The sequence below is a fragment of the Haematobia irritans genome, chromosome 4, assembly GCF_050003625.1.
Source record: "Haematobia irritans isolate KBUSLIRL chromosome 4, ASM5000362v1, whole genome shotgun sequence".
Taxonomy (NCBI): domain Eukaryota; kingdom Metazoa; phylum Arthropoda; class Insecta; order Diptera; family Muscidae; genus Haematobia; species Haematobia irritans.
Genome location: NC_134400.1, coordinates 159,622,448 through 159,729,327, shown reverse-complemented (window position 1 = coordinate 159,729,327; position 106,880 = coordinate 159,622,448). Strand labels below are relative to the sequence as shown.

The following is a 106,880-nucleotide window of genomic DNA, read 5'->3' as shown; positions in this document are numbered from 1 at the left end:
GTGTTTGTAATCACTGCATACTATGTTATTCTGATTTACATTTACAGTAACTCGAATGGATGAAAGCAGTGGGCGTTGGTCTAGTATCAGCAATATTCGAACTAGTGGTTGGTTGGATCTATTTAAAGCTTCCTTATTGGTGTTGGCAAAGCTTTGCATCTCCCCTCTTTTGTCAGTGACAGCCAGTCCTGGAATCGAACCCAACACGAAACTAACGCACACTTCCAACAAGAGTCGCTATTGAACGTCCTTTCTGTAAGGTAGTAAAAATTGTTTCACGCACATCCCAATACATACATAACTTTGCAAACCGACTGTTTCGGGGTTTCAAGGTCTGTTTCGTATAGAGAAAGATTTCGATCGCAGAAAATTTTTAGATCACCGTATTCGATCGTAATTTATTTTGTCTACTACTTATTTTTACATTGCTGTGCTGTACATAAGTAATTGGAAGCGAAAGAGAAATTCAAAATAAGTTTTTGTGATCAAAATATTTTATTTCTGAAAATTTTTTGTTATTTTTGTGTGTTAAAATGTAAACATATATTATGAAACCAAGCGTTTTTTGTTTAAAAGTGGCGTTAATAAGGAAAAAATATTCGTGACAAAAGCAGTCCTTTAGCATTACCTGAAGTAGTGTAAGTGATTCTATTTTGAAGTGAGTGCTTTTAACTAATTGTCTTTATAACATCCATAGATTTAAAATACGTTTTCGTCTGTCAAGAGGAGCTTTTAAATATGTTCTTGAAAAAAGTTTTTTTTTTGAAGCGGCTACTGAGCATTCCTTTCGTTGATCCGTTTCCCTAAATGCAACTAATATTATATTTTCTTAAAGTATTTTGCTGACATTTTTCCGCTCAAAAATCACTACATACTTCGTTTTCGATAGCATGCTACCTATCGTGTTCAACTTCGATTAGAAACAATTCCGTAACAACTGCAGTGATCCGCGTATACTACATTACGATGACGAAGTACTCGATTTCGACTCCGGTGATTTGGCCCCTGGTCTCTCGGGATTATTCATATACATTCCTACACCCATAGAAAAATGATTACCATACGGGCTCAAATCGATACCGTATGTAATTGATAGTTAGCCAACCCCGTATGGTACAATATTAGGGGTTTTCCCGGGAACGGGATTCCGGAATGAAGTGCGGGAATTCCCGGGAAATTTTCTTTACAATATTTTATGTATAATAAAGGGTTTAAATGGCAAATGACAGTTGAAATTTAGTTAAGGTGGATTTCGGAAGTGTAATGTGAATAACTATGGTACCAAGTCGTAGTAGTTGCCTTGTGGCACGTAGTCGAGGGTTCTAATCCAGAATCCAACGGGCTCCCAATTGTTAAAAAGAAGTTTGCACTTCCTAATTTATGCACAGGTAGAAAAAAGGCGGTACGTGGCCATTACCGTTTGGTATTAGTTGATTGGTTCACGTTACCTTCTAATTTTGATACCACTTTCTATCAAATCATTTACATCCGGTATTATTATGGTATTAACTATCACATACCCGTAGCATATGTCGCCGTTGCTAAAAACTAAGTTGTCGCCTTAGTAGTTTAGTTTGTTCACATAAAGTAAATAGACGCGTTAATTGCAATATTTCTTGGAAAACATGATGACTGAAAAAACTAAATTTGTGGATATAGCGAAGTATTCGTAAGTATAAAATGTTATAGTATTATTAATGTTTACAAATTCGGAACCATTCTCTCATTAGATACGTAAGAGACATACAAAAGCTTTCCAAATCTCACAACAGACAGCTTGAGGCATGCAGAGCCTGTGATGGGACATAAAATTCAAAGAATAATTTTGCATGAAAAAAGTGAAGTGTATGTACTATGTATTTTATAAATGTATTTAAGGAAAAGTACTTGTTACGTGTGTTTTATTGAACTAATATGTATTATCACAATAAATACGGGATTTTATTAAACCCTGTTTATACATCAATAACTTAATGGTATAAATATTAATACCGCTTAGGTATTATTTTTAATACCATTTTGGTATTTTCGTAATACCGTATGGTACTTTCATGCTTTGTGTACCGCCTGTACCGTTCGGTATTGATATTGTACCATACGGGGTTGGCTAACTATCAATAACGTACGGTATCGATTTGAGCCCGTATGGTAATAATTTTTCTATGGGTGTGATTGTCATATTTCTGTAAACCGACATTGCGATAGGCTGGTAGACTGAGTAAACCTTTACAAAACAACGGGACATTTTACCTTATGTAAGTAACCCACGTTGGCAATTGCATAATTTCAAAATTTCATAATTATTGCAAGGATGTTTTTTATGAAATAAGAAAATTCCGACCTTTTTTAAGATAGTTACTTTAACTTCAAATGTATACCTTATACGCATTAGGCTTAAAATCTTTTAAAATTGGAGTTTAAAGCCCTTATTTATAGGGCATACCACAACTGAAATGTAGATAAAGTGGATTTTGGAAGTGTAATGTGAATGTCGTATTACATGATAGTGTTTCCCTTTTGGGAATATTGGCTGAACATGTGCATTTATTGACCCCGTTTAACGATGGTGAAATCGAAATAAGTTTCTTTCATTTCCAAACAGTATTTTAGTGTTACAAAAAATCCCACTATATTAATAGTGTTCTTCCGAAAACTATACCGAAGACTGCCTTAACCATTGTCAAAATGTTTGTATGGCTGATGTAAGATGTCTAAAAGTACTCCACATCAAAGTAGGTTTCCCTTTGACCGGGATCCCGGGAAATTCGAAAAAAAATCCCGCTTTCACGGGAATGCAAAAAGTCCGGAAAAACCCTATACGATATCAATACCGAACGGTACAGGCTGTACGCAAAGCATGAAAGTATCATAAGGTATTATGAAAGTACCAATATGGTTTTGAAAATAATACCTAAGCGGTATTTTTATTTATACCATAAAGGTATTGATGTATAAACAGTCGGGTATTACCAAATAATACGTAAACGGTATTGGGTTTAATACCAAGTGTACGAAAACATATAATAGAGAAGCTGATAAAATACCGGGAAAAGTTTTGTGCTTCACTCCTGTACTAGAGGCGTACAGTAGTAAAACGGTCTCAAAACGGCGTATTTTTTTGATAACAGTCCCTATATAAAGGAAACATTTAGAATTATTAAAAAAAATGTTTGTATTTTGTCTTCAATTTCCCGAGGCAGCGTCCGGTTACTCGTCATGACAACTATGTTATCAAGACTCCAAATAGTGTTGCCATTTTGGTTCGATAGGGTCAGTGCTTTTTTCAGTGTGGGATTAGAAACCATTTCAAATAAATTTATTTTCGCGATTACTTTTAGTGAAATAATCAAAATTATAAAAGAAAACAAACATATTCCCATAATGTCTTGCCGAATTTTTTTTGTTGCATTTTAAGGCCGGTATGCACCTCTAGCGAAAAATTTCATTCCCATAAGAAATGCATTGCTATTTATGCTAACGAAATTTTCGGTAGCGTTCAATTTCGTAAGCCGGTACGCACCTCTAATGAAAATAACAGGGTTGTCAAAAGCATATTTTGGCAGCAAACATTTAATTTATTACAATCATTGTGTGCGTAAAAGTTTTAAAAGGTCTGTAAATAATAAACAATTTATTTGAGGAATATTTGGAACATATATTAACAATTTTTAAAAGCGATTAGCTGGTTTAAAATTTGTGTACACAGCCCTGTTTTTTGTTGTAGACTTAAATAAATTTTTGATACCGAAAATTTCGCTAGAGGTACATACCGGCCTTTATGAGAAAAAATTTATAGAAACCATTATTTCCCACATAGAATGAGGTGTTTATTTAGGTAACAGGGAGCGATATGGATTTAAGTTGGTGGAAAAATAAAAATAACATTTTATTTTTCCTTGGGCAATTCATCTGCTACTCCTTCAATCCTTTGTATATTTTCGGAACAAAAAATATGATCCGTGTTTGCCTTGTAAACCCCCACAAATAGTTTTAATAAATAAATTATTTCTTAATTCACATTGCAAATGGCGCCATTCTATAAACGGCAGTTTTTCAACTAAAAAAAAAAAAAACAAAATACCACAATTGGAAAAAATTTCGCTAGTTTTTCGCATTTTTTGGTTTTGTATCGAGTTTCAAAGCGAAAACCGAACAGAGGACCAGCCTTTAATTTAGAATTTTCGTAGAAAACCAGATAAAACCGTTTACGTCACCTTACTTCAACACACTAATTAGGTCTTCACCACACAGCACGTTACGCTAACAATACTAATTGTACATATATTTCTTGTATATGCATACTGAACATACTCTTTATTTAAACGCCTCTCTTCTTTTTCAAATTCATTAGAAAAACTAGTTTCAGCATTCTCATTTGAACACTTCAAGTGATCACGTCGCTGTACAGTGAAAATCGGATATCGGTTAAAATAACCTAATTGTGGAGACTGTGATTAAAACAAAGAAAGATTTATTATAAATCAGAAGCATTTTACAGTATTAAAAATATAAATAGTTAATATTTGTTAACAAATAAAATCATGTCTGTCAATAATCGTGCTCCAAAGTCTGGTTTTGCAGCTGAGGCCCAACGCAAGGTAAGTGTGTATGTGTGTCATCGGGAGCAGGCTCATTGATAATTAACTGTCGGGTATGGTGCTTTTAATTTTTTCGAGTAAGGGGGACTACTAGACACCGTGAAAACTAAAAAAAACTTATCCGTTGTTAGTTCCACAATTTGACAAAATTTTCACTTGTTGCAGTTCCACAATTTCACGAAATTTGAAAATTAGCGCTTCCAGTAATTTAAAGTCCTCAAATTTCCAATGGGATCAAAATATAAACAATCGATAATAACGTCTAAGGGGATCACTGTTGCTCTTGCGAAAATTCCTGTTGCATGCTAATAATCCAGATTTACCATATACATATGTATTTCTTATGGTTAGCTCTACCTCTAGACCTGCATACCGGGCTTCAAATAAAGTTTAATCGCAAAAATGGCATATAGTGCCGGTATATGGGTAATAAAATCAAATAATTATTTACAATTTAGAGAATCTGTTGACCACATACACTATATCAATGCAAATTGCAAATGAAATGGAGAATTGGCACAATTTTAGAAGTAGAAAAACCGGAAATTGTACAAATCACAATGTACCCAAAAAGCAACAAGTCGATGGCAAATTAAAGATCTTTACCAACAGTTTGCACTTTATCGTTCTCATTTAACTTGAGCAAGTGGTCGCATAGGAGATTTCTTGTGACGTCAAAGCTTTAAATAGTAAATTGAAGTACATGGGATGTTTAGAGGAATATGTTAAATCCAGCAGAAAGAGCTTCTCTTATTCCGTACCAGACAAATATGTTATAATGTACTTGATGAGTTTGAGTTTACGTGCCTATTTTCAGGATTTGTCAAACGGCTGTTTCAAAGCCATTTGTACATGTAATTTAATACGATGTTGGCTGAAATTAAACAATTTAACACCACCTTGAATTGCTGCGATATAACACTTACGTAGCCATGGTGGCATGTAAATCTGTAATGAAAAGCCCATTTCATTGCATTTACACTCCTATCCGCACAGCTGTATGTCTTCTTTTAATGAGTTTCGCAAATTATTCTGTTTGTGTGCAATGGGCGCCCTTTTCTTTCTTAGGGTGGTTGAGCTACGACAACAAAATAATGAGCAAAACAAAATGTACTTGAAATTCGTAAGCAAAGGCAATTCTTAACAAGGCAAGATAGTATGGATTCCAATGATGTCATCGTAATTTTTCCACATGTTTATTTGTTTGTTTCCCTTTTTATTTGCTCTAAAAATATAGACGACAAAGGCACACACATAGCAAATAGTCATATGTAATATATCATTTTATATATATATTTTTTAAGTACGACGAAAAGCTTGAATTATTTTAATCAGTCTGAGCATGTGTATGGACTTGGCACTTTTGTTGTCATTACTATTGTCGATATAAACAAACTGCTGTATGTAGGCAAATTTAGTGGAGTGAAGTAAAAACTATGTACATATAAAAAAATATGAAACAATTTTGTCTTTGTTAAATTATGATATAGTTTCAGCCTGGTACATCAAGCTCACTCAAGTAATAAGTCTGTTTTTACAGAACTTTAGGTGTTTACATATTGCGATTCGAACTTTTACCGATAATGTAGTAACAAGATGGTATGTCTGAAACAGATGACTACAATTTGTTTCTCCAATCGTCATTTTAATATTTTGAAAATGCTACAAATTTTACCGAAAATATTGTATTACCAGTGCAATTAGCAATATTCTGCACATTGATGTCGCAAACAACAACTAAGCATTGTACTTTACACAACTCAAACTCAACTTGTTGGACAGCAAGTGTCGAATTACTCAAATAATTCACTCTGTTCTCGAACACATTTGTCTCGTGGTGTTTGGTCCCGGAAATTTAGGCTGTTTAGCCATTAAATGAAACATGGACAATCATCGATTCTATATAGGATAAGCAAGTATATTAACCTTAATTGGTTTGTATCGAGTTTTTCCGAACAAAAACTGGTCATTGCATTATTCTACCACAAGATGGTCAGCGTACCAAACTAAAATCCAGTGTCTCTAAAAGTAGATTACCTCATTGGCAACAAAATTATATCACCTATGCGTCGTCTTCAAAATATCTTCGTTTAGCCTAAATTCCGAGCAAGAACTTCAGAACGTTAGAGTACAATTTCCTATTATTCACATATGGACATGGAAAATGCTCTACTTCATCTCAATGAGACATAGAAAAATAATTCATTACGGACGTAAAACCCATGCAACAGAAATGGGACTCGATTATATTATACACTATCTCTTTTTTGGATTATATCTCCCCTTATCAATGATTTCTGTCCGATTTTTTGTTTTATCTCAATGATATCTTCTTTTTATAGCCGAGTCAGAGCGTTATGTCATATTCTATAAGAAACCACATAATAAAAATCTCAGAATGGAAACTCTGAGAAATATGTCCAGCATTACTGAGAACATTTTTGGTCTAACACCCACGAACCAATGACTTTTTATAATGTGACCCATATTAACCTGCATTATCTTCTAGTCGATTCAAAATGGTGTGAAAACACACATTGGAGTTTTGCAATTGTCAGATATGTGTCTAGCAATACTGAGAGGAAAAACTTTTTGGTCCAAAAACCTTGATTTAATAGGTTATGCCGACCCTTAATGGAGTTATTTCCCATCCCAAAATTTGGAAGTTGTTCCAAAGGCACAACTGCAAAAGCACTTCAAATATGTCCTCTCAAAGATGTTCTTTATTTTAACTACACAGGAAGTTCTTTGAATTCAATTTTTAATAGCTCGCTTTTATCATCTTTTTAATGGATGTTTTTAGCTTATTTCATTTCAAATGGGTTAAAACCAGAGTAAGAATTAATAACATGGTCGAAAAAATGCTAAATCCGTTCTAGAAAAATTGCGAATTTTTGCAAATATTTAAGGTCAATCTTTTCAGACAAACGTTAGAATGCATTAAAAATCATAAAGAATTATAAAAATTAATTATTTGGCAAAATATTACAAAAATTTTTAATTCACATACAAAACACAGAATTCGAATCACAACTTCGGAAGTGATGCAAATTCAGTGCAAGATCTGTTGAAATGGTGGACATCCATCCTATGACAAGCCCATGTTAAAATCATCGCTTCTGCTCCTATTTTGCACCACTTCCGGATCCAAAAAGAATATTTTCACTACTTTTTTGGCGACGCTTTTTTTTTTGCTGGGATGCTATATAGACCCATTTCTTATAGAAACTCCGTAATTTCTTCCATTATATTTTAATATCCAAAAATGTACCATACGGTTTTGTGCGAGATTACCGGAAAATTCGATTTCCTGCGAACTGAACATGCCAGAAAGCACCTCGTATAGTAATGAGTGCAATATTGGTTCATGAAATAGAACAATTTTATATTTTCAAACATTCGAATATCTTATCCATGAATACTAAGTAAGCTAAAAAATACTATTTTTTGTATATTATTTTGTTTCCTCTCTTGCTTTTCTAGGTCGAAAAATTGATCAATATATGAAATATAAAAGCTTGATATTAATTCGTTTTTATGCTATATCTATACGTACGTTTTCTTCTAACAATTATTACCAGTTTCGTTTGCTGTCATACCCAATAAAAAAATTACTCATACTACTACCACAGATTTCCAGTTAAATTTATTGTTTACCATTACTGGATGATCACTTGAAAAAAAAAAACTAAAACGTTGAAATTCGACATTTTTGTTTGTCGTTGCTGAATTTGTGTTCCCTCATATTTGTTTTTTTTTATTTCTACATTGCCATATAAGGTATACTATTTTCAAGTATCAAGTATATATTCTCAAAATATTAAAGCTCTCTTGGGTGCTTAGAAATTTTTCATTTTTAGAATGAGAATGGAATATTGCATTGTACACACATGTTGTTGCCAGATTTTAATACGTAATATAATAATACTATAAAAATGTATTTTCGCGCATTGTTTTATTTTAATTTTTAAACAGATATCAATTTCTTGGCATTGATTCAAGAATGCGAGAGATGTTGTCAATACTACAAAACGACATTTTTTCTCTAATACCTCAAACACATTAGGCTCGAAATATACTAAAAGTGGATTTGAAATCCCATATTTATAAGGCAAATGAGAGTGGAAATCTAGTTGAATTGGATTTTGGAAGTGTAATGGGAATGAGGTATTAAAGATAACAATTTTTCCTTCTTACACAGAAGTTTTAATATTATCGTATATAACGTGAATAATTTTATTTCCCATTAGTTATTATACACTGTTAACATATTTTTGGACAACTTTGTGGTAATTCTAAAATAATAAAAATTTCATAAAAATATACTCAGCTGTTCAAAAACTGTGTGGAATAACCCTACGCTATGACTTTCGTTCACAATTCCAAACATTTTTAAATAAATCATGGTTCCCTTAACTACGCCATTCGCTATAAATATAAAAAGCAGTGAGAGAACTTGGAAATGTATTTGTGTAAGGTGTTTTTTACTTCTTTGTTTTTAACTCCTTGTACTAAACTCGCATTTCTACGCTGAATATTTTTATAGCCCCCACAATAGGATGGGGGGTATATTAACTTTGTCATTCCGTTTGTAACACATCGAAATATTGCTCTAAGACCCCATAAAGTATATATATTCAGAATCGCGGTGAAATTCTGAGTCGATCTAAGCATGTCCGCTAAATTCCGAACGAAACAAGCTATCGACTTGAAACTTGGCACAAGTAGTTGTTATTTATGAAGGTCGGATGGTATAGCAAATGGGCCATATCGGACCACTTTTACGTATAGCTCCCATATAAACCGACGCTCAGATTTGGCTTGCGGAGCCTCTAAGAGAAGCAAATTTCATCCGATCCGGCCGAAATTGGTACATGGTGTTAGTATATGGTATCTAACAATCATGCAGGAATTGGTCCATATCGGTCCATAATTATATGCAGCCCCCATATAAACCGATCCCCAGATTTGTCCTTCGGAGCCCCTTGGAGGAGCAAAAATCCTACGGTTCGGTTGAAATTTGGTATGTGATGAAATTTGGTACATTGTGCCAGTATATGGCCGCTAATAACCATGCCAAAATTGGTCCATATCGGTCTATAGTTAAATATAGCCGATCCCCAAAAAAATCTACCAACATTTTATTTCTATAGGAAATTTTGTCAAAATTTTATTACTATACAAAATTTTGTCAAGATTTTATTTCTATAGAAAATTTTGTAAAAATTTTATTACTATACAAAATTTTGTCAAGATTTTATTTCTATAGAACATTTTGTCAAAATTTTATTTCTATAGAAAATTTTGTCAAAATGTTATTTCTATAGAAAATTTTGTCAAAATTTTATTTCTATAGAAAATTTTGTCAAAATTTTATTTCTATAAAAAAATTTGTCAAAATTTTATTTCTGTAGAAAGTTTTGTCACACTGAATTATATACGTATTTAATCGGCTTTTTTTTTGTTTAATATATACCCCGTATGGACTAACTTACAATTGAGGAGACGGTGTTAAGAAGTTTTAAGATACGCCATCGGCAAGTGTTACCGCAACACAAGTAATTCGATTGTGGATGACAGTCTTTAGTACAAATACGAGTAAATACATAGTACTCCGGAAGGTACCAAAGTGCATCGTATCTATCTTCTGATCTGCATTTAGTAGGTGAACATTACTACTAGAAACCACATATTATGATCAAACAATTACAGAATGAAAAGCAACATCTCGCCTGCTTAATTTTGTTCTTCACAGGTTTCGGTAAAATTTCATCGGGTAACATTTTAATAAAAAAATACAAGGAAATGAAAAAAAAAAACTGTGAACATTTTTATCCGCGGTGGATAACAATTTCTAGTTTATTTAGTAACATAGCAAAAAAGAATATTTTTAATACATACTTTGTATTTTTCTGCTCTCCTATGTATTACACTGAATAGTGGGGAAAACAATCCCATTTCCCATTTAATTATTTCATTTCATTTATTTATTCAACAACAAAATATAAAAGCCGAACAGTTGCCAAAAAGCTCGTATTTGAAATAAGAGTTTCGTGACCTAACCAATATATACCCTGCTTGGAAGCAAGTTTCACTGATCTGACCGCATTGTGAACTCGACGCGTATCCCTTATTTAGATAAAATTTCTCTAATCTGACTGCCTTTTTGTATAGTACGCATAGAAAAATCAGCTATTGCGTTTGTTCGCATACGACTCGAAAAACAATTTATCAATGTATGTATGTGTACATTTACCTTATTCAACTTTTCAAACACTAATATAACTGAGCGCGTCACCATTTGAGTAATGTGTCTGTCTTGTGTGTCATAAGCTAATGTGAAGTATTGTGAACGGTGGACTATACACAATCTTGTTTACTTCGTTTTGTATGATGGTACTTTTAATGACAATGACTGTGAACAAGAGGAAGTTCTAATTTATTATGTTCTATTGCCATTTCTAGGAAGATTCCTAAAATATATTTGTATATTCCTACAAATACATATTTTACATAGGATTTTATTTACAATTCCACCATGTCATTGGTGGAAAGTATTTCGGTGCAGGCATACCTGAAGATGAAGAATAACTTCTTAAAATTAATAGCTTTACCATAAACATGCACAAAAATGGTTTATACACTCATTATTTTTATACCCTGCGCCACACTGTGGAACAGGGTATTATAAGTTAGTGGATATGTTTGTAACACCCAGAAGGAGACGAGATCGACACATGGTGTCTTTGGCAGGGTGGGTCCCTGAGTCGATATAACCATGTCCGTCTGTCCGTCCGTCCGTCTGTCTGTGAACACATTTTTGTGATCAAAGTCTAGGTTGCAATTTAAGTCCAATCATTTTCAAATTTGGCACATGTTCCTAATTTGGGTCAGAATAGAACCCTATTGATTTTGGAAGAAATCGGTTCAGATTTAGATATAGCTCCCATATATATCTTTCGCCCGATATGCACTAATATGGTCCCAGCAGCCAGAGTTTTATACCGATTTGCTTGAAATTTTGTACAAACATAACACTTAGTCGTATAGTCAAGTGTGCAAAATTTGATTGAAATCGGTTCAGATTTAGATATAGCTCCCATATATATCTTTCGCCCGATATTGACTTATATGGCCCCAGAAGCCAGATTTTTGGACGAATTTGGTTGAAATTTTGCACTAGGAGTACAATTAGTAGTATAGTCAAGTGTGCAAAATTTGATTGAAATCGGTTCAGATTTAGATATAGCCCCCATATATATTTCGCCCGATATGGACATATATGGTCCTAAAAGCCAGAGTTTTGGCCCAATTTGGTTGAAATTTTGCACAGGGAGTAGATTTAGCATTGTAGCTATGCGTGCCAAATTTGGTTGAAATCGATTCAGATTTTTATATAGCTCCCATATATAGCTTTCGCCCGATTTACACTCATATTACCACAGAGGCCAAGTTTTTGCTCCGATTTAGTTGAAATTTTGCACAGGGAGTAGAATTAGCATTGTAGCTATGCGTGCTAAATTTGGTTGAAATCGGTTCAGATTTAGATATAGGTCCCATATATATGTTTTTCTGATTTCGACAAAAATGGTCAAAATACCAACATTTTCCTTGTAAAATCGCCACTGCGTAGTCGAAAAGTTGTAAAAATGACTCTAATTTTCTTAAACTTCTAATACATATATGTCGAGCGATAAATGATAAATAAACTTTTGCGAAGTTTCCGTAAAATGGCTTCAGATTTAAATGTTTCCCATATTTTTTACTAACATTTTGTTCCACCCTAGTGCATTAGCCGACTTAAATTTTCTGTCTAGAGATTTTGTAGAAGTCTCTCAAATTCTGTCCAGATCGAGTGATATTTAAATGTATGTATTTGGAACAAACCTTTATATATATAGCCCCCAACATATTTGACGGATGTGATATGGTATCGAAAATTTAGATCTACAAAGTGGTGCAGGGTATAATATAGTCGGCCCCGCCCGACTTTAGACTTTCCTTGCTTGTTTATTTATAGATTTTATTCGCTCGTTTTCTCTCTCTCCCTCTCTATACATTTATTGTACAATTTGTACTTTGAAAATCCCTGTGAAGGCAGGAATCGAATCGAAGAAACCGAACTCCTCAGACCTGTTGTTCTCTAATCCCTCCCACAATATTCTACTTCACAGCATAGATTTATTCAACATTAGGGCTGTTTTCTTTTAGCACTGGATACCCTAAGCCGTGAATGACTAAAAGAAAACATAGTACTCGTTTATCCCGGTCATCTCCAAAAATATGCAACACTGTCATCAGCTGTTTAAAAACAATTACATAAAAGAAGTGAAATCCTGCATTTTTAATGTATGGAATGCTCCAATTAGTAATAAATATTTACTGCTGCGATTATTCATGACGCTGTACCACTTTGAATTTCTTGTTTTTCGATAAATTAGTCACAATAAAGTGCTATTGTGAATCGAAGAAGCCTCACTTTATCAAAATACAATCTAGCAACATCGGCGCGACTTGCACTGATGAGATGTTCTGGATAGAACACAAGTGCAACGATGTTCTGGATAGTCCATACAAATGTTGCATCCAGTGTTAAAAGAAAACAGCCCTATTGTATTTAGCAGTGCAAGTGCATCGGGAAAGGAAGGGTCACCATCTCTATTAATGTGTTATAAATTTTTCTGAAATGCATTAAATTGTTATATAGGGTTATACATTTTTATGTTATATTATATGGGGTATGATAATTTTTTTTTAATTTATTTACTCATCAATATCTATATTGTCCCCTTTCAGATATAATACTCATTTTTCAATCCTGGAAAGACTGAAACGCGCTTTTTGGTATAGGCTACAGCTCCTGTTTCGATTTTTCCTCAATCGTACCAGGACACTTTCCATTCGTAGTTGGGATAAGAATTTGTTAAATTTAACATCAGTTTGACTGGGGAGTTTTTGGGTAGAATCGGGATTCATTAATAAGAAAAAAACTTCGCCACCATGGTACCGTGCATTTACTAGTCTAGCTGAGCCTAAAGTAACGGGCTGCCATTATACCTTATATACCTGCTTGGTTGGAATCACAAATACAAATACTTTTCCATGAAATTGTATGTTGCCTAGTTTTATTAATTATATCTTGTCATCCTTATTCGAGATGTTTGCAAAGATATGTTTATCAATTCGAGTACATTTTCGGATTGACAACTGATTGATTTAAACAATTCAACCGTCTGAGATGAACACTTCAAAATATTTGAGCATAACCATCGAATATATTTACATATGCTTAATAATGAAATATGCTAATCTTCCCTTGGGCGTGAAAGAGCTGATAATTAATTGTGTGGAGTCATAAATGCTTTGAAATATTATAATCATTTCTGTGAGTTCTATACATTTTAAACATGAAATTGGGAGATGATTTCCATGGTTTTAGCCATTAGCATAACAAAATTCATGTGTTTATTAATCTGTGGAAATAAAATTCGATTGTTGACACTAATTTAGATAATATATTATAATGAAAACAAATATTGTAATATATACATATTATTATCGTTTGTCTCTCTATTGTCACTTCTGTATTGCTCCCCTCCCGCCACAAAAAAAAAAACACTAAATGGCCGGTGTGAAAAGTCAAGGGTACGACAGTTATTGAGTTATTAAAATGGACCTGTAATGTGTTCAACCTCAAAAAAAAACCCCCAGAATTTTGTTTGAATAAAAAGACCATGATCGTCATCTAAAATGTTATGATCATAAGATTCTAATCCAAATAAAAAGAATTACACATAAAAAAGTGCTTTCCACCGGAACGAAATATTAGACAACCGAAATTTTTTGCCCTTTCAGCACAAATTGGAGTTGGACACCCAAAGACCTTATATATGAAATGATTAACATTTTATTTTACCACTTCGAAACTGTTAAAGAAATCTCCAATAAAAAAATGTTGAGCTAAAAATAGCATTTGAGTTTGTTAATCTCTTTTGTCAATGAAGAGTTTCAAATCAAATAAAAAATATACTAATACTCATCTGACATCATTAATGTTGAAAGTTTTTGGAAATCCATATGAATTGTCTTTTACAAATTACTAAATGTTTACGATAAATTTATGCATATATATTCATAATAAATTACTGTTTATGTCACAAAATCGATAAAAATTGGTGCGTAAGATGTGTTAAAATGGATAATATAATTAATAATTGTTTCCACTAAATCCCTAATCGTTGGTGAGGGACACCAAATTTTTGATTATAGTAGGGACTGACAAATTATTTGAGAATTATTGTTGTTTTTGATTTGAGCTTAAAACCATGCATTGACTAAACTACAAGTGTAGCTTATTTATATTTGTGACCCATGTTATTAATATGTGGTACAAGGTCGTCCTCGAAGAAAACTCTTAAATCTGAGAAATAATAACAAACTTGGGTCAGATTTTTGTATACGTTAAGTTAGATATACACGCAAAAAAAAAAAATAACTTGAATCCAAAGATTTTGACCTTCTCTTAAGGATTTTGGTATTGATTCCGAGTCAACGATGCGGTTTCTTTAAAATAAAGATATTTGTGACTAAAAACCTATCTGGCTCTAAATCTATAAATCAATAAAATTAAAATTAGGATACAGATCTAATTTATCGAATTTTCATTTTCTTTTCGCGTTATATTAATAAAGCTATTCACGTACAAACAAACTCTAGTTTAAAAATCCAAATTATAACGGATACTTCAAAGCACAAAATGTTTTCTTAATTCCAAAAAACACTTTAAACCAAAGATACAAAATCCTCGAAATAAATCTTAGCCTATATTTCAAGCGTTTTTATCTTAAATCTAAAAATTCAATATATCACTTAATTTAAGGGCGATTTCTTTAAATCAAATATGTGTTTCTTTACTTTGCCTTAGTTCAAAGACATACAACTTTAACAGAGGGATGCACATTTCCAAAATTTGTGTCCTAAATTTAATTAATTTTTGTTTTACTATTCAGCTGATACTATAGATGGTGAACTTCTTTCTTATGAATGTATTGCTACCCGATTTTTGCAATTAAAGTTGTATTTGATGTAGGGATTTAATATTTTGTACAAAATTTTGAATTTTTCGATTAAAGATAAAAACTTCGAGGAAGTTTGATCATTAAATATTTTTGAAGTCCAGAAAACGACTTTTACTTTAAAGCATCTCTTATAATTAGAGTTTTTAACTGGCATAAACAGCAAAAAATCGATAATTGTATTTATACCCTAATTTAATTGTTTACATGTTTTAGCATAATTTACCAAAACAGACAAGAAATCTAATAAATTCCGTTTTGTGTCCTGGTTAAATTTCGTTAAATATAAACTCATTGTATCATATTTAATTTTAATTCCAATATCCTTTTAATTAAAAGTAGGCCGATAGCCTCTAGTTGCTAGTGTCCGTATAAATAAGTTTATTGTAATTTGTAATTATAATAAATTAAGTAATAAATAAATAAATAAAATAAAATTCGTTATTAATTACGAGTTACTTTTTTGTGTACACCTACACGTAAAAAAGAACGAAATTTGCCATTGTTTTACAACCAGAAGAGAAAAAATGAAAAAGAACGAAATGTTACGTCCTTTTAACGAAATTTTTTATTCATAACACTAGTTTACACTGAAAATGTACATTTGATGAGGTGATTTGTTTAGGTATTTTGATCTGAGATGACGAATAATCGCGTATAATTGGATCTGTGATAAGTTAAGTGGTTCAAAAATATCGATGCAAAAAGGGCACATTTTCAAAAACAAAATCATGTTTTACAGTGACCCTTTTCTGCCGGAAAAGTACAAGCCATTGAAAAACAATTTTTTTTCTCTTTATGGTCGTATATATGATATTCCAACGTAAGTAGAGTATCATAGAGTAGAGTATGGCCAAAGTTCAATTGCCAATTTCTTTGAATTCATGTTAACTTCTTTTGGGTATAGTAGAACTTTGGTACATTTTTCTGTCTTATTGTTTCTAACATCTTCAAATTTCTTACTTCTGCCCGTTCTACTTTTCATACTGCAATACCCGTCGACTGAACACACACAAATATTTATTAATAAGACGATGATAGACATAATGAAAAACAAAATAATCAATTACTTGAAGCTGAGTACTACGGACATATGTGGAGCGGGAAGTATTATTAACATTTTGTTGTCTGTTTTACGGTTTATTTTCGTACAAATATGGAGGTTACGTTCATTTACTTATCGCTGTCAGTCACCAAGTTACTTTTTGTGGTAAAAAAGACATTGGCTGACTTGGCTTGGTGTCCACTCTTTTAAGTTTGGGGTCATTGGTTTCTTTTTTTGTTTATTTTTTTGGATGGTGGTGGTATGTACATATTTATTTTTTACAGCCATTTTTAAACGAGCAGTTTTATGTAGTCAATTTATGGAATTGACTTTTTAGTGACGTTTTTCAAAAATCAACAACAAGTTTACCTTGTAACCCAAATTTCTATTTGTATAATTGCATAACGGTACAATTAAAATTTTTACCTAAAAACTAATAGTAACTTAGCAGTTATTGGTGCGGGTATTTCTTCCATTGGTTACAGGCAAAAGTGTTGATCTAGTCATTCGTGCAATCACCGCGTCATTTACTTCCTCTAATAAGCGAATGTTAACTACTTAAAAATGAGAAAGTTGTTGTATTTGAACAATGTTGAATGATGAATGAAGTACATCTATCTTCATTTATAAACCGGGTATCACAAACGTTGTTCTTTTTTTATATTTTTTTTAATACTTTGAAAAGGACAAACTTTTATCTCAAAAAAAAATTGTTTGTTACAATATGCAAGAAAAGCAAATTTCTTTCAATCGTCTTATGTGTGCACGGTTGCCATTGTTGGTACAATTCTACCAAAAATAGTAGATTTTTTACTGTTTGGTGGATTGGTAGAATACATGATGTTTTGGTAGATTTTACAAAATATTCCACTCCAATTAACAGGTACTTTTTTTATAGAAATAAAAACCATATTTGCAATAGAAAAAATTTTGGCAACAACTGTTAAAAAAAAATTAAATTTCGACATTTTTTATAGAAATAAAATTTTGACAAATTTTTCTATAGAATTAACATTTTGACAAATTTTTCTATAGAATTAAAATTTTGTCAACATTTTCTATAAAATTAAAATTTTGACTATATTTTCTATAGGATTAAAATTGTGTAAACTTTTTTATTAAAATTTTGTCAAAGTTTTCTATAGAATTAAAATTTTGAGAAAATTTTTGGTAGATTTTTGGTAATATTTTCTTAAAATTTTGGTAGTTTATTTGCGTGTGCTCTATAATCAGGCCTATAAACAGAATTGTTTACTTGTATCTTGATGTATATAGCGACATTTCCGTGTTGATGGATAAAATAGCTGTAACTGCATGGCTTTATGTATAGTAGAGCTTGACCGGAACATTGGCTTCGACATTTGGCCAAAAATCGATAATCGACGACGAATCGGTCTTCGGCGTCAAGAGGCAGATTAACGGAAGCCGAAGCTTTTTGAATAATTTATTTGATATTGAATTGTCCAAGTGTTGAATTTGTCTCAGTTAAAACACCCAGTACAAAAAATACGTAAAAAATTATAAAAAATCTTGTTTTGTCAATGAATTACCTTTTATTGTTGTATTTATGCATTTGTTTAAAAAAAATATTCTAATATTGAACTAAAAAACAACAAATTTCTTTAATTACAAACTTGAGGAAAATAATCGGCTTCGGCCGATTATTGTTCTTTTGCCGAACATTGGCATCGGCCAAAAAACCCCGCTTCGGTCGAGCTCTGATGGATGGTATATTTGCTATGGTCCGAGATTCGATTTTCCGTCCGAACAAAAAAAAAACTTTTGCCACATTCATATGGTAGCAGATTCGAATTCTTCAGCGAGGTTAATTTTTTGTTTTAATTTGTCCGTAATAGAGTATAAATTAAGTATCCTAAAATTTAGGTTGCATCAATTAACCAATTAAGGAAATTGTTTAGAGAGAAAGTTAGAAAACTTTAATACCATGTTCCTGTACCAGTCGATAGAAAATCAGTCTATCGAATTTGAATCATTTTGGGTTTCTGTATTTTTGAAAGTTTGTTTCGTGTGTATGAGAATACAGTGTTTATCAAAAATGAATATTTTCAAAAAGAAATTTTTTGCCGAAAGTCCATTCAAATGTTAATGTTTTTACTTTTTTTGACTCGTATATGTTCGTTTCGTACTCGTCAACAATATAAGAAGTGACTTCCCATCGACATAGAGGAACCAAAATTAATGTTTTTATGTTTGAAATACGAAAGAAAACTATCGTTCGATATACAGAAATAGGACATAAATCATCTTTGGAATTTTTATTCTATTCTTGAGATATATTAACCCTCTAAAGCCCATTTTTTTAATAAGGAAGCTTTTAGTACAACACACCTTAAGACAACAAAAATAGGCAAAATAAAAAGAAAACTTATTTGAAACTATTCAAGAGGCTTTGCAGCATATGCTGAATTTTACCTTTTGTGTCGTTAACATTGAAAATTTAATCAGCTGGCAAAAAAATTGGGCATTAAGCTATTCACACACAAATAAAAATTAAAATTATATTTAAAAATTCAAATTATAATAGATACTTCAAAGTACAATTTTTTTCTTAATTAAAAATAAAAAAAATTAGTTTTACTCCCACTTTCATGTACTCCTCCATTCGTGCTACCATGTCAATTTTTCAGTTAACCCTCTCATGCCCGAATTAAAATGCATGGGTTTAAACATTTTTTATGCGCTATATATGTTAGTCTTGACTCACACCTTGCTATACTGGTTCGTCACATAATGCAAAAAATCGCATGTCGAACAAATCAAAATTGCGGGACTTCGAAGCATATAAGCACAATATTCCTATAGGCAACATTGAGCACGAGAGGGTTAAAGTATGTCTTTAATTCAAGCAAATTGTTAATATTGTTGGTTAAGGAAGTAATTTTTTAAATTAACGGCCATTTTCATGTAGCTCCGTTAGACTTTTTTTTTTTTTAAAGTTCGTTAGCTAACGTAGCACTAATGGAGCTTCATGAAAATGTGGGTAAGTGGGATTTTGAATATTTGGTTTACAAATAAATAAGGTTAAAAAAATAGGCAAAGGAATTAGTATATAAAATTTTGATTTGAATTTCTCCTTTGGTGGAATATCAACTATTTCGTTTTCTGAAAGTATTTGCTCTTCGGTTGGGCTTTAATGTACATCGGTTTCTTCATCAAAAGATAAAAGCATTTGTTAGAGTCAATAACATATATTGCGATAACGGAATGCCATCAATAAAATATCAGCAATAGTTATTACCTAAATAAATGTGAAATAAATTCACGTAATATGCTATCTCATAATATGACAATTTTGATGCTACACTGAAAAAACAGTGAATCCACCAGGAAAGATAACTTTCGATTAATTTTAAAAAATTTTGATTTTTTTTAGAAAATTTTAACTAAACAGTATTACAAGCGCTGGCATCACTCCGATATGGTAAAAATAAGTAAATATTTTTCGACAAATTCAAGAAAATTAGACATAACTAAGTTTTTGCACTTGTTAAAGAAAATTTTGTAGTTTTAAGAGAAATCTTGGAGTTCAAAATTGCAAGAATGTCTTTAGTGCCATACGAAGTTCATGATGGACACATTTTTGGTAAAATTTACAAATTTAAAGAAATAATGAACTATTTTGTGAGAAATACGAAATTAGGAAACCTTTATGCTTTATTTTTGTATAATTTTTTCCTGTTTTTTAGTTCATTTAACTAACGTACGCAAAAAATTATTTGAGTAAAGTAAACTTTTTCCAAACATAATGATTCTATGAACTAATATAAAGTTAAATTGGCTTTAGTGAAATAGAGAGTTCACTTTTTTTGAGTGTATGATTCACCATTTTTTTTGTATTTTTATGCGCTTCTTAAAAATAATTCATTATAAAAGAATTCTGTACTCTTATCCAAATATTGATGATTTATATCTTCGATCAAACCACAGATCAAAACCTATTTTAGTTAATAGTCATATTCACTTAGAGTTATGTGTATATCAGTATTGTATAAGTCAATACTCGTTTTATTTGACGACTCTGAAAAGCTTTATGAATCATTCATCAACGGCCAAAAAATGAATAGAAGAAGACATACAAAAATAGATATTTTTTTTTTCGCCATAAACTCTTCCCTTACTCTGCGGCGTTTGCATTTCAAGAGATATTCAGAGAAACAGAAATACACGAAATATGATGTCATTCAAGTTTATTGAAGTCTTTATATTTTTATCAGTTGTTTTGTTTTTAAATTTTGTTATAGTGTGTTTATATGCTTCTACTATAAAAAATGTAACGGACATTTCGTTTAATCTTTGTCGTTTGTGTATAGTTTTCTATATATGGTTCATCCTGATTTTTTTAACCATTTTCGGCATATGACGATGACCGGCAATCAGTCTGACGTTAGAATTAATAGCTTATTTATAATTTGTATAACATTCAAAATAATCGAATATTATGGAAATATATCTTAAAGTAGAACATAATTTATATTTAATCATAATTACTGATATTCGCGAGTATCGTTTGCTTTTGGCCATGCTATATTAACTTTGATATGTTTGGAAATACTAAAAAAATTCCAATAGACCCCATATTATCGTTACTACTCTACTTGTATCCTGAGCCAATATAACCCGCTTTTTCAGTCCGTCTGTATAAGGAAGTATTTAGTACAAGGTCGAATGATATCGGCTGCGGTTGAATCATCATTTATATGCGGACATGGTAACCATTGGTTCTTTCCTTTTCCAAATAGTTAATGAAAATTATTCCACGCGCTTTCAAAAATATAGACGCTACACTCAAAAAAAGTGAACCCACCAGGAATGAGAATGTAGGGTTATTTTACAAATTTTTAACTAAACTATATTACAAAAGCCGATAAGACAAAAAAGGTAAATATTTTTTTCGGCAAATTCGAGAATATGTTTTAAACATAATTATATTTTTTTCACTTGCTAAAAACCCATTCACATTAGATTCGAAATCTACTAAAAATGGATTTGAAATCGAAACATACTGTAGTATGTTTGGTAGAATGGATGATACCCAAATCTGGTCAACGTTAAGATCTTCTGGATGTTTGGGTGATAATTGACATTGATGTTAATTATGTTAATGATTTTTTTGTCTCGAACACATTATCTGGAAGAAACAGTCAAACTTTGTCTCGTTCGAGTGAAGAAATGGTAGACGAATAATTAGGTACTTTTTCGTTCAACTGTATTTTTGAGTCTGATATTGAGAATGCTATGAATATTCTCAAGCCCTCATCTGTAGGAGTGGATGCCATCCCTGTTAAGTTTCTGGAGATTATATTTCCGTGTATTTCTTGTCTCTTGCTTCACCTTTTTAATAGCATATTTCTGACATGTAAATATCCGGATGCATGGAAAGTCGCCAAGGCGCACTGAAAAAAAAGTGAACCCACCAGGAAAGATAACTTTCGATTAATTTTAGAAAAATTGGAACTGTTTTAGAAAATTTTAACTAAACGGTATTACAAGCGCTGGCATCACTCCGATATGGCAAAAATAAGTAAATATTTTTCGACAAATTCAAGAAAATTTATTAGACATAACTAAATTTTTTCAGTAGTTGAAAAAAATTTTGTAGTTTTAAGAGAAATCTTGGAGTTCAAAATTGCAAGAATGTCTTTAGTGACATACGAAGTTCATGATGGACACATTTTTGGTAAAATTTACAAATTTAAAGAAATAATGAACTATTTTGTAAGAAATACGAAATTAGGAAATCTTTATGCTTTATTTGTGTATAACTTTTTCCCGTTTTTTAGTTCATTTAACTAACATACGCAAAAAATTATTTGACTAAAATAAACTTTTTCCAAACATAATGATTCTATGAACTAATATAAAGTTAATATGGCTTTAGTGAAATAGAGAGTTCACTTTTTTTTGAGTGTGGTACCTTTTCCTAAAAGTAAAGGCTGGTTTAATGTGGAGAATTTGAGGCCTATTAGTATCTTGCCTTCATTATCGAAGCTCTTTGGTTATGTAGTGAGAGATACTGTTCAGGAGTACATTGATGACCGAAAATTGCATAACGACTTCCAATATGGATTTCGACATGGAATTAGTACAGCCTCACATCTGCTTCACTTGACAGATGCAGTCAGAGAAACCATTGGTTGTGGTGAGTATGGAGTCTTAATTGGTCTGGATTTATCAAGGACATTTGACAGGGTGAACCATTCGAAACTAATTCAAAAACTTCGAGCTCAGTTTCATTTCTCTCATACTGCCTGCAGACTCATCTCATCTCATATTTATCTGGACGATCACAATTTGTCTCTGTACGTGGTGTTAATTCGGAGATTAGACCTATTTCTAGTGGTGTCCCACAAGGTTCCGTTCTTGCTCCATTGCTATTTATATTATATGTGAATGATATTTTTGTTTCGTCTCCAATTGGTGAATGTTTTCCGTTTCTTTATGCGGATGATATCCATCATTTGTTCAGTAGTATGTCTACTTTACAACTTGAGATGAATATTAATCATGTTTTGGAACATGTTAGTTGGTGGGTTTGTGATAATGATTTTGTTATAAATAACGCTAAATCAACAGCTATGTTCTTTTATCATACAAATGATGAAGTAGAGTTGAATATAAAAGTCAATGGTTATAGAATCCCTTTCGCTACTGAAACGAGATGTCTTGGTATAGTGTTGGATAGGAGACTCGGTTTTGAACATCATGTTGACTCTATTTTGTCGAAAGTTCTGTCCACTCTACGGAAGATTTATTCGCTAAATTTGTTTCTGCCAGTTCATATCAGAAAGTGATTGGGTTTTTCATTACTAATGCCTTCTGTTAATTATTGTATTGAAGTAGTATCAGGTGCAAATTTGACTTGCTGTAGTAGGCTACAACGAATTGTGAATATGATTGTCCGGTTTGTCTTATCTTTACGGCGCAATGATCACACTTCGGGAAGTGTATTAGAGTTTCTAGGAGTGCCTTTTCCTATGTATATTGAGCATAAGGTTTTGATGTTGTTTTCTGGACTAGTAAATACGGGTTCTCCGCAGATAATTTTTCCTCGTTTTAATAGGGCTGTTTGTGAGTGATCTTTTACAGTGCGTGTCGCTAGAATTTGGAATCATGTTCCGCTTCATTTAAGAAAGTTTTCTTATTCTACTAAAGAATTTTCTCGAAGACATTTCCTTCATTTAAAAGAGAGAATTCTTTGATAAAAATCATTTCTTTTGCTAGTCATAAATAATGGACCATACTTACACACATTTTTATTTCTTTATTGTTATAGGCTGGGGAGCCAAAGTTGTTGTTTTTTTTTTTTTTTTAATTTTAAATTTTTTAAATTTATATATATTTTTTGTATGTTAATTGTAATATTTTTATTTTATATTTATTATTATTAAATTCTTATAGATTTTATAATATTTTTTTCTTAATAATCCTGTGATTGTAGTTAGTCTATCACTGTATAAATCTGTAATATATTATTAATTGGGCCACGTTTGGCTTTGTATATATTACTTTGGAGAATACTCGTAATAAATGAAAAATGAAAATGAAATCCCACAAATGACAGTTGAAATCTAGTTAAATTTTTTTTTTTATCTTCATAATTTATTATGATTTTAAATAAACTAATAATAATAATCTAGTTAACGTGGAATGAGGTATAAGAAACGTAAAGTATTGAAGTGATTAAATCTTTCTGTTATTTGAAAACTAAAACTTAATAATTTCCATGAACTAATATAAAATTATGTTGGCTTTGGTGTCCCTTTTTTGTCATATTGTGTAGTCCCCTCGGATGACTGTCGAGTGAAATGATTAATCCGTGTTCCATTGAAAAAGTCCGTTTTATTACGTGTCGTGTCCAAATACTGGTCCGAATCATTAGCAGTCTAAAGCGTACGCGACACCGTCTTAGCACAGACACACCCAGAAAAAAGTGACCCCTTCTTTACGTTAAAATGAACTCATTGTGAAGAAAGTTGAACTTCGTATAGCGCCAAAGACATTTTTATTTGTTTGAAAAATGTGATTTTCGTAGAAATTAGGTATAAGGCATTCCATATATTAGTTAACATTTTCCTATATTTATGTACCACTATACTACAGAATGAAAAACATTTATATGATTTGAATTCATATATGGAATGATTTTATTGAAATTTTTTCATTCATTTGGACAAATCTTAGATATTTGTGGTAAAACTTTTACTTCATAATTAGAACTGCTTACCTTCGTTTTTAAATACAATTTTATTTATTTATATAAGCAATTTTATCTTCAATAAAAGACATGTTTTATTAATATATTGAATATATTTATTAGTAATCAACAGCATCGAGTGTCCTTGAAATATTAGTTTATTATTGCACTATTTCCAATTTCCATGTGATATTATCAACTGTAAAACGCACTTTTTCTTCTTCTTCTTGTACTTTTCACTTTTAATAAGTTAACGATTTTGTCCTCCTTTTGCAATTTCAATACCTACAAATATAAAAAATCATAAACCATTTTTGTTACAAAAGGTTAGCGTCAGTGAATATTACCTGATAATTGAAGATTCCAAAATGAAGACAAATGAAAGGGTTGTTATTCTGCTGGTGTTTTCTTTCTTTATACACCACCACGAACATTGATAGATTTATTTTCAAAAAACGAAAATTTTTCTCACTAATTTAAAATAACAAATATTTTATATATTTTATTTGTTATTTATTATATTATTTAACCATATTATTTTTTAACAATCTCTCCGTATACCACAACAACGCGATTCCAACTAAAAAAACAACCCACGCGCAAACATATCGATTACACACACGCGCAAACGCATCGATTACGATGACAGGTATCGATTACAGGTAGACAATAGAAATATAGGAAAATTTCCTATATTCTAACAAGTGTGTTTCTTAAGTTTTGAAAGGATTGCATACTTCTTAGTACGAATGAACTAAAATATTTTTCTATGCCAAGTGTTGTTCGTATGTATGAAAAACTTTCTATTACAAAGGAAGTCGCAATTATCATTTTATAAGAAATTTTACTAATTTTGAGGAAACTTGGTTTTAGTTCGGATTTTGTTTATTTTTACGAATGCTTTGTTATCGGTGAATAAAATTTTCTTGTTCAGTAGTAAATTCTTATACCCAGCGAAGAAAACTGTATGAGTAAAATTCCATGCCTTATTCTAGTTAACGAACTATTCCTATCTGCTTACAGTTTAGGATTTTTTTACTGAAACAAGTAAATTTTATTATTTCTCACAAAAATTTACCTTAATGGTAATAAAATGGATAAACCATATTGATGAACATTTTTTCCTTTAGTTTCGAAGGCAGTTTTTTCTGGGTGCACTTTCTCATACCTGAAGCATTCGAGAACGACATGATATCAGTTTGACCAGATCTCAAAAAATTTTGCTGCTAAATCAGCACTGAAATAATGCTAAAAAATGCTTAAAGCAATATTAAATTGCCAAAAAATAATGCTAAATTTAAAAAGTTTTTTTTATTAACGAAATTATCACTATAGTGAAAAAACAGTGAACCCACCAGGGAGAAAACTTTCGGTTAATTTTAGAAAATTTTTAATATTTATAGAAAATTTTAACTAAACAGTATTACAATCGTTGGCATCATGCCGATGTCATAAAAATAAGTAAATATTTTTCGACAAATTCAAGAAAATTTATTAGACATAACTAAGTTTTTTCACTTTTGTAGTTTCAAGGAAAAACTTGGAGTTCAAAATTGCAAGAATGTCTTTAGTGACATACGAAGTTCATGATGGACGCATTTTTAGTAAAATTTACCAATTTAAAGAAATTCTGAACTATTTTGTGGAAGACACGAATTTAGTTAATCTTTATGCTTCATTTGAGTATATTTTTTCCTCGATTTTAGTTAATTTAACTAACGTACACAAAAAATTATTAGAGTAAAGGAAACTTTCTCCAAACATAATAATTCCAAGAACTAAAATAAAGTTAAATTGGCTTTAGTGAAATGGAGAGTTCACTTTTTTTTTTGAGTGTAAGAAGTAAGTATTTTTAAAATTTTTATGTTCAATGTTGCATTGGAAATATATTTCATTAGGATTAAAGGATGTCATGCCATGTATTTTTGAGCCATTTCAAACGCTAACTATATTCCCAAAGATTTTTTAAAAACCTGAACCTATTGGTTGAACGAAGGCTCATTAAAATCTTGTAATAAATGAGAATATCACCATTTAATGAAGAATCGTTGCAGTGAACCACTTAGAGAAGCTTTGAAATACTCAGAAATGTCAGCAGTATTACTGAGTTGGGATAATCCACCGCTGAAAAACCTTTTGGTGTTCGGTCGAACCCACAACCTTGTGTATGCAAGGCGGGCATGCTAACCATTGCACCACGATGTTTGAAATGTAACTAAATAATTGTATTTGTCGCAAATATTCGGAAAACGAAATAAATAAAAAAGAAGAATGCTAAAATGGCCACACTGTATGATATAGATCTCCAGTTGATATCTTTAGCCACGTCTAAAATTATCATGATAGTTTGTTTTCCTGTTCCAATGCAAGTGAACTCGTCATCAAGGCAATTGATTACTTCATAGATTGTATAACTTAAATTTATACAATATTAAAATAATGGTTATAATTTTTGTTTTTCACATTTGCTTTTAATTTAGGATAATTTCATTTGATACGAGGATAAGTGTAATACCCATAAATAGTCGCGGGTTACCCAAAGTATGTTTGCTAATTTTTAAACTCGATTATCCTAAAACACATTTTAGTTTGCCTGATACAAACAATTTTTTTTTTTAATTTAGGATAAATTCACTTGATATAAGGAAAAGTGTAATTCCAATATGTCTGAGGTCATCCAAAGTATGTTTGCTAAAAAAGCAAATATTGTCTGTTATTTTTTAAACTCGATCACCCTAAAACATATTTTAGTTTGCCTGAAAAAAAAACAAAGATGATAATCTAGGGTCTACGGTAACACAAAAAAATAATATATTAATAACAATAGTGTTTGTATTTGCTCAAAACTCACATATTTTACTCAAAGCAAGGATAACATTTTGTGATTTGCTTTTCCGTATTTAAGAACATGGTGGTATACATTTATAGATTAAATTTTATCAATTAAAAATATACAAAATATGTAAACCAAATGAAATAATCGATATATAAAGACAAAATTAAATGAAAAAAGTATATACGGCCGTAAGTTCGGCCAGGCCGAATCTTATGTACCCTCCACCATGGATTGCGTAGCAAATTCTACTAAAGACAATCATCCACAATTAAATTGGGTTGCGGCCGATGGCAAGGCATCTTAATACTTCTTAACATCATCTTCTAAATTGTAAGTTGGACCATGCGGGATATATAGTGGACAAAAGAAAGGTCGATTAAATACGTATATATTCAATTCTTGACCGGTATATATATATGGGGAAGAAATAATTACGAACCGGTATGAACGTTTTGCGGTAATTATAGAGCGAGAATTGAAAATTTTTACAGAAATAAAATTCTGACAAAATTTTCTATAATAATATAAAATTAAAATTTTGTCATTTTCTATGGCAATAAAATTTTGGTAGATTATTTTTGGTTCGAGTGGCAATCGTGATTTTTCTGTGATTGGGGATCGGTTTATTTGGGGGCTATATATAATATAGATCGATACGGACCAATTTTGGCATGGTTGTTATCGGCCATACACTAGCGAAATGTACCAAACTTCAACCGGATCGGATGAATTTTGCTCCTTCAAGAGGCTCCGGAGGTCAAATATGGGGATCGGTTTATATGGAGGCTATATATAATTATGAACCAATATGGACCAATTTTTGCATGGTTGTTAGAGACCATATACCAACCATGTACCAAATTTCAGCCGGATCAGATGAAATTTGCTTCTCTTTGAGGCTCCGCAAGCCAAATTTGGGAATCGGTTTATATGGGGGACCGATGTGGACCAATTTTTGCATGGTTGTTAGAGACCATATACCAACACCATGTACCAAATTTCAGCCGGATCGGATGAAATTTGTTTCTCTTTGAGGCTCCGCAAGCCAAATCTGGGGATCGTTTAAATGGGGGCTATATATAATTTTGGACCGATGTGGACCAATTTTTGCATGGTTGTTAGAGACCATATACCAACACCATGTACCAAATTTCAGCCAGATCGGATGAAATATGCTTCTCTTAGAGACTCCGCAAGCCAAATCTGGGGGCCCGTTTATATGGGGGCTATATATAATTATGGACCGATGTGGTCCAATTTTTGCATGGTTGTTAGAGACCATATACCAACACCATGAACCAAATTTCAGCCGGATTTGATGAAATTTGCTTCTCTTTGTGGCTCCGCAAGCCAAATCTGGGGATCGGTTTATATTGAGGCTATATATAATTATGGACCGATATGTACCAATTTTTGCATGGTTGTTAGAGACCATATACCAACACCATGTACAAGTTTCAGCCAGATCGCATGAAATATGCTTCTCTTAGAGGCTCCTCAAGCCAAATATGGGGGCCGTTTATATGGGGGCTATACGTAAAAGTGAACCGATATGGCCCATTTGCAACATCATCCGATCTACATACATCAATAACAACTACTTGTGTCAAGTTTCAAGTCGATAGCTTGTTTCGTTCGGAAGTTAGCGTGATTTCAACAGACGGGCGGACGGACATGCTTAGATCGACTCAGAATTTCACCACGATCCTGAATTGTGCTTCTCTTTGAGGCTCCCCAAGCCAAATCTGAGGATCGGTTTATATGGGGGCTATTTATATATTTATGAACCGATATGGACCAATTTTTGCATGGTTGTTAGAGACCATATCCCAACACCATGTACCAAATTTAAGCCAGATCGGATGAAATTTGCTTCTCTTTGAGGCTCCCCAAGCCAAATCTGGGGGCCCGTTTATATGGGGACTATACGTAAAAGTGATATGGCCCATTTGCAATACCATCCGACCTACATCAATAACAACTACTTCTGTCAAGTTTCAAGTCGATAGCTTGTTTCGTTCGGAAGTTAGCGTGATTTCAACAGACGGACGGACATGCTTAGATCGACTCAGAATTTCACCACGATCCAGAATATATATACTTTATGGGGTCTTAGAACAAGATTTCGTTGTGTTACAAACGGAATGACCTCCACCATCCTATGGTGGAGGGTATAAAAATTAAATATTTATGACTTAAACATAACTAAATTTAATTAATTAAAAGTTATATTAATTAAATTATAGTAAGAAAATAAAAAATACAAATTTAGTTTCGTATATTTTTTAAAAATGTGTGTTTGCATGACTACTAACAAATTTCTTAGATTGTATTTTAATGTTGTTTTCGTGTCAGATGATACTGTACCCCGCCCAAACCTTACACTCGTATCATTTGGTTTCCTATAAACTCTGCTCTAATTAGATTAAAATCACTTTGAATTCCAAGTAAGTAGCTTCGTCGTAGCCTCTTTCAAAACCATAGTAAAATTGTCTGTCTCTATTATGCTTCAGGTAAACTACCTCACACAGGTAGAGACGATAAAATGTGTTTCATTCTAAATAAAATGATTATGAGTGCTATTTTTTGTTTCTTCTATATCCAAGGACATAACCTTATGGCCTTTTATAGTTAGCAGTTTTTCAAAAGTCAATTTTAAAACTGAACATTGCCAAAAATGGCAAATGACTTCCTAAATTCGTATGATATTCGTATAAACATCAGCCACCACATATAGTAAATAATATTTTAGAAACATATTTCATTTGATATGGAAAAACAAACATGTGAATCAGTCAATGCAATTCGACTACATACTAGCATAACCACTACACATTTGTCGTCGTTTTCACATACACAGCATTCGACACAATAACATAAATTGTTGTATTCATATATCCGCTTTTGGGTATTTTACAATTAATAAGAAGATCAATAATTGATTTGTACAAAATAAAAACGTCGCTTGAATATGTGCCTAAATTGGACAATGCCAATTTTTAAGAGATAAATATCTTACAGTATATAATTGTTTTCCTTTCTTTAGTAGATTTTCTTTCCTGCCCTTAATGTATGATAAAAACAAAAACCTTACAACGTCTGTCACAATGAGATTGCGGAACTCTAAATACTAGCTTTAAAGTCCAAATTCGTTTTAAATTTCTATTTTCCATATTTTATATTAATAAACAAGTCTTACTTGCAAAGAAATAATAAAGAATTATTTTTAATAAAATATGCAAAACATAATTATAAAATTGGAAGAACACAAATTATAGTGTTCATACTGTAGGCACTACTATTTTGCGCAAAGTTGTAAGTGCAGAATTCAGCGCTACTTCTTCTAAAGGTGTAATTTCTTCGGTTATAGCGGGCGACGCACTTAATTTTTTTTTATTGAACCCCCGACAAAAATTTGTTAAAATATGGAAGTGCTGAAATTATCGCAATTTAGTTGCACTAGGGAAAGCGGGTGATTCCTCTTTCGGTTACCAAGTTGCACTTCTGTAAGCAAGAACTTTTTGCATTTTTTTATCACGATTTTTACGAACGAACGATTTTGTGTGAAGACATATTAGTAAAAATAAATTAGTTGATGTATTGCGTTTGAAGGATGAAGACGTGTTTTGCGAACGATTCAATTTATTTTGTTGAATTTAATTCTGGGTAACAATATCTCTTGCGGTCAGCAACGCGGACCGGGCCCAGCTAGTATAATTATAAAAAAGGAAGACTGTTACAAATATGTGTTCATTTAATAAGTTTTAAGGAAAGTATATTAACACTATCTGGTAGTACTTTAGCGCTATAATGGTTCCATTATTCGAAATTATTATGTGCTTTCTTAAGCGCACTAAAGTTGCAATGATTTCCTCATGTAAATGTACTGCTTCTGAAAGCGCTGAATTTCATACAAAGAAGAAGAGCATTTAAGTGGGACATTTCCTTATCAATTCATCAGCGAATTCTTCGCAAAGGTAAGCGCTGATTGACTTTGACTTCCCTTACAAAGCTGCTGAAAATTCAGCAAGTTTTGCTGGGAAAGCTTTTTTGTCCAAAATTCCATTCCTCAGAAAATAAAACTCTTTAGAGTAATTTGTTGCATGTCTAGATTTTACCATAATAGTTTATCAAATCTTCAAAGTCTTTTCATATATCTTAAAAACATATTAAAGAAAAAATTACGGGTTTTACTCTGAAACATGAGCATACATGCAAAGAACGTTTTATGCCAACCATAAACATTTCTTACCCTTTGACAATAATCCACAATGCATAAACAAAAAATTAAAAATACTTGATTTACAGGAAGAAGGATTGCGTCAATAGGATTTTAAGGATTTATTAAGGGCAAACATCTTTAAAATTAACGACATTTTTATTGTAAATTGAAATATGAAAAAAAACAAATTTAGAAATTTGTTACCTCCATCATTTCAGACTGCCCTAAATAAAATAATTTTACAACAATTTTGGACCAAGAGAATTTATTTTAATGTAATCCCTTTTTATTTATTTATCCGAATGATAAAGCTTCTCTTTAAAGTCGAATTCGATCCAAATGCCATGTAGTGTATGGCACCCAATTCTAAAGATGTTTTACAAAGTTATACACAACTGCTGTTTTTTCTGCTTAAGAATATTTCCTGAAGACTTGAGTTGAAACTTTTTAAAATAGTTAAGTGCTACGAAAAGTCCAAGATCCTTATAAGCATGTATTTCTATTTTTTTTTTAATATTTCTAATTATTTTTGTGGCAAACGATTTAACGAATTAACTTTTTTATAGTAACCATTTTTTAGTTTATCTTTATAAATTGTTAAGATATTATTCCAAGCCCAATGAAGGTTTCTTTATGGGTATAAAAATCGATGAGCGAACAAAAAAATTCGCATTGAAATTAAATCAGAAGAAAATGTTCGTATAGTTCTCACAAATAGTAGAAATGAACTAGGGCGTGGGTTATATGGTAATGATTTGGAGACAATATTTTTTTCTTTACTTTTAGTTAACAGTTTTCCTTGAGGGAAAGACAGGAAATTGGTATGTGTGATCCATAGCGGTGGGCATTTAAGATTTAGACCGATCGAACTTACGGCCGTTAATACACGCAAAAAAAAAAAATTTTTTCCTCCCAAACGAAGATTTAGACAAACAAATATCGTTTTCCATTTGCTTTTCGCTATAAGAATGTTTATTTGAAAGATGAACGATGTTTCTTTTACAGTATATTAAAACAATTTCATAAAGATTAACTCAAAAAAATTATTTTATGACTAATTGCATCTCTTCGCTCACATCTTTCCCACTTCCACAAGGATTTTTAGTTCTTAGCACCTTTTTCTGTAATACAAGCAATGTTGAAGAAATTATTCGATTTTTTTTTAAATTTTACCTTCCGCGTGGACGTAGAATCGAACCGCGGCACATGCAGTTTGTAAGCCAACACACTATCCACTGGCAGACGATATAAATATCCTACAAAACATGATACCAAAACTTGAAATTTATTGTAAAATGTGGAGTTTGGAAGTAAATTTATCAAAATCTGAAATTATGGTCTTCAGAAATGGAGGAAAATTAAGTAGATATGAGAGATGGACATACAACGGATTGGAAATAAAAATAGCAAACGAATTTAAATACTTGGGGGTCACATTTACACCAAAAATGAAATTCAATAAGCATGTGAAAAATAGAAACAATGAAGCAAAAAATGCAATAAATGCAACATGGAAACAATTTATAGGAAGAGAGGATATAAGCATGAATGCTAAGTGGAGATTGTTTCTTGCTGTCTGCCGATCAATCCAGGCATATGGGGCACAAGTTTGGGGGTTTTCTCACTTCGAAGAAATTAATATGGTACAGCGATATTTTCTAAAACGGATTCTAAGAGTACCAAGTCATACCCCAAATTATATATTAATGCTTGAAACGGAAGTGGAGGACACCCAAATTTATACACTGGGACTTCATTTGAAATATATAGAAGATACCCTGTTCCATTACTCACAAAAAAGACTCCCAAATAGACTTTCTGAGATAGTATTCCATCAAGCTTGTTTCTGGGCAAAAGAATTAAAAACACTGTCACAAACCTTTAATCTGCCATGGCCAAATGTATCCTCTTTATCGGACTGGAAATTATTCGCACAAAATTTAATAAGTAGCATAAAACAGCAGAAGAATGAAGAAAGACTGAACCGAAAACAGGATAGTCAAAGTTTAAGGTTATATAAATATTTGAGCTCAAGCAAGGCTCACATTTATTTAAATGAAAAGTATTCATATGAAAAGGTTGTGTGGATTTTTAAGGCTCGAAGTGGAATGATTCTTCTTGGATATAACCAATTTGATACTAGCGAACAGAACAGAATATGTAAGCTATGCAATATGCGTGAGATTGAGACTCTTCAACATTTCTTGGGAATATGTCCTGTCCTCAGAGAATATAGATCTGTCATATTTGGGAAACCCACGGTGTACATGGAGGAAATTATAAAAATACTTGATGGAGATGGCGAAGGAGACTGGGATAAACTAGTAAACTACCTACAAATCTGCTGTAAATAGCGGCAATTTTTGATTAATGAATATCATTAAAAAAAAATGAATTACAATATTAATACGCTATGCGACTGACGTAGTTGTTTTGTTTACATAGTCGCAAATATATAACAAATCTTCTTAAATTGAATATTATGTATAAATGTTCCTTTAAACAATTGTATAACTGAAGATAACTATTGTATTCAATAAAGAAGTACTTAACTTAACTAACTATCCACTGGGCTACGTAGTTGTTGTTGTCATCAACAGACAATTATCACTATAGCCATCAACACACAAGGGTCAAGCAGTTATAAAGCATTGTTTTCGGCGCCCACGAGCCGATGTAAAGAAACTTTATTTGACAGCAACATACATTTAGTTGGTCACCGTGGAGCAATGGTTAGCATGCCCGCCTTGCATACAAAGGGTCGTGGGTTCAATCCCTGCTTCGACCGAACACCAAAAAAAATTGTTTTTACATATATTCCCAAAAAGTTCGAAATAAACTGTATATTTGGATCATAAATTATTTTTTTTTTTATTGCAGAAATCAAAATTTTGTAATAAATTTTTGATGATAAAAGTTTTAAATTTTCGAAGAAATTCAGAAAACCCTAACAAAAGAAAAACTTTTTCGGTACACGTTTTCCAAACGTTTTTTTTTCTTTGTGTGTACTTCTTGTTAATTTATATTTTTTTCTGTTTCCACGTTTGTTCCCTATCAGCTTTCTTTCGCATCAAAGAAACAACTTTAACCAAGAGAACTTCGTTCGTCTATAATTGTGTATTCGTTATTATATTTTAAAAAACATCTGGCCCAAAACAAACTTTGTTATCATGTATCACAGTGGGATGATGGGTATAAAAATTAGAATTTAAAATATTTTTCCAGGTTAAAAGTTTTATTGGATGATTTGGTTATGAAGAATCATTGCTTTTGTTTAACAATCACCTTTTTTAAACAAGTGCATATACATATAGGGTGAGTGCAGCAAATGTGGTACATGCTGGTAATGTGGTATAGTAGCTTTTTTCTCTATCTAACAGCATACGAATAACTAAACCAAGCTGAATAGATTGTTGCAGTCAGAGAATGAAGCAAACAAAGATCAGTTTGAGTTTTGCAACTCTTTCTTTGTGTCAGTTGCAAGAATTCACATATACCCTTCCTCGAGTGTTTTCTTTTTTTGGTGGTTCTTAATCATTTCGTTTTGTGAGAAGGTATAAAGGGTGATTTGTTAAGAGCTTGATAACTTTTTTTTAAAAAAAAACGCATAAAATTTGCAAAATCTCATCGGTTCTTTATTTGAAACGTTAGATTGGTCCATGACATTTACTTTTTGAAGATAATTTCATTTAAATGTTGACCGCGGCTGCGTCTTAGGTGGTCCATTCGGAAAGTCCAATTTTGGGCAACTTTTTCGAGCATTTCGGCCGGAATAGCCCGAATTTCTTCGGAAATGTTGTCTTCCAAAGCTGGAATAGTTGCTGGCTTATTTCTGTAGACTTTAGACTTGACGTAGCCCCACAAAAAATAGTCTAAAGGCGTCAAATCGCATGATCTTGGTGGCCAACTTACCGGTCCATTTCTTGAGATGAATTGTTCTCCGAAGTTTTCGCGAGCTGTGTGGCATGTAGCGCCATCTTGTTGAAACCACATGTCAACCAAGTTCAGTTCTTCCATTTTTGGCAACAAAAAGTTTGTTAGCATCGAACGATAGCGATCGCCATTCACCGTAACGTTGCGTCCAACAGCATCTTTGAAAAAATACGGTCCAATGATTCCACCAGCGTACAAACCACACCAAACAGTGCATTTTTCGGGATGCATGGGCAGTTCTTGAACGGCTTCTGGTTGCTCTTCACTCCAAATGCGGCAATTTTGCTTATTTACGTAGCCATTCAACCAGAAATGAGCCTCATCGCTGAACATAATTTGTCGATAAACACATTTCGAACCGAACACTGATTTTGGTAATAAAATTCAATGATTTGCAAGCGTTGCTCGTTAGTAAGTCTATTCATGATGAAATGTCAAAGCATACTGAGCATCTTTCTCTTTGACACCATGTCTGAAATCCCACGTGATCTGTCAAATACTAATGCATGAAAATCCTAACCTCAAAAGAATCACCCTTTATTTTCAATTTATTAATTTTCGGATGTAAATAACTGACGAGTACTAAATAAGCATAAAATGTATGCAATTGTGATACATTAATCTACATGATGGTGTACCTGTACATTTTATGAATTCGTGCTTAATGTGTTTTTTAATAAATTCGAAAATATATCCGAAATTAATGTGTTTTTTAATGATTTCGGTATTGATTCCAAGCAAAAGAAGTGAAGAATTAAAGTAAGGATACATTTGAGATACGATTCTCTTCTAAATTTGAGTTTTTCTTTAAAATAAAGTATTGAAAAATATTTAACACTTGTTTTTCTAAATAGTTACGATATAAACCGTGTACCTTGTGTTTGCTATATGATATCACATACAGCAAAAAAGTTTATATAAATGTTCAACTCTTATTTTTTGGCTGATTCAACTTGCAGTGCATTATATGAAAATTGACACTTGCGTAATCCAAATATTTCAGAAATAGTTTACGATGAGTGTAAATGCTTTAAAAATATGTGTATGATCTCATTTAGCCTATCACATCAGCTCAAAGAACTAGGAACCCTACAGCGTTGCTTATCTGGTAAAAAAAAAAAAAAACAATAGCAAATATAAAAACAATATTCGAATTTTGTCTGCTCGGAATGTAAATAGCTTTTGTATTTACTCTATCACTTGATATGATTAATCGGACATTTCGAAACATTCATACACAAATGTGCAACTAAAAGCAGTGGTGGGCAAAATAATAGGAGTGCCTGATACGCATGTGTACATAAATTATATGAAGAGATTTTTTGAAACTTGTTTATTTATGCATTACAAGGAAAAATGTGTTAATTGATACATTCATACTAAAGAGTTCAGCCTTGAAATGGGGGCAAGTTTAAAAGTCTGTAAGAAATGTATTTGCATATACAGAAAAAAATCTAAAAAACAGAAATGATATTATCAACCACCGAAGTCATCAAAAACAGTAATTGATCCAACTAAAAAAATTGATACAATTAAAAAATTAATACAATTAATTTTTATTTTAATATAATTAATTGGATTTAATTTAAAAAAATGAAACAATTAAATTATTTAATTCAATCAAAAATTGAATTTGGAAAATTTTGGGTTATATTTTTAACCTCCACCGTGGCGCAATTGTTACCATGCCTGCCTTCCATACAAGGGGTAATGAGAATTGGGCAGCACTCATTGATAAGGAAGAAGTTCAGAAATGGTGGTATCACAAAGGTCTGAATTGTCTAAGTGTAAGAAAAACCCGTCTGACACTATACCAAACCTAGCCTGTGTAATAATCCTTTTTTAGTGAATTAACAATGTTCTGATTTCGGTTTAAAATTAAACTAATTTTTTAATTAAAAATTTCATTTTGTTTTGGTGATTCATACCATTTTGTGATTGAAGAAGTTTCAATTAAAACATTAATTGGATCAGTTAATTTAGTGATTGAAACAGAAAAATGTAGTTTCTGTGTTACACAGTATGCGAAACTCGTACACGTTTTACTTTTTTGAATTCCTTCGAAAATTTTAAACTTTCATCACCAACATTTTTTTTTTGTTACAAAATTTTGATTTCTGCAATAAAAAAATAATTTTTGATCTAAAAACACAGTTTATTCCGTTCTTCTCTGACTTTAAGTTTTTTTCGAGAACTTCCGAACATTTTTGGAATGTATGTAAAAATTTTTTTGTGTTGTGTTCGGTTGAAGCAGGGATTTAACCCACGGCCCTTTGTATGCAAGGCGGGCACGCTAACCATTGATCCACGGTGACCAACTAAATGTATGTTTCTGTCAAATAAAGTTTCTTTAGATCGGCTCGTGTGCGCCGAAAACTAGGCTTTATTAATATAACTGCTTGACTGTTTGCGTTAGTTGTGTGTTGATGGTAATAGTGATAATTGTCTGTTGGTGACAACAACAGCTAGGTAGCCCAGTGGATAGTGTGTTGGCTTAAAAACTGCATGGTCCGCAGTTCGATTATCCGTCCAGGAAGGTAAAATTTATAAAATCGACATTGTTGTATTACAGAAAAAAGTTGCTAAGAACTAAAAAAACCTAGTGGAAGTGAGAAAGATGTGAGGAAAATTGCAAATAGTCAGAAAAGATTCTTTTTTGAGTTAGTCTTTATGAAATTGTTTTTACATCCTGGAAAAGAATAAACGTTTATCACAAATATGTATATACACTGAAAAAAACAGTGAACCCACCAGGAAGAAAACTTTCGATTAATTTTAGAAAATTTTGAATATATGTAGAAAATTTTAACTAAACAGTATTACAAACGTTGGCATCACGCCGATGTCATAAAAATAAGTAACTATTTTTCGACAAATACAAGAAAATTTATTAGACATAACTAAGTTTTTTCAATTGTTAAAGAAAATTTTGTAGTTTGAAGAAAAAACTTGGAGTTCAAAATTGCAAGAATGTCTTTAGTGACATACGAAGTTCACGATGGACGCATTTTTGGTAAAATCTACAAATTTAAAGAAATTCTGAACTATTTTGTGGAAGACACGAATTTAGTTAATCTTTATGCTTCATTTGAGTATATTTTTTCCTCGGGTTTAGTTAATTTAACTAATGTACACAAAAAAGTATTAGAGTAAAGAAAACTTTCTCCAAACATAATATTTCTATGAACTAAAATAAAGTTAAATTGGCTTTAGTGAAATAGAGAGTTCACTTTTTTTGGTGTACTTTTCTTCCAAAGAAACTTCCTTACAGCGAAAAGCAAATGAGAAACGATCTTTGTTTGTTTATTATTTTTTTTTTTTCGTGTATATCTATGATAAGGGGGATTTTTTTAAGTTTTATATTTGCAATATAAATGTAAAACTTTACAAAATGGTACAGGATCCGAATTTTTAAAATCAATACACCAATTCGGAAGAAGCCTATATTACTATTTTAATCAAATATATTTTATATATCTAATTGGTATGATTAATTTCATGATTGAAGCAATTTCAATTAAGAAATTAATTGAATCATTTAATTAGAAAATTTTAAAATTTAATCAGAAAAATTTTGTTTCTGAGAGGGTTTGGATAGTAAAAAAGAGCCAATTAAGGAGATAAGAGGTAAATCAAAGGCACTAGGAGTTATACTGGAAAAAGACTTGGCATGTTTTGAGCGGGATAATTTTTCTTAGAAAAATAAAAATTTTTCATTTTACAAACACATTTTACTTACTTTTTGATTAGCGACACCATATCGCTGAATTACTTCAAGAGCGATGTATTTCACAATTAAAAATATAAATATGTACATAATAATTACCTTTGTTCAATGTGATTGGATATAAAATATATTTTGAAATTATTATGCCAAACAATAATTCAGATAAATATTCTGAATTATTATTTTATTTTTCTACGATAATGTAATTTCATATTTTTCTTATCTACAATGAATGGCAATGGCATGAACCACAAAACCAAATTTTGAGTATTATTTTCGAGGTCATCATTGTTAAACAAATGTATATTTTGGATGCACGTAGGAATGTGCTTCTTATCACTTATAAACAATTCTCAAAAAGAAACGATAAAATATTAACAACAATTTTGCGTTAAAATACAAGTGAAATATGACAACAAAGATCTGATAAAAACTACACTTACCAAGATTGTGTGACCTCACAGAAAAAAATATTCACCATTGATTGTACAGATTCTCAAATTATGTAATTTTATTACACTCAAAAAATGTTGATTCGGATCCAAAGACTTGGTCTCTTTGATTTGAGTTCTGCTTTCGAGCCAAAGGAAGTCAAACTGATAAAATTTGTTAAAATTCAAATCAAATATTTATTCAGTTATGTATTCGATTTAACATAAAGGATTATTTTGTAAAATTAAATGTAGAAATATTGAAAAATGAAATATACAAATTTGTAAATATTTATTGACTAACCACATAATGTTGAATAAAATGATTTGATTGTAGAACACAACATTTATATGTATGTAATGCTTTTAGTCTTCATAGCGTTGACAGCCGTTTAAGTCTAAGGTCCTTAAAATAAATAAAAGTGTTTATCTTTTGAAGTAATAAAATTGATATAAAGAATAGAGTTTGACCAAAGCGGGGTTTTTTTGGACGAAGACGAAGCCGATGTTTTGCAAAAAAAGCAAAATTCGGCCGAATCCGAAATCGATATTTTTCTGAAATATTTAAATAAAAGAATTATTCGAAAAGGGCATAAAAAACAACAATAAAATGTAATTCAGTCAATGTCTTATAATATTCCTTTAGAACTGACAGACGTTATGTGTTTAAAATTCAGTAGGATTTTTATACATTTCTTACGTTTCATTTGTAGTAGGCCACTTTTCTTAAGAAAAAGAAAAACATTTTTGCTTTAGAGAAATAACTTTTAAACTAACTCAAACATTGAATTTTTAAATTTAAAAAAAAAAAACTTTAAATATAGGCTAAGACTTTTTTTGAGGATCTTTCATTTTTCGTTTAAAGTTTTATTTGGAATTAAGGTAACATTTTTATACTTTGAAGTATCTGTTATAATTTGGATTCTTTTGGCCAGTTTCTCATCTTCATTTTTTTATGGGATCAGCGGTTTATGGTTCGGCGGGGTCATTTGACCTTAGAAAATCAAATTGGACTAACAGCCAGGCTGGATTGCGCTATCGAGAGTTGATAAATGTTTTTTTTTTTTTTTTAACACTGGAGTTGGATGGTATTGATCTGAACAAACACAACGAAAACATTGCTCTTTTACGGGAAAGTATCCGGGCCGTGTTATCTGTCAAAACTGAAAAAAATATTGTCGTGAGGCCAACGATTTCATGTCCTTAAAATACGAATGCATACGAGGCATTTCTCTATTATAACTTTTTTTTCATGTTCAAAAGACGATAACCTTTCCTATAAAGTCGTGTTGTCCTTATAATTAAATGATTCTACTTCAAAATGGTTATCGAATAGAAAATAATTAATCAAGCTTGATATCGTTTTTTGTATGTATTGGTTTCTTTATTTTTCAATATTTCGCAATTACATTGAATTGCTTCATCAGGAGTCGATCTACAATAAAAGTGGTTTGATAATTTTTAATCATGACATGTAAAATTCTTTCTCAAAAATTGTTTTTCAAATTGCTAATAATTTTAGTGGTTTGTGCTAATAACAATTATTGGTTTTAGTTTACAAAATTTATAAATAATTAAAGATTTTAACAATTGTATATTAACAAGTATCAACATTTCTAATTAAAAGTGGTTATCTTAAAATAAAAGAAAATTTTGTTTGACTAAGGTCAAGTTGTCTTTAATAATTGTGAAAAATTCTTCAAAACTAATGAAATTGTCTTTAAATTTGTTGTCTTTTTGCAAGGATCCTTTATTAAAAAGATTTTTGAGTTTGAAGCCTAGGATTGTCTGTTTTTCAGCTACTTTGTTAATAAATGGTAAAAAGGTAATTTACCTACGAACATTCGGGATTATTATTATAAAAATATATCATATGTAAGTATTCACACGCAATGTAGTGCCTTTTGTTTTCCACCAGTACTAGTATCCCATTTTGTGATAGCATGTGTGCGGGTAAATTATATAACACATAATAGCAAATGGAGATAGCGAATGTTGATTATTTATTTTCGGAATTCCAAGAATCGCAGTGATGACATACTTTATATAAATTTGATAATACATATTGTAATGTCCTTTTTGTGTCTGTTTATTAAATGATGTACTTAAGTATATTTTTTGCTTATATTAATTATCGATTACACAGAAAAAAATAACACCAAAATATATCCAAATAAAAAAAATTGAAGCTGAAAACTTGTTCAATTTAAAATTGATTGATACAATTAACTTTGTAATCAAATTCGAAACATTAGGTCAATGATTGAAATTTTTAATTAAAAATTAATTGATACAATTAACTTTTTTAAACAAACTCGTCAGTTAAAAAGTGATTGAATTTTTTTGTACTATTTAATAAAACAATTAATTGATACAATAAATTTTTAATCAAAATGAAAACACAAAAAGTGATTGAAAATAGTTACACATTTAATTAAAAAATTAATTGTTACAATCAATCTTTTAATCAAACTAAGAACACAAAGTTTGTCAAGAAAATGAGTGAAAAATTTCGCGGTTTTTATTGAACATTTAATTGTTTCAATTAACAATTTAATTAAAAAAATTAATCGATGTTGTTTAACTGATTTAATTAGGGAGCCGACGTGGTGCAATGGTTAGCATGCCCGCCTTGCATACACAAGGTCGTGGGCTCGATTCCTGCTTCGACCGAACACCAAAAAGTTTTTCAGCGGTGGATTATCCCACCTCAGTAATGCTGGTGACATTTCTGAGGGTTTCAAAACTTCTCTAAGTGGTTTCACTGCAATGTGGAACGCCGTTCGGACGAGGCTATAAAAAGGAGGTCCCTTGTCATTGAGCTTAACATGGAATCGGGCAGCACAAAGGACTGAATAGTCTAAGTGAGCCTGATACATCGGGCTGCCACCTAACTGATTTAATTAAAAAGTTAATTGGAAATTGGATTGAAGTTTAACCAAATAATTAAATGGATCAATTAAGAAACTGTTTGAGTTTTCCAATCGACGTCAATTAAATTTTTGACTAAATCAATTAAAAATTAATTAATTTTTGCAATCAACATCAATTAAATTTTTAATTGAATAAATTAAAAAATTAATTGAAATTGTCAAATCAATTAATTAATAACTGTGATTGATACTATCATTTTCGTGATTGAAGACATTCCAATTAAAACAATAATTGGTTTCAATTAATTTCGTAATTGAATCATATATTTTTTTTGTGTATGAAAACATTTGTTTAAGTCAATTTCGAAAATCATGAAAAAATTTATTCCAATAGTATTTAAAGATAAAAAAATTGATTTTGACAAAAAGCAAATTAGTCGAAAAACCTTTCTATCCCTAACATATTTCATTCTTGCAAGCGATAAAAGTGTGAAATAATCGAAAAATTACGTGCTGATTATACAAATAAATGTCTTACCAAACTCAATGTATAATATGAATAAAACTGTACAGAAAGTTCAGTTTATTTTTTTTATTACCACACCTTTTGCATATTTTTGTAGATAAAAAAGGTATTTTAAATAAATAAGTAAAAGAGTAAAACAAGTAAAAGTATTAAATCACATTTACAAACAATTTACTGAAGAAAGTCCCAACAAGTTGATGTTGAAAACTGCCGATTTTTATTATCTATCTATCAATTAAAATTTGATATCACCACCGTTATGACTGCCAAACCGAAAAATACATTCAAACTAATTTAAATGTTCATAACCCCCTCAAAGTACATTTGTGTGTGCAGTATAAATACTAATCTTATACAAATTAAACTAATCTCCTATCGCTTCGCTTTATAAATCGTAAACTTTATGATAGCATGCATGCAGCGCTGAGAGAAATGAAAGTGTACGATGAGGAACCACAGCATTTGTCGAAAATAGAACATGATATCTTATCATGTTAGTTCAAAAAGTGAAAAGATTCGATAAGGATATTTTGCACAAAAATATTGAACATTTTGATTTCTTCTTAGTTCAAAGCTGCAGTAGTAAGGTCTTGGGTTCACTATTCTTCCTCGTCACCAATTATGTCTTATCAATCCAAAGTACTCATATGCTTAAGTAATGGAAGGACATTATTCTAATTTTTCTTGTTTTTACATATATATATTTTTAGATCAATTCCAAATATAGCGAAGAATTGGCACAAGAATGTCTAGAATGGATCAAAATTGTCACAAGTGAGCCCATAAATACTTCTGGGGAAATGGATAATTTCTTCGAAGTATTGAAGGATGGCGTTCTCTTGTGTAAATTGGTTAACTGTCTGCAGCCTGGTTCGGTGAAGAAGATCAATGAAAGTAAAATGGCATTCAAATGCATGGAAAATATCTCAGGTAAATTAAGCTTATAATAATAGTAAATTCTATATATGTAATAAATTATCTTTCCTACAATGTACAGCATTTTTGGAGTGTGCTAAAAACTTTGGAGTTCCTACCCAGGAAACATTCCAAAGTGTTGATCTTTGGGAAAGACAAAATCTGAACTCAGTAGTCATATGTATTCAGTCATTGGGACGTAAGGTATGTATAAACATTTCAATTCATCCATTGTGATTCAACATGAACATTTTGGTCAAATCTTCAAAGATGATCAACTTTTTTTCCAAGATTGAAAAATATCGACTTTTATTGAAATCGAAGTCGCCTTAGGGTTACCCTTTTTTGTAAATATCCTATTATACTAAACAAGCATTGTAATGGGTCATAAATGGCATAAGTAAGGAGATGATTGTATAAAATGTCCTGTTTTTCACAATAATTACTGATGGATCAACATTACACAATATTGCCTATTGGCTTAAACGTAATTGAATTTATGCACTTCGTATTTTCGAGCCATTCTTTGTGTTTCTATCCTTTGATTACCTATGAGGCAATTGTAATGCTGCTCTCAGTTTATTAGGAATACTTTCGCAAAGAGAAAAATCATAGTCACTTAACAGTTATATGATCATCATATCATATAAACATTTTATTGGGTGCAATTTTTGAGATCAAATGTTGCCGGCTATTAGAAATAATAACCATGTTATGAGAACATTCGCATTAGTAGGAAAGCTTCAACTTTACCTCTTATCCGATTCAACTTATATAGGTCTATATTCCAAATTAGGATAAATTTCCCTTTCAGGTATTAAAAGGATTACCGATTCCTCTTCATTAAAGTTTAGCAAGCAATTGTGATTCAGGAGACCCTTGTTGTATAGGTCTTGGTTTATTCGTTCATCTCGAAACGAACGAACGAACAATTAATGAATAGGCAGTAAATCTAAAATAATAACATATTTGAATAATTAAATGTTTTTGGTCGCCTATTTTTATTTATTTAAATAATTTTACAAACAAATCCAAAAAATATAACAAATTTCCCTTACAATAAAAAAAAATAATATATAGAATTAGCACTACCTACATAAAGACTGCTAACATTAACATATAAAAAACTCATTATTAGGTAAACAGTTTGGGTTATTCGATAGAATACTAAACTACTCACACATTAATAGCCGGTTTCAAGCCTGTGTAGCAAGCTTCAAACCATTGCCTCCACCCCGTTATGGTCCAAGCCACCGTATCACAATAAAACAAATATTTTGACAAAGTGTCTTCAATTTGCTTAAAAAAATATATATTTTTTTCTCAAATTAAGGCGTAACTGCAAACAAAAAATTTGCTGATTGGGGATTTCAAGAACACTTTACGAATTTTTGTTCTATACACCATGAATTAAAAAAAATATAATAGCAGGCACCGAATGCTGTTTTTTTAGCAGATATTCATTGGTCGTACAAGGCCTTTTTTTAATTTTTTTTTTGCTTTTTACAATGAGTAAATGTATTAATGGTCTCCCAATGTTGTATTGTTAGTTTTCCAATGTTTTCTAAAACCACACCCAAGTAATAGGTGAATGATACTTTGGTATCCCGCACACAATATAATCTAAGATTATCATTTCCATGACATCTCACTCAAAGGATTAAATTAACATGTTTTGATAAAAAGATTACACTAGTTTACAAAATATTTTTTTTTCATGTTCATTTGTCTTTTCTTTTGTATTTTGATCTGCTGAATTCGAAAAACCTTTTAATTTTTTTATGGGAAAATTTTTGAGATATCCCGTTATTTTTAGGTTTTCGCTCTTTTTTCACTAAACAAATTATATATTGAGTTAGAAATGTCCGATTTATACTTAACTTATCACAGATCCAATTATACACGATTATTCGTCATCTCAATACCTTTCATTTAGCGATTTTCAGGATATAATGGGACATTTCTAACTCGAGATATAATTTAATATATATAAGAAAAGTCACCTCTCATCGGCGTTGCCAGAATTGTTTCACAAAAACCTCTAGATTTGCCCGAAAAAAATATCTAAAAAAATAGCTAGAAAAAAGCAAATTTTTTGTATCAAAAGTCAAATTTTTCATTGAAATTTAACAAACTTAAAAGCTTTATTTCACTTAAAATGCATATTAATTTAATTGTATTCATTATAATTCTACTTCTGTGAGACTGCAACAATATCTAGTCATATCATTAGAAAATATCAATATGTTTCGTTTTAATTGGCTTAAATCCTCTGAATTAATGATAAATTCGCGAACGTGGACATTTTTGCTAATTTTACCCAAGTGAGTAAAATCCATTCTTACTGTCTTACAAGTTTATACTGAATAACTTTTATTGGAAAATTACCCAAACAAACCTATTGTTGTCCAATTTTCGTAAATGGAATTCCATCCCATTAATAAATAGCAATTTTTATTCTATGTTATGTATCAAGTAAAATACGTCTTTAAAATAAAGTGTTGAAAAACATCTTCTATTTTTGAACGCTTTTTTGGTTTGTGGTCACTATACAAAAATTCCACAAATTTAAAGACTATTTCATTAATTTTAAGAATTTTTCAGAATTGACCCTAGCCTAACAAAATTTTCTTTCATGTAAAGATACCCATTTTTAAGTTAAATCACTTAACTATAAGGACACTGACTTTGTCGACTTTTGGACAAGGAAAACAGTTTATATAAAAGAAATTCACAAATGCTATTATAAGCAAAATTCGCGTTTTGTATTTTAAGGACATGAAATCTTTGGCTTCATGACAATTTTGTTATTTCAGTGTACAAAGCAATTCGCATCTACAATTTTAACTTAGTATTAACATAATAACTTGAGAATATTATAATAACATAATAAGGACACCATAAACGAGTCAAATGCTAATAATCCTAATAATTTACTGACAGTTTATCTAAGGAATTTGCATGGTAATAGTAGATTTAAAGTTTACGTTAACTGTTATGAATATGAGGAAAAAAACTTTACAACAAGGGGTATTTGCTGCAAAAATTCCCCGCATAATGGCGGAAATCATTATTACAATTGAGCATCATGGCTTTGATAAAAACGCCGTTTTATCCATATTTCAATAGAAACATGTCGAAAATAAAAAAGCTAAAAATAGCTAAAACGGTCATGAAAACAATCCAGAAAAAAACTAAAAGTTAAATGCATTTTTTCCCCGCTAAAGACTTAAAAAAAGCCAAATCTAGCGGGAAAATAGCTAAATGCTTGATTACTTAATTGATTTGAAATTGTTGATCTTGTGTGATTAAAAATATATACTTTTCTTTTAACAGGCCCACAATTTCGGAAAACCCTCGATTGGACCCAAAGAAGCCGACAAAAACGTTCGCAATTTCTCGGAAGAACAATTGCGTGCCGGACAAAATGTTATTTCCCTCCAATACGGTTCCAACAAAGGTGCGAACCAGTCGGGCATTAATTTTGGCAACACCAGACATATGTAATTCACTTCCTTCTATATTAAAAAAAAAAATCCCAAAACAGCTCGTCTTGTTATAACATGTTAAGACATTCCATAGGATCATTCCTTTTGTATTAATCTATTATTACTATTATTATTTTTGCATTCCACAACAAAAAATGTTTATTTTCTAATTTATATAATTGAACCCAAAAATTATAAAAAAATATTTTTGAGGCCCCATACAAAACCTTTTGTATGCTAAGAGTATATAGAGAATAATACAGAAAGTTGAAACTTTTTACACATACATAAATTCATTTTTGAGTTTTTATTTCATGCACCACATGGACTTTAATTGGCACTAGAGATTACTATTAGATTCACATGGACAGCCTTAAAAACCAACTTATCTTTGACAATCAATCAACTACCTATTTATTACTGTTATACCTATAAGCGTATAATAAAATTTGCACGTACAATCTCCTCACATGACAAGAAAGTATATGTGTACATATTTTTGTGTGTGCGTGTATTCGGAAATATTAAAATGTGCCATTTTAGTTTAAAACCATATAGTGACACTTATTAAATGCAAAAAATAATGATATGTGTTTGGTATAGAATCATTTCAAAAGCATTATCTTAAAAAGAAAAAGTCACTCACCTTCTCTTCCCCCATTAATATAAAATATTTGGCCAAGCGTTTATATTCCATTAACTTATTTTGTATTTGTCATTTAATACCTGCATATTTTCGAAATAAAAATTTGGAGACGATTTTTAAATATATATACACACTCAAGTAATTTGTTATTTACTAAACAAAAAAGTGGGCCATTTTAGTTTGGTGAAAAAGGAAGGTAAAAATCTATGAAAGACTGAAGCACAGAATTTGGAGCATTTTTTAAACTATATATTTGTATATATGGTGTATTTTTTATCAATGCCGAACCGAAAAAAACATCAAAAGGTGGGGACCTATCAATATTAAATTATTGTCATTACGATATTTTAGAGATATTGATAAAATTCATCGGCTATTTATTATTGCAAAGAATCAACAAAAAAGTTTAACAGTTGAGAAAATTTACGGGTTTAAAAAAGCTGGCAGATATATTGAACATTGAGTAAACTTGGATCCATACGCAGCAAAATAATTTGATGTTGTTCCACAAACATCTCTTTTTAAGAGCACCCTGGAATCCTCCATCAATTTTTTTCCTCTTGCGACGGACCTAGTCTTAGAAAATACGCTAATTGGCTGTTTAAAGTCAAAATTAAAATTTTGGACATGAAATGTCGCAAAAAATAATAGAATAGAAAAACAACAGAAATGTAAAAAAACAATAGAGATAAAATTGAAACTATCACTTTATTCCATTTGGAAAGTCGAAAATTGTTTACCATATACCTTTCACAATTTTAAGCGTAATTACTATGTTTTTAGCACTTAATTTTTGCGCTTAATTTCGTATATTGGTGAACAATTTTCGACTTTCCAAAAGGAATAAAGTGATAGTTTTTCAGATATTTTTTCCAGACGCGCTGTCTCCATCAAGAATAAATACTGATAGATGCTGGAGCATCAGCCGAATATAGCAGAATTTTAACTTAAAAATCAACATAATTCCTTTTTTAATGCAATGTGTTTTTATTCGTGTAAATGTTATATCTGGAATAATTTATAAATTTTTATTCACATTAATAAACATCTAAACAATAGTATTTTACTTGACCACAATGATTCTTTTACAACCATCTTAAAATTCACTTTTTCTAATAGTTTGAAGGGGCTCCTTTTGTAGTAACTTGGCGTGGTACAACTTCTCAAAGTGACGCCACTTTTGCGACGAGTTTTTGATATCGTATACGACTGTTTTCGACGTGGTGGGGATTCTCAGAAGTGCCGTCAAAATCAAAAAATGATGGCAGGGTTATTGCTTAGTACTAGTTCGGGCATATGCCTAGTACTAAGACCTCGTACGAAATACTGTTATACTCCATATAAAAAACATTTGTCGGAATATCTGCGAAATCTTTCCTTCGGGCTTTTTCGAACAAAATAAGTTAACAACCCTGTGCTTGGCACACTATTCACGGTGATAAATGATATTCGTTTTTCGCAGAACTTTGTACTAAGAAATATCGTGAGAGCGATTTTTTTATTAATTTGTTATTTTATTTATTCATTCAATATAATACAAATGCCTAGTGGCCCACATAGCGTATTAAGGTGAGTACTATGTTCGTATTTTTCACCAAAACACTAAATTAAAAGTGTACAAATCTATATGAAGACGATTACTTTTTTAAAAAGGCTTGTGAAATAATGAATTGAAAAGATCTAAGGAATTGATTGTGAACCATTTTGTATTTATAATTTAATTAATTTAAAAAAGTTACCGTGAAAATAAGCGGGTTTTCAACTTGAAAACTGAACATAGTACTCAGTTTTACACAGTGATAAATCCTAACCATAGGCTTCAGAATAAAAAAAAAAACTTTGAAATTGAAATCCTTAGAACTAAATAAATACACATCACAACCGATTTCCCAAATCTAATACACTGAAATAATTCAAGTAGTAGAGCAAAAAATGTATAAATAACTAGTAAATAACCCCGTGTTAGGTTAGGTGGCAGCCCGATTATGATTCAGGCTCACTTAGACTATTCAGTCCATTGTGATTCTAGTTTTAACCGCTGAACCTTCTCGATTATTTTCTTCTGTTGAACCCACCAGATTGTTCCAGAACCATTAACAGACTGCTTAAGTTAACGTTTTCCAGGTCCGCCAGTAATCTAAAGCTATATGCCCCTAAAATTCGCTTACGCCTTACACAAAATGCAGGACACTCACACAAGAGGCTCATACAATAGCCATTATACTTCGCGCCAATAGTTTTTGCAAAATCGCCTATCAGGCAGCGACCCGTTATAGCAGATATCAGGTGTGATATCCGACGTCTCCAGAACACTAGCATTTCTAGTGTGCGGTTTAAGTTTATGTTAGGGGCTACCCTACAAGTTATATAACCGATATGGCATTTACATACGTTTTTGCTCATATGGCAACTCGGAACATTCAGTCTAGTTCTACGCGCTTTTCTAGAAGCAAAAAGCTTCATTCTCTTTTTATCTTGTATTAACTTTACACGGTTAGCGTTAGTGACCACTCGCATCTCATAATTTAATTTGTTAAATAAAACTCTATCAATTTACAAAAATCAATCAAGTGGCTTTTTATTTTCAAATATAAGATCACAACAAAAGTGGCGACGAGGAAAGTCGAGTGAATTCACAAGTTTTTGGTGTTGCAATAATCATGATGGAAGACGCATCAGTGTCCGACGATACAATTGTGAAATTGTTGGCCGATCAACAGGCAACAATGAACCAACAGACGCAACTCCTCAAGCAGCTAACGCTACTCATACAAGCACAAAATACAAATTCGACAAATGACGCTCCAGAAACATCAAAGGCAGCATTGATGGAGTCGCTGGCTCATTCGATGACGGATTTTGTGTACGAACCAGAAAGCGGTTTAATTTTTCAATCATGGTATAACAGATACGTCCACGTTTTCGAGAAGGAGGCAGTCACTCTCGAAGATCACGATAAGGTAGCACTCCTGTGGAGGAAAATGTCCAACCACGTTCATGAAAGGTTTGGAAACTACATTTTGCCACAGAAGCCATCAGGGATGACCTTAAAGGACACCATAGAAAAATTAAATAAACTATTTGGGAAGGTGGAGACAGAAGTGTCGCAACGTTACAAGTGTTTACAAATGTCGAAATCCGAGGGTGAAGATTTCAAAGAATATGCTGGACGAGTCAACCTCCAGTGTGAACTTTTTCGTCTCAGGGACATGCAAGTTGACCAGTTCAAGTGTCTCATCTTCGTCCTGGGACTGAAATCCAGCAAAGACAACGACATCCGTCTAAGATTATTAAAAATTCTGGATGAAGCTAAAGACACCACGAATCTCGACAATCTTGTAGATGAAACACAACGACTTCTGGATCTCAAAACAGACAACACTCTCATTTCACAACAAGAGAAAGCTGTGTGCGCAGTAAACAAATCAGCAATGAAGAACAACTCTTCAAAACTTCCGAAAACACCCTGTTGGTTATGTGGTGAGCTACATTTTTCAAAATTCTGTCCCTTCATCAAGCATAAATGTGCCAAGTGTCAACAAATTGGTCACAAAGACTACTACTGCGACAGTGCAAAACGGGGCAAGCAAGCGAACAACAGCGGTAAGCAGCGAGCAAGCACAAAAGGGAGTTACCATACCAAGGCAGTTTTTTCTACAAAACGGTTACAATTCAAACAGTCTCGAAAATTTATCGATATCAGCGTCAATGGACATTCGGTACGATTACAGATCGATACCGCATCTGACATATCGATAATATCTCAAAATACGTGGGAAAATATTGGCAAGCCTGCCGCCTACAAAACAGATGATATCGCTACAGATGTTAACACGAACAAAATCAACATCATTGCAAAATTCGAGTGCAATGTAAAAATCAAGAAGAAAACTTTGGATTTGTCTTGTTATATTTCAGACATTGAAAATCTCAATATTATGGGCATAGACTGGATCGAAGCTTTTAATCTGTGGGATACACCAATCTCAGCATGGTGTCATCGTATAATTTCAAACGAGGATATTTCATCACTCAAGAGCAAGTATCAAAAAGTTTTCGACAACAACAATATGGGACTTTGCACAAAGACCCAAGTGCACATCAAACTTTTGCCAGGTTCCAAGGAAGTTTATATCCCTAAGCGACCAGTACCTTACGCAGTAAGGGGGGATATTGAATGCGAATTGGACAGACTACAAAATGCGGGAATAATAACACCCGTAGATTCATCTCGATATGCAGCGCCAATCGTGGTAAGCAGAAGAAACGGAAAGATACGCATTTGCGCCGATTATTCAACTGGGTTGAACAGTATAGTCGAACCAAATCAATACCCTCTTCCAACACCCGAGGAAATCTTCGCCGAATGTCACGATTGTACCATCTTCAGTCATTTGGATCTCTCAGACGCATACCTCCAGGTCGAAGTAGACGATGAAAGTAAGGACCTCCTCACGATCAATACACATAAAGGTCTTTATCGCTTCAACCGCCTCACTCCAGGTGTCAAATCCGCGCCCGGAGCTTTTCAACGCATAATGGATCAATTATGTACAGGCATTAATGGTTCCAGAGCTTATATCGACGATATTATACTCGCAAGTAAATCCATATCAGAACACGAATTCAATTTAGATCTTTTATTACAGAGACTACAGGAATATGGTTTTCGACTTAAGTTCGAAAAATGCCAATTTTTCAAGACCAGCATCAAGTACTTGGGCCAAGTAATTGACAAGTCAGGCATACGCCCAGATCCTGAAAAGATTCGTGCCATACAAGATCTCAAAGTGCCACAAAACATATCAGAAGTGAGATCACTACTAGGCTCGATTAATCATTATGGGAAATACGTCAACAACATGCGGAAGCTTCGAAAGCCTCTTGACGACCTTTTAAAGAAGGACAAAACATTTCAGTGGTCAGCACAATGTCAAAACAGTTTGGATGAATTCAAACGCATCTTGAGTTCGGATCTGTTACTGACCCACTATAATCCAAATCTTCCCATACATGTAGCAGCTGATGCTTCATCGCACGGCATAGGCGCTGTGATATATCATACTTTTTCAGACAATAACATCAAAGCAGTATACCACGTATCACGAGCTCTCACAGAACCTGAGAAAAATTACAGCCAAATCGAAAAGGAAGGGTTAGCATTGATATTCGCCGTCCAGCGCTTCCATAAGATGTTATTTGGAAGAAAATTCACCCTTCACACAGACCACAAACCATTGTTGGCTATCTTCGGCTCCAAAAAAGGTATACCAGTGTACACCGCAAATCGCTTGCAAAGGTGGGCTCTCATCCTTCTCACCTATGATTTCGAAATAAAGTACACCAACACAAACGATTTTGGGCACGCCGACGTTTTATCTCGTTTAATAAGCAATCACGAGAAGCCGACAGACGACTACATAGTGGCATCAATATCGCTTGAAGACGACATTCAATGCGATATCAATGAAGCAATGTCAACATTACCAATCGATTTCAAATCAATCGTCCAAGCTACTAAGAACGACGAAATTCTTCAAAGAGTCAAGACATATGTTGAAAGTAGCTGGCCTGAAAATCAAAGACAAATCGATTCAGACATTCTACCATATTATAATCGAAAGGATTCTATATCAAAAACAGAAGATTGTCTCTTATTCAATTCTAGAATTATAATACCACAAGTATTCAGACAACGCGTTCTAAAGCAGTTGCATAGAGGGCACATAGCAGCAGAGAGAAGTAAGGCTATAGCTAGAAGCTACGTCTATTGGCCAAGAATAGACAAGGACATCGAGGGCTACAGTCGAAACTGCAATAGCTGTCAAGTCAACGCAAAGAGTCCTGTCAAGACAAATCTGTGTCCGTGGCCAAATACAGCACGTCCATTAGAACGTATCCACATAGACTATGCAGGCCCAGTCAATGGAGTTTATTATCTAATCATCGTGGATTCATTTTCAAAATACCCGACAATCTGCGAGACAACTTCGATTACTTCAACAGCAACAATAAAAATGCTCAATACATTTTGCGCTCAATTCGGAAATCCCGAACAACTGGTGTCGGACAACGGCACACAATTCTGTTCTGCACAATTCGAGGATTGGTGTACCCATCGAGGTATAAAACACACTAGAACTGTGAGATTTCATCCAAGTTCTAACGGTCAGGCGGAAAGATTCGTAGACACTCTCAAAAGAGCTTTAAAAAAATCAGAAGGGGAGGAGACGGCCTCTGAAGCACTACAAACATTTTTACATGTCTACCGCTCAACACCAAACCCGAATTCACCAAACGGACTAAGCCCGGCAGAATCGTTCATAGGCAGAAAAATGCGCACAGTCTTTGATCTAATGTCAAAACCACCTACTGTAACTTCAGAAATAAATGTAAAAATGCAAGAACAGTACAATCAAAGACACGGGACTAAGAATAGATCATTTCAACGCGGAGATCTCGTATTCGCCAAGAACTTCCGAGGTAATAAATGGAATTGGGTTCCTGGCGAAATAATCGAAAAAGTTGGAAACGTTGTTTACAACACGCTTATTCAAGTTGGAGATCGCAACATCTTGGTAAGAGCTCATACTGACCAATTACGACCGAGAAGTTCAAAGCATCAGAATGAGTCAGATGATAATTCGAACTTGCCATTGGATCTATTACTTGAGGCATTCAACATTTCACCACCACCGTCTAATGAAGAATTTACAACGCCTCCAACGTCACCAATTTTCCACCCTAAGCGGATCACTGCTCGAAGACATCCAGTGGAAACTGCCTCTAGATCGCCGTAGGCATCTTAAGGGGGGAGATGTTAGGGGCTACCCTACAAGTTATATAACCGATATGGCATTTACATACGTTTTTGCTCATATGGCAACTCGGAACATTCAGTCTAGTTCTACGCGCTTTTCTAGAAGCAAAAAGCTTCATTCTCTTTTTATCTTGTATTAACTTTACACGGTTAGCGTTAGTGACCACTCGCATCTCATAATTTAATTTGTTAAATAAAACTCTATCAATTTACAAAAATCAATCAAGTGGCTTTTTATTTTCAAATATAAGATCACAACAGTTTAAATGGGGTCATATTTGCTTCGTGTCGTTACAACCCTTGCAATTCTCCCATCGAACATTTGCCATCATAACAGCCTTCTCACGCAGTATGAGCTTGCAGGTAGCCAGGGGCATACCAACAGATTCTAGTTCCCCTGGAATATGTAAGGTAGTCCCTAGCCTTGCCAACTCATCCGCTTCGCAGTTCCCCGGTATGTTCCTATGGCTAGGCACCCATAATAGGTGAATATTGTGCTGCTCAGCCATCTCATTGAGAGATTTGCGGCTGTCGATGGCCGTTTTCGAGTTAAGGGACACAGAGTCCAAGGATTTTATTGCAGGTTGACTGTCTGAGTATATATTAATGCCAACATATTTTGGAACATTACTTCTCAGCCAATTCGCCACCTCTCTTATTGCTAATATTTCAGCCTGAAAAACTCTACAGTGATTAGGTAATCTTTTCGCTATTCGAAGTTCCAGATCTTTAGAATATACTCCGAACCCCACTTGTCCATCCAATTTGGAGCCATCAGTCTCAAAATCTATATATCGTTTATTACCCGGGGCCTGTGTGCACCACTTTTTGTCGAAGTCTCGCCAAAGTATAATCCACTACGTTAGGCACATCTGGCATTATTTTGAGGACCGAACTGTGACCGTAACTTTTTTCCGACCACAGCGATAGCTCGCACAGCCGTTGTTGCAGCTGACTGTTTGGCCAAAATGTCTAAAGGCAATAGATGCAGCATGACATTTTTTGCGATCTTTGCAGTACATGACTAGTTCTGTATTTGCAGGATTTACTCCAAGACCATTCTCTTTCGCCCATTTCTGAGTCATCCGGAGGGTTCTCTGTAAAAAATATATTATTGTGGATGGGAATATTCCCCTGACTGATAGAGGCACATCGTCTGCGTATGCCACCACTTTTATTCTTTATTTTTCTAGGAAAACCAGAAGGTTGTTTATAGCAACATTCCAAAGAAGAGGTGATAGAACTCCTACTTGGGGAGTGCCTCTGTTCACATACCTTTGCATGTTTGCTTGATCTAGTGTGGCTGAAATACGTCTCCTCATTAGCAGTTCGTCTAGCAGCCTAAGTATACCTGGATCAACGTTACGACGTTATTGAATGCCCCCTCGATGTCTAGAAACGCCACGATTGTGTATTCATTGACAGATAGTGAGCTTTCGATAAAGCTGACTAGTTCATGCAAAGCGGTCTCAATAGACCTGCCCTTCGAGTATGCATGCTGTCGTTTCGAGAGCAAACTTGAATCGACGCTAGTTCTAAGATAAATGTCTACCATCCTCTCTAGAGTCCTAAGTAGGAATGAGGATAAGTTGGTTGGTCGGAAATCCTTCGCCCTCGAGTGAGAGGCTTTTCCCGCTTTAGGTATGAAAACGACTTTTGTTTCCCTCCACTTTCCTGGGATATATGATAAGTTGATTGCGTAAGTTGATACATCCTATATATATCGCCGACAACCAGGGGATGATTCTGTCAGTCACTGCTTGTAACTCCGCCGGAGTAATTCCATCAGGTCCGGGGGATTTGAGTGGTCCAAAGCTATTTAACGCCCATTTTATTCTAGATTCCGATACAATTTCGTCGATAGGAAACGACCGCTGAGCCCCAGTGGCACCGCCAGAACATGGTTCAACCGTCTGATTTCCAGGAAAATGTGTGTCCAACCCCGCGTTAAGGTAAGTACTAAGTTCGGGTTTTCCCCAAAACACTAAATTAAAAGTACAAATATATTTATGAAGACGATTATATTTTGACAACAAAAGACCTCATGTAAACAGAATTCCTCAAAAGAGGAATAAAAAATTGAGGATTTCTTGTAGATCTACTGAATGAAAAGCTTTCATACAAAAATTTCAGATTTAATTCTAAGCTAATTCTATCAAAAAATTATTTGAAACTGATTTGAATATAAGCATTTCTCAAGGGCTTGGATTATTGGGCATGGTAACACTGGATCAGACGACTTGTTTCAACGACGAAATTTCCCAATAGCATCGAATTTGTACTTTATACATTTAGTTAGTTTTGTCATATACTAGTGTTGGGAATTTTGATTATTTTTGACTACTCTATACTTTTGAATTGAGTACTCGTTACTTTAATAAAAAAAATTTAAAACACGACATTTTATGTATTTTTTAATAATATTTTCTTCTTTCCAAAGAGTTAAGAAGAAGGATCCATCTTATAATAAAAATTTGGTGCTTTTTGCATTTCAGGAGTTGACATCACTGATAAACGGCGTAACAACTTTGAAAGTCAATTTTTTGACCGGCTTTTCCTAAATTACGTTCAATATTTCAAATTCAAAGTAAGTGTAATTTTTTAGTGTAATTGTGAAGAGAATAAATTACCTTGTAATTGTATAATAACACATCAATATATATATATAAATATATATATATATATATATATATATATATATATATATATATATATATATATATATATATATATATATATATATATATATATATATATATATATATATATATATATATATATATATATATATATATATATATATATATATATATATATATATATATATATATATATATATATATATATATATATATATATATATATATATATATATATATATATATATATATATATATATATATATATATATATATATATATATATATATATATATATATATATATAAAGCTATAAAACGGAGGTCCCTTGTCATTGAGCTTAACAGCAAGTTCACCAATGTGGTATCACAATGGACTGAATTGTCTAAGTGAGCCTGATACATCGCGCTGCCACCACCATAGCCTAACCATTAGTCTACTTAAAGTCTGCAGATTTTGAAGTCTGTAGTTTTTGTACGAGCCTAATAAATTGAGTCCACATCGAATCAGATTTATTTATATATGTACTTGGGACAAAAATCTTTGTATATAGCACCTAACACATTTTACGGATTTGATATGGTATCAAAATATGGATCTACAAAGTGGTGCAGGATATAATATAGTCGGCCCCGCCAGACTTTCCTTACTTGTTTTTTGTCGACAATGTATACCACGTATGGAATAACTTGCAATTTAGAAGATGATGTTAGGAAGTTGATACATCATGACAGTCTTTTGTAGAAGTTGCTACGCAATCCGTGATGGAGGGTACATAAGATTCGCCCTGGCCGAACTTACGACCGTATATACTTGTTTACTGATTATACCCAATAAACACAGGATGAGCGTTTTTCAAATGCAACAATTTTTCAGTTTGAGGGTAAATATAATTTTCAACATAAATTCAACTTGACTTGAAATAGCTCATCTTCAATACATCTTCAAATTGTTTGCGAATTACTTCCCATTTGCCAAAATGTTGACGAAATCTTTGAAAAGGTGTTGAAGATAATATGAGAAAACTTTGACAAAACACTACCCTAAAATGCAACGAAAAAACCATGTGGTTTTCCATACTTATTTGTGCAACGAAGTTCGTGGTCAATTGCAAGAAATAAAAAATGGAAAATTTTAGACAAATAACCAAATAGTTTATAAAAATAGGTAAGTGAAAATAAAAAATGAAATAAAACTTTATGGAAGTCACTAAATGTATATCTCTTTGCAGAAAACTAAAATTATGGATTCTACGTTCTTGAAAACATTAAAAAGCTGACCGATGAAAAAATGGTGGACAATTAACTAGAACTGCTTCAAATAGTTTATAATAATTGGTACGTCAATATGAAAAATTAAATCAACACTTTAGAGAAGTCACTAAATTTAAATCTCTTTGCAGAAAACTAAAATCTTTGGATGCTACATTCTTGCAAACATTAAGAAGCTGACCAATGAAAAATGAGTGACTTATCGACAATAAAAAGTTTCCAGAAACATTACAAGTTAAATTGTTAAAAACAACAAATTGTTGAAATCAAAAAACTTCTGGATGAAAATGTGCAGCATATCGTCAGTTTAATTCATATGCTATTATCAGTTTAAAATGGATATTTTGTGAATTCCTTCTGCTGGAAATCAATTCTAACACGCGGTCAGTACGTTCCTAATTTCAAATTACCCGCATGTTAATAAATTTTAATGCTGTTTTATGACACCAAAAGGAAGGAAAACGAATTATCAATGCAAAAGTGTTTAAGATATTTAAAGTTTTGTTGTTTGTTTTTATTTTGTTCTTATTTGTTGATATGTTTAATAAGATTATTATTTATCAATTGGTATTGTAGTGTATTATGTAGTGTAGTGCATTATTATATATTTTATTTTGACGAAAATGAATAAATTATACAAAATTCATAGAATTTTGGCTTTGACTTTCAATTTGAAGTGTGGATATCATTCATACAAATTTAAGTTGAAAAGTATTTGCAACGATGTTAATTTTGAATTTGACTCGCATCGAAAATTGTTTGACAAATTATTGAGTAGCGATGCATTTCAATTTGAGGATAACACTTGAGATATTATTGCTAATGTGTTGAATTTCACTGTTGAGGGTAATGTCTGTTTTTTGTTGAGAACGCGATTTTCTCAACAATTTCTCAACTTGAATATTACCCTAATACTTTGAAAAAATGTTTGAAAAATTGTTGAAATTTAGCATTTTTCAAACGTTTGTGTTTATTGGGTATTGTCAGTTTCAATCAATTTTTTCATTGGATTGTATTGAAGATATTGAGTACTCATTTAATTGTAACGAGTACTCAAAAAAATAGTCAGTAACGAGTACTTGTAATCAATTACTCGTTACTTTCCCAACACTAACATTTAGTTTTGTCATATTTACTAAAAAGTTGGAAAGGTCTGAATTTCGCAATTAAATTAGGATTTAATATAAAATATATGATTCTAGACAAAGAATTGCCATTTGAAGTTAATCATGTTATGTTGTGATTAAATGATGGGATCTTTTCTTCTTGGTGTTATATTGTGAACAATAAATACATACAGACGAGGAAACGTCGTCATAAATTACAAGGAATCTAAGGTGAATAGAAATATACTTTGATAAATATATTTATGTGAATATTGTCGTAATCATTTAGAAATAACTCTATATATAAAAATTTTTACAACAGATTAATGGAAATATGTTTATTACATAGGTTTTTTTATATATCTTACATGAACTTGCATTGGTGTGAGTGAAAGTTTTGGACACCCCACTTGTACGTGTGGTTTTGGGTTTGATATCATTGCACTAATTATTTTGTTTTTGTTTCGCCAACCCACTTGAGATGTTACGATTAATTTATTTATTTTCATATAGTGAACATAATTATATGGTTTGTCTTTGCCCGGATATAGTTACATTTTCGAAAAAATTCACGTCACAACAAATATTGTACTCCTCAGTCGGGTTGCCAAATGTTGTGAAACATGATTCCAAACCGGGGAAATATTACGTATCGGGAACTATATTGATATGTTGGTTTTCGGTTTGGTAGGTTTCGCAGCGAAATTTAGTTTACTTTTTCCGTTACCCTTTTTAAATGATTAATATCAAAACATGTAAATTTACTCTATTTATTCCAGTTTATGGGTTTTGCTATGGCATCGTAGTCAGAATCAAAATTCCATAACTTTATTACACTATAAAACTGTAAAAAATGAACACACTATCCATCTTTACCAAGAAAATGCTACGTATTTATCACAGATTAGGGAAAACGATGAAAAAAACCATGAATTGGACAACAATTTCAAAAGCTTATGCACAAATTTTCGCTTGGTCCAATTTTTGGCCATGGCATAAATGTTGTCTATATCCATAAAAAATCAGCCGGTTCTTTGGCGTTCGTGTGTGCTCAATTTGGACGCTGTCCCTTGGAGAAAGCCTCAAAACCTTGTCGAAGGCCGTCCACTTTGGATTCGAGTGAACCCAATTTGGACTCAGTCATTGGGTAAAGTTTCAAACATTGGCCGAAGGACGACTACGTTCATCACTTTGGATAAGAATGTGTAGTTTCGATGTGTACCATTTTGGGTTCTTGTTGCCACTTTTATTACATGCAAAATAAATTGTTGAATGTCTCAATCGATGGCGTAATAATTCCGGCAACAAATTTCTCCAAGATTCTGGGACAAATAAACCTTGTTGACTACTTATGAGGCATTTGAACAATCAGTTTTAAACAGTTACACGCAGGGTAATAATATACAGAGCTGTCAGAATACTGCCCAATGAAAACCCAACATCACCCAGAGTTATTAGGGTTGAGCCCCTATATCATGCGGCATGAAAAACAAGTCTGAACAAAGCACTATAAGAAAAATACCTCCCACGGTAGACGAGGGTAGTTTGATCAAACTAACTTCGGGCAAGAGCAGCCGCTCAATTCCTATTTATCGAGACACGTGTCATCCTTTTGCTTGGCCTGCTAAACCTATCCCAATTACGCCTTAGTGGTAGATTTTCTCGATCTGGACACAAACTAACGTACCAATACCGCAACACAAAATGGAAGATAACACAACACACTCTTCCAACAACAATAAAAATCTAAAACAATAAAAAGGTAGAATAAATGTACAGTTTGCAATAACATTTCTCAGAGCGGAATTAAAAAAATAATAAGAACCAGATTTTTAAGTCTGTCATGTTTATTCCAAATGAGATTAAGAATTAAGCAATAGACCAATATTGAAAATCCACAATATCCTTCTGACTAGAGTCTTACATATCATCCCAATAGCATTATAATTGAATCACCCTAACTGTTTTTGACAATATCGATTACCAAAGTGATCTAGCGACAAAGCATAATCGAAGTTCGAATCATATATCACAACTTAGATGTATAAAAAGTTTCCCAGACAATTAACATACACAATTGTTTGTCTATTTCTCATAAACTGAACTAAACATTTCTAAATAAAATGCTTTCGCGAGGTTATAAAACATTGTGACATATATTGGTGTTTTTCTGTTCACATATTCTATCATAAGGGACAACAAAGACATGTGCGTGAATCTCCACTTTATCCTAATTTTTGTCCTCGGCAGTCAGAATAAGTTCCTACACCTTTTATTATTTAGTTATCACAATGAACTGAATAGTCTAAGTGAGCCTGAATCTTAATCGGGCTGCCACTTTAACCTACCTTTAACCTATTATTTAGTTAATTGAATTTTACATGTCTGGCGAGGTAAACATACATATATTTTACTCAGTTAGTTGTACCAATTATGTGTTCATGCTAGCACAGTCCGACAATAGCTTGTGAAGCAACTCTAGACATTCCGACGTATTACTACACCCATCATATATAGACTGAAATGTTACGCTATGAACTCCCCCCACAAGTTATTTGTGACCTCTTACATACATGGTACAAAGTATATTGCCATGGAAACTAAGAATGAAATCAATAAGAATAAAAAAGTTAAAAAATACCACACTGGCGCAGTGAAATAGTTCTTCATATCCCTTATAACCAAGTCAAAGGACAAAGAGTAATGGCAGGAAAACCACACATTTTGTTTAGTTTAAAATTTCTATAATTAACCTAAATAACAGAAATTATAAAGCAGAAAATGCATTCATAAATGATTAGAGATAAGTTTTGCTGAGAGATATATGTATGCCCTTAGGTATTCCATAAAGGTATACTTCAAATTAGACATCGTGAACACCAATTATGACGACAAAAAGGCGTTATTCGCTAAGCGAAACGCGTATAGAGGAGCATCTGAAGCTATTGGAAGAATTGGATAACCTACCTTTGGTAGATAGTTGCTGTGATATATGTCATTGTGACTGTTACAGTAGTCATAGAAGTAACGTAGAGGAAGAGGATCTGCAAAATGCCAACAGAGGACAAAAGACAAACAAAAATGTTAGCTGCTTGAACGGTGACTTTGAAATACAAAATAGTGCTAAGAAAAAGATAAGGGCTTCCTCAAAACCCCTCAACAATGATCAATGTTCTAAATTGCCACTGCCAAATGATAAAACGACGCAAATTCAAAACAGAGTAAAGGAGGTACGTAGGAAACGTAAACCAAAAAAACGGTCCAAAAGTGTTTGTTCACGTAGTAATGGCCGATGTTCTGAACGTTATTACACAAGGGATTGTGAGATATTACAGGATCTTTTAACATCATTGGATGATACGCGATTGGAGGTCCAGGGTATAGCAAAGGATTCGAACAAAAACATGAAAACTTCCAAAACTCCGCCACTCGCAACTTCCTCTCCAAAAGCGTCAGATCCCTCGCATCACTTTGATGATAACGCAACAACCATTGCTCCCGTTAAGCTTTCCGAATCTATGGCCAACTTATGTATTGTGCCCACAATAAGAGAAGCTTACCAAAAAGTACCTGCCCATGACAAACGTATATTAAATCGAATGGCTACCAAACGCAATGAACAGGCAATATCCAAAGAAAATGCTTGGTTAGCTCGAAAATATTGGGAAAATGAACGTTATGAACGTGAACTTCTAAAATGTGAACAAATGGAAGAATATAAAAAAGCTGTTCGAGACAAACAATTTCAAGATTATCTTCAGACAAAAGCGCGTTTGAATGAAATTGCTCAGAGAGACTTATGCGAATTGCAACGTTTGCGAGAATCTCTACAACAAAAAGACGCACGCACAAGAAAACGCCTTCAAACGCTTCGTATTGAGCGCGATATGTCTGTCAATCAGAAACGATGCGAAGAGCTACGCAAAGCTGAACATGTTACCATTAATCAAGAAGAACTGAATCTCGACGAGATGCTTAAGAAAAACGAAATATGTCATCGCCTAACCGAGCGTTTAAAACGTGCTGATCATATACGCAATGAGATGTTGGATAATTATCTGAAACGTTTGCGATATGACAATTACATAGAACAACTACAACACGAAGAACATTGGAAAGAAGTTCAGCTAAATGAAAAACTTAAACGAGAACAATTGAAAGAAGAAATAAGTAGAAAACGTTGTCGATCGCAACATTTCGTTGAATCAAAACTAAAACAGAATGAAGCATTGCGAAAAACTGCCAAACTGTCAAAGAGCCTTAGAGATCTTGTGCGTTCATCGGTGACACCGGAAATAGGTGTAGCTTTGTATGGGAATGCCGGAGGAAATGCCGGTTGTGGTGCTGCTGTTGGCCACACAACAAAATTATTGTTTGATCGTCATCCATTTTAAAAATGGTACGATTTTTTTTGCTTATCAGTAAAGTCTTAAATAGATAAAATGAAAAATAAACAAAGCCGTATGGTACAAAACGAAACAATCATTATTTTAACATGCTGTTATTCATTTCATTTATTACCATTTTGCAGTCACACAGTGGTCTAGTTAGATAATTTAAAATTGACTATTCCACAAGCAAATATGCAAATTATTGGTATTGGAACATATTTCTTAGAAGTTGTAGTTAATGGTAGAGAGTAGCTCCAAAGGTATGCCGAGGTTATCAAATTTCTGTAATGCCGGAGGAATCTATGGAGCTAAGGTACTCATAGATTTAAAATTTCATCCAAATCACGTCGTCAAGAAATCATATCGGGAGATTTGACTGTATTGGTTATATATCAAAACATGAATCCATCCATATCAAATTTGGCATATATCTTTTTGGGGATCTAAAATACCTTTAGATTTCACATTGCATGCAAATCGGGTTGAAATTGTAGTTTCCATGCCCTCAAGAAATTAAATCGGGAGATCTGTCTACATGGGGTCCATATTAAAACATGGACCAATATATATGAAATTTGGCATGTCCCTGTATGGACCAGCAACACTTGTAGATTTAAAATTACAGCAATTCGAGTAAAATTAGCGGCTTCCATGACATCAAGAAGTCAAGAAATAGGTTTACATAGAGGATATATCGAAACATGGGCCGACAGTGTCCATCTTCGAACTCGACCTGCCTGCAAAAGAGTTTGTGCAAAATTTCAGCACTATAACATCATTATTAAAGACTGTAGCGTGATTTCAACAGACAGACAGAAAGACATTGTTAGATCGTCTTAGGATTTCTCAAGAATATATACTTACATAATATGAAATCGATATTTCGAACCATTACCAACGGAATGACAAACTTATTATATATCCATCACCATCCTATGGTGGTGGGTATAACAGAATTGAGTAATTACAATACCAACCGAGTCCATGTAGACTATTTGTTGATAGTTATATAGTGCAATCAATTGCGAGATTTTGCTTTAAATGTAAAATTTAATACTAACACAGTCATTAAAGATATTTAATACATATATGATATAATTGTTTATAAAATCCTGTTGTAGAAGGTGTTTTTTGTGAATGCTGCTGTGATAGGTGTTTAAGAGGCTTTTGGTTAGTAAATGCAATCAACGGCTTCTACCACTTTGCTATTAATTAGCATCGATTAAACAAAAAATTGGTTTTATTTGTTAGTGGCGTATATAGAATTCGTATGTGTGTGGCTATAAATCATTTATAGGTTTCTGTCATATATTTGCCAATATTGACCGTACAACTGCATTACAAAATCCGCAAATGGTAAATTTCTCTTTTAACAATGAGTGTCCGATTCAATGTAAAGCCCAGTGACAAGCGATCTCATTTTTATAGCCATGCCCGATCGGTGTAAAATTTGGATTTTAGTATAGCGTAGTCGGAATAAGCCGAGATAATGTAGCATTTGCCATTAATTCCTTTTGTTGTATGTTATTTATCCACCGATTTTCGAATCTGACTATATGATCATGGGGCGCGAGATTTTGGGGGAATATACAAATTTTCACTGAGAAAGTCATAAAGATAAAAAATATGTAACTTTATCTTTGTATTTTCACGTAATCAATAGTTCCGGTTATTTTACAATAAAGACAAAAGTATTTTTATCTTAATATTTGGACGGTTGTTATAAAAATTTTCGATTTAATTTATATGTTTTCAAGTTTTTATTTAAAAAAACATGTCACGTTTTCAAATAGTTCCCAATTACACATTAAAAAAATGCAGTTTAAGTTAAACGCCAACTTAAACATTAGTATACATTTCCTTTGTATAATTTGAAAGTGTCTTTCCTAATGTTAGTGTAACGGCGATTCCCAACAACTATTGAGCTTATATGTTAACACGTATGAATATAACATGAATTATCGCGATGAAAAAAAGAAACTATTTTTCTCTATTGATTGTCTAAAATTATTGTGCTTATATTCGTATACGAAGGAAGAAGACAAAGGAAGAAACTTCACTATTTATGGAAAGGTAAATACAAATTTGATATTTGTTTGTCCAAAGTTTTTTGTTCTAATTAATAATGTTTGCGTACGTTACTTTCTTTAATAGGTCGCTTACGAATGGCAAACAAATTCTATTGCAAGGCAAATGCAACTAACCAAACATTGCTGCATATCAAGAGATATTTTTCGGGTTTATTTGAAAAACATTCAATTTTGTTACATAACATTAACAATTTTGCTTTATAATGCATTATTAAAATCTCTTTCGTTTTTACCATATTTTTGTTACGTTATTTTATATTTATTTATTTAAATAAAATTTCGATTTCTTTAAAAATTAATTTGTATTTTCATTTGATTAATTTTAAAATTTTTATATTAATTTTCAGCATACCTGATTTGTTATTAATCAAAAATAGAAAAAAAATAAAAACAAAAGCGAGCCCTACGAAACGAATAACGACAAAAACATTTGGAAAAAAATGTTGGATTATTTTTAATACTGGACGAAAGAAAATATTTTTCTAAAATGGAATTAAAATTTATTTGTTCTTTATGTCTAATGATATGGTCGGTAATGGCCTCGTTGAGTTTGGCATGTACAAGTCGCAGTACACCAAATCCTAGACCAACAACTCCAGCACCTACCGAAATAACAACAACGTTACGTCCCAATGTTACATTCCCCATATTGAACTGTCCACCGCCCTATGCGGCCTGGTATTGCCTCAACGAAGCTACATGTTTCAAAGTGGAAATTCATAACGAAGTTCTATACAATTGCGAATGCGCTAACGGGTTCATGGGACCACGATGCGAATATAAAGAAATTGACGGTAGCTTTTTACCGACTCGACAACGTGCCATGCTTGAAACGGCCAGTATAGCAAGCGGTGCCACACTAGCATTGATATTTATGCTTGTTTTATGTTTTTCCCTCTATATACGCCACGAAAAACAAGAAAAGTTGAAATTAAATGAAAGCATGAATATGGCCCATGACAATGCTGGCATGGATGAAGTTGATGGTATAACGAAAATTCCTGAAATGCGACCATTTGGTCCACATCACTATCAAGTTCTTCCGATGTCATCAGCATTTAAACGATAAGCATGTCTATATAAAACATACATCTAATTGAGAAATATTAAAAATATTTCTTTTGCAGAAATAGAAAGCAGCTAATATAAAACACTTCTTGGCAATTAAATGAAATGTCTGACGTTTATAAGTTAAAGATTTTAACTTTAAAACCAAACTACTGTTTTTTTCTTCTATTTTTTAAGATTAAATGCATTTTTTGTTTTGTGATTTTATGTATTTACATGTAGTTTTGATTTGTTCACATCTTTGAGTTGCTGTTGTCGCTGTATATTAGGATAGTTTGTAGTGATTAATTAACATGAATTTTGTTAAAGCTCCATGAATTTTAATATACAACGACGATAATATACTATAGTTTCTTTTTCACTCAAAGTCTGTTTATTCCCTCCACACTTTCCATTATTAGTATTGTTTTGTTTTTTGCAATATTAGAATTACCTAATTAACACTTTTAGTATGCGTTATGCTTACAAACCCAAAACAAATTATAGTATTCAATATATATATATACATAATATATTTTAATTGCATTTAAGCCTTGCCCAATCGTATTCCCTTTTCTTTTTAGCAACAACGAAATATTTATTTTTATTTATTTATTTTATAAGCTAATATTGGTATGTATATGTGTTGTTTTATATTCCAAATACCAATGAACAACAGCATGAAATCGAGTGAGATAAAGAAATGTATGTTCGATATATACTACAACTACAAGATTTATATATCTATATCTCTGTGTAAAACTAAATATTAAACTATATAAATTTATTGATATCAAATAAACGATAGAATTAAAAATAAAACATAAATCATATAATTTTCAATACTACTTGAAAGTTTTAATTCAAACAAGTTATCCATGTTAAAATAGAAATATTTAGAAGTGTATTCCTAAATTTTAGGATTGCGCGATATAAAATAATGTCTAATCTCGTGGAGACAAAAATGCAATATAAACGTGCTAGGCAACTTCCAAATTCCAACTTCCAAATTCTTCTTATTTAGTTTGTACCTAAACTTACATTGTAACTGTTTTTCTTTAATAGATGAGAGTGTGAGTATACATATGTATTAGTGTTCTTAAATACACTATATTAACACCTCGCAAGATTAGAATAAATACACTACAATACCTCCCTACTTAAATTACGATAACAGCCATTTAAGCTTTAAGTTTTACTACATGTAATTTAAAAGCAGTTTATTGAATTTACATCGAATTTAACAAATTGTTTATAGATTAAGTCGGATAACAGGTTTTTTAGATCTTGCTGATCGTCTTGGTGTTTGCATAGCTGCATTGTCAGTTTCACCACTGGAATTATTCTCCAAGATTTCATTTTCGGGATGGATTTCTTTAGATTAATTTTGTGCTAACGGATTTCGATCAATTTCCATTTCGGAATTACTTGAAGTGTTTATTTTGGATGTTGCTTGCACGCTTCTCTTAATTTGCAAATCATCTGCTGCACACGTTTCATATTCCTCAAGATTCTGAGTAAACTTCCTAAGTTGGTTCAAATGGCGTTTGATTTCTCTACCCGTGGGTAACTTACAAATGTAATTCCTTGGCCCTACAGCCCGAATAATCTGACCCTTTATCCATCCATTACAGAATAATCCCTAATCCACACTATCTCCCCGTCCAGAAAGCTAACATTTCGCGTTCCCTTAAAATGTTCCTCTTGACTTCTCTTCATTTCCTCCGACTTCTCGGAAACACTCCGTGGTTTGAGACAGCTCAGGCGGTTTCGCAACTCCCTTCCTAACATTAATTTCGAAGGAGATTCGTTGGTCGAGCAATGTTTCACCGTACGATAATCAAAAAGAAACCTTGACGACAAACAGTCAATTGAAGTACCACACTTGGATTCCTCCAAAGATTTCTTCAAAAACGATTTAAAAGTGCGAACAAAATTTTCGGCAGCTCCATTTGTCGCTGGATGCCCCGGTGCGGTCAATTTGTGTGATATGTTATTCATACTTAAAAATTTCAAAAACTCATGGCTTGTATATTGAGGGCCATTGTCGCTCACAAGCGTTTTCGGTAACCCGAAACGAGCAAAAACATCTCTCAAAGGAGAAATTGTGAAATCAGTAGTCATGGTTTTTGTTGGGAAAATCTCCGGCCACTTCGAGAATGCATCTACCACTATCAAAAAATAATACCCACCCATGGGACCACAATAATCAGTGTGAATTCTCTCCCATGGACCACTTGGAGCTGGCCATGTAATCAATTTTGCCCGAATAGGATCTGGTTGAACCAGATTACAGGCATGACACCCTTTTATCATGCGTTCCAAATCGGCATCAATATTCGGCCACCAAACACATGATCTTGCAAAAGATTTGGATTTAACTATACCCAGATGAGTAGAATGAATTTCCCTCAATATTTTTGAGCGGAATTTACGGGGAATAACAACCCTATGGCCCCACATTAATACGCCATCTTCCACGTGCAACTCACAATATCTGGATTTAAACGACATAAGATTGTCATCTAAACCTTCCCCAAAATTAATTGCCCTGACGACCCTTGAGATTTCTGCGTCACAAGACGACTCTTTCCTGATTGCACTTATATCTACTTTAACGTCACCATTATCAACAAAATTCAAAAATAACGCCTCACACTTTTCATCTCCCGCACATGGCCCAGCACATGACGGAAAACGAGAAAGTGCATCGGCGGAATTGGTCTTACCCTTCAAATACTCAATTTTGTAATTAAACCCAGATAAGAAAACAGCCCATCTTTGAATTCGGCTTGCCGCCATTCTTGGAATTCCTTTATTCTCACCGAATAAAGATATGAGCGGCTTGTGATCTGTACGTAAAGTGAAAGTATTTGCTTTCAAATATTGATAAAATCTATCACACGCAAAAACCATAGCTAGAGCCTCTTTCTGAATTACACTATAATTCTGCTCGGACTTACTCAGGATGCGTGAAGCAAAAGCTACAGGGCGCTCTGCACCGTCTTCAAATCGGTGCGACAAAATTGCTCCGATTCCTTTTTGTGAAGCATCACAAGTTAAAACAATAGGAATGTTCGGATCAAAATGCGAACGAGTAACTTCCTCGGCAATCTTTGATTTTAATAACTGAAGAGAAGCCTCGCACTCTTTATCCCATTCAAACATTTTACCATTCTTTAATAAATCGTAAAATGGTAGCATTATTTTCGAAAAATTATAAATGAATTTGCTGTAATAATTTACCAGCCCTATAAAAGAACGAACCTCAGCTACATTCCTAGGCCTTGGTGCATCTAAAATATCCTTAACACGCTCTTCAGTCTTCGCTAAGCCATGCTTACTTATTTTAAAACCCAAATAAGATACCTCGTCCATAAAAAAACTGCATTTCGACTTCTCCAACCTGAGATCTGCATCCTGTAATCTGTTCAAAACCTCGCACAAATTTTCCATATGTTCCTCATCATTTTTTCCCCGTCACTAGGATATCGTCCAAAAAATTAACCACATTCGGAATACCTTGCAAGAGCTTCTCGATTTCCCTCTGAAAAATTCCCGAAGCTGGTTTAATACCAAATGGCATACGATTCATTTTGAAAACACTCTTGTGCGTGCTCCATGCACATAGCAACTTCGAAGACTCATCTAACTCGAACTGATTATAGGCCTTTGCCAAATCCAATTTGGTAAATAATTTACCATTTTGCAATTTTGAAAACAAATCCTCAATTCGAGGCAAGGGGTATCTTACATCACATAGATATTTATTTAGTGTAACCTTATAGTCCGCGCATATACGAATAGAACCATTTGGTTTAATGGAGTCCCCCATTCGGACGTCTCAACTTGAGAAATAACACCCATGTTCAAAAGAGCATCCAGCTCCTCCTCTACAGCGACTTTAAAAGCAATAGGAACCGGCCTTGGTCTGTGAAAAATTGGTGTTGGATTACCTTCTAATCTCAACTGCACTTTGAAATGTCTGTAAAGGCCTAATCCCTCTTCAAACACTGAACCAAATTTCTCCACTAATTTCTCTAGTTTATCAGAATTTTGAGGTTTAATATTGTTCAATTCTTTCCAAACAATGTTAAAAGTTGACAGAAAATGTCTGCCCAAAATCGATGGACCACAAGCATCAACCACAATAAATTCAATTTCTTTGACCTTTCCATTAAATTCAACAGAAGCACTAAATGAACCTTTAACGTTTAAATTGGTTCCACCATAACCCGACAAAATAGTACTTGATTTCTCTAATTTAATCTGGGCAAATTTAGATTTAAAAATTACCAGAGGGAAAACTGACACTGCTGCTCCTGAATCAAGTTCTAAATTAAAATTAATACCATTAATCTTAGCACTAATAGTATAAGGGTCAATATAGCTACTGGATTTTATATTATATAATTGTAAGGAAGAATCAACTGCTGTTTGGTCTCGATTGGATGACACAATTTTTATGGCATGTGTATTTTTACTCACTGCATTGCATACTACTGCTAAATGGCCACGCTTTCCACATTTGTTGCACGCATACGTCTTGAATTTGCACATTTTAAAATCGTGGTTTCTCTTCCCACAGTGATAACAAACGTCTTCGGCCCTCCTGCCGCCGGCCTTTCTGAATTGGTCACTCGTCTTCTTACTGCTTTTCCGGATGATATTTACCGGTTTATCTGGTTTCTCATACCTCTGCGCAATGTCTAACGCTTTTGTCAATGTAAGCGTTTTTGTCTCTTCACATAGACGGTCGAATATTTTACCATCCATCTCGGTGACAAACTTGTCAATTAAAACGTGCTCCAGCTGGTCACCAAATTCACAGTTTGCCGCTAACCTACGGATTCTGGCGTGCCACTCCACCACCGTTTGTCCTTGGCTCATATGAGCAGCATAAAAAACTCGCCTTTCTTTAAAAACAACAATTGAAGGTGTAAAATGGGCAGTTAACAGCTCAACTAACTCCCGGTAGCTCACGTCCTTTGGAAGTTTCGGCTGACAAAAATCTCTTAAAAGTCTATACGTTACTGGCCCAATGAATTTTATAAACAAAGACTTCATCTGCTCTTCACTTGTGACATTGGTTGCTATGAAAAGCTGCTCCATACGCTCCATGTACGTTTGCCACTGCTCCACATTAGGTTCAAAAGATTCCATATTAATTGTGGAAACTTGAACAAATTTTTTTCTTCTTCGTTGACCATTTTGATCGTATGTTAAAAAAAAATACAATTTTAGGTTATCTAACCAAAAAATAAAACTTTGCCTCGTCGCCAATTGTAACGTTCTCGTGGAGACAAAAATGCAATATAAACGTGCTAGGCAACTTCCAAATTCCAAGTGACGTTTTATTCTTTTCTTCTTATTTAGTTTGGACCTAAACTTACATTGTAACTGTTTTTCTTTAATAGATGAGAGTGTGAGTATACATATGTATTAGTGTTCTTAAATACACTATATTAACACCTCGCAAGATTAGAATAAATACACTACATAATCTATTTTAAATATCTCTCAATTGATTTGATGGGAGCCATAATGGTGCATTTGATTGGATGGCCGCCTTGTAAATTGAGAACATTTGTCAGTGGCAATTACATCCAAAGTTATGTGGAAAATATTCGAAGTTATGTCGAAAATATGTACCATATTGTTAGTAAGTGGTGTATGTAACGCATAGTTTGGAAGAAGTTAAAGAAGGTGGTGGACACAATCTGCCGCAGCAATGAAAGTCGAACAGACCACATTACTTTAAAGGATGTCAATGTATATAAAAAATGTTGAATGGATTTTTTTCGCACACCATAATCTACTATTTGATTAGTAATATATTATCCGTTACGTTAATTCTTCTAGTATATGACAGAATTTTGCCATTATCTTAATTTTGCTATTTTTGGTATGTTTTTGAATTAATCGATATTTTTGCAAGAATATTGCCCTCAACCGCATTGATGGATTAAAAATAAATGATATGTGTAAAAACAAATACATGTTCATAGATAAGATACTTCATGAATCATTTACCTATAAGCATTCTTTTGATGGTTATCACTCAGAAATCACGTATTTATATACTTCATTATAGTATTCGGATCTATTTCATTATGAGTCGGACATGTGCAAAATTGAAAATATCACCGATGTTTGGATATACACTATAATTCTATTTCCAATATTCACGACAAATCTATGAAAGTAACGGCCAGGTAGGTTGCAAAACAATCACCAAAAAATTCACGAGGATGGAAATCAAAAGCAGGATTTTAATTATTTTGTTTATCTTATTTTACATATTATTCCAATTTTAATACGAGCTTATTAGACATGAAGATTATGAGTGTACTACCCCAGCAAAAAATGGAACACTTTTTCAGCAGGATTGTAAGGGAGAGAGGCAGTACTAACTGATTTTTGTGGGCGATGTTCCGATTTAGAGCAGCTTCTACATAGCGTTGATATAATTGGTCATTTTAATAGAAATATTGCTCAGAAGTGATATCTAATCTTGAGTATAGCATTGTTGGCGTGAAGGAAAACAGCACTACCTTTCATGCATCTATACTCCATGAATTGGTTGCAATAACATAAACGAATGATCATAAACTAGTTTGATTACTCGTTTACGTTATTGCCACCGATTCATGCAGTGTGGATGCACTGCCTACTTAATTGTATACCAAACAGCGCAACTAAACTCTTACTGCTGAAGTATTTTCTGCTGGGATCAAACCAAAATCGAAAAATAAGATTAAGGAATTGTAGTTTTGTGTGAAGATGATGCTTCAATTTGGCAGGAATAATTCTCGTATGTAATTTCCATTAGAAAATTAAGATATAAGACCCAAATTGAATCATATCACACCGCCAGATCTACACTAAAGACTATGGAAATTTGCTTTTCTTATTCAATAACTCAATAATACCAATTACTTAGTCTTCACGTCCAACAAACTCGTGTTATAATTGTAATAATATGTAAAGTAATTGATTTGGACGAATAACCAGCCTGCATTGGTATCAGGCTAACATAAAAATAGTTTTATTTTTTTATGTTTTAACTTATTCTAGTGAATTAATTTCACGAAAATTTCAGTGATTATGAAGAGTAAATCAAGATCGTGGAATTTATTTACATTCATCTTATAGTGCGAACATGGAATGTGTGTTTCCTTCTACAAGCCGCTTTTTTGATCCGATATTAAATTTGATGTTCTTTTGGATCAAAAAGTTGATATTTTGTTGGCAGCAATTGATTGAATTAATTTTTTAAACATATTAGTACAATTATATACGAGCTTTTTCTTTCACAAAAAAAAATTTATATTATTGAAAAGAAAATGTCAGATGCCAATCTACACACAAGCCTAGCTATACAAGTTTCATTGTCGAATAGAACGTTTCTTTGTATTTCCCAAATTGAACCAAATTCTGCATCTTTTGCTCAATTAACTAAAATCCCTCAACTTTACTTTTTAATACTAAATATTTAAGGAGAAGGAAACCTAAACACATTTTGGTAATCGGCCTCGAATGTGGCAGGGCTTATTGTCTTATCGGGCATATATACAACATTTAAAAACAAATCTAATTACAAGCGTTCACATGTTCATGTTTTTCATATGTCTTTTTTTCTACATACACGTTTACTTTTTAGTTAATCGCATAGCAGCAAAAGAACTCAACATCCAAAATGCCTAATAATAATCAGAGACCTCTGGACTCGGATTTGGGTCCACCAAAGGCAGATTTTAGTGCTCCACCACCATATGAGTTAACAAATAGCCATGGTAGTATGCAACAGCAGCAAAGTGTACTAAATCAGGAAAATCTACAACAACCAACATTAGAGGAAATGCCCATACATCATGGGAAACTACCAACTTATGAGGAAGTTCAAATGGAAAAATCATTAAATGGAGAGTTGCCACCGGGATTTTTGACAACACACACATTGCAACCGCCATCATTAGCTCCACCACCTAATCCTCTATTGGCTAATATAAGGGATGCCAATGGGACAACTGGAGCGCCAGGATCAGGTCTAACATTTATTGCCATAGATGCGGAAGCGGAAAACTTAACCAATTCCACAGATAACAATTTATTGGGTACTGACATAATGTTCATTACCTCCTTCATTGTGGCATTTGTTTTCAATTGGGTTGGCTTTCTTATGTTGACATGTTTCTGCCATACCATTGCAGCTCGATATGGTGCTCTATCAGGTGGGTTCTTGGTTTATAAGAGTTTTATTTGCGATTCCCAAATATGTTCGTTTTTTTATATTATTATTCTAGGATTTGGTCTATCGTTGGCAAAATGGACTTTAATTGTTAAGCATTCAACAGATTTGGCATCACATGAAAACTCTTGGCTTTGGTGGTTAATAATGGCTTTTGGTTTTCTGATTTGCGTGCGTGCTATGATACAATACGTTAGTATTAAACGTACTTGGCGTCTGCTATCACCAAGTTCCCAAGAGAGATTATTATTCTTTTATTGAAATGCAAAAAAGGAAAAGAAGAGAGTCGTAGTAGTAATGCATATAGAAAATAATACCTAGTAAGTAAGAGTACTGTTTTATAAATAAAATAAAGGTGAAGAAGGAAGAGAAGATCAGTGTGCTAAATATAAATAAATAACAAAAGTAAATATGTTTCCTAATTTATCAAGAAATTGTTCCATAACTAATTATGATATCAAGATATGCCATTGAAAAATTTGCATGATCAAATAGTAGTCGTAAATACGAAACCAGATTCAATTGCAAATTTACATTCCCTCACTCTTTTCTTAATTTAATCAAGTGATTTTACGTAGTTTAATTTTTATAATGCGATATTTGTAACAATGGCAATACTTTGGGTATTATACAGTAGTTGTCTATTGATAGACACACAAACAGGGATATTAGTTGATGTGTCTCATTAAAGTCAAATTAACTAGACAATTTAAGCACTAATGTCGTGTGACATCTACACTTCATATAAAATATGCTATTACAAAATGGCTAAGCTTTTAAATAATATTGCGAAGTATTAACAATTGCTTTACGCTTCCCCAATGTATATTCGTTCTATGGATGCAGTATATTCGAAACGCAGTATTAATTTTCACATACTGTTGAGCCAAAAATAATCTACCAAAATTTTAAAAAAATGTTACCAAAAAACTAACAAATAAAAAATCTTGCTTTGACGAGTTTGATCAAATTTTGGTGGTTATTATGGGAAAAAATGTGTTCTCCAAAATAAGTTTATTATTATTGTGTGTTAAAAAGTTTTTCATTGTTATTTTTTGGTCACTCCTAATAGCGACTTAGAGACTTTGATAGCAAAATTAAAAATTTTAAAGTTGTTTATAGAAAATGTGTATATTTATAAAAAATTTTGTCAAAATTGTTTTATTTCTATAGAAAATCTTGTCAAAATTTTATTTCAAAATTGTATTTATATAGAAACTTCAAAACTTTATTTCTTGAGGAAGCTTCACAAATTTCCTTCTTAGTATGGGAGGAACATTTTGAAAAATCTATCAAAACATCAAGATTCTGCCAAACAGTAAAAATCTACCATTATTCTACCAGCTGTGGTAACCATCATACAATATACATTCTTTACAACTCTCCGAGTTTTTTTATATTTTGATTCACTGATTGAGCATTTTTTTTCGAACTTCTGATAGCAAAAATGTGAACAGCTGATTTTTTCCTACGATGCATTTTATTTGCAGACATAAACTAGATCTATTTTGCCGGTATAATTACAGTAGACGGTGTGAAACTTAAAAACAACCCCTAAACATACACACCAGTCAGAAGAAATTTTTATTCAAATGTTGATGATTTTTTAATCTTACTCAGTACCACTTGCAAGTGATTTTGCTCAATAAAATGATTTGTGTTAAAAATCTTCTAACATTGTATTACACTTGGTCCACACAGAAAAAATGTTGTAGACCAAATAATAATTGTACAAGACTTGTTATATATACCCCCACATTGTTATTATATTTGATAGTGAGCTATATTTTATATAAAATTTTCAACTGGTGGGTTGTGCCAGCTTAGCCATTTACAAAATGACGTTTACGGTTTAAATATACATATGAATGATAAGCTATATCTGGGACGTCAATATTAAGCCGAGTGCCATGTTTTTGTGCCAAAGGTAACTTCATTTAAAATTGAATATATGGTTCAAACTTTCGCCCTGAGTTTATATTTCGAAATATACACTCTTCTAGTTGGGGGTACATTATTTTATTTTTGAATGTTTTTTTTTTAATACATAAATATTTTTGTATATTCCCTGTACAAATATACTTTAACCCTTTCACTACCGATGTCCACCTGAGAGGACATGCCTTTGTGGGTCGATTGTACATTATCGTTGCACGTTTTATTTAATATTTTTATTAGAGTATGTTAAGGGAGTCCTTCCTATATTAATTTACCAGATGTATATAGTTGAGCACATGATTCGTCAATTTTATGCAAGTTTTTTCTATGGAAAAATGAAATTCCCATTTTTTATCATTTCTAATATTGTCCTTGACCAATTAATGTGACCTATTTATAGCATACAGATATTGATTTTTTTTCTGCATGAGAGGAATTGTTATCTAACCCAAGCACATAAAAAAATTGAAAATTGGGTGTACGATATATGCAGTGTAAGCCATAAAGTCGTGTCCTCTATAGTGGACATCGGTAGCTAAAGGTTGCAAAACGTATACAACCGTTTCGAAATTATTGTAAAAAAGAGATTGTATGGAGCTCTGAGAATCCCATAGGAACTGGAAAATATTTTTACGACTTTGAGATTTCAAGGAACTCGACCCAATTTTGGTGAAAATGGTTCAAGCACTGTTTGTTTTTCGGATCCTATATATCTGTGGCTTGGTGCTAAAAGGGCCAATGTCAAAATATTCAGTTTTGAGATAATTGAACTTGAATGTTTTAACAAAAACTATTTTATCTACAGCAGCCACTGTTTCATTCCATACGTAGCATATAGAAGATGATATTCTTCCCATCGTTTGGTAGATGGTAAGGTTAAATGTCCACAGTTGATGTTTATAAAAGGGCCAAAGTAGACATTGGCCCTTTTAGCATTAAGTTTTATAGATGAGTTCATAATGACTTTGGCCAGCTTTACGCTTATTTAACCCCTTCTGGGTAAAATTTAAGATTGACCGTTTTATAATTATGAAAGAGAGCAAAAAAAGAGAGCAATGATTAACTCAAAACAGCAAAATATTGAAATTGGCCCTTTTAGCACCAAGCCACAGATATATCCTATATACCAAATTCGAAACTCAGGGAGTTTTAATAAAGAATTTAATACCCAATTTACGATTCTGAATTCGTAAGTCACAAGTTTGATAAAAGAGTTATCAAAACTAAACTTTCTATTTTTCTGGAATCAAGCAATTCTATCGATATTTACATAACAGATCGTGTATTATAATCGCGCTTAAAAAATGGGACTCAAGTAAATGTTGAAGAACGTTGCACAATACATATAATGTCTATTAAAATTAAAATTTGGGAAAACACTTTTGAAGTCAGATCTTGAAGTGAGTCACGGTTCTTACTAGTATTTTGAAAAATACTTCCCATAATATTGTTTTTGACAATGTTGCTTATTTTCCAAACAATATCAGCATACTATTATTTCCCAAAATACATTTCATACTAAAATACACGCAAAAACAACAAACATTTTTTTTTGCAGAATTGAAGGTCACGTAAATATGAAAAAGTTTCTAAATATATTTAGGTGAATTGACTCCCTTGACTACCAATGTCAACCTAGGTGGACATCTTGCTACATCCATGTTTACATAATTATACTTTCGAAAATGGGTTTTTTGTACTCAATGCCGCTAAAATTAATAAAAAATAGCGGGATTATCACTTTCTAGTTTCAAACATAATTTTGCACTATAACCACCAAACCGCCTCACTTTATATATATTATTTGAAATATGCATTGCAAAAATATATAATTTCATATCAAGTTTTCTGTATTATAAGAATAATACTAACAATAAAATATATGTATAGAGTGTAGAGAAGCATAATGTACAAACTTTAAACCAGCTAGTCGCTTTTAAAAATTGTTAATATTTGTTCCAAATATTCCTGAAATAAATTGATTATTTACAGATCTCTTAAAACTTTTACACACACAATGATTGTAATAAATTAAATATTTGTTGCCATGAGTTGTCATAAATATGGCATAAATAGCAATGCATTTCTTATGGGAACGAAATTTTTCGCTAGAGTTGCTTGCCGACCTTAAAACAAAAAAAAAAAAATTCAATTAAAGATGTATTATAGATCTTTTATATTTACAAACATTTGTTAAATCCTCAAATCTACGAAATCTTGCTATTTTGCCAGTCCGAACACTTGAGATTTGTAAAAAGATTTTGCGATAAAAGATTACATTATACCTATTTTGAGTAAAATTGGTTTATAAATAAGGATTTTATGGCCAAATTTAGGAAAATCGGCGATATATAAATCTGAACCGAATTGATGAAATTGTGCATAGTATAATAGTATAAAAAGCTGCCAAAAATTTAATATGAATAAAAATTTTGGCAGATCAAAGTTAATTTAAATTAAAATACCTATTACTGTAACAATTTGATGGTAGGAAAGTATATGATGAAAAGTAGTGAAATTTCTCATTCTCATTATTGAACTTGGTGAAGAAAGAAATAAAAAGATTTAATCATTTTGGTAAGTATTATGAATTATTATTATTATTACATAAGTATTATTAATTTTTTTTTCAGTCACAAAAATTTATCACGAAATTTGTCCAGATGCAAATCCGCCAAATTGAGGAATTTAATTAATTCAAAGACGAAACTTCCAACTTCCTTCAGCAGCAATCTTATAAATTGTCGCAAATACAAGCAAGTGAGCGAGTTGGAGACTATAAAATTGCATGTATGGATGTACATGCCACAGAATCCTACACCCAAAGAAATTTGTTAGTAGGGACAGCAGAAAAGTATGCTAAAACAGCAGAAAGTCTGCTGAAAAAGGGACAGCAGTCACTGTTTGCTGAAATAGCAAACATTTCCTGCTATTTTTGAAGCTCGATTACACTAAAACGTGTTTTATTTTGGCTAAAACAAATAAAAATGTCAACTTAGGAGCTATCCTAACATATATAAAACAATATTTTATGAATATCTATAGTATTTGACAAAAAAAATCTGAATATTTATCGAATTGAGGCATAACAGCAAACAAAATGTTTGCTGATCGTATTTAGGAGCTTGTAAGTATATTACAGTGCAAAAATATACCAAAAACTACTTTTGGTTCTTAAATATGCTTGGGGAAAAATTTATAATCTACAAATTTTATAAATTGTTGTTCATTTGGCCCTGAAGTACAAAAATATAACAGCAGACATCGACTGCTGTTTTTAGCAGACTTTTTTCTATGAGTGTAAGAATTCTCAATTTTCTGAGAACTCACAGAAACCTGAAAATTCTCAGAGATCTGACTAATTGTCCAAATCAAGGCGTTGTCATTTCCATGAAGGTTCTCCAGATATTTCCTCATGATTCGATACATATTCATATTCTTTCATATTCCTGTTTTTGTTGCAGTAACACAAAATTGTATTTGTTTATTTACTTTTACTTTTGTTGTTCTTCTTTTCTTCACTTGAGATGTGTTCCTTTCCCAGTATTATTTTAGTTTCCAATTCATATTTTGACAACTACAAAATTCGTATATCATGGTTACTGGGTGCAGCTTGCACTGATAGATGTTCTGAATAGAACACCAGTGCAACGATTCCCATACAAAAGTTGCATCCAGTGCTAAAAGAAAACAGCCCTAATATTATTATTATTATTAATCAATACATTAGTTATTTTTCATCTATAATTTTTAAAAATTTAATAGTCTTCATATATATTCTTGCACTTTGTTAGCCAACAATGTTTTTGGAACGGCGTCTGAAAATTGACGCCTTAACCCCTCTGACCTTTTTGAATTTTATTCATACATAACTTTATTTTTATATGATTTGCAGCTTGATGGTTTATGACTTCTTGTATTGAAGTGTTTTAAGTTGAAAATTTTAAATTTTTATGGATTGAATCAATAAATCGGTATTTGAAAAAGTTTAGTGCGATTCTGCGTGATGAGGTCCAATGGGACTTACCACTAATTACATTAGTGGTTTTAGCGCAGTTTAAAAAGCAGCGTAAAGATATTGCGATTTTTGTATTTGGAAAAATTAATAACGCTAACATCCTTTCAGAAAATACCGTTATTTAGAAGAATTTGTCATTTTTGAAGTTTCTATTGGTTTCGTTGGTTGGTAGTACATAATTTTATGTCTTCCGTTGATATATCCACTATAGTGAAACAACAGGTGCAAAAAAGTTATTTGAACTTCATAGAAATCGTGGTCGATCTATGTTTTTATATTTCTATACATATTCCAGACCAATCGGCTCCTGGAATTTGGCAAGATGTGCCTCAATTTGGACCAAGATTGAAGCAACCACTATGCACATTATACCACGAACAAATGAACGCCACTAATAAGGATAAGGATCAGAGACTTTGTAATTATAACAAGATGTCCAAATTGCCTCTTGTTCTTGTTTAGATAAAAGTGAACGACTTTAGGTTCACACACGTTCGTTATCTATTTTGCTTGTTTCTTTGCAACATTTTCTCCAATTCCTTTCTAAAATTGTATTCGTAACAATCGTATGTGTAAATAGCTGTGTTCGGGGGACCAATAATGTATTATAATTTGTGACTCTTAAATTTTTCGTTTAGACAAAAACACGAACAAAAATAGATAAAAACAACAATTGACAAATAAAGAAGTTAAAAGAGGGAAACATTTTGAATTGGCCGCTACTACCCAGCAAAAACTCTCATTACCCGGTAATCTTGTACACAGAAAAAAAAAAATCACGAAAATTTTTCCAATTAAAATCTTAATTGAGTTTTAAAAAATATTCAATTAAAAACTTAATTGAATCAACAAATTTTTTAATTGAAATAAAAATCAATCACACAAATTAATAGTATCAATTAATTTTTTAATTGGATCAATTAATTTTTTAATTGACTGTCAATTAATTTTTTAATTGATACTATCATTTCTGTGATTGAAGACATTCCAATTAACAAATTAATTGGATCAATTAATTTCGTGATTGAATCAGAATTTTTTTTGTGTGTGTAGGTAAGCATATTTAAAAATTAATAGCCACTTATTAATTGGCATCGCTCCGGATTACATTTACATACGCATGTCCTAGGAGGAAAGTACTTCACCTCAGACATACGTTCGGCCATGAAATAAGTAGTGTATAAAGAGCATATGATCACCTAATATGTAATCAGTTGTTCGTAGTTTGTAAAAGAACTACTTATTTGCTCAGGTATCCAAATCTCGAAAATAAATACTTCTGCCACCGATTCTAATGGATCAATGATGTAAGATGGACACAACTTGAATAGCTACTTAAAAACTAAATTAAATTAACATTGTATAAATATACGTACATTCTCTACGCTGAAAAAAAGCTTGTCCGGTTCCAAGGATTTTGTCTTTACACTAATTAATTTGGTATTGATTCCGAGTCGGATTTTTTTCGACTTCTTGTTCTTGTCCTTTAGAAACTGTTTAACTATAACTCAAATGCTATGTTTCAAGTAAAAACGACGATAAAGTATTAAAAGACATCCGCATTTTTTTAATCTTGTTTAGCTTTGCTAAATACCAAAAGTCAACAAATTTAAAGACAATTTCATTAATTGTAAAGAGTTTTTTCATGGCTGAACAAGAAGGTTATATCATGGGCCCATATGATTACAATTTTTTTATTTCGACAAAATTCTAAGATGTCAAAATCATATGTTTATGGTGATTGCAGCTCTCCAAATGACACTGCATAGCAAATGCATCTCAAACAAACTCGCGCATTCATAGCTGGAGAATTGTTCAAAGATGACTTGAGTATCTTGATAACATATTCCAGACCCAAAATACCACGCACATCAGTTTTTAAACTGCATCATAAACTGTTTTTGTTAATAGATGGCGAAGATCCATTTGACTGACTTCCATTCTTAACTTTGGTGGGTATTATAGTCTTATTTGTCTCATATCGGCGTTCCTCGGATGAATTATCCACTTCATAATCACTCATAGGTGACGCAATTAAATTTGAACCTTTATTTTTCTCTGGATTTTAATTATTTTTGCAGGAAAATTGAAAGAATAAATAATTGCCACTTTTACCAATGCCATACGATTCTTTTATCAGCTGATTTTGACTTCTTAAAATTGTAAACAACATATTGAAATTTGTTGTTTTTGTTATCGTGATTCAACCTCCTTATTCAGCCATGAGTTTTTTAGAATTATTAAAGCGAAGTTGATATTAGTCCAGCAAAAATATTTTTCATGTAATTATACCCATTTTTAAGTCGAATGAACTGTATGGACAAAACAACTTTCTTAAATAGTTTATCTCTTGGACAAGGCAAATATCGTTATGCGTCTTCTATGCTAAGCAAAACTCGCAAAAAAAAATTTGGCCTCACAATATTTTCTTTCAGTGTATGTTAAGTTAAACCTTATGAAAATAATAAAAAGGATACAATGCAGAATGCCGTTTATAACGAATCCATTAGGAGAGATGTAGATTTGGATGTACATATTGCTAGAACTAGAAAACTTACTAAAACAACTAGTGAGTTAAATTCGTTATTACTACCTACATTCATTTAAATCACCATTATTATGAAATGTCTGGAAAAATCTTCAGAATCAACGTTAGGTTAGGTTAGGTTATGAGGCAGCCCGATGTATCAGGCTCACTTAGACTATTCAGTCCATTGTGATACCACAGTGTGAACTTCTCTCTCAACGTTAGATTACAATTTTTTTTTTAATTTTTAAGTAAATGCTCAATTCTGTTGATGTTTATAGTTAATTATTCCATAATTTATTCTATTTTATTAAGCCATTATGGGTCAACTGCATTACATTTTGAGAATAATCATCACAAATTACTGAGAAATATTTATTATTGTCATTATAAGTTAAGGTTGAATTACACACCATGCGTCAATCCGTGCGTTGATGGAAGGGTTGATTTTTTTCTGTTTGCGACTGAATTTTCGAGCTTTTGATTTCAAAGAGAAATTTCAACTCTTCAATCATCGGACGCATTGTACGCATGGTATGTAATTCCACCTTTAGTCATTATAATTCATCGCAATGTAATGCAACGTGTAATGAGACTTTTACTGCTGGTAATGCAAATTGTAATGAGTTGTGGTTACCTAGTTTTTGCTGGGTACGTGCGTGTTTAATAAGTTTAAACCAAAATTAAAACTGTAAAGTAAAAATTCCTATTTTCCCAGAAAAACTGTACAAAACATAACGCAGAAAGAATACCAGGGAATAGACATCTTTTAATGATTTATATCTTCTCTTTGAAATCAAAAGCTCGAATAGTCTGCCGCAAACAGAAAAAATCAACTCTTTCGTCAACGCACGGATTGACGCATGGTGTGTAATTAAACCTTAATTCAACCTTTAGCATAAATGTTGAATGAAAAGAGTTCAGAAACAGGCCTATTAACCAAATTGAAAATTCTTCATTTTCTTTTCTTTTTTAGATTCGTAACATCATACCCATTTTTTCCAACTCTCTCATACATGTATTGAGCTAAACTCATGAGCCTATTGGAAAAAAAGAGGAAGCATATAGACATCTTGTTACATCAGATAATCTTTGATAAGGATACTTATAGGCAAAGATTATAGATTTGAGGAAGATAGGAAATTAGCTACTGAGGAGATCGAACCATTTACCAGATTAGTTTAATACTCGAACCAAACGCGCATACGACAAGTATTGACATAGCAATAAAATGCAAATAAAAAGAAATTAAGTGCACGAAATAAATGAAATGAAATTTCCATAAAGGGGATAATGTAATTTTTTTATTGTTGCCTAAAATTTAACATTGTTTCATTAAGAAAATTAAATTTTTAATTTAAAAAATAAAAATGAAAAACAACAAAAAGATTACAAACATGTATTAAAGTAATGTGGTAAAAGCAACATTTGGTATGACGCAAGCCAATTTCCTATCTTCCTCAATTTCCAATTTCCTATCTTTCACCGTGGTGCAATGGTTAGCATGCCCGCCTTGCATACACAAGGTCGTGGGTTCGATTCCTGCTTCGACCGAACACCAAAAAGTTTTTCAGCGGTGGATTATCCCACCTCAGTAATGCTGGTGACATTTCTGAGGGTTTCAAAGCTTCTCTAAGTGGTTTCACTGCAAAGTGGAACGCCGTTCGGACTCGGCTATAAAAAGGAGGTCCCTTGTCATTGAGCTTAACATGGAATCGGGCAGCACTCAGTGATAAGAGAGAAGTTCACCAATGTGGTATCACAATGGACTGAATAGTCTAAGTGAGCCTGATACATCGGGCTGCCACCTAACCTAACCTAACCTAACCTATCTTCCTCAAATCTATAATCTTTGATAGGTACCACGCCTGTGACAAACATCAGGGCCTCTAGAATACTTATAAAATTTAAACATTATCATATCGAAATATGCAATTTGTGTGTGTAATATAAGAGTCAACCTACAGTAAATAATCGAAAACTATCGTAGGGATAACCTCTCTACCACCCTTTTTCAATCCCACGGCGGCGGGTTCTACGCACCGGTTTGACCCGATGGACACCAGCTATCGGCCAGCGGCTGCCACCTCAGTGTACGTGTTGTCTCGTCCATTTTTTCGTGTTGGAGAAGGTGCATCCCGGGGAGCCTCCTCCGCCTGCTTTTGGTCCGAGCCGGGATAGAGGAAAACCCCGGACCATGGTACTGTGCCGTCTGCCGAAATCGAATTCACCATCGCTCGGTTTCGGTGAGGTGTAACCGGTGCATGGAATGGGTGCACTTCCGGAATTGCTCCGGCCTAACATCGCTGCGGGAGTATAGTCAAACTGACTTCGTGGCAGGATGCTGTGCCAATGACAGCAGCAGTGGGCCATCTGATTATATGACCCCACCGACTTCTCCCGCACAACAATATTCTCCGCCGCAGCATCTTACACCGAATATTGTTGTACCAGTTCCGGAGAGTGCATCATTTTTGCAATTTAATTGCAACGGGCTCCGTGGTAAGATTAGTGAGATCGTAGACTTTATGAATCGGAAAAGGATAAGGGTCGCGGCGATCCAGGAAACAAAGCTGAATCCCACCTGCAGCCTACGACATTGTGATGGGTACAATGTCCTACGGAAGGATCGCACAAGAAATGGAGGTGGTGGCCTGGCTTTCATATTACACCGTTCCGTGCAGTATAGACCTATCACGCTTGTGCTAGACACTAATGACCCGTACATGGAATGTATGGGGGTAGCAGTTAAGTGTGGGGCTGCCGAGATAGAGCTATACAATGTGTACATACCGCCGGTTGGTAGCTGTGCTCCTGGTTATAGCCCAAACATTGAGTGGTTGTTGAGCGGGCATAACCGATTGGTTCTAGGAGATTTTAATGCCCACCATGAACTTTGGCATTCTCTCCTGGGTAATGACCAGAGGGGCATAGCTTTGGCAGAGCAGATAGACGACTCCACATTTTGCACGGTGAACGAAGAGGCCCCCACGAGAATTATGGGTGACTGCAGCAGTTCGCCAGATTTATCGTTAGCATCGCCTGGTCTGATAAATGACGTCTCCTGGCAACCCGTCATTTCATTGGGTTCGGACCACCTCCCCATAATTCTCACCATCAACCGACCCTCCGATTTCATAACCTCTGAACGCCGGACGTTTATTAATCAAAAGAAAGCCAACTGGGAAGGCTTCAGAGAATACACCGATCGCCGCTTCAGTGAGCTCCCGTCCCCCTCACAGGTTCATGTTGCCCAGAGGGAGTTCCGGGACATCATCAACGCAGCAGCCGCTCGCTTCATACCCGCTGGTCGAATTGCCCAGGTGAGGCCCAACTTCCCAGCCGAAGCGGCGGGACTCGCAGACGAGCGTGATGAACGCCGTCGTGCTAACCCTGCTGATCCTAGAATCAGAGAACTAAATCTAGAGATTAGTAAGATAGTCTACGAGCACAAGCGGAACACTTGGTTAGAGCACCTGAAGCAATGTAACTTAGGAACAGGAACTGGTAAATTGTGGTCAACAGTTAGAGCCCTCTCGAACCCCTCCACAAGGGATGATGGGATTTCAGTCACATTTGGCGACGTGACTGTGACTGATCCGAAGAGGTGCGCCAAATACTTCAACCGACAGTTTGTCGAGCATCCCGAGAGTGATAGAGCGAAAAGGAGAGCCACCCGTCGTGTACGTGGTCTCCGAGCCGATGACACACCACAATTTACTGCAGCCGAAGTTACCAATGTCATCAACAGCGCGAAACCATCTAAGGCGCTGGGCCCTGACGGAATTTCAATGCTAATGCTGAAGCATCTGGGAATACTGGGAGTTGAGTACCTGACCAGACTCCTCAATTTGTCTTTGGAATCACACATTATACCCGATGTCTGGAAAATGGGAAGGGTGATTCCACTACTGAAACCGGGCAAAGATTCGAGCAAAGGTGAATCGTACAGACCGATATCCCTTCTTTCGCCAGTAGCCAAGACACTTGAGGCATTACTCCTCCCCAGCCTTGTGGAGAATTTTCCAGCTGCCCACCATCAACATGGATTCCGTAAGGTACATAGTACGACAACAGCCTTACATGCCATTTCGACACATATTAATAAGGGACTTAACCAGCCCAGGCCGTGTCACAGGACGGTCCTCGTGGCGCTTGACCTATCGAAAGCATTCGATACGGTCAACCATGCCACATTATTTGAGGACATCGAGAATACGTCCCTACCGGCAGGAGCGAAGCGTTGGGTGCTGAATTATATGTGTGGACGCCAGTCGTACGTGGAATTCAGGGACAGAAAGTCAAGACCGCGTAGAGTTAAACAGGGAGTTCCCCAAGGTGGGGTGATTTCTCCGGCACTGTTTAACCTCTACATGTCCTCGATTCCACCCCCTCCTGACGGCGTCGAGATTGTATCATATGCGGATGACTGTACAATCTTGGCATCTGGGCCCAATGTTGATGACATTTGCGATCGGTTGAACGTCTACATAGCTAATCTTACCAGTTATTTCACTGCGAGAAACTTGAGGATATCCCCCACCAAATCCTCAGCCACACTATTTACTACATGGACGGCAGAAGTGCGCAGGCAGTTGAATATCAGAGTCGATGGAGTAATAATTCCGACCACAAATTACCCCAAGATTCTTGGGGTCACATTCGACAGCCTTTTTAGGTCATCTGCCCATGCCACTGCAATTTGTAATAAGCTCCGTGGTAGAAACAAGGTCCTCAAGTCACTAGCCGGCAGTACTTGGGGTGCGGACAAAGAAACCTTGCTAACTACTTATAAGGCAATTGGCCGGTCAGTGGTAAACTATGCAGCGCCAGTGTGGACACCGCAGACCAGTGATACGCAGTGGAATAACATACAAACCTGCCAGAACGCTGCTCTTAGAACTGCGACTGGGTGTCTCCGCAGCACACCCCTGGATCACCTTTATGTGGAGACAAAGATCATCCCTGTGCGAAGACACAACTACATGTTGTCAAAGCAGTATCTCCTGGGTTGTTATCGCAGTAATCATCCAAACCACCATCTTATGGATACACAACCACCACCCAGGAACGTAAGGGTCGATATACATAATCTAGAGCGCGAGATCCAGCGCTATAAAAGAGAGCCTCTAGATCAAGCAGCGTACCAGGCAGGTTTGAACAGGATTCATGAGGATACTGTAGCTGAAGCGGTGAGAAGCTACAAGGTTAATCCTGTTCTTGGAGTCCGACCACCGCCCATAGCACCGGAGGAAAGAGACCTCCCACGGCAGACTAGGGTAGTTTTGGCCCAATTAAGATCAGGCAAGTGCAGCCGCCTCAATTCCTACTTATCGGTGATTGATAGCAGCGTAGCTGACGTTTGTCCAATTTGCAACCAAGGGCCACACGACACGCGTCATCTTTTCTCTTGCCCAGCCAAACCAACCCGACTTACCACCAGATCACTCTGGACACACCCCATCTTAGTCGCAGAGTTCCTTGATCTGCCAACAAGCTGATGTACCAAGCGTATAACATGAAATGGATGAGATCACAATAAACTGTTACAACAACAACAACCACCCTTTTTTTATTGTAGGTCCCACGGGACCTCATCACGCCGGAATCGCTTCCGGTGTTATCACATACACAAGGGTTAAACTGAAAAATACGGACTAAATGCATGAACGACATCTATTGGTTTATATTTTAATGTATCTTTGGTGTTTGAGTGTTTGAACGTATTTCCCGATTGGCAACGTAAAACACAATATCTCTCAAACTATATTTATTTTGACATTTAGCTCTCTATACAATTTGACAGTCCTTTACTTTTGACGTGACAACTGGCGTGGCTTCGATTTCCCATAGTTTTGCAAATTTTTATTGATTAGCGGCAAATTTTAGAGGAAAATTGCTGTAACTATGGCTAAAAAGAAAAATGAGGAGTCAAACAATGAACAGGACTTTGAAGAGGAGCCTAATTTTGATGATCCAGAGGGTTTTGTAGACGATGTTTCGGACGAAGGTATGTCAGCAAAAAAATCGAACATAACCTCTAAAATACAATAAAGTGTGCTGACTGGTTTTGTATATTATTTTGCAGAATTGTTGGCTGACAAACTGGCGCAGCGCCCATCTGAGGCTGATGGCGTTGAAAATGTAGTTGTCGTTGACAATATTCCCGTTGTCGATTTGAATAAGTTGGAAAAATTGAAGGGTGTTATCAACAAAACCTTCTCCAATTACGGTGAAATTGTAAACTCCATTTTCCCTATTAATGATGATGGCAAAACGAAAGGATATGCCTTTATGGAGTTTAAGAAATCATCGCAGGCTGAGGAGGCTGTCAAAAATTTGAACAACCATCGTCTGGATAAGCAGCATACATTCATTGTTAATTTATTTACTGATTTCCAAAAGTACGATAATATCCCTGAGAAATGGGAACCACCAACGCCCCAACCCTTCAAAATGCAAAATGATTTATACAGTTTCTTATTGGATCCTGATGCATATGATCAGTATTGTGTGGCTGCTGAGATATCGCCAAACAGTGTTCAAGTTGGATTTTGGCAAAACACTCTACCTGAACCTACTGATTTGGAAACCCGTGAGAGTTTTACCGATACATTTGTGAAATGGTCGCCTTTGGGTACATATTGTGTGACCTTCCACAAACCTGGTGTTGCAATTTGGGGTGGCAGCAAATTTACACGCATACAACGTTTCCCACATCCCGGAACACAATTTGTTGAATTTTCTCCCTGCGAAAATTATTTGGTTACTTATGGACCTACACCAACTGGACAAAAGGTGGTAATTTGGGACATACGATCTGGAGTAGAGAAGCGTTCATTCGTAGCAGATGGTATTTCTATGTTTTCCATGTTCCGTTGGTCGCATGATGATAAATATGTGGCCCGTTTGGGCGAAAGTTCCATCCACATCTACGAGTCGCCATCATTCTACCTTATCGACAAAAAATCCATAAAAGTTCCTGGCATTCGTGGTTTCTCCTGGTCACCCACAGATAATGTTATTGCTTATTGGGTGGAGGAACAAAACCAAATTCCCGCTCGTGTTACCCTTCTTGAAATTCCCAAGAAACGTGAAATTCGTAATAAGAATCTTTTTAATGTAGCCGACTGTAAATTGCATTGGCAAAAATCTGGTGACTATTTGTGTGTCAAAGTTGATCGTTACTCGAAATTGAAAAAAGACAAAAAGGATGCTGATGTCAAATTCTTGGGCATGTTTTACAATTTTGAAATTTTCCATATGCGTGAGAAGGAGATACCAGTCGATTCTGTCGAAATTCGAGAATTGATATTAGCGTTTGCTTGGGAGCCTGTTGGCAATAAATTTGCTATTATCCATGGTGAAACGAATAATTCTAACGTCAGTTTCTACGAAGTTAATAATGGTGTTAAACCAACGCTGGTGAAAAAACTTGAAAAGAAATCTTGCACTCATCTCTTCTGGTCTCCGCGTGGTCAATTTATTGTTATGGCTAATCTCACAATGGGAACCTTTGAATTTGTAGATACTAATAACAATTTCGTCATCACAGCTTCACCCGACCATTTCCGTGCCTCGGAAGTTGAATGGGACCCTACTGGTCGATATGTGGTAACTGGCGTATCATCTTGGAAAGTAAAGGAAGATACAGGTTTTAACATGTACACCTTCCAAGGTCGCATTATTCGTCGTAGCATACTGAAAAGTTTCGTTCAATTCTTGTGGCGCCCACGTCCACCAACACTTCTCAGCGACGAAGAAATTAAGGACATCAAGAAGAACTTGAAGAAATACTACTATATCTTCGAACAAAAGGATCGCATGCGTATGACTCGTGCATGTAAGGAATTGCTGGAGAAACGTTCACAGTTATGCGAACAGTTTATGGAGTATCGCAATAAGCGTATTGCCGAATGGAAAGAGCAGAAACCACGAAGAATGCAACTTAGAAACCGTAAGTTATACATATACAATCTCCTACCCGCAAGTCATATTCTCTTTATATTGGTCATTTTTAACACGCCTCTTATTTTAAAGTACATATATTAGATTTTCGTTTTGTAACTAACATACATCAGGCAAAATTAGTTCAAATTAGATTTGCTTGCTCCTGGGTTAAATATTTAAAAGATTTCCCTTGGGAACCACCGTGATTCAATGTCGACAATGTATACGCGAATCAAAATTAATATTTTATTAACAAAAAGGATTTCCCCGGCAAAAGTACTTTTGAACAGACCAAACATACCGTATTATATTTGTTATAAAGCCATTTGGATAAGTTTACCAAACCCGTTTGAGGGAATTTTATTCAGAAAGCTATTATAATTTGTATGATTGTAATAGTGAAACTTATTATAAATGTAGACTGACAGTCGCCTAAAATTTGTCCACATTTGGGAGATGACCACTTATGATAGGTTAATTTTAATATTATAATATAACAAACGTCTCATAAAAGTTGTCCACTTCTAAGAGTAGTGAGAATTATCTACTATGCTAACGCATAGTTGTTAGTAATCCAGAAACAAACAAAATTTCTGATTTAATCACGAAATTAATTTATCCAATTATTTTTTTAATTGAAATGCCTTCAATCACGAAAATGATAGCATCAACCACAGTTTTAATTGGGAATAAAAAAATATTTGATTAAAAATTTAATTAATTTCATCAGAAAATTTCAATTAATTTTTTATTGATTCAATTAAAAATGTAATTGATGTCGATTGCAAAACTCATTTTCTTAACTGACTTTGTGTTTTTATTATGATCATTGTATCACTTAATTTTTTAATTAAAAATGTAAAAAATGCAATCATTTTTATAACTGGCTTAGTTTCCCGAGTTTGATTAAAAAGTTAACTGTGTCAATAAATTTTTTAATTAAAAATTTGCAATTATTGATTTAATTGTCTTACCCCCATTTTCAGGAAGCTCCGTTGGTGCTACGTTAGCCAACGAACTTTTAACCCGTACTTTGGCCATGTCTGTCATCATGTCTATATATTCCATATGCCAGTTAGGAACTTAACTGCTAATTTTTCAGTTAAAGTTAACCGGAGAGAAGATATTTCGATTTATTTTCTGTTAACTGGAAGATAAAGTCTAACTTAGATACATGAAAATGACCGTTAAAGTTTCTAGTTTGAGTAAAAAGTTATTGTATTAATTATTTTTTAATTGAAAAAGTTTTCAGGTTCAATTAACTTTTTAATTGAAACCATTTTGGTGATATTATTTCCGTACATTTATTTCGAGTTAAAAAAAAATCGAGTTACAGATAATCGAGTGTAGTTTTTCCGTAGAACTTACTTTCATGAACATTTGTGTGTATTAGGGATTTTTGTTTTGATTATAACATTAATTTAATCAATAAATGGCTTAGTTGAATATTTTTGTAATTAAATTACATTTTTATTTAAAAATTATTGGTAGTATATTGAGGCAAGATGGATATTTTTATAATAGTTGTTTTTGTTGTTGTAGAAACTTAGAGAAGCTAATGTGATAAACCTTAAATTCATGTTGACCTTGCTCTCGCTTCAAAGCAGCCGATTTTGTTGGAAACCTTTATTGTTGTTCTGATTGTTAGGTTAGGTTGAATATAAAGGTTTCCCGGTCCATGTAGGTTTCTTCTGGAAACTCCAGGTCTTTAACCAATTCCCTTTTGCCCATATGACGGACTCCATATTTATTCATTTAGTTATTTATATTAGTAACAAAAGCCTTCAAGGCCGTAACACTAAAGCCTTTAGACCATAAAAATAAATCTTAAAAATAAAAATAAGTTACTAAAAATAAGAAACGCTAGGTATTCCTACTCTCCCAGCAAAAAATATTTCAGCAGTAAAATTTAGTTGCGCTTTTTGGTATACAATAAAGTAGGCAATGCATCCACACTGCATGTATCGGCGGCAATAACGTAAACGAGTAATCAAACTAGTTAAGATCATTCATTTACGTTATTGCAACCAATTCATGCAGTATAGATGCGCGAAAGGTAGTGCTGTTTTCCTTCATACCAATAACAATTTTGCTCACATCTGAGCAATATTTCTATTAAAATGAGCAATTATATCAGCGCTATATAGAAGCTGCTTTAAATCGGGACATCGCTCACAAAAATCAGCGCTGATTCGGTTGTTTTGTAAGCAGTTGGTACTAGAGGTGTGCGCGTGACACGAAATTCTCGTGACACGCGTGATTCACGTGTGAATCACGTGAGTCGTGAACAAAGTCCAAAGCACGTCTCGTGAATGTGCGTGAATGGTACTAAAATAAATATGTCGTGAGTGAGTGTGCGTGAGAAATAAAATCGGTTCGTGAATGTGCGTGAATAAAATTTCTACAAAATCACGCTCACGAAAAAAATCAAGATTTAATTCATACTCGTATTTTAACTGTAATTAATTTGGCTCTCGAACTATAGTCTATTTTTGAAGTTTGTTACCTTTGCAGATTTTTGTTTGGAGAATGTCGTGAGGTTCGTGAATTTGCCGTGAATCACGAGAATCGTGCGTGAACGTGAGTCTTTAAAAGTAGTTCGTGCGTGAGCGTGCGTGAGTACAGGTTATCATTTCGTGAATGTGCGTGAGTGGGATTGGCTACAACACGTATCGTGCGTGAGCGTGCGTGAATAAACATTTTGTTTCGTGAATGTGCGTGAGTGTGAGTGAAATTTCAGTCACGCGCACACCTCTAGTTGGTACTGCCTCTCTCCCTTACAATCCTGCTGAAATAGTGCTCCATGTTTTGCTGGGCTCGGTCCCTCAACCACTATTACACATAAAAGAAAATTACCATGAATAATATTAGTTAATATTAGCCCAGATCAGCAACAAGTCTATTATGCCACAGAACAAATACTTATGTAGAGAAAAAAAGGAATAACTATAAAAGTAGGCGGAGAAAAACGCTAATAATATTAGTCTTGAGAACAGTAAACTAACAATTTTGACCGAAAGGGTTATTAGTGTGGGATCGTTGATCAACGGGTATTGGATTCCATATAAGAGCAACGACAAATTATCTTTCAAATGTGAAATTCACAATCCTACCTATAATGATTTGCATATTGGAACTAAACATATCACGTACAAGGTCTGGAACTACTATTTTATATCTTTGTAAAAGAAATTGAAACTTTTGAAAGATAACTTAGCGTGTATAGATATGATCAAAGGTAGTGGTGAACTTTTCACTTAACCCTGGAAAAGGTATCCTTATTTTTTGTGTACTAACGTCATCCTTCGTCACTGTGACTACCAAATGATAACCAGTTGAGTTTATTTTCTTATTCAATTTGTTTTTAATTAGTATAAAACAAAAATTCATGGAATGGTTGAATTAGTACAATTTAAGTTTATCATTTCCAAATCGTCAAAAACGCATTTTACATCGAAAATAAAATTGCGCGTCGTCATTTTGACGAAGGATGACTGTCTAGGGTTAATATTGTCCGGTTCTGTGTTTAGCTCAATGATAAGGGTCGTCCTTTTTATAGCCGAATCCACATTGCGGTACAATCAGTTAGAGAAGCTTTGAAACACACGGAAATATAACCAGCATTACTGAGAGGGGACTACAGCTGACCATTGCTAACCATTACACGATGGCGTTTCCCGACGTACCTGTCATGATTCCTACAGCCCTTCTTACTGTCGTATTACATTCCTTTAGTATTGGGCCGTTACATAAGTTCGTAGAGCTTTTTTACAAAGATGCATCCATGGTCCAAGATAGTCAAAATTTTTGAGTGCAACCAATTGAGTGGAGGTAACGAGGCACTGATCTTCATTTTCGGATTGTTGGCGACTATCTTTCTTCTGATGGTTTTGATCGAATTCCGCTTCGAAGCATTTGATATGTTCCGAGCGGTTTAGGCAGTTTTAGACCTCGATGAAAAGCAGCTGTCGCTATAATGTCATGGTGGTAGTATAAGGGGAATAATGTTCAGTAAAAAACTACACCTGCAGATATTATGTACTGTATCAACTTTTGTTACGACCCAAAGAACTATTCCTTGGACAATTTTTTTTTGATTCTTCAACCCCCATCATTGATAAAAATAAACTATAAAATTGTATTATTTTGATGAAATTATAATTTTAATTATCATTCTCTTTGCAGATTTCGATACAGACAGTTTGGATACTGAAGAAGTTGATGAAGAAATTATTGAATTTTTGGTCAAAGAAGAAGTCACTGTTCTCGAGTAGTTCGTTTATATACATAACGAATTAATTTTTTTAAATAATATAAAAACACCAACATAAGAACGATCTTGCTAGTTAAGGGTAATTTATAGATTACTTTTAACAAAAACTGCACAAACGGCAAGTATCGTTCTACAGAAAGAAATCAGGAGTATAAAATCCGTACGACTCCAACACAAAAACAGTGTATTTGTCATCCATTGAAAGTCTACAATATTGTGTATATGAAAAATAATTGCAATCGTCATTAGCTAAAACATAACTAATTAACAATTAATCAAAAATCCATTATTATTATTATACAATAATGTCCTTTCAAAAAACATCTAGAATAAAAATACACTGGACAAGACACAAAAAAAAAAGAACAACTTCCATTCGTATTATGCTTGGTGAAACGTAAGTATAATTAACGAGAAAAGCTAAATACATATATAGGTTGATGTGAATAGATATTAGTTGTCGATAACAATGTGTCTATGCGATAAGACCAAATATTTAATTATTTGAGGTTCATAAAGTAAACACCTGGATACAGCAACATTCAGCTTTCACACACAAACGTTATGACTAAGTGTCAAAGAGTCCATGATATATACGAGTATTAGTATGTTTGTTGTAACAACAGTCAGTATTTATCAACATAACTCGAAAATTGATAAGCAATGCCACTATAACAATGTATGTATGTATATGTATGGAGAGAAAGAACAACGGGTGAAAATGCCACTTTTATTAACCATTCTACATACACACGCTAAACTATCAATCCAGTCGAATGTTTTTATTCAGGCAAAACTTCCAAAAATATAGATTATATTTTTACTATTGATTTGAAGGTAATAAAGTGAGTCAGTTGCATTTTGGCCAGTGTCTTGTACGGTAACAATTATTGCTTGACTTTTATCTATATCACTCTGTGGCGCTATGTTTTCTATCGTTAAAGAGTCCTTTAATCGATTTATACGCTATATAAAATGGTTACATATGCTTTATGAATTAAACACCTACTTATCTATGTGCGAACCGTGGGAAAAAGTGTTCCTAAGTAAGTGTTTTTTCTGTAAATAGCAAGTGGTATATTTTATGTTAATTTTTTGCCATATGTTACATTTTTGAATAATTCCGATCGTCATTTGGATGATTGTGATGACAGTGTGTGTCGATTGAGCGCAATATGTTGCTAATAGGTGTATATGCAAGTGTTTATTATAAATATAAACAAGAAGGAACGATTTAGAAGTCAAGCGTAGCCAATATCATATAGAATTACCTTGTGCTATTTTTTTATGTTATTAACTCATTTTAACCAACCAACTTCTAAGGCCAAATATGGTTACAGGCGTATTAATATAATTACTCAACATTATTATTGTATACGAATTTTGTATGAAAGCTATCAATGTATGGTCCAAGAGGGCTTAATTGATTAAATAAATGTTTGAATTGAATTGAAATCTAGAGAGTATACTTTATTTGGCAAAAAAGGCTTAGAATTACATGCTCTGAATGAATAAATAAAAACCCGTCTCCTAAAAATAGGTGATATATTCAAATCAGAACTGGCTGATATTTTGTTGATTTAAGCGATACCATGTCGCTTAATAAGTGGGCAATATTTGCAGAAATCGGGCAATACGTAAATTCATCAGGAAAATGTATCGAAATTTGATATTTTTATTTATTCATTCAGAGCATGTACTTGTAAGTCACTTTGACCCAATAAAGAATTACAATTGACCACTCTAGGTTTCCACACAATAATCGTATACAATAGTTCATAAGGTTTATAAAAGTAGAAAATATTTAATAAAAATACTAGTAAACAATCCTTTCTACAAAAATTAAAAATGTATAATTAAATAAGATAACCATCATTAGATAAAAAGATAACAAATATTCGAAAACTCCCAATGCAAATATCCACTATTTAATATCGAGTAACTACTCGATTATGACTCGCAAAAGTATTAACTTGTTTCGATAAGTTTTCGTATACAAACAAAAAGTTTTTAATGTGTCAGGAATGTTGTTGCAAAGTCGGGCTTTGCGGGTTTGAATCACGGTTGCCACAGTTTGTAGAATTCTACCAAAAATGGTAGATTTTTTTTACAGTTTGGTAGAATTGTTGATGTTTTGGTAGGTTTTCCAGAATGTTTTCCTCCAACTAAGAGATACTTCACAAATTTTCTATAATAATACCAAACTTTTCATAGGAACAAATATGGTTTCAAAGAGCCAGTTACTCGTGTATTGGCTGAATTTAATAATATCTCCAATCAGGACATTGCAATTTTTAATAAGTTATCTATGTTTGTTAATATACCCAGCAAAATTTGGAAGTTCTTCCAAAGACACAACCTTAAAACCACTTCCAGAAGATGCACTCCCAATGATGTTCTTTATTTTAACTACCCAGGAAGTTATTTTAATTCAATTTTTTATAACTTGTCATTGAGCTTAACATGGAATCGGGCAGCACTCAGTGATAAGAGAGAAGTTCACCACTGTGGTATCACAATGGACTGAATAGTCTAAGTGAGCCTGATACATCGGGCTGCCACATAACCTAACCTAACCTAACCTAACCTAACATCTCTTGTAAGTGTGCAAGAAAATTATAAAAATTGATTTGAAATCTTAAATCTGTAGAAGTAAAATCTGGAAATTTTACATTGAGTTTCAAGCAATTTTCATGATCAGTGCGCCTTCTACACCCTCAAGAAGTGAAGTCGGTCTATATGGAGGCATTACCAAATGGGCCGATAAAAACTTAATCCGATACACGTTTTTGTGAGCCTAAAATACCAGAATATTTACAAATTCAGGCAAATTAGATAAAAACTACGGTTTCTAGAAACCCAAGCAGTTACATCGGGAGATCATTCTTATGGGGGCTATACTAAAATATGGACCGACACTCACCGTTTTCGGCACACCTCTTTATGACCCGAAAATACCTCTAGATTCCCAATTTCAGGCAAATAGGATAAGAACTTCGGATTTTAGAAGCTCAAGAAGTAAAATCGGGAAATCGGTCTATATGGGGGCTATACCAAAATATGGACCGATACTCACCATTTTCGGCACACCTCTTTATGGGCCTAAAATACCTATAGATTTCCAATTTCAGACAAATTGGATAAAAACTACGGTGTCTATAAGCCTAAGACCCCAAATCGGGAGGTCGTTTTATATGGGGACCATACCAAAACTTAGACCGATATAGCCCATCTTCGAACTTGACCTGCCCGCAGACAAAAGACGAGTTTGTGCAAAATTTCAGCACGATTGCTTCATTATTGAAGACTGTAGACAGACGGACATCGTTATATCGTCTTAGAATTTCTCCCTAGTCAAGAATATATATACTTTATATAGTCGGAAATCGATATTTCGATGTGTTACAAACGGAATGACAAACTTATTATACCCCCGTCACCATTCTATGGTGGTGGGTATAAAAAATGCTAAATCCAATCTGAAAAAAATTGTGAATTTTTGAAAATATTTGAGGTCAAACGTTTCCGACAAGCGTTATCCATCCATTAAAATTTTAAAAAATATAAAAATTATTTATTTGACAAAATATCACAGAATTTTTTAATTTACATCCAAAACATTGAATTCGGATCACACCTCCGTCAATTTTGCGCCACTTCCGGATCCAAAAAGAACATTTTCATTACTTTTTTGGCGACGCTTTTTTTGCTGGGTAGTAGATTTAATCTATATCTAATTTTAAGCAGTAGGTAAGAAGTGTTATATTTCCTTAGACTGATGATACCCTACGGGAAATGGATCAACCACAGGACCGGTACAGGAATAGTCCCTGGTGTGTATGAACCAGTCCTAGTTCTGGTCAAGACGTATGGAAGGAGCCGGTCACTTTAACATGGGTTTGCCATTGACGGGATAAATTTACACTTTAGGACACGTCTTGGACTCGTTCCTAAGGACACATCCTGGGAAATTTTAGTAGTAGCACTCCATAGAGAGGTCCTCATGAACCAGTCTCGGACAAACTCTTATGAATCTTTCATTTTGGTTATCCGAACTACACCAAAAATGAAAAACTTTTGAAATACGTTGAACAATTGGTTGTTCTGGTAATTCTACTTCACTAAATGTGTAGATCCAATAAGATTTTTATATCAAGCGGGTATGGAAATCATTAAATTATGAGTATTTAAAAACTGCGACAAACTGGATCACTGGTACCAGTCCTATGATAAGCCCGTCAGTGGCAATTTGCACCAATTTCCTGTAGGGTAACTACAGCTAACATAAGTTTACTGCCAGATAATAGCTTTTCTCATGGCTGATAGAGAAAATTCCAATCTAGACACTTTATTGTTTTATGCTTATAATATAATATTTTCACAATAAGAAAATATTTTAAAACGTGGAATTTCTCAAATTTAAAAAAAAGTCAAATGGTCAAAAAGTCGACTTTGCAAAATAGTCGACATTCGACCATATTACCCTAATAATTCTAAAGACTACGAACATCCATATATAATATCAACGTGGCAAAGCATACCCTCATAGAACACAGACTGCTGTCAATAGCAAACGCTGTTTTGTGGACAAAATTTTCTATAGAAATAAAATTTTGACAAAATTTTCTGTAGAAATAAAATTTCGACAAAATTTTTTATAGAAATAAAATTTTGAAAAAATTTTCTACAGAAATACAATTTTGACGAAATTTCCTATAGATATAAAATGTTGACAAAATTTTCTAGAGATTACAAACATCCATATTTAAGATCAACGTGGCAAATCGTAGCTAGAGTCAAGGCCGTAGCCAGGATTTTAATTCGGGGGGGTTCAACTTTAGAAAAAAATATTCATATAATCTCATGTGTAGAAAATTTTATTTATGCATAGGTATGTATACAATATTTTTATAATATTAAATTGAGCCGACGGGCTTTTTGGGCAGCAAATAAATCAATGACTTCTTCAGTCGGCACATTTATTCGGCGATGAACCGACATTAATGTCAATCCATTGAGTCTACTCTCGCTAGTCGAATTTCTAAGATACGTCTTTAATCTCTTCATTGTTGAAAATGAACGTTCGGATGAGCACGTACACACAAAAAAAATTCACGAAAATTTTTCCAATTAAAATTTTAATTGAGTTTTAAAAAATATTCAATTAAAATTTTAATTGATTTAACAAATTTTTTAATTGAAACAAAAATCAATCACAAAAATAATAGTATCAACTAATTTTTTAATTGGATCAATTAACTTTTTAATTGACCTTCAATTAATTTTTTAATTGATACTATCATTTCTGTGATTGAAGACATTTCAATTAAATTATTGGATCAATTAATTTCGTGATTGAATCAGAAAAAAAATTTTTGTGTGTAGTAACTGCAGGGATGGAAAATGCAGTACGAAAGTACTTTTTTCAATACTTTTTCACCCCGGTCAGTACCGTAGTACCCCCGCGAATGATTTAGTACCTTTTGTGTAGACATTTTTGAGTCAATATCAGATTTATGGTACAATAGCTTCGACAAAATATTTTAATATTTTGAGAAAGTCTTTATCAACCTTATTTGCTAATAATCTTTTACAAATATGACAAAACAGACATGTTCATGTGGGAAGAAAATCTCGATTTTGTAAAAGACATAGTCAAAAACAGGATTTTATTGAACTTCAAGAATGTTTTAGTCGAAAAAAGAATGCGATTCTATATCGATTTTTTATTTCGGTAGAAAATGTTGTCAAAATTTTATTTCTATATAGAATTTTTGCAAAATTTTATTTTTATAGAAAATTTTGTCAAAATTTTATTTCAATTGAAAAGTTTATAAAAATTTTATTTCTATAGGAAAATTTTGCAAAATTTTATTTCTATAGAAAAAATTTTGAAAAAATTTTTTTCTATAGAATTTTTTTGCAAAATTTTATTTCTATAGAAAATTTTTCCAAAATTTTATTTCTATAGAAAATTTTTGCAAAATTTTATTTATATAGAAAATTTTGTCAAAATTTTATTTTCTTTAAAATTCAGTCTCTTGACAATAATCTTCCAGTGAAATTTTTGTTGAGATTTAGTAAAATGTACCTTTCCGCTCAAAAATGATCCCCCTCATCCCCCCCCTGAATACGGCCTTGGCTAGAGTATGACTATAAAATATAGTCGTGGAAGTTGCAAATAACGTACATTATATTGTATTCCAAACTTGCACTGATTCCGTAATGTGAATTTATGGCTTATTATTTTATTCTATAATTTATCTATCTATTAATATTGTTTAAACAATTAATTTTTTTTTTATGTTTCAGATTGTCTATTTGCAGTAACATTGGGTATTGTTCTGTACTCCACCTTTGTATATATACCGCCTTACTTATACACGCTTATAAAATATATAACTCCAGGCGTACCTTTAATATCCGATAGCTTGGTTGTAACAACAGACAACGATTTGTAATAGTTTAAGGAAAAATGTAATAGTAATAGTTTGTGTAAGGATAAACATTTAAAATAAGCTTTTTATGAATAAATAATATGGAATAGGAATACGTGAATTAGTATTGTCATTTATATTCATAATTTTCAATTTCCATTATTTTATTATGTTTAAATACAAGGAATATACAATCAAATTTAGATTTACCGCTGGGAATTTGTAAAAACTTGAGGAAAGTGTATTTATTAAAAATATGAGATAAATTAACATAACAATCATCAGGCCGTTCATGTATCCGCTAGGATACGAAAAGGTTACAGAACCCGTTAATATAGTACTGGACTCGAAAACTAACATTTATAATGGCGTTTGGGACCAAACTTTTTAACCCTAGCTTAGGCACCAATATTTTTCTACATTATCTGCCACTATTTACATATGTAAATATTTTGTTTCCTTTGTTATTTTTAACTTCATAGCCGCTTTTGTATGTTTGTTTTGCATTCTGATATTTGCTACAGAAAAAATATTGTTGTTTTTGAACATTATCTGTTCGACATTATTGAAATCGGCTCAGAGTTAGATATAGCTCCCATATATATATTTCGCCCGATATACACCCATATTACCATAGACGCCAAAGTTTTGCTCCGATCTACGTGAAATTTTGCATAGGGAGTAGAATTAATATTCTTACTATGCATGCGAAATTTGGTTGAAATCGGTACAGGTATGGCCACAGAAGCTTAAATTTTACTCCGATTTACGTGAAATTTTGCACAGGGTGTAGACTTAACATTCTTACTATGCATGCCAAATTTGGTTTAAATCGGTCCAGTTTTTTTTTATTTTGAAGCCTCTTAGTGGCCAATTTATATAAATTACAACGGACTACTAACTATGAATAAAGTACAAATCAAGTTATGAAAATGTGAGAACATATGCGTGTATATAATAAATATAAATATGTATAAAATAGTATAAAAATAAATAAATTAATAATATGAAATATGACAAAACATTTTAGGTTCCCAATATAATTAAAAGAAGACAAAATAAGAAAAGATTATTTACTAAATCAACCACAACAAACCAACACTACTAACACGAGGTTGGATAACCTTCATGTAGGTGATCCAAGATGATCGATTAATTTTTTTCGATAAGTCGAATCAGAAATTGAGAAATCCTTTAAGTTAGTAGGGAGACAATTATATGATCTGGCGATTCTAGACTGAAATGACTTGTCCATATAACCTCTGGAAAGCGGCATAACAATCTGATTTCGCCGCGAGCGGCCAAAAGAAAATAAGTCCACGAGAAATCGAGGTGACTGAGCACTGAAAATCTTGTGGAAAAGAACAAGTGACCTGAAGTCAATAAAACCAGAAAATGGGCACCCAAGGAACTCCTGGACATGAGGAGAAATATGGTCATATCGACGAAGTGAATATAGATAACGGACTATTCTATGAATTGCTAGTTTAACCTCCCTTATGTTACCAGCATTTGTGCCACAAAAAACCTCAATACAGTATAGAATATTGGGCATTGACAAAGCATGTACAAGTCTCTTCTTCAATGAAAAAGGCAGCATCAAATCAGAGTTGTACAATTGGCGTAGAGTCAAATTCGTATGACTAACAACATTGTCTATATGTATATCAAATGAAAGTCTATCGTCAATGGTAACCCCCAAACATTTCAAATGGTGTACAACCTCAATATTACACCCATTGTACGAGAGAGTTAGTCCAATATCAGGATGAGATGAAAAAATCAATGCCTTTGTCTTAGAACCATTGACGGAAAGATTATTGACACACATCCAACTGTATAAATTACTAGTTACAAAATCAATCTTAGCTTGTAAGACATCTATATTCTTAACATCCCCCCGAAAAAGCAACTGAACATCGTCTGCGTACGAAAAAGGGGAGCAAAACATATCAAGGCTTGTAAATAAATCATTAACAAAAAGTATGAAAAGCATTGGCCAAAGAATTGAGCCCTGAGCGACTCCACTCCTCACCGACAACATATTTGATATTTTCCCATTGATCTGGACATATTGCTTCCTACCTGTAAGGTATATCTTTAGTCCGATTTATACACATACGACCACAGAGGCCAGATTTTACTCCGATTTACATGAGGAAAACGACGGTGAACTATCTGAATTAGCCAGCTAGCAATTTTTGGCTAGTAAAAACGGATTTAAATTGGATAAAAATCCTCAATGGAGCGAAAACATGAAATTTTTGGTGAATCTTGTTTTAACGGCTCTAAACCAATTACAAAAAACAAATTGAGCATTGTAGACACATTATCGGTGAACCTATAAATCGTTGGCTATTTCTTTTATGCCTGATGAAGAAAATTAAAAACCGCTTGCTATATGTGCTACCATGGTGAGAAAAAAGGAAGCGTCCTACTAGGCAAAAATGTGGGCAATGTAAAAAACCAGTCTGTGTGGAGCGCAGCTGGGTGCAAACCAAATGCTACAGTTGCCCAAAATATATATATATTTTAAGTTTTTATTTCCTCTATTATTTTCATATGAAATAATTCAAAACAAATCAACTAAAAGTATGTTAAATCACAATATTTACATATGTAAATAGTGGCAGATTTTGAAGAAAAAATACAAAAATGTATTAAAAAATTGCCATATTGTAAAAAATATTGTTAAATTTGTACATATTATGAAAGAGCACTGAGTCCAAATTTCATAAAAATTGGACAAATATTGTTGAAATGGCAAGAGTGTCAAAAATGAAATATTTACATTTGTTAGGGTTAAAAAGTATTACAGTATAAAAGGAATTAAAAGTAGCACAATAAGGTTCGATTTTAGCCGCTAAAATCGATAATTAATCTTGTAAAAGCAGAAAAATCATAAAATTTTATTATAAATTGGTGGGGAACGATTCAAAGGGTTTATTTCCTTTAAAATTATTAAGGAAAATCAGCCGTGAAAGCTATGACTGTTTTAGCGCGATGCGATCTTAATACCGGCGCAATGATGTAACAAATGATGTAAAATTATTAGTGGCACAACAAAAATGTATTATCGTTTGAAAGTCAATACAGCGATATAACTGAATGCATTTCGTAAGTACGTTCATAAAATCACTGCCAGCAGAAAGATGGGAAATGTACCACATTTTTTTCAAAGTATATTGCGGTTGACATTCAAAATGGATTTTTTTAAAAATATTTTTCTACATTCTGCCTCAATCAAGTATAAATACCCTGGCTGCCAGACGCTGGTACATCCCCTGCTAACATTTCAAAATTCAATTTTATCTCCATCGCTACCATAGACTCTTAAGTGACACTATAACAATCGTGTGATGAAAATGTACCAAAATGGCAAAGGAAAAGAGATGTGCTTGCAATTTTGTTTAGGCAAAGCCGCCTATCAAAAACCTTTTTTCGGGATGTTCAAGTGTATGTAGTTCACTTTGGGTTTAGTGAATTGCCCGAATTTATTCTGATAATTGGTTGATAGTTTTGCTGCAAGTAGAGGATGCTGATGAGGAATGTGGTAATTTCAAAACAGCTGTCCATCCAACCGTCTTGCAGT

The 106,880-nt window shown here is 33.1% G+C and overlaps 6 protein-coding genes and 4 long non-coding RNA genes across 13 annotated transcripts; 8 read left to right on the top strand and 2 right to left on the bottom strand.

The window, feature by feature from the left end:
- Positions 1 to 1,297: 1,297 nt before the first annotated feature.
- Positions 1,298 to 1,886, top strand: LOC142237155 (uncharacterized). The gene is made up of 2 exons (XR_012722371.1): positions 1,298 to 1,669; positions 1,731 to 1,886. It is a non-coding gene; the product is annotated as an uncharacterized LOC142237155 (long non-coding RNA).
- Positions 1,887 to 4,360: 2,474 nt separating this feature from the next.
- Chd64 (transgelin calponin-3) lies at positions 4,361 to 48,668 on the top strand. 2 transcript variants are annotated; one of them, XM_075303520.1, is made up of 4 exons: positions 4,361 to 4,598; positions 44,192 to 44,411; positions 44,479 to 44,600; positions 47,733 to 48,668. In XM_075303520.1, exons 1-4 carry the CDS (start codon positions 4,542 to 4,544, stop codon positions 47,901 to 47,903), a joined length of 570 nt encoding a protein of 189 aa, XP_075159635.1. In that variant the 5' UTR covers positions 4,361 to 4,541; the 3' UTR covers positions 47,904 to 48,668. The 2 variants fall into 2 exon arrangements, with proteins under 2 accessions (XP_075159635.1, XP_075159636.1); XM_075303521.1 differs by lacking the exon at positions 4,361 to 4,598 and adding an exon at positions 43,972 to 44,120.
- On the bottom strand, positions 4,455 to 5,703 carry LOC142232833 (uncharacterized). The gene is made up of 2 exons (XR_012721224.1): positions 5,525 to 5,703; positions 4,455 to 5,472 (listed from the first exon to the last, which is right to left on the bottom strand). It is a non-coding gene; the product is annotated as an uncharacterized LOC142232833 (long non-coding RNA).
- Positions 48,669 to 58,837: 10,169 nt separating the features above from the next.
- On the top strand, positions 58,838 to 59,722 carry LOC142236271 (uncharacterized). Its single transcript, XR_012721969.1, has 3 exons — positions 58,838 to 59,156; positions 59,221 to 59,326; positions 59,392 to 59,722. It is a non-coding gene; the product is annotated as an uncharacterized LOC142236271 (long non-coding RNA).
- Positions 59,723 to 60,454: 732 nt separating this feature from the next.
- On the top strand, positions 60,455 to 76,555 carry Ndfip (Nedd4 family interacting protein). 2 transcript variants are annotated; one of them, XM_075308185.1, is made up of 3 exons: positions 60,455 to 60,597; positions 75,558 to 76,128; positions 76,201 to 76,555. In XM_075308185.1, the coding sequence occupies exons 2-3, from the start codon at positions 75,594 to 75,596 to the stop codon at positions 76,404 to 76,406; spliced, it is 741 nt and encodes a 246-aa protein (XP_075164300.1). In that variant the 5' UTR covers positions 60,455 to 60,597; positions 75,558 to 75,593; the 3' UTR covers positions 76,407 to 76,555. The 2 variants fall into 2 exon arrangements, with proteins under 2 accessions (XP_075164300.1, XP_075164301.1); XM_075308186.1 differs by lacking the exon at positions 60,455 to 60,597 and adding an exon at positions 73,963 to 74,109.
- Krn (Keren) lies at positions 60,456 to 68,722 on the top strand. Of its 2 annotated transcripts, XM_075308189.1 has the most exons (3): positions 60,456 to 60,597; positions 67,195 to 67,916; positions 67,975 to 68,722. In XM_075308189.1, exon 2 carries the CDS (start codon positions 67,335 to 67,337, stop codon positions 67,914 to 67,916), a length of 582 nt encoding a protein of 193 aa, XP_075164304.1. In that variant the 5' UTR covers positions 60,456 to 60,597; positions 67,195 to 67,334; the 3' UTR covers positions 67,975 to 68,722. The 2 variants fall into 2 exon arrangements, with proteins under 2 accessions (XP_075164304.1, XP_075164302.1); XM_075308187.1 differs by having other exon boundaries at positions 67,195 to 68,722.
- On the top strand, positions 60,647 to 64,848 carry LOC142236905 (uncharacterized). The gene has a single exon (XM_075308184.1). It carries the CDS (start codon positions 63,252 to 63,254, stop codon positions 64,758 to 64,760), a length of 1,509 nt encoding a protein of 502 aa, XP_075164299.1. The 5' UTR covers positions 60,647 to 63,251; the 3' UTR covers positions 64,761 to 64,848.
- A 4,100-nt stretch (positions 76,556 to 80,655) lies between the features above and the next one.
- LOC142233997 (uncharacterized) lies at positions 80,656 to 82,585 on the bottom strand. Its single transcript, XR_012721537.1, has 2 exons — positions 81,931 to 82,585; positions 80,656 to 81,779 (listed from the first exon to the last, which is right to left on the bottom strand). It is a non-coding gene; the product is annotated as an uncharacterized LOC142233997 (long non-coding RNA).
- Positions 82,586 to 90,427: 7,842 nt separating this feature from the next.
- On the top strand, positions 90,428 to 97,220 carry eIF3b (eukaryotic translation initiation factor 3 subunit b). Its single transcript, XM_075308266.1, has 3 exons — positions 90,428 to 90,638; positions 90,717 to 92,585; positions 96,764 to 97,220. The coding sequence occupies exons 1-3, from the start codon at positions 90,536 to 90,538 to the stop codon at positions 96,850 to 96,852; spliced, it is 2,061 nt and encodes a 686-aa protein (XP_075164381.1). The 5' UTR covers positions 90,428 to 90,535; the 3' UTR covers positions 96,853 to 97,220.
- A 472-nt stretch (positions 97,221 to 97,692) lies between these two features.
- Positions 97,693 to 103,401, top strand: LOC142236981 (serine palmitoyltransferase small subunit A). The gene is made up of 2 exons (XM_075308267.1): positions 97,693 to 97,897; positions 103,164 to 103,401. The coding sequence occupies exons 1-2, from the start codon at positions 97,777 to 97,779 to the stop codon at positions 103,310 to 103,312; spliced, it is 270 nt and encodes an 89-aa protein (XP_075164382.1). The 5' UTR covers positions 97,693 to 97,776; the 3' UTR covers positions 103,313 to 103,401.
- Positions 103,402 to 106,880: the final 3,479 nt, after the last annotated feature.

Excerpts from the sequence above, each read along its gene's own strand:
- LOC142236981 (XM_075308267.1), top strand. The coding sequence starts at position 97,777 with ATGTTTTCTATCGTTAAAGAGTCCTTTAATCGATTTATACGCTATATA. Across the intron at positions 97,898-103,163 it reads GTGGGAAAAAGTGTTCCTAA|ATTGTCTATTTGCAGTAACA; the intron begins GTAAGTGTTTTT and ends TTTATGTTTCAG.
- eIF3b (XM_075308266.1), top strand. The coding sequence starts at position 90,536 with ATGGCTAAAAAGAAAAATGAGGAGTCAAACAATGAACAGGACTTTGAA. Across the intron at positions 90,639-90,716 it reads AGACGATGTTTCGGACGAAG|AATTGTTGGCTGACAAACTG; the intron begins GTATGTCAGCAA and ends ATTATTTTGCAG. Across the intron at positions 92,586-96,763 it reads AAGAATGCAACTTAGAAACC|ATTTCGATACAGACAGTTTG; the intron begins GTAAGTTATACA and ends TTCTCTTTGCAG.
- Chd64 (XM_075303520.1), top strand. The coding sequence starts at position 4,542 with ATGTCTGTCAATAATCGTGCTCCAAAGTCTGGTTTTGCAGCTGAGGCC. Across the intron at positions 4,599-44,191 it reads CAGCTGAGGCCCAACGCAAG|ATCAATTCCAAATATAGCGA; the intron begins GTAAGTGTGTAT and ends ATATATTTTTAG. Across the intron at positions 44,601-47,732 it reads TTCAGTCATTGGGACGTAAG|GCCCACAATTTCGGAAAACC; the intron begins GTATGTATAAAC and ends TTCTTTTAACAG.
- LOC142236905 (XM_075308184.1), top strand. The coding sequence starts at position 63,252 with ATGACGACAAAAAGGCGTTATTCGCTAAGCGAAACGCGTATAGAGGAG.
- Ndfip (XM_075308185.1), top strand. The coding sequence starts at position 75,594 with ATGCCTAATAATAATCAGAGACCTCTGGACTCGGATTTGGGTCCACCA. Across the intron at positions 76,129-76,200 it reads TCGATATGGTGCTCTATCAG|GATTTGGTCTATCGTTGGCA; the intron begins GTGGGTTCTTGG and ends TTATTATTCTAG.
- Krn (XM_075308189.1), top strand. The coding sequence starts at position 67,335 with ATGGAATTAAAATTTATTTGTTCTTTATGTCTAATGATATGGTCGGTA.